At 47.7% G+C, this 144,179-nt stretch overlaps 1 pseudogene; it reads right to left on the bottom strand.

The window, feature by feature from the left end:
• Positions 1–42,279: 42,279 nt before the first annotated feature.
• On the bottom strand, positions 42,280–113,872 carry LOC142765439 (uncharacterized; annotated as a pseudogene).
• Positions 113,873–144,179: the final 30,307 nt, after the last annotated feature.

The raw sequence follows: 144,179 nt of genomic DNA, 5'->3' as shown, positions 1-144,179 counted from the left end.
GACAGAGCTTTGCCGACTTGACTAGTACTGCACTGGTTAACTTTTTTCATGACACACATTAGGTCACAAAATAAATATATTACTGACTGGTGTTTTAGATTTAAAAACAGCGACGTATCTTGCCACATAGTGTGGGCATTACTCCGGCTTGCATTTCCCCAACTGAGGCTTTTTAATGTGCCCTTCAATCTGAGTGAATGGATGTCGTTTTCATTTTGCCCGCAGCAAAATAAGCCCACCGAGGTCGGCAATCAAAGCCACGTCTTCGAGCACTCAAGAAGGCAAGCTTCGTTACGATGCCACGTCAGGTCCCCTTGAGCTACGTCGCGCGTTTGAATTTAGAAGGGCGTATATTTTTGTTGATCACATTCGACCACGCGCTCCATCAATTTTGTGCTGATTTAATTTGCAAAATGATAAGTCTGTTTGTGATTATGTGCGGTACCCTTACTTGACATTCAAGCACGCAATTTGTGTTTACGCATGCATTTTTTACTAAGACAGCCTGAAAGGCTGCTTTAGAGAAAATTTCGAATTGTCATTACCAGTGAGCCACTGTGTAATTGAACTTGACGAGTTTCCGACGTTTCCGCTGAATACGATTTCGTTGCACGCAATAGTCATATAAACTTGCGTACAACAGACACACTTGAAGTTTTCACTTAAGCACTTCTGAGTTTTGCATTCATGACCTTGACACGCAGTTCTGAGGTTAGCCTCTGTCACATTTTTAAGAATCTTTCTAACATATCGCAAGCAGTGTTGTTAGCAGCTCCTAAACACTCAGCAGTGAGTCTAGGCCTTGCTATGGAGAGATCTGATTAGGTATACACCCGTCAACAAAAAAAAAGCATAACTCACTTGAAGGGGCAATGAATATTTCAGGCTCATTTCCCGTGCACCTTCAGGGCCAACCAGGATATACAAGCATCCTGAGTATGAATACAAATTAACGCAACTTTTGCTCTTCTGTCACTCACAGTACTACTTTACCTCTCTTTGCGCTACATTTGTATATGTAAGAGTTCTCAACAAGAATCTAAAATAGCATGCATACATACTGCCGAACCATAATTTATTAAAAACAAAACCTCTTGTCGCGCTGTAGATATACTACAGGTTACGTGGGCGTCCGGCGCTTGCAGACTAGGTTTGTTATTTAGGCATGCTTTGAGCCTGATGCTCAATTATGACCAAACTTCGTACAACAGTGGTTCACTATCATGGTGTCTAATCTCGTGCTTTCTCTGTTACCGAAATAAAGCCACATAGCGAATCCACGGAAAAACTACTAGGCCTACGCGAAACGCGCAGCACAGTCAAAGCGAAAGCTGTGAGAGGGACTCAAAAGTGTCGTGGCTCGGGCGAGTTTGTTATCCATGAACTTAGCTTGTATTAACGTGGCACACACGAAAAGAAAAAAAAAAGAGAATGACGAGAAAGATGTCTAGAAAAATAGGCGCCTAAACTTCTAGCTGTCTATTTCATGCCCTTAGCATCCATCTTATACATGCGTAAAAACACAATTCATCTTTCACATGGTTTCATTTGAAGAAACGCCATTTTTTATCCGTAAGTGCTATTATTGGCGAACTCACACACAAGTTTCTCGTATCTGCTATAGCTTCAGCTTTTTTAATTTCACGTGTCAGCAGATACCGAGACCGGCCGATAATGATGCAGCTGTACAGATGAAGGGAGCCCCCACAAACTTTGCAGTGCGATGCTATGAACCATCCCGCTGAAAGTCCTTGCGTTGTAAAAAGAGGTAAACACGTCTCCGTCATCTTACTTACTACCCATTCCCCTTTTTTCATACTCGCCGCGCTAATACAAGCTAAGTTCATGTAAAAGGGGCATTTCTTGAACATTGTCAGGGGCGAAGCTTTTTATGGTATGCATACGAAATGCATCTACTGCTGTACGAAATGTAATGTCAGGATATTTACTTTTTTTCTTGCTTGGCTCAGTCTTATACGTCCCTAAAAAGCTTTCATTACCTGTGTTTACCGTACTTAGAATGATGGTATTGAAGAATATGCGCCATACGAAATGCAGGCAATGCATTTATAGAAGACTTGAAAGGCATACTGATGTCCATATTAGACTCATTGTCGCTTTCACTAATTCGGCAATACGCGGAGCTAACCAAATGACCCCGATTGAAACCAACTGGTTGCTCTCACATGTAAAAGAGAGAAATAAAATAAGGAGAAAGGTGGGAAGGTTAACCAGGGCTGAGCCTCGGTAGGCTACCCTGCACTATGGAAGGGGAAAGGGGGAAGAAAGGTATAAAGAAGAAGAAAAAAGTTGTTGAATGGGCCGACGACTACCAGTTTCACGTTTCGCACCACAAATGATGAAACAGGTCGGTGTCCTTGAGAAAACGCAACAGCGCTTTCGTTGCCTTTAGGAATTAGGATGGGCAATGCCATGGTCCCAATACTTTCTCGACAATGAAATCACTTTTGTTCTGTTCATTTAGAACACTGCACAGGTGAAGCCTCGCGTTTGTGTATGCCGGGCAGTAACATAAGAGGTGTTCAATAGTCTCATCGACGGCGCCATAAGAAAGGCTTTTCATCCATGCCTTTCTTACGGCGCCGTGAAAGGTAATTTTATCTCATCTTGCGCACCACAGAAGTGTGCCCCAGGAATTAGACAAGTGGACGTCACTACCACGACCTCATCTGTCCGTTTCCTTTTAACGGGTCAGGGTATGTCTCAGATTCACTCGCAGCATAACTGCGCGCTATGTGCGCGCAGCCGTACACTGAAGGTGCCAATAACTTTCACTTATTTGTGGTAGCTGATCGAGAAGTACGACATAATAAATCCCTGCATAAAAAAATGATCTCAAATCTGCCTGCAGAGTGAACAGCAGGCTTCTGATGCATTTCAACTATCTTTGAGGGTCGTAAAACATTCATCAAGCCTAAAAAATGGCCTGGGTCGTGCCAGGGTTGAAGCCAGGTGAAGATAGTGCAGAACTGGCATCATCTATACCAGTATCACTAACTTCGTGCGTAGCAAAGCTGATGGAAAAAAGCTGGGCTGTGTTCGGCTGACATGGTGGATGAAGAATCACAAGGCTCTTCCAGCATGTGTGATTGGGTTTCGGCCCCGGTTGAGTGCACAGGAGAACATCTTGAACTTGGTTAGTCACATGAAAAGCCGTATCTCTGACAATATTCCTGGATGTTTAAAAAGGGTACGACTACGCATTTTAAGGCGCAATATTTTTTGTTTTCTTGTGTCTACGGGAATAACAGTGCAGCTTTTACGCGTTGTTCAGGCGTTTCTTAGTAATCGCTTGATGCAGATGAAGTTAGGAACAGTGCTCAGTAGCTGAAGGAAAATCACCAAAGGAGTGCCACACTGTAGTGTCCTGTCTCCAGTGTTGTTAATTGTGGCCATGGCTGGTTTACCTAATGCCCTCAAAACTGTGAGCAAGGCAGTTGAAATAACAGATAATGCCGACGGCATATGCATCTGGCTGTCTGGTTATCAGCATAAACGATTGGAAATGATTGGCTAAAGAAATATACTCTCCGCCCTAACCTATCTTGAATCTCTTCAACTAACAATATTAGCTAAAAAATCTCGATTCATGCTATTCCCAGGTATGCGATGACGAGAAACAATATTGAAAATTTTACTTTCTGATGCATCAATTAGGCAAGTTAATTACACGACATTACTTGGTGTCACAGTATACACCAGAATGAACTGGCGAAGGGCAGTAGACAAGACAATGTCAGCGCTGTCACCCCGTGTAAACATTCTTCAAAGAATGGCAGGAAAAAGCTGGAGGAGCCACCCAACATCAATGGTAAAGTCACACGCGGAAGCAATTGTCAATCGCGTGCTTTTCGAATTGCCTCTAATCTCTCCGAGTGAGTCACAATACGAGCGGCTAGAAAAACTTCATTGTAATGGCCTTAGAGTCGCTTTGGGAGTGCCAAAGCTTGCAGCGAGCATAAACGTGCTTCATGAAGCTCATCTTCCACCATTACGTCTTCTCGCCTCTCAATGACTGCTGACACAGCTTTGCCAACTTGGCGAATCGAGCCCAGGACAAGCACTCCTCAGTCGCCTTCGGTGACGCACAGGATCGCGAGCGCGAGCTTTCGTGGCCCTCAACACTCTTCGCTATCTTGGAATCGATTTCCCCAAACAAGGACAACTTCGACAAGACCCACTTTAGGCACGTGAGGATGTCGACTCTCAGGTGATGATTACACGGATGCGCAGCAAGCATTCCACACCCAAAGCAGAGGTACGCTCTTTTTGTACTTTAATATATTGAAGAAAAGTCGATGGACAGGCCGACATACTGTGCGGAGCAAGCGCGGCAGCGCTTGTGATCCCGTCTCTAAAGGCATCCTGCGCAGCGTGACTTGAGTGTGTTGTTTCATCGACAGCATGTGAAAGCGTGGCGATTCGGGCAGCCCTCAAGAAACTGCATTTTTGTAGGCAGCAACAAGTCGTGCTGTTTTCGGACAGTAAGCCCGTACTGCAGCGGCAAAACATAGATTGGTTTTGGATCGTTGCACCCAAAGATCACTGCGAATCCTTAAAGACCTGCATGGCACAGGTATAAACATTAAGTTTCAATGGATTGCATCACATGTGGGTATAGCGGGTAATGAGGTGGCTGACAGACTTGTCCGGAGTGCTTTGGAACTGACACCGACGAAGAAGGCTCCCGAAGACAGTGTATTTTACGAGAAGCTGTTAACAAGCATTTTACTCGTTATGGCTGACGCCTCTCAGATATGTGTGACAAAAGGGCGAATGGAATCAGCGCGTATCAGACTCTCTGCGACGTTGCTGCGTCCGAAGTGCAAGCAAAATTGTGATATAGAACACTACTTGCTTAAGCGTCTTAAACTTCAAAAGGAATGGCAAAGTTTATTTCAGGAACTGCAACGTTTAGGCTCGTCATGTGACAGCGTGACTGATATTCTGCTTCTGCGTGGTCACTTGATCTTCAGGAAACAGGTTTCGCGATTTCTTTTGAAATTTTCGAATGCTACAAACCTCGCATGTTACTGGTGACAAGTGACAAATATGTTAGGGTTTGGTGCAGCAAGATAGAGTACCGGCACAATACTGCATGTGGAATAGCACTTAGGTCGCCGTCTTATGCTTGCTTACGTCACGCTATTCACGATTTTTACTTTAGGAGCCTACAATTATCAAATAGGAAATCGGACGGGGCGATTGCCTGCAAATTATGCAAGGCTAGATCCGCCAGCTATCCACAACATCCTAACCTAACCTAACATTGACGGCGCAGTCGTTGCATTCCACGCTGTCGGCCATCTCAATCTTAAATGAGTAGACATAAGTGAAGGCTACTCACAGACGGCACAACACTGTACCTTCCTCCCTGGAAAGACCAGAGGGTAGCCGGAGTCGTATAATTTTGCAGACCTCAATAGCATTAGAGTGCCTTGCTCATTAACCTAACCTCCACTCAAGAGTGACTCGAATCACCGTGCAGGCTGTTAACAATCCCTGATCACTGCTTTCAGGTAACGAGCATCGTGAATGCTCCTGCCCGACGAAAAATGAAGAATCCTCTCTCGGTCACTCGACGGTGACCCGCTCCTGAGAGCGGGTCCCCGTCGAGTGACCGAGAGAGGATTCTTCATTCTCGGAAGAGTCATTGATGTGCACAACATCTGCTAGTAAGATCTGCTATGACTGGCAATTTCATCTCGTCTTGTTTACCACAGAAGTGTGCCTCATGAATTAGACAGGCAGACGTCACTACCACGACCTCATCTGTCCAATTTCTTTCCAAGGGTTAGGGTAGGTCCCTGACTCATTCACAGCATACCTGCGCGCTATGTGCGCGCAGCCATGCGCTGAAAGTGCCGTTAGCCCTCACTTATTTGTGGTAGCTGATGGAGGAGAACTACATAATAAATCCCTGAATCGGAAAAGCATATCCAAGTTCTACAACTCAGCGTAGTAGGATACAAGGATTGTACTTTGAACCTGAAATATACCACTGTTTTGCAATCGAATTGAGCAGGTTGCTTTCCACGCGACTGGAACGCTTTTTAACAAATTCGACACAAGAACCACCCGAATCACGTCACTCCCCGATCCTCTTACGGAGAGCGACGCTTCTGTGTCCACGTTCACGTCCAACTGCACTGGCGGTAACACTCGCAGACAGGATGAACCTGGAACCGAAGGCCACTTCGGCAGCGTGTTTGGACCGCTGCCTTCCATCGTAGAAGAACATGCTTACTCTGCCATCATTGTTCTGGTAGAGATAGCGAAGTATTGTGCACATATAAACTGAATTCGGCTTAATAAGCGCCTAATGCCAGATGTGTTGATGCATATACGGCTTGTTCGAGTTATCGCAAAAAATATTTTATATCTTACGTATAAGATAGCTTAGCTCATAAATACGAAACACAGAAGAAAAACTACATGGACACAGCGCTGTGTCTGTCTATTCTTTCTATGGTATTTTGCCTTTTTTCGTTGGTAAATCTATCTCATTCATGAACTAACTCAGCCATGTAGCAGTTTTAGCAAGGATTACGGTACTGTCTAATGCGAATTCTGAGTACAGCTTTATCTTAGGAAATGCTGAGTGTGTTGAGAGTTTTGGCGATTCGCAGTCGCAGTAGTCTAGCATCCACTGCAAATTGCCAAAGGAACTGACAGCGCAAAAGTGCTACGCACAGCCCTCCGAGCATTGCAGGCGTCGGCAACCAAGTGAAACGCCGGCAGCCCCATTACGAAAATGCTTATAACACAAGAATGTACAGAATATAGCTTCATTTTCCCAAATTCGATGCTAACACAGATGACTTTGATCGAAGGATCACCACTACTAATTAGCATCTGCAGGCTATTCCCCGAAACTAATGACTACCCCAGGGTTTGCTAGTGTTTACAACTCAAGTTAACTTCACTAAGTTAATTTCTGGGTACTCTTAATTTCGTTTTCTGATTGCGAGCGAAAAACTACAATTCTATGCTTGAAGCGAGGTAGTGTATTGTTAATAGGTTCTATGGAACGCCCCGCGATGTCAGAACGCTGTCCTTCTGTGATGGAAGCGCGTAGCTTCCGGCTTTTGAAAAGCAAACGAGAGATGGAACCGAAAGGGGTCGCACTGGTGAAAGACAAATTTATAACTGGCGCAGCGAGAGGCTCCGAAAAGTTAGCGAAATCAAAAGTGGCTTACATGCTACCAGAGGGCGTCGGGTGTGTTTCCACTTAGTGAGTGATCCACCATTAATTACAGCCCACTCCCGCTGGTGACCCACTTTATCTGAACTCTCTCTTCTCTCCAAAAAGTATCGTCTACTTCGCGCATGCAGTGCGAAGAGGTGCTCTGAAGATCAGAAATTGGTCGCAAGGACAAAAACCAAGAAGAAGAATAAGTTCTTGTGAGACGTACGCGATCTCAAAATTTCTGGTGTATTGTTTCAGCACAACTCTCAACTAGTTGACTGCGCTATAACTACGTTTCTCATATATCAGAGGATGTGCCTGTTAGTGTACACGTCCACAATTTGAGATCGATACACGACGACGAGTGGTGGTGTTTGGTATTCCGTATTTGCTCTCTAACTAGCAGCTCCGGTTAGCGCTGTCTGCTGTAGGCAAATTGCAAGCTTACCTAGTATTTGCTTTTTTTTCATTCTTGCAGCATGATCGTGTTGATTCGATCAAAAGCCACTTGTATTCTTGTGTACGTTTCATATATGCTCCCCTGTTTTGTTGATCGTGCACGCACGCGGTCGAACAATTTGCTGAATAGTCTCTTTGCACTCCAAGTACAGCCTGTAAACGTGAAACCCATACTAACTTTGAGTACGCCTACGTTTCTTTGTGCTTGAATAATACCAAACGAGAAAGCATCATAATGCCTAAAAATCTTTTCGAAGCTTTAAGAAGAGAGTGATTGAATTTGTTTTTCATTTACTTTTTTTCACAAATCTCCCCTCTGTCTCCATTCAGAACGGAAGCGCTTCACACTACTCAGTTATGCAAATAGCCCCGCCGAGACGGCGGCGAGCAAGAGCCCGATTCAGCGTGAATAGATGATTGAGGTCTCAACATTGATTCACCTACGTTCGCAGAATCAACATACGTTCAGTGGTAGCCACAGCACACCCATATGAAGAGTGACCTTGAGTGTATAGGGGTTTTTTTTTTGTTGTTGTTTTAGGTCACCAAAGACGGTTTGCGGAAGATTCGCTTGGTGTATAGCCTCGTAGGTTTTATCTGTCTTTTTTTCTTATCCAGTGTTTTAAATTCATATATATGCAGATTTGTGCCTACGGCTCGAACAGACTGCATCGAGAAATTATAAAAGGAACACGTTTTCCCCAAGTAACTTAAGAAGGTTTCTGCCCTACGAGCATTCTACGCTCGGTGTTGAAAAAAAAAAGGGGGGGGGGGGGGGTACGGAACTACGCGCATTATAGGTTAGACAGTGAGATGGCAGGAAGTGTAATTTTTTGTGGAAAAGTAAAATGCAATCTTTGGCGAAAGAACGACGGCCTGTAATAGTGAACTAAAGGCTTTAACTTTAGAAGTAAATGATGAGAAAGTAAACTCACTATCTTCTGTATGTTAGCTTCGGGTCTCTATATACACTTCTGGGGCCTTAATTCAGCTCTGCTCTGCCTTTCTGCCTTTTAATCCCCTTACAGCTGATGATAATAATCGTCACGAGCATCATACCTCCCAAGAGAAAATTTAAGGAGCACGTAGGCAGCAAATGTTTATGAGGAAGCGTTAGTCAATGCTTTACATATCTAAGTAGCTAGGAAGCATTGAAATCTAATAAAATAAAATGCGACGCAATGCTGGGCAATGTAATACAGTGCAGTGCAGTGCAATGTACAGAAACACAGATGGCTTCTGCATCTTTTTCAGAGAAGGAACGCATGTGTAACATTAGTCGATTGATTTGTACTCGTAGCACGCTTCTATCTTCCCGAATTACTAAGCGCACACAATCCTCGTATTCAGACTTGCACCAACAGCAATCTTGGTCATTGGTTGCCCTGATGTAAGATTAGGACGCACGCTTTGAAAGCAAACAGTGGCAGAATAGAGGACAGAAAAGATATGCGTGGTTCTGGCTGCGTTCAGCACGTATTCGCTGTGTTGGTTGCTTCTCAGCATACAGCGCCTAAATTTCTGTCATCAACTGACGTGATTCGAATTATTAGAAAAGATAGTAGTTCGTTTGAAGGATGCTACCCTCAGAATCACATTGTACTGATGTTTCACTTGGAAGCTAGAAGGCGAGCTGTGGTCATTGCTCACTGAACAGCGCGGCATGTATAGGTATGGGTTGCTACTCTCGTGTCTACGTTTTTCAGCGTACAGTTGTCTCAAGGACGCCACAGGAGGTGTCGAAGTTTGTAAAAAAGCCCCCACCTCCCCGAAGAGAATCACGAGGAAATTTGGATGCATCTTTTGAGCCGAGAGTACATGGCGTAGTAAGATAAATTGCATAAATAATGACGAGATCAAATATGTACCATCATTATTTATTAACACATTCATCAGCCAGCGAACAGTCGATAATAAGGTGCGAGCTTTACTACATTTATACGTAGGTATGAGCTCGCGGGCGGGGGAGTGGGGCACAGGGAGGAGATAGAGCAAACGGTGAGAGAAGGAGCGGCGAAGCACTGCACCGCCCTCTCATACACAGCCTCCAAACACGCGGGAGCTCTACCGAGCTCTCGCGATGCGAGCGCCCTCACACGCCAGAGTGCGCTCCTCCTCTTCACTCACGCTCTGCTACTTCGTCCACACTATCTGCTTTGGTTGCTAAGCGGTGAGGATAAGCGCACTCACCTGCAGCTGTCGCTATGGGAAAGGAATTGAGAGCGGAGAGAAAACACCTGCAGGCACGCGGACACCACGAGATTCCTGACATATCTCGACTAAGAAGTACATTCGCATTTAAAAAACTGCAGAAACATTAATGGTTATCTGAACTATGCGTGATCTTAGAAGCTGGCACTCAACTTAGACCCTACTCTCAAGTATATGCTTTGTCGAACACCATAAAGCAAGTAATTAGGCACGGTTTACAGCCGAAAAAAAAACTTTTGGTGTGATGTTAAAGAAAAGGAATTCTTACAAAACTTAGGATGGCTGTATCAAAAAAGCAGAACACTTCCCTTAACGGCAAGTGATTACTTTAATCTTGTTTTATAGGTCTTTTTTAAAGGCACACATAATGACATAGTGACAGAACTCTGAAATACATGATGTAAAGATGCGCCTTCTACATTTTGCCTTCCTTTCGAAAAGATGATCGTGAAAGGTAGTGTGATATCTAAAAACCAATTTTAAAACAAAAATGACAGGTTGTATACACAAAAGTCAAATACTTTTTGCAAGCTTGCTTCTGGCCGAAAAAGGCAATGGTGCCACTTTAACGCTTTCCCTTTGTAAATCACCTTTTGTTAGATTTGCTTTCCCGTTCATTTTACCACCTAATCACCAAAAAGGAAGAGCGAGAAAAACTTCTAGCAATTTCGTGGTTGTCTTTAAACTAGTAAGAAAGGAAAGCAATTGGTGTCAACGAAGGGAGCTTGAAGAGCGAAGATGGGCTGGCACACTTAATGCTTTAGGTAGTTAGCTACACAATCGGAAATGAAAAGAGAGATAGATGAATTCCTAATGACTTTACAAAAGACTTATTTCTATTCTCCTAAACAAGCTATCCACTTCCTTATTTTTAATCTGTGGGTGTTAGTGCCACTCATGCAGAATATTGGGGCCGAATTCATAAAACTCACTTACGAAACAATTTTCGCGCGAGAGAAATTTTGTTGCGTAAGTCAATTCACGAAACGAAAAAAACGTCGTAAGAGGTCATCGTTGTTCACATCGACCGCTGCAATAAAGCTCACTTCAACTGCCCAGGAACATGTCAGTGATTGCGATGCAGCTGCTATAATTTTTTGCATCACTAAAAAAATCTTTTAAGTGGATTCATGAAGCAAGGTTTTCCTTAAATACAGCGTGGCTAGACAAAAATGTTAAGAGCTGTCTAGACCACTCTTAGGAAGAATGTGGCTACTTAGAACCTGTTACCGTGGTGGTATACTATGGTTGCCGGGCTGGCTTTGAGTTAATTCAAGCCAATGTAGGGCTGCCTGATAGCTGCTGGTGCGCTTTTATTTATTTCGGTGATTTGAGTTTCTTGTGTTCTTTCCATTCTACGCAGTGAATGGTATTGACAACTACTGTCGTCCAATAAGTTCGGAGTCGCAGTAATTGAAGAATCCTATTTGGCGTCATAGCGAAAAATTATACTGGTAAAGATTGTGATTGGATGAAAACCAATGTGCTACGTGGCTGGTCGTGGCATTCGAAAGTGGCACGGCTTATGATCAACATTATTTGTTATGTTGTTGTGTTGCACCCCACCTGCTCCAATTAAAAGTACAACTCGAGATGGTTGCCTCATAGGTGGAAATTACCATCAAAGAGGTTAACAGTAGCACATTTTTGCACGCTATTGGAAGTAAAAATTTCCGGAAATTTTCCGCTAGCGATTCAGAAAGCCTATTCTGTGGTTACACTCTAGTGTACTTCGATTGGCTCTAAGTGTCCGATGGGCACGTTCTCCGAAATACAGCTGTCAATACACTTTGGGACGATCTGGAAGGGGCGCGTACTTTGTAAACCGAAGCGTATAAGGGGCGTGCGTGATGACGCACGGAACTACAAACAAATCAAGCGTTTCCGCCTTCACCGTTCAGAAACTAATATGGGACGGGATAATATGGCATGCAGTTTGAAAGAAATGACCCTAGTAATTTTAAATTACACCTGAAATGTGCAAACCCTCACGATTCTGGAGCAAACCTTGGCTAAATTCGCCCCTGCCACAATTACTAGCCGCCTAACTTGGCATACGAATATCATTCAAAGGTAGAGCGAGCCACTGACATGTATTTTGTGCGACGGAGCGACCGCTTGACCTTGGAATAATTGTGTTGCGATGGCGAAACCCTCGTCACATGCTCTCATTGAAGCAGACGACAAACGCAAGCAGACGACGGCTTGGCCGACAGGCGCAGCCTGTAACTGGTTGTGAATCAACATTCTCAACATCAATTCACTCTGTGACGTTGCCAAAACACTTCTTTCATCTGGCAGGTCTGTCGTGATCGTCATCTCATCCCCCTCGCACATAAGAGCAAATATTGTCGCGCCGTGAAAAATGCGCGAGTATTTTCTAAGAGCTATCTTATGTGCTGTGCAGTTGTAGAAAACAACGTGGCGTGATAAACAGCATACCTGTTGGTGCGAATTTTAACAAACGCCTATTGTTTGAGTTCCTTCAGCGTTCGGCTGGATGTGTTGTGATTACCGTTGCTTTTTTGGTGCTATTAGGCGGTGAAAAAACCAGCGGAAGTGTATCAGTGTACGGTGACGCGTAGCGAACCCTGTGCCTCGAAGTGTTTATCAAGCGAGATCGGTGCCTGTGCATCAACGACAACTAGCACTAAAAAAGACTGCAATGTGAGTTTGTGCGCTGGTAACAGTTCGTTCGTTTCACTTTCCAGTCGCTCAGTTGGGTTCTAGACGACATTTCGGATTGACAGTGTTTTGGCACGTAACTTGTGTGATCCCAAATGCGTACTGACACGTATGAACTGCCCCCTGTGTTCGGTTCTTAGTTTGCCACTGGTTAGCCCGTATACTTCTATTTGCTTGTGAGCAGTCTAGTGTTCGGAAGTGAAATGATGTTCGTTATGAACAGTGCTGCTGTGTTGGCGTTTCCAAGACTTGTGAAGAGGCTGTGCTCGCGTGACCGAAAGTTGAAAGACAGCGTTGATAACGGTTTCGCCCTGCGAAGTTGCGGTGGTGGGGCTTGGCGTTTTTGTTTGTTAACTCGTCACTTATCTTTTTTGTGTTAACCATAGCTCGAGCGCCATGATGTGACGAACCGAAGCTGCGACATGCTACAGTCTGTTGTGGATCATGTGGCAGGAAGCCTAGACTGTTTTTGGTGAGAACTTTAAAGCTTTATGCGCCAGCGAGGGCCTGTGAACGTCAAGACTCTCTCTAGCGCTCAGAAAAAGCAACGATATCACCGGTGCCTTGCTTTGCATAAAGTTGTAGGCTACTACCAGATAACCACATATTTTCGAGTTCGTCTGGCCATTGTTTTGCACAGCACTAGAGCCTTGACAACAGCGGCTCATGGCTACTCCCTATTTCATATCAATGGAGGTGCACGCCTAGCAAGCCTCTCACTGCTATGTCATCAGCAGCTTCCAGTCTGCAGATGTTCTTTGCCTGATGGCCCCAGAGCACACTTGCTCCCTGACGACACTTAGGCTACTAAATGCTGCCATCGGTGAGTTCACCTTGCGGAACTAAATTTGTTACTATTCACGCAGTACTATTACATGTGCATGTTTTTCAGCCTAGCAGATGTAGTGTTTTTCTATGTTAATTTCAGGCATGAAAACTTTCAAAATACTATTATATGCATACATATATTATGTAGAGGGAGGCAATTACATTAGCAAATGTTTGTGATTTGTTGTAAGCGACCTCTTGTTTGATTGTTAAGATGGGTCTGTCTATTTACCACGTTTGGTAGTTGGAAATTATTGTGAATTTGTTTTCCAGGAGCCAAGTAGAGCTTGAGGAATTCATGCTATTTTAAAAACATTAGTACTACAGACGCTTACCGCGGTTGTAGCATTATACTTCACTCGGTCTTATATATTGCGGTGTGTAAACCCTACATGGTGCTACGGTTTCTTTCAAAGTGATTATAGCAGATTTGATCACTTTGCTGAAGGTATAGCTTTGTCAAATACGTATTAGAAGCGAGTGCTTTTATTCATCGTTTTTAAATACATCGTTTTCAGCCCTTCAAAGATCGCGGAATTCGTTAAGGTCCTAAGACGCATCGGTTGCACGCACTGGCACAACAAGGCTCCTCGTGACTTCGAGCACCTGTACAAAAATAGGAAGGACACGTGCTTCCTAAATGTGCAAGTTTATGCCACCACTGGGACTCTTATCATTCAGTGGACCCGGAGGTGGCCTGGAAACATGCATGTCAGTCTCATCTGGAAGGACTGCTATCTGCCTGAGAGCTTCGAGGGTACAAAACTGCCTAACGGCTGGTTGCAAGGTTAGTTTTTACGAAATACATACGATTAAGCAAACACCACTTAATTACTGTACACAAATTAAAAACCCAAGCATGGTTGCTTGCAGCATTGTTCTCACACATAATACTCATTGAACATTACAGCAGTGAATTGTTAGATAATTGAGAAAGTTGAAAGTGATAAGCTTGCAGCTTATGAATGAAGCTCCACTCACCTGAGGCTGAAAAGCTCGTGCTTTTGAATGAACACAAATAGTTTGATTCCTTATTGAGCTCCCGAGCTTGTGACTCACTCTGTGGATCAAGTGCTCTGGAAGGAAATAGCAAGTGGGTGGTGAAAATCGCCTGGCTGTTCACAATTCGCAAGGAGAAAGACCTATCGTACAAGCTTCAGACGACATAGGGCCGGAAACTGCGTCTTTTACTTGATGTAGCTTTGTTCTCTCTACGTGCAATGGCATGTTGCGTTTCAGCCGAACGTATTCACCACAATTCCATAGTGATATATGATATTTAGTGATATGTTTTTCTACAAATTGCAGCTCATCCAAGTATGCATTGTTGATCTCTAAAGGTGGCGCTTGGTGTGCCTGAAAGTCACGGCTCCTCATCTGCCTGTCTGTGGCTATCCTACTTGAGCAGCAGTGTGATGCAGCCTGCACTTGTGCAAGCCAACTCATGGAGCGCTCCTTTGGTGTTCTGTCCACGACACAGCATACCTTTCTGGCAAGACACTGACATCAAAAATTGGCAGATCCCACGTTCAGTGGGAATCAATTATATGCGAAGCATGAATGAGAAAGGTTGATATGTCACTTTAAATCACCACAACGTTACGAGGAGGAGGCAAATGATGCCGTACACGACTTCCGGGTCATGATTATCGTGTTTGGATGTGTCGTTTACCTTCGTCATCTATTCACGTCACGTGATTTGGTATATGTGGTATATGTCGAGCTAGCGAAACGGCCGCGAGCACGCAATGAACGTGGTATGTTGTCATGTTCTTACATGACACCCGTGTCATGATTATCGTGTTTGCACCAGTCATATACATTCGTCATCTATTCACGTTACGCGACACGAAATTTGGTACATGTGGAGCAAGGGAAACGGCCACGCGTGCATCATGAAAGGGTGATTATACTCTAACGTAACTTTCACGGACGCGCACGCTGGGTACAGTGACGCTACGTTAGCAAAACACGAGCACTCTATACACCTTTTCACAGGAAGGAAAAAAAACACCGCCATGACGGGCTGTGCGCGGGGGTACAAAGGCTAAGGGCGCAGCCTTGCCAGTGCATTTTCGAGGGGATGCGCCACCTTGCACAGCCCAAAGAAGGCTATGGCGGTGCCCCGGGAGGCGTTTATGAAAAGGAGAATAGTCTGACGCCAGGCACGACCGGCGCGACCAGCGTCCATCGGCGCGGCCCGACGGCAAGTGGCATAAAATGCGGCATGCTGTATTTTGCGCAGATGCGTTACCCAGACAACACTGCGTCTGCCTCTTCGTGACGGAAGGAAACTGCATGCGCTGAAACGCGCATGCGTCAAACAACGCAGCGCGGCGTGCCCCTGCGAGTATTTGGCAGAAGCGGCGGCTGGCGTGGCAACGCCGGCGTGATGCCACGAAAGGAACGGTGGCGCGCACGCACACCGTGTCACGTCCAAGCGCATTGACACCTTGACTGTGGCATGTAGTGATGCTCTCACATGACATGCATTTCATGATCATCGTGTTCGCACGAGTCCCAAACCCTCGTCATCTATTGACGTCACGTAATACCAAATTTGACATATGGAAAGCTACCAAAACAGCCACGAGCGCATCATGTGTGTGTAATATAATCATGTTGGTACGTGACACGAATGTCATGATTATCAAGTTTGGATGTTTTATTTATCTATATCGTCCGTTCGCGTAACGTGATACCGATTTTGGCACATGTGAAGCTAACGAAGCGGCCACGAGCGCATCATGAGCGTAGCATGTAGTCGTGTTACATGGCACGCATATCATGATTATCATGTTGGCACCCGTCACATACTTTCATCATCCTTTGCCACGCCGCGGTGGTCTAGTGGCTAAGGTACTCTGCTGCTGACCCGCAGGTCGCGGGATCAAATCCCGGCTGCGGCGGCGGCATTTCCGATGGAGGCAGAAATGTTGTAGGCCCGTGTGCTCACATTTGGGTGCACGTTAAAGAACCCCAGGTGGTCGAAATTTCCGGAGCCCTTCACTACGGCGTCTCTCATAATCATATGGTGGTTTTGGGACGTTAAACTCCATATATCAATCAGTCAATCAATCATCATCCTTTCAAGTACCGTAATACCAAAGTTGGTATGTGTGACGCTAGAGAAATGGCGGCGATCGCATCATGAGCATGCCTTGTAGTCATGTTGCTACATGACACGCATGATATAACTTTCATGTTAGGGTCTGTCGCTTTTGTTCACCATGAAATCATGTCATACCACACCAGTTTTGCAACATATCATGCCAACAAAACCTTCGCAAGAGTACCAAGACCTTGAAATGTAAATCATGACATACATGTCATGATTTTCATGTTATGACTAGTCAGGTCTGCTCGTCATACAGTCATGTTATGCCATACCGTATCGATACCATTATGCAAAGGGCCAGGAAAGCTGAATGTCATAGGCGTCTAGATAGATAGATAGATAGATAGATAGATAGATAGATAGATAGATAGATAGATAGATAGATAGATAGATAGATAGATAGATAGATAGATAGATAGATAGATAGATAGATAGATAGATAGATAGATAGATAGATAGATAGATAGATAGATAGATAGATAGATAGATAGATAGATAGATAGATAGATAGATAGATAGATAGATAGATAGATAGATAGATAGATAGATAGATAGATAGATAGATAGATAGATAGATAGATAGATAGATAGATAGATAGATAGATAGATAGATAGATAGATAGATAGATAGATAGATAGATAGATAGATAGATAGATAGATAGATATGCTCATAGTTGCCGAAGTTCGCTGAGAAATGCTTCGCATTTATTAACAATGGTGATTGTTGGTGCCACCTGTAAGAAGCAGTTGTGTTTGTTGTGTATGAATATTTCCCCTAACGAAGTGCATTTTTGAAAGGTTTTTTTTTCGTTTGGAATAAAAGATGTGAGAAACAAGCACACACCTAACTCGCAAGTGCTTTGTGTCTTCTAGACAGCTCATTTGCTCCTATACTATGTACGATGAGCTGGCTATGTTAGGTAGCTTTAACGTTATGAACATTAGATGTTGTCTTCTCAGGCAGTCCAACTTGTGTTCCCTGGTGAACTTATTTGGGGTCGGCTTCTCGCGCCTAGAGTAAAGTCAAAACAGAAGATACCTAATTGACCTCTGATGCCTGGCAGAAGTTTCATGCCTTCATATAACATTGTAGTTTTGCAATCGTATCATAATAAAATATATTTTCTGTTGTCACTGTTGTTGTATGTGTTGAGACTTTCCTTTCTAATAAATATTTCTGCATACTTGTCATCAGCTTCTTAAAATACGACATCTGTAAACTTGAGCACATATTTAGGAACTCTAAAATTTTGTACGTAGCATGGTTGTAATGATAAACTGTATTTTCAAAGTTCCAGCAGTAACAAGGAATCAGGTGGTCCATGATCATGTACACAGTATCCCAAACAAAGCACAGAAGACCAACAAGTAGAAAGGGACTGCCAGTGACTGTGTTCTCCTGCTCTAAGTTTACGACAGCAGAAAGAGCACATTGTGATGTCTCAAACAGTCTGAATTGTATAAGTAGTAACTTTCTGTGCATCTGCAGTTATTAGCAGTGCATTATTCAGCAGTTCCTTTCCGCTTGAGCATTCCAAATTAATTGAGTTTTGCATGGAAGATACCAAACTATGACACCAATTTAAAGGCTGCTGTAGTGCTAGTGGGCAAATAAATTTGAGCTGAAGTTTTTAAAATGCATGTTAATGAAAGTGCCTGCGTGTCTCTGCATTTCAGTTTGAATATATTGGCATTCAGTTCAAGCTCCGGCCACTCGTCGAGTGCACCAAGGTGTGGATGGTTCGGAACACATGAAGGGGCTTAGATTTCCCGGTTTCCAATCGACACCCATCCCTGCAACCTTCCGGTAAGTACAAGGCATCACTCTTCCTGTTTTTTTTTTGTTTTCTTTTTCTCTCCCTTATTTACAGTTCGGCTTGAGAGTACGATAAGAGGGGAAAGCCGGATATAACGTGGTCATTAAAAGAAAGCGCGAAAATAATGAATGGCTCTGGAGACATTGTAGGGTGCTTTCTCTATATTCTGCTCTTCAAGCTAAGTTTTTTAAATATTATATTTCAGTCAGCCTCACTGGATCAGTGACTATAGTGCTCGGCTGCTGATTCGAAGGTCAGGGTTCGATCCCGGCCGCGAAGGTCACATTTCCATGGAGGTGAAAAGGTGGAGGCCCTTGTACCGTCCGATGTTACTGCACGTTAAAGAACACCAGTTTGTCAGAATGTCCGGAGCCCTGCACAAGACGTCAATAATAATCGTATCTTAGTTTTGTGACGTAAATCTCCAGATGTTGTTGTTGTCATTAACCTACTGATAGAAGTGGTGATGTCGTACGCGAGAACCCGAGGCTAGCGAACATAGAGAAACATGGCCCTCCAAGGTGTGCCGATCAAGTGAGTATTTGTATGCACCGTTCTCAAATAATTGATGTTATCTTCATTGTGGAATTACCTGTGGTCAGCTGTTTTAAGAGAGCAGCTCTAGCTTTGCGCTTCCCCAGCAGTGCCAACCAGTATCATCATCATCATCAATAGGCACGCACTCGCATTGTCTTCTTTAACTTCTCTTTCACCCTAGCAACACTTGTACCGATTTGTTCAGCGTGGAGAACAGAAAACAACAAAGGGGGAGCCTGGTACGAGACTGAAAGTCATTTAACCTCATGCAGTCAAGATTTCGACGAAATTTCATCTATTCCAGCAACGAATGAGGTAAAATACGGTTCATTACTAAGTCGTATGATGGTCTGACGTTTATTGACAACGACGTCTTAGTCCAGCTCAACGAACAAGGAACCCGTGTGTGGTTCCGAAATGTCATATTATTATCAGACTTCGTCAGTGACCATCTTTTATTTCGCATATCTTCATGCATGCATGGTTTCGTAAGTAGTCGCTCTACCAACTGGTCACTAAAATTGCCATGAATGAAATTGCATAAAATTTAGAGCGACTAAGGGCTGCGTTTAAACATGCGGTAATTTGTGACTGACGACTTTGACGATGAGACGACTGACTAAAAAAAAGCGTCGCCTGTGCGACGCAAAAAATCGCCATTACCTTGTGTATGCCACCAAAAAGAACGACTGTAACTCAATAACAATGCAAGCGCCGGAAGTAATGTAAATCTACAGAGGAGGTGAAAGCATATTATATCAAAGAAATAAAAGAAACACATGATAGAGAGGGCCCAGTAGGTGTTTAAATGAAAACCTGAACTTTATTTCATGAGGACGTTTTTTTTCATGTCCTTATTATGCACGGTTCGACCTACCATACCGAAAGTCATGACTGCATCTTGGTTTATTTTGGCCACGAACTGTTAGGGTGCCATGAACCAGAAAACGTCCTCGACAAATTCTCTTTACCTAAACCTCCAGCTTCATAATAAAATACGAGCAGTGCGATATTTTACATGGGGACACAAAAAAAGAGACACAGACAAGCGCTTGTCAGTGTATCCTCTTTTGTCGGCCTGTGTACAATGTCGCGCAGTTGGTACTTCATTACGCAAAATCAACTATAGCCCGAAGCTTCACTCTGCTCAGACTTCTCCCTGCTGTGCGTTGAGCTGTTAATGCCAGTTATGCGGTTTACGTGGCCAACCTAATGCCTAAATGTTCATTGACTGGCTTCCAGCTTACTTTCAGGCATATTGAAGCGTACGGCAAACATGAATCGTGACAATGCGAGCGATAAGTTTCACAAAGTGGTTCATAAAAAATCCTGCAATAGTAGCACTGCTAGATAGACTCACGATCGTTGTGTTTTGTAGGCGAGTTGTCTCATTAAGAAATCAAACTTACGGAGCGCGAAAGCACGCTTCGGTTGATGGCAGTATACTAAGTTGCCATTAAAGACACGTCAGTCTCTCCAACACGTATGACGCCTTTGCCGTCACGTCTACAACCCTGTTGCCTCTCCAACGCTTTTGCCTCCGCATCACAGTACGACTCGTATGCAAGACTGAGAAATCGATTCTACTAACTACACATCCTTTGGAAACATTCTAAGTGTACGCAGTCGCGTGCAGTTCTGGCCAACGAGATTCAGCTTCACGAGACAACTTTCTCTAGAGAGCCATGAAGCGTGCGTAGCTCGTGGGCTTAGACCCGAGACATCACCTTGCTGGTCAGCTGAAAGCAAGGAGGGTGAACGATATACCGGATGCGTTCACGGCGTCGCCTGAAAACTTGGTCGCCCCTAAAAGCTTCCCCTTCCTCCCAGCCTTCGTCTGATTGGATTTATGGCGCACAGAGACCACCGCATTTGAAGACCGTGGCTCTTTCGACGTTACGGACTCGGAGCTGAATCCCACTTTCATCCAAGCCTGCCCAGCACGATGGCTAGGTGCATACCAACGCGTAGCTTAGATGACAAAGTTTGAAGTTTGGTCGAGACGGGTGGCATACGCGTCGGTTAACGCTGAAAAGGTTGAAGTCTCGCTTTCTAGGCTAGCTGCCATTGGCTGTTGATCTCCATGAGCCTTGCGACGAATCGGAACTGATGTTATTGTAGTTCAAGATAATGAGGATCTCGTGAAAACACCTGCAGTGGGCCGTGTGCTCGGGTCTTCCCTCCTACAGAGCTATGGTGTGTAAGCTGTTTGCTGTACGTGCAAACTTATAATGCACGTCGTTTGTGTGATGCAGCCCGTCACTGATGACTCGAAACATTTTTGCGTGATTAGTCAGCAACCTGAATATTTCAGTCCTCTGCCTATCTAACGAATGGGGATGCAAAGGTAAGATGCGTAATAACCCTGGTGGATTGAAGAGCACAAGGTTTCAGGTCGATTGTCTAGGCATGTATTTGCATTATGAGGTCAGTGTGATAGTGCGTACTCGCTGTATAACTTTGCAGACGCCGTTCTCGTGACACATTTCACCTCTTCCGCAGTAAAGAAGACTCATTTTAACCTATTCGGCTCAATGAGGGCGTATGAAAAATGTGGAAAGTGTGTGAAATTTTTATTGCAACAGATGAGCAAATTGAAGACTGTGTATTGTTTGCTGCTTGAACTCGAAATTACAGTATAGAAGAAACGCTCAAAAATTTCTGCTTTAATTTGTTTGTGTTTTTATTTTATTTAGCGAAATCGAAATTTCAAAGCCGTTTCCACACCCTCCTAGTTGAAAATTCTTCTCTTTCATCCATAACAATGTCTACCCTTTTCTATAGCTTTCCCGTACTGGCACGCAGCTGAAGCATGACGCCCCATTTAATGTACGACCACGTTTCGCAGACCACATTTTGACGACGCCCAGGCCATTTTTTTTTGTATTGAACATAAGATCCAACACAGTCGCGAGTTAAATGCTGCTTGACGCACCCCTCTAGAGTTAAGTGCATCGTTTTCTTTTTATGTAGTCTCATCACCCTGAATGTGCGCTTTATAGACATCTTGTTAGGATATTAGCTCTTCCGCATGCCTCTAACCACTCGTTAGCACTTGAAACAGGACGACTCTGTTCTTTTTGCACACTTCTGCTCTTGGGTGATCGGCATTCACAGTGTATATAAGTGACTAAAGGTAACGCGGCGAAAACTAAGTGTTTTCGTCAAAGGAGAGCACCATAATTCTTTTTCTTTTTACGTCCACTGTCCTCATTTCTGATTAGCCTGTCTTGCACTTTTCGAGTATCAGCATTGTATTCGGTAGAAGAAGGCACCTTCGTTTTCAATTTTTTTAACCTAGAATTTTTTTCATTCTATCTTTATAAAGGCCTTGATATTGTGGTGTCTGAGTGGAGCCCGTTCCGCTCCCAATTTGTTCAAAAGAGGAAGCCTGCATGTACAGTAAAAGTACCGCATATATGCTCCTATCCATGCTCTGTCTACAGCATGTATGATTCTGATCTGATCATTCATTGATAGTGCAGTACAGGCCCCCACTGACACCTGACGAAGAAGCTCTTGCTTCTTGCTCAGTCTAACCATCTTCTACTCGGAACAGCACTGTTATAACTTGTTCGTTTTATTTTTACAAATTCTCTGGTGGTCAGCTTTAGACAAACTTTTGTGGGTCGAAACAACGAAAACAGCAAAGTCCACTTTGTGGAACAAAGGTTAGAATGAAAGGAGACTGACTGACCGATTTTCTGAAAGGGATGCTTTTTCTCTCATTTGCTCTGCCCCTATTCATGAGGTTGGCCCCAAATCATTAAAGCATGGATCTTTCGTGTTCCCGCTTCTCTCAACCGTTACACTCACGACAGTTCTGAGTGGTAAGGGAAAGCTCAATTATATATCTGGAACTTCACCCGTTCGTTCGCCCCGTGTCACGCATTACTTGCCTGGTTTTACACCAATTATTGTGCTATAGATACCGAACAACGGCGTGATGTATTCTTTATCCTTTTTTTACTAACAAACAATTTCTAAAAAAGAATGCACTCAAGCGTTTTGGGCTCCTTGTTATGCTGTATATGCAGCCAGCACTCGCAGCCAGGGTTTCCATTATGACATAGCACAGGCGAGCTCGTTTTGGTGTCATGTGAAAGGTTCGCTATAAATGTTTAGACAATTATTTAAAGATATCATAATAGTATAAAAACGGCTGTTCATTGAATTGGTCTGGCTCAAATGACCAGTGAAGACCTTTTTTTTATTCTCAAAGTACAACAGTCGCAAATCATTTTTAAGCGGCCTATCACGCCCTATACAATGCACTTTTTCAAGACCTGTGCTAAAACAGCTTTGCGGTTTCCGACACCTACTGCGCTTAATACCCCATCGCAGTGTTTTGCGCACGCACGCACGCGCACGCACACACATACACACACACACACGCGCACACACACACACACACACACACACACACACACACAAGAGATAAGGCCTTAACGCCTGAAAAAATATATAGTTACATAGAATACGCCAGTTTACTGTGTGTCCTATGTCGGCATGCGTTGCGATACTCATGCCAGCACCGCAGCATTCTCTATAACGCTCACATGAAAAGTGGCATGTTCTGATATTCACGTGCCTAAAATGACCTGAAGGCGAAAGCAGTTTTTTCTTTCTTTTTTCTACCCTGTCAGTTGTATTAAGCGTCTACGTCGGTTGTAATGTTAATAATATTGCAACGGGTATGAGCCAAGAGAGTAGAGGTGGAGAAAGCCGTCATCCCAGTGCTTGTGTATATTATTCAAAATTTCTTGTCAAGTTATGATGTCAGGCTCTCAGACTCAAGTATTATTTATTAAACCAAAATTAATAAATAATTACAATCTGCTTTGACAACTCGTTCTGAAGAGCAAGAATATACGAAAGCCAATAAATGAAGTGCAATGATCAAAAGAACATATAAAAATGCAGAATTCGTTGTTCAATCAGCAAAAAGCACAACCCATAGCCCGTGGTGAAACTCGGATTGTGCCCGGAATTACCGACGAAGAAAGGCAGCTTGGAAAAAAACTTAAGTATAACCAGTGCACCCAAAACTGGTCTGATTACAAGTATTACGCTGCAAGTTTTAAACGCATAGTCTCTTTAGCTAAGGAAGAATATGATAGAAAACATTATGATCTCCTTTCAAAACGTAGCAACAAAAATACGCTGTTTAGGTTTATGAGATCACGTAAAATGTTTTCATCTCCAAATAATATTGGATTTGAGATTGCGTCCTCGGAAGAAACAAAGGAATCGTTGGAAATCATAGCTAAAGGTCTGGAGTGTACATTTGCAGCAACTAAGCAGTGCGATCTACAAAAAACAGCGTTAACGATGGAAGTTACTGAAGTTACAAAGGAAAAGTTAGCGCAAGTGATACAAGATTTGCACTCGTCAGCTCCTGGTCCGGATGGAATCAGAGCTGCTATGATAAAAATATTATTCAAATTATAGCCATGTCAGATAGAAACGCTGTATATAATTTCTTAAAATATGCCTGAATTCTGTATGAGTGGAAATTAGCTGAAATAGTGCCGTTACAAAAAAGTCAAGTATTCGGATATGTCTTACAAAACATTCGACCCATTTCGCTTACATTTAATATGGTGAAGTTCATTGAGAGAGTGCTCCATAAAAGAAATATAATATGGATGATGGAAAATTTGATACCAAACCGAAATCAAATTGGCTTCAGAACAGATTGTTCAATCTAGTGTGCACACGCAGATTTAGAAAGCCGCAGTCAGCTTGCTCGCAAAAAAAGACAGCATGCGGCACTAGTAACATTGGTTATAGCTAAGGCATATTATAGTGTAGAACATTCAGTTTTATTAGACATATTAGAGAGTTATAATCTCCCAAAATATATAATGACGTGGGTTAGAGAATTTTTGAGAGAAAGAGCGTTTTAGTGTTTTATGGATGGTTGCGCATCGTCAAAGTGCAAACAAACTCGCGGTGTCCCCCAAGGCACTGTATTGTCGCCAGTTTTATTTAACATAATATTAAGCACAATCCCGCATTGCCAAAATCTGAAGGTGTTTGTATATGCCGATGATATTGCATTTTTCATGGCACACAATGACATATTCTTTATATTGAAAAGTACTCGGCACCTTGTAAAGTATCACCATAAGTGGTGGAGCGTGCTTTGGTTCCCACGTCCTCCTGCTCTGCCCGTCACCCCTGGAGCTCCGGTCTGGTCGATGGTTCTGCCCTTAATCAAAAGCGATGGCAGAACCCAACGCGTCCGCTGCTGCAACCGCTCCTTCTCAGCCACTTAGGCTTCACTACACCGTGAGTACCCCTCATCGAGACCCTCCGGTATTTTCCGGCCATCGCAACAAAGACGTCGAAGAATGGCTGGACAGTTATGATCGAACCAGCGTTTGTAATTATTGGGACGAGGCGCACAAACTCTGATACGTTCCTTTTTACCTCAATTGCGTCGCTAAAACCTGGTATTACAACCACGAGAGCGACTTCTTCAATTGGTCGGCCTTCCATCAGGCATTTTCGTCAGGTATTTGGCACGTCTGCAGGATGCTCTGCAGTAGCGAAACAGAAGCTCGCAACCCGCATCCAGGGGGACGATGAATCGTATACGTCCTACATTGAAGATACTCTGGCTCTCTGTCCCCGAGCACAAAATGACATTACGGAGGCTGATCGCATCCGACATCTACTGAAAGATATCAACTCTGTGGCCTTCAATGCTCTCATGATCCAGAATCCGACTACCGTCCGGGACGTCACCCCTACATGCCAACGCCTGGACGCGCTTCATTTCATGCGCCTTCCACACGCCTCCTGTGACGGTCGCTTTACCAGAGAGCATGAATTGCGGGCCCTTATCCACACAATTGTAAGAGAAGAACTTCACGGCCTTAGTCCAGGCAACCCAACCAATGCGTCTGTCCACACACCTCCTCCCAACCTGCGGGAAATAATCAAGGACGAACTGGCATCAATTATAAGCGCTGCACATGCCCCGTCTCCTGAGCGCTTCCCAGTGCCTTCGTACGCAGAAGTTGCATCGCGGGCTCCTGCACCAGTTCCAACCGTGCCTGCGGACGTCGTATGCGACCATGTGCCTGCGATGACAACAGAAGTTCCAAGGCCACGCCACTATTCTGCATGGCGTCCTCCGTGCCCCAACTGCTTCTACTGTGGCAAAAGGGGTCATATATTCTGTTTCTGCCACCGCCGTCAGCAGGATGAACGACGTGGTTACTCAGCTTACGAGAGAGACTTTGCCACAAGAGCCAATGAATACGATCCCGCATCGTATCCATCCACCTCCCGTCAGTCGCCCTCCCCTCCACGGTCTCATGCTGGGCCTCATCCTTCTCGTTCATCTCGCCGCCATTCTCCGTCACCGTTTCAGCGTACGTCATCACCCCTGCGTCCCGCGCTGATCTCTCTGGACTCGGAAAACTAGCAGGTGCAGTTTTTGGAGGGGAAACTGCTTGTTGTCGGAACGTTACAACTCCTCCGTCTCACCCAGCTAATTTACTGCCTGTTTGTGTGGAAGGTGTTTTTGTTGACGCCCTTACAGACACTGGAGCCGCAAATTCGGTAATTGATCGTGAATTGTGTTTTCGCCTGCGTAAAGTGCGAACTCCTATGCCGGTCCCAGGTTATGTGGCGCTAATGACAGTCCAATTTGCCCGACCGGGTTGTGCACTGCTCATGTTCTCATCGATGGAATCCGTCATCACATACAATTGGCTGTAATGTCTTCATGCGCTCATTAAATAATCTTAAGCTGGGACTTCCTGTCAGCGGCGTCTGCTGTAATTTCATGTGGTCGGCCCCTCATTCGTATTACGGACACTGAGCTTTCTTCTGCTGCCGACCTTTCGTCGCCCAACCTTGGGACAGCTGCGGATTACCTCCTGCCTTCCGGACAAGAACGTGTCCTTACGATCAAGTCACGAGACATTCTAGATGGTGACGCTGTGGTTGTTCCTTGCCAGCGCTGCATTTTTCACCATCGCATCTTGTGTAATGCAGTTCTCCCGTGGTTATTAAAGCCTCACGGCCTGCAACACGACTCCAGAACTACTTATTTTGTCAGAGGGGACCACTGTTGCCAGAATTACCGAAGAAGCACCGCTTTGTGTCGTCACTGGTTCAGCTGCTTCGTCATTCTCAAAGTGTATGCCAACGGAAGATGCATTTCCTGCTCTGAAGGCCCTTTTGTGTGAACATCTCAACACAACGCAAACTGATGCCTTGCTAGCATTATTAATGAAGCACAAAACTTGCTTTGACGTTTTTTCCGGAGGTCTGGGTCAAACAACAGTGACCACCCATCGTATCGACACTGACGGATCCCGTGTGATTTGCCGCCGCCCTTACCGTGTGTGGGCTTCTGAACGCAAGCTTATAGAAGAACAAGTTAACGACATCCTCGCACGCAACGTCATCAGGCCTTCGACAAGCGCATGGTCCTCTCCTGTCGTACTAGTGAAAAAAAAAAGGATGGCTCGGTACGGTTTTGCATTGATTACAGATCACTCAGCAAAATCACTCGTAAGGACGTCTACCCAATGCCTCGCATTGACGACGCTTTTGATACTTTACAAGGTGCCGAGTACTTTTCAAGTCACGACTTGCGCTTCGGTTATTGGCAGATCCCAATGCACGCGTCTGATAAAGAGAAGACTGCGTTTGCTACGCCAGATGGGCTCTTCGAATTCAATGTGATGCCCTTCGGCCTGTGCAATGCCCTAGCCACATTCGAATGGATGATAGACACAGTACTGCGGGGATTAAAATGGAAGACCTGGCTTTGCTACCTGGGCGACATTGTCATCTTTTTGTCCAGCTTCTCACAGCACCTGGAACGGCTAGACGAAGTACTCACGTGTTTAGCTAAGGCCGGTCTCCAGCTCAACACTAAGAAGTGTCGGTTTGCCAGTCACAGCATCAAGGTATTAGGTCATGTCGTCAGTAAACATGGCGTTGAGCCCGATCTCGACAAGGTTGCCACGGTACTGCACTTTCCTACACCAACCACACGGAAAGACCTCCGCAGCTTCCTTGGCTTAGCGTCGTATTTCCGCCGCTTTGTACATGATTTCGCAACTATTGCGGCTCCTCTGTACAAACTTCTGACCACGAGCGCACCCTTTGTCTGGTCGGATGACTGCGAAACCACTTTTCACACCCTCAAGCGATGCCTCACATCAGGGGCAGTGCTTCGCCATTTCGACCCTGCAGCACCTACTGTGCTACACACGGACGCAAGTGGACTTGGCATCGGTGCTGTCCTTCTTCAGCGGAACCACACTTCCAAAGAACAAGTCGTGGCCTACGCGAGCCGTACTCTGTCACCTGCTGAGCGAAACTACAGCATCACTGAGCAAGAATGCCTCGCCATCGTGTGGTCCGTACAAACGTTTTGCCCTTACTTATACGGCCGGCATTTCACAATAGTGACTGACCATCAAGCTCTGTGTTGGTTGTCCTCTCTCAAAAATTTTCGTGACGCCTTGGCCGTTGGGTACTACGATTGCAAGAGTATGACTACAGCGTCACATATAGGTCGGGTCGAGAACACCAAGATGCCGACGCTTTGTCACGTTGCCCGCTCTCGCAAAGCACCGAAGTGTCACCTTCCATCTGTTCGTCACTGCCCACCAAAGTGACCAAACAGATGGCTGCTGCTTCGAAACAGCTAGTTGCCTCGGTGGACCTTCTTTCGTCCACAGATCTCGCCTCGCTCCAACATGCCGATACCTACTGCCGCACAATCATCGATTGGCTCACTGGCTTATCGCGTGCTCCAAACAGCTGCCTAAGACGACAAGTCGCCCGTTTCAAGCTTCAAGAGGGGACATTATGTCGGCAAATTTACCATCCTCTCGGTAACCAATGGGTTCCCGTTATTCCTCGCTCACTTCGTCTGAAAGTTCTACAAGCGTTTCATGACGATGCGACAGCTGGCCACTTAGGGTTACACAAGACCTACGACCGCCTCAAGACTCGCTGCTTTTGGCCTGGCCTCTCCACTTCTGTCGCCAAGTACGTCGCTTCCTGCGCGTCATGTCAGCACCGAAAACGTACCACGTCTCTTCCCGTGGGGCCACTGCAACCACTTCCGTGCCCGTCCACTCACTTTGAATTTGTGGGCATAGACTTATCGGACCTCTTCCGCTTACGCCAGCCGGTCACCGTCGGATTGTTACTGCCGTAGACCACCTTACTCGCTACGCAGGGACGGCAGCTCTTTCATCTGGGGCTACCTCGGAAGTCGCCGATTTTTTCCTTCGCGCCATTATTTTACGACATGGCGCGCCACGTGTGCTCCTTAGTGACCGTGGAAAGACGTTTCTTTCACATGTCCTTGCTGAAGTCCTCCAGGCCTCTAACACCATCCACAAGACGACATCAGCGTATCACTCAGAAACTAATGATCTGACTGAGCATTTTCACCGAACTTTTTCCGACATGATCTCTATGTACGTGCAACCGGATCACGAAAACTGGGACACAATACTTCCTTTCGTCACGTTCGCACATAATACTGCCATACAGCGTACGACGAACTTCCGCCCTTCTTTTCTCATGTATGGCCGTGTACCGACTTTTGTTCTGGACACCATCTTTTTGTCCACATCTTCCAATCCATCTTCATCTCTCCCGGAAGAGTTCGCCGCTCGCGTCGCCCGCTGCCGTGAAATCGCCCGCGCCAACACAGCTACCATTCAGGACAAGAGAAAAATCGACATTGATTCGAAGCGTCGAGTTGTTGTGCTCTGCCCAGGCGACGAAGTCCTTTTGTGGACACCTGTTCGTGTACCTGGGCTCTGCGAAAAATTTTTTCACCGATATCTCGGTCCAAACAACGTCTTGGAACGAACATCTGAAGTCAACTATCGCGTTGCTCCTGTCAACGCGGCTCCTGATCACTGTCGCCGCCACACCGAGATCGCCCACGTCTCTCGACTGAAACGATACATTCGGCGTCCCAACCCTTTCTAACTTACTGCCCTCTTTCGCGAAGGGGGGGAAATAGTGTGAGCGCTGACTATGTCCTTAATCTTCATCTGTATGACCAAACCACTGTAGTGATCATCATCGTATGTCACGCGGGCTGGCTCTCTGGCTCGTGCGTCTGGGTTGAAAAAGATAACCTGGTTGCTGCTGTACCGGACGTGTTCTCATAATATCAAAATCTACAGAGATATATGAATATGCTGGAGAGATGGCTAGATGCAATCTGCATGACCCCAAATGTATATAAGAGTGTAGTATTGATATTCCTGTTATCATATCCCATCTCAATTTCACTATGTCTTAAACAAGAGCCCGTTCCGCAGGTGGAATCTCTTAAATATTGGGGAGTAATTTATAATGCCAACCTTAACTGGCTCCCCACATAGAAAGCATGGCTCTAAAGCACAACGCGCCTTAGGAATGCTTCGTAGACTGAGCAGGCGTCGATAGGGTCTGTGGAGAAGTACAATGGTGGCGATATATAAAATGTATATTCGCCCAATGCTCAAATTCGGGTGCGTATTGTTCTCAGGTGGCCCTGCTTACAAATAAAGGCTCCAGTTATGCTTCAACGACAAGCCTTGAGATTGTGTCTAAGGCTTTCTAGGTTTGTAACAAACAATGTTTTGCATCAGAAAGCACGATTACCTACATTGCCTTGTCATTTTCGTATCCTAATGGTTCAGACGTATCTGCATTTTTATAGCTATGCGCGAAAACGATCTGAACATGCTCTTATAAATGACCCAGTCACCTTCTTTCTCGCCCATTTGCCATGGTTTCGAACACCTCATATTGCTTTTGTTCGTAAACAACTAGATAGGATAAATGTAAATATTCGAAATGTGATTGCGGCGCAGGTTACAAATCATAATCTTAATATAGAATTCAATGAGATTTTTCTCTCTAAGCCCAAATTACAATACTATAGGGTCTTAAATTGCCGACTGCTGGATTATTTTGCACACGCAAAAACAAATAGTGTTATACACACAGATGTTTCAGTACTGGATGAAAAGACAGGTGTAGGTATATACTCCCATTCGCTTGACTGTTCTTTTTCATTAGGATTACCAGATTTCACCACAGTTTTTGAAGCTGAGCTGTTGGCAATAGTTCTAGCACTGCGAAAGCTATCTTTGAATGCTGTACCGCGATAAAGATCACAGATTCTCTGACAGTATCTACGTCGATTACGGCACCAACAAAATCGATGGCCTTAAATACGGTCCTTGTGCTAGTCCCTCATCAACTGCAGCTACTGAAATTAGTACGGTTACCTGGTCATTGCGGCTTACAAGTGAATGAAATCGCCGACTCTCTAGCAGGAGCAGCATTAGAAGGGCCAGTACTATCAGTCTTTCCCGAAGTGGCCCTTATAACTGCCACAAGATACAGAAAACATTCGCTTCTTGCAGACGCTATGGAAGCAATAATGCCAAAAACCAGCATTTGCTCACTTGAGATTTTCGTGGAAAACTTATTGGTGTCCTACAAGACAGTTGGAAGCCATAATACTCCGATTTCGATGTCGTGTCCCCCGTTACATTTCTATTCGTGTAGGGCTCATCTGGCGATATCACCGCTATGCAACTTTTGTTCAGAATCAGAAACAATATAGCACTATTTTTTATCATGCCGCCGATACAAATCTCTCAGAAAAAGACATTTAGTCATCCCATTCACTAGCTTTGGGCTGAACTTCACAATACTTTCCTATACTTTCCTTCAGTACTTCCAATGTGGGCTTCAGCCACGAGAACGTTTTCTATGCAGTTTTCAAGTATCTTAATGAAAGTAAAATAATTAAGCTTTTAATTGTGTGATCATTATTTCTGCTAAAATATTCCAATATAAACAGGAGCTTTGTTTAACCACGCTAATTCCTATTCAACGCAATGAAGGATAGTCCGATCTGAACGATTGACAAATAATTATTGCACTCTTTTCATTCTGCCTAGGGTGTCTTTTCTTTTTATTCTTTTTTCTCTGGTGGGTGGTTTCGATGTGAAATATTAAAAAAACCCCACTGAATGAAGTCGTTGAATCTTGACTGATCGCACTGAGTGGGTACGAGCCATGGCTGTGAAATCATCACCATCATTATCATCATCTTGTGGTCAGATGATACATACATGGCCAACATGTGAGTCAGAGTTCTGTTCATACGTTCTACGAGCCCATTCGTCTGAGTGTGATAAGGGGGTGAATGGTGGAACTGCGAATTCCAGAGATGAACCAGTTCTTCGACGGCGTCCACAATGAACTGACAACCACGATCACTAATGATCACTCTGGGAGTGCCATGCCAAAGAATGATGAATCTAAGCAAAAACATGGCCACGCACACCACTGTCGAGGATGGTATCCCTGCAGTTTCTGCATAACCAGTCAGATGGTTGACACATACTATTACCCATCTATTGTTCGACGAGCGTCGAAATCGGCCCAAAAGATCGATACCAACTTAATCGAGGTGGCAGTGGATGGAGAAGACCTGGCGGAGGAATCGTAGGGCGCTTGTAGCGTTGGCATTGTTCGCAACTTGCGACGTAGTGCTTGACTGTGTCCCGCATTCTCGGTCAGTAAAAGCGCTCTTGTGTCCTATTCAAAGTTTTCACGGACCTCAGATGACCAGCTGTCGCATCGCGTGCATGGCTATCAGTATGTCAAATTGTAGACTCTGTGGCACGACTATAAGGAAGCGTGCGCCTTTAGGCGAACAATTTGTTTTGTATAGAAGGCCATGACGGACACAAAAGCGGCCGGTGCCTCGAGGGCGTGATGCCGCGACAAGTAATGCCTCCAAGCTAATATCAGCCTCTTGTTCTTTCTTGAAAGTAGTTAGCTCTGGAAATGTGGAAGAAATGGTGGCAAAACAGTCGTCCAAACTGTCTTCTTCACACTCAGTCGTCTTCAGGGGAAGGCGGGAGAGACCGTCAGCTTTGGCGTGGCGGCGTCCATACTTGAACGAGATCACGAAGTCGTACTCTTGAAGTCAAAGAGCCCAACGCGCCAGTCGACCTGTCGGGTTACGAAGATTAACCAGCCAGCATAAAGCGTGATGGTCGGTAACGATAGTGAACGAACGTTCATAGATATAAGGTTGAAATTTGTGCACCACAGAAACAGCTGCCAAGCATTCTAGTGCTGTTATGGTATAGTAGCGCTTAGCTTTGCTGAAAGAGCGACTGGCATAAGCCACTACGTGCTCAGCTCCTTAATGACGCAGCACAAGTATAGCACCGATACCGATGCCACTAGCATGAGCATGCACTTCCGTAGGTCAATTTGCATCGAAGTGATGCAGTATGGGCCCCGACGTTAGTGGGAACTTTAGCTGGCGGAACGAATTGTCACTAGCTAAAGCCCAGTTGAAAGGGACGTCCTTTTGAAGAAGAGATGTTAGGGGATGCACCACGTCGGCGAATTTTGGAACAACATTAACATTGTATTATTTTCTGTCGACAGTAGTGCTTCAGCAATTATTTTTCGTGCGATGATATACTTCTACTTCACCGTCGTAGTTACTTAGTATTAAGATGATAGTTCTTTTTACTCTAAATTCTTTAGGTGCTCCCAGATTTAGTTCTCACTTCAGCGACTTGGAAAAAAGAACTGTGAAAAACTGAACACGTGTTGCGCAACAGGAAGCCGAGGCAACGACCGTAAGTCATAGCTTTTGTCGGTCTGCTCTAGTTGCCAGTAAAACGTGGGAGGGGCATCGTCTTCGTAAAGTTCAAAGTTTAAAAAAATTTTTTGAAATATGACTATGACACGCTATACAAAAAAAGCCTTCTCAACTCTCCGGTTCAGTGGTCTTTTATATTGCGATAGCAACTATAAGGACACTCTCGACTAGATTTTGCCGGTGGCTGCGGCGTCTGCATCACTCACCATATATGTATACGTATAAATACATATACGTATACACATATATGTATATAAAATTGTATGTATACATATACGTTATATATATACCAAAACGAAAGGAAGAAAAAATTGGGAAAATCTCCGTCACGTGGAATTGAACTTGGCACCTCTTGAACGTGAGTCCGAGGCGTTAACCACCTAGCCACGGAGCATAACGTTCCTCAGCGTTCAAACAGCAAGCTATTTATATCTACCATGTATGGCTGGTGACGGGAATCTCGAGGAGTAACTACCGTGTTTTCAGCATTATTAGCAAAACGACACAATGAGCGCCGTCGCCACATCGTCACAACGTGACGGCGCGCGCTCTCATCTCCCACGCGTACTTGGCATCGCGGAGAAAAGTGGGTGGGCGTGAAGCCCCTGAACGCTCACTCGCGCGCCCTTATCTCGTGGTGGGGGTAATTGTATGCCTTGGCTGTCCTTTGGCTTTCACCGGAGCAATTATGTTTTAGTTACCAGGCGCACAAAAGTCACTGCAGTTGCTGCACTGTCTCCGTTTGCGAAAAAAAGCGCACTTTTCGGACTCAGTGAAGTAAGAACTGAGATGCTTATTTGCGTTCATCTGTACCTGTGAGTACCTTTCGTGCGTTATTAGTGCGTGAGAAACGTGGGGCACGTTTCGTTCTTCTTGCCATTGTGCTCGTGACTTTCCAATTTGTTGCTATTGCGTTCATTGCTTCATCTTTGCGGGAAAGCTGTGACTTTTGAATTATTGTTTTCATCCTGGGTCGCGCCATCACTGGCTATAGCGTAAGTTCCTCACGTCTTGTATCGTGTTCAAAAAGTCTGCAAGAATAAATCTGCGCCTAGAAAAAAACGATTAATGATTGAGGGAATGCAAGCACTTTGTTTTGATGACTCTTGTCATTTTAAGATTGTTTATTTTTTTATACTTGAATCATTCATCACGTCGAATGGTGGGGATAGGGCTGTTCCTGTTGCGCTAAAACTGCAGGGCTTGTGGGAGCCAATTGTTCCTTTTTATGACACTCACGCGTGCGTTAATGTCATGTAACTTAAGAACGGGACACATGACTCAAACAACGCTAAATATAGTATAGTTCCTCGCTATATTCTTTTCCTCATCGCCATTATAATTTATCTGGTACATCAATTACTAGCATCCAGCACGATGCAGGTTCGATTGTTCTATAGACTTTTACGGCTGCAATCTTGGTATTTTGAAATTGGACTACAACCTTAAGCACCACACGTACGTCAGGCACATTGCATTAAAAAGTTTTCCGGAGCCTTCCTCTACGGTGTCTTTTATAATCATATGGTGGTTTTAGGACGTTAAACCCCACATATGAATCATTAAAACGCTGATTAGGGAGTGCGCCCTATTCGTGTCTGTTTTTCTAATGCGGTTGCGCACTTCTTGTGTACGTGTCAAAGACATGGCCATAACATTTGCTCGCAATGCTTCGTGATGCATTTCACAGAGTTCGGTACAAATCGTCTTAGATTTATTTTGCTTTATCAGTGAGTACCATCGTATGGCTCTAGCAAAATGATGTTTTTCTACTTCAGAGTAATCAACTTCTTCATAGCAACAGTAATCATTCTTTAACACAGTCATGTAACGCGATTTGTCAAATCTTGGTACCGCGGTGGTGGTTTCTGGCCTCTATAAGTCCATCGCGCGACGTGTGCCTAGAAAATTGGCAGGAAAGGGTCACCTGTCGCGAGAATTATTAGTGACGAATCTAAGCGTCACAACACCCTTAAGGTCTTTCTTCAAAAAGAACAGACGATTCACAACACGCTCATTGTTCATGTACCACGCTCAAAGCGCTCATGCAGGCGTATATAGCGTAGGTGACGAGAGGCCTCACATCAATATAACGAACGAACGAGTAAATAAGAGCCGAAACTGAAGCACATAGCCGACAACTCGCCTCAGTGTTTTAACGCTTATAAACGACACATTCGTGCATAAATCACTATCACCACCCGGCTGTCGCGATCATATCCTCACCTATATACCAGCTCGCACTCTGATTCCCCTACCAATGCTCCGTGCATGCGATTGCTCTATGTAAGGCACTAAGGGAGTTTGCGCTTTTTGCATGACCACGAAGCGTGAAGAACTAATAGAGAGTAAAGGGGAGGAGAGGGCGATGTGATAGGAAGAACATCACACTGCAGCCGTGATCGTTCGAACCACGTATTCAAGCTCTACTGTGTCCGTAGAATGCCGTGCAAACAAAAGCGGTTGTGTGCAATAATCTGGAAGTGCAACCTATTTGTGTTGCCCAATATGTTTTGACACCTGTCGTTCCTCAAGTGCAGTGGGGATACTTTAGCGCTCTTGTGTCCTCTGCGCTCCACCAGTCCCCACGCACAGAGGCTTTATTTCTTCCTTCTTTTTCTTCCTTTCCCTCTTTCTCCTTTTTTTCTTTCTTTCTTTTTATTTCTTTTATTATTAATTGATTTGTTTTGCTCGAATGCATGCTGAGTGAGGCAGGCGATCTGGACGAATGATTGTCGTTCATGAAGTACGTTTCATCTATAAACCATACAAGTGCCCTGAGTTAGGAAGATCAAGAAGAAGGGTGGTCAGCCAGACACGCGTCCTGTTCACTATAGGCTGCGCACACTGAAGGAAATGAAGGAATAAATAAAAGCAAGCGAGAAACGAGTAAGTACATGAAAACATTCCCGTGATTTTGAACACTGGCAAGTCCTACGCAGGTACGTGTCTTCAGAACCAGGTGGTACAAGTTTCCCTGCATATGACGCTCTACTGTAGATATTGACACATATTAGGCCTCATTCAAAGTGCCGGATTTTCTTTCCCTAGTCCATTACTCTCACCTGTACTACACTGATTTATATTTTTTCACATTACATAAGTGGTGTAATAAGCACAATTACCAAGGTTTTGCAAGCCCGAAACGACAATGTGAAAGTAGGAACGATGTAATTGGGGGACGGGGGACTTTTGGTTACGTTTATCGACCAGGGTGTTCTTTAACATGGCCCTAAATGTGATCATACAAATGTTCTTTGCATCTTCCCTAATTGAAATGTGACTACCATGCACAGGAATAGAACCTGGGTCCTCGGGATTACAAGTGCGACAGCTTGTGTTAAGATAGCACGGTGGTTATACGGCAGGTTTATGGCACGTTTGAACATAGCAGGCATATTTTTTTGTCCTCACTTCCGACCACATGCCGCATATATTTCGTGCAAAGTTGTTTTGCAAAGTGAGGGGTCAGCATGTAAATATTTGCACTATACCCTCATTTGATATACAATGCCCCGCCGCGGTGGTCTAGTGGCTAAGGTACTCGGCTGCTGACCCGTAGGTCGCGGGATCGAATCTCGGCTGCGGCGGCTGTATTTCCGATGGAGGCGGAAATGTTGGAGGCCCATGTACTCAGATTTGGGTGCACGTTAAAGAACCCCAGGTGGTCTAAATTTCCGGAGCCCTCCACTACGGCGTCTCTCATAATCATGTAGTGGTTTTGGGACGTTAAACCCCACATATCAATCATTTGATAAACAATCGTGAACTCATCTGTTTATGCATTCAACTGCAAGAACGAAATCTTGAAAACGTATCTTTTAAAAACGCAAATTTCGGTTAGCAGTGAACCCCTGAGTAAACGAGCTTGGAGTGCCTGACGTCTGCACTGAATAAATTTTTGTTTCACCCATGGTGGTGTTTCTTTCAACTTGCACGCAACGGACGTGCTTGAATTTCATAGCAAAGCATCACCCCATTTCACATTCATGATACTTTAATGCATTTTTTAAGTTGATCTGTATCGCATACTTGAAAACCTTTAACATATTGCGTGCGTTGTTAGTCGTTTCTTAGTTTTGGGCGTTGAGGGTAAGCCACGATTTCTTGCGATCTGTATACGCGTACGCCTGTCAACAAAAAGCACGGCTCACTCGAAGAGACAACGAATACTTCAGGCTTATTTCCCCAATGTTTGCAGGACCAGCCGGGAGGTGCAAGCTGTGGACCATAAATATGAGTGAACGAAACTTTAGGGATCTGTCATTCATAAAGTTTACCTAGTTTGTCTTGACCAACAATCGCGTAGCAAGCTTGCGTTCACAAAAAACCGGAACGGCACCACAAACAAGCGCACTAAATTGCGAACAGTTACTTACTAATGAGGAAACCACCCATCGTGCTGTGGAGTATTCATGGGTGACACGCACCTCCAGATAAGGTTTGTCCTTTCGCTACGCTCTGATCCTGGCGCTTAATTATGAGCAAACCTCGTACAACAGCTGCTACGAGATGTAAGGCTTACGCTTTCTGAGTCTCCGAATGAAAGGCGCAGAACGAATACACAAGGAAGCCATTTGGAAACAGTCGGTGCATGATTTAGAGCATTAGAAAATGTGTCTCGCTACTTTTGCCTTCTCTGTGCCTTTCATTTGGGTTAACTTGCAGCATGAAACAGTATAAGTGAGTTGAGTGACGCCTCGAAGTTTTACGTTATCGCTTCTAAGCTCTCTTATAAACCAGTAGAAAAAACATGTATTCATTTTGCCATTTTTAGCCAATGTTGCCAGAATGTTCCCTTCAGTGGCAGCATAAACAAATGTACGCATCACCTGCGAAGAAGCTTCATGCACCACGTGTTTCTTTAAATGGCTTGCAACGTACTATGCACACGCGTACAAGTTTTTTTTTGTGGACAAATTGTGGGCTTTCATCTTCATTATGCCACGTATTGCTGTAGTAGGTCACTTTACTGAAGACCCTACCGACGTTTTGCCATCAAAAACCAACTTACAGGGAAGTTTTTTAGGTGCAAAACATGACAAGCATGACAAGACTGTACGGCGAACACAAGCGACTGACCCTAACATGAAAATCATGACAATTGTGTCATGTAACAACATGAATACTTGCCACACTTATGATGGACTCCTGGCCGTTTCACTAGCTTCACATAAATCAAATTTAGTATTACGAGACGTGAATGGATGACGAAGGCATGTTACCGATGCACATATCATAATCATGTGATACATGTCATGTAAAAGCATCATTACATACCACACTCATGATGCGCTTGCGGCCGTTTCGCTAGCTTCATATATACCAAATTTGACATTATGGAACGTGAATGGATGACGAAGGTGCGTAACTGATGCAAATATGATAACCATGCGATACATGTCATGTAAAAACATCACAACATGGCACGCACATGATGCGCTCGCGGCTGTTTCGCTGGCTTAATATACCAAATTTGGTGATTCGGGAGCCGAATGAATGACGAAGGTATGTGACTGGTGCAAACGTGATAAGCATGAGAGTGTGTCGTGTTACAACATGACTACATGCTACGCTTGTAATGCGCTCGCGACCGTTTACCTAGCTTCGCATGCACCAAATTTTGTAAGACGTGACGTGAACAGACGACATAGTTACGTGACATGTCCAAACATGATAATCATGATGTGCGTGAATGTAACATGACTACATGCCACACTCAAGGCACTAATGCACTTCGACGTGACACAGCGCGCGTGTGCGCCAGCGTTTGTTTCGTCGCGTCACGCCAGCGATGCCATGCCAGGCGTCGATCTGCATGACATATACTCGCAGGCGCACGCCGTGCTGTGTTGCTTTGACGCATGTACGTTTTAATGCGCACAGCGTCCCTCCGTCACGAAAAGGACCATCACGGTACTGTCTCGGTAACGTCGTCAGTCCGAAATGCAGCATGCCTCATCTCGCGCCGGTTGCCGCAGTGCTCGCATTTTGCTAAGGTAGCGTCGCTGTGCCCAGCACTCGCGCACGTCAACGTTTTGTGGGAGTATATTGGCCCTTCACGATGCATTCGCTGCCGTTTCGCTAGCATCACACACACCAAATATGGTATTACAGGACGTGAATGGACTGGGAAGGCGCGTGACTGGTGCAAACATGATAATCATGAGACGCCTGTCATGTAACTACATGACTACATGCTACGATCATGATGCGCTGGCTACCGTTTTGCTAGCTCCACATATTCGCAAGTTTCGAAGACTGTCACGCCACTCCGCGGCCGCCAGCGTATTTTTAGGGGGAAGCTTCTTATAGCGGCACCCGTTCGTCTCTCGTAGATGTAGTAGTAGTAGTGTGTAACCAGTCTTACATTTTGACCTCCATGGTGGTGCCGGTGAGAGATTTCTTCTGTGCGTTAATGAACAATAAAAAAATCGCAGCTTGCACGTTAACTAAAGCCGAATTCTCATGTCTCTCATTACCTCATAGCAGCCATTGGCATGTACATTGAGCACCATCTGACAAGAAAGGGTTGCTACGTTATACTCGCTGGGCGTAACCTCCTGAGTTTTAGAAAGGTTTAGCGAGCGTCGGGCCGCAGTGCCATGAGTGAACTAGTATATACCATGAACTCGAGGTGGTTAAAGGTGGGAAGTAGATACGAAGCGCAAGCCGTAAGAAAGTGTGCGTGTGCCACCTCTCGTTTAGTCCTTGGAATGTCCGCTGGATGGCGGTACTTCTATATGATGAATATATGATGAAAAGAAGCGATATGGTGGTACTTCGAGTGTTGAATAGATGGACGAACGGACACACAGACAGATGCATGGATGGACGCAGGGACGGACGCACGCACGGACGGGTGGATAGACGCATGGACGGTCACACAGACAGACGCATGGACGGACGGAAGCAAGAACGAATGGACGGACGAATGATTCGCCCCACTCTCCTACATTCACTCCGTGGATATGCTGCCAATTTTTTTCAAAGGGTATTGGAGTAGCGCTGGGGCAGTGGCGTTCACAGAATGTGCATGTACGTCTTGGCTGGCGTTGGGCTTTCACTACAGCGTTTCTGTTGTAGCTAGTGGATGCACAAAGGATACTGCAGTCGTTGCACAGTCTTCGTTTGCGAAAATGGTGCGTTTTTCAGACACAGCGAAGTAACAACTGAGACGCCTATTGGTGTTTATCTATGACTGTGAGCACGTTTCGTGCCTCATTTTGCGTGAGAAACGCGGGGCACGTTTTGATCTGCTTGCCATTTGGCACTGACCTTCCGATTTGTTGCTATCGCGTTCATTGCTTCACTTTTTCGGCAAAGCTGTGACGTTTTTGATAAATGTGTCAAAAATATTGGCTACAGACCATCACGCCACAACAATTGATGTGTTTGGAATTCAGGACCTCTTCGAAGCACCGTATCTGAGTTTCTGAAGCGTCTAAGTAGCGCATAATAAGTGACTGCAAAAAGGGTAAAGCCATCGCAAATCAAAAAAAAAATATAAACAGTGCAGACAGCATATGTGCTCAGCGATTCTGACCTTAAACGATACTCTCTGTGGGCGCCATATTCAACCACCCGGTACGCCCCCTATAGGCGATGAAACTTGCGAATACCGAATTTCGTATTGCGTGACGCTAATGGACGATGAAGGTAAATGATACGTCAGAACATAATAATCATGACATGCGTGTCATGTAAAACGTGACTATAGGGTATTTTCATAGTGCGCTCGCGGTTGTTTCGCAAGCGTGATAATACAAATTTTGGTGTTACGTAACGTCAACAGATGACGAAGGTATATGACTGGTGAAAACATGGTAATCCTGCCACGCATGTTATGTAAGAAGATGACAACATATCATGATCATGGTGGGCTCACGGCCATTGCACTAGCTCAGCGTATACTAAATTCGGTATTACCTGACGTGAATAGATGACGAAGGTAAATTACGCATCCAAACATGATAAGTATTGCGTGGAAGTCATGCGAGGCCGAAATTACCTCCCTGTCGTAATGTTGTGCTGATTTTAAAGTGTCATATCAACGTTCCTCAATCGTGCTTCGCATATTATTGATTCTCACTGTACGTGCGACCTGCCACATTTTTTATCGTAATATCTCGAAATAAATATAACTAGACGGACAACTGCACACGCGCTTTGGGCCTCATGTTACATTCCTTTTATGCAAGTATAATGAAGCTTACTGATATCAGAATTATTAGTTATTTATCTACATACTAACTGACGCCAGTTACAGAAACTCGCACGAAATAACACACTGCCTTTTTCTAACTAATATAATACTGAGTATCTTGCAGTGATGCCATGCGAATTCAACGGATGTTCTCAGAATCCGTCTACGGCATTCATAGAAGGGTGTTCAGCTCCACAAACACCAGCTATTTGGTGGGCTGCCAGTGGTGGTGGTCACCAAGCAAAAAACAATGTCACCAGATGCTAGTTCTAGAAAAGCAGTTGAGTCATAAAATAGAGACTGGTACAAATTAGCGCCGCGAGAAGAAATCCCGAGAGTGCCCATGTAAAAGTGTGAGCCAACGCCATTGTATTGCCCAAAATTTTCTCAGCAAAATTTTCTTTGAAGGCTGCCCGGCAGTTCTCGAGCGCATTATGGTTACTTCCACGCCACTATAGGTGTCAGGAACAAGTCAATACGTTCGGACACTGTATTTCAGGTTTGAGGCACCCTCACAGGAAGACACCTGCAATGGGAAGTGAGCTTTCGCTGCCTACCCGTGTGAGCAACCACACTTCAGTGGTACTGGAAGAAACTTTGCACATTTTGAGTCGTTTGTTCACGTTTCACTTTTTGTCTTGCATGACATTCTATGTTACGAATGGTATAGGTTTATGGTTTTCCTGTATGTTCAGTTATGTCACGTTCCTTTGTAGACAAAAAAAGTATTTCAACAAAATCTGTCCCTTCTTTTAAGTTAAAAATCGCATCGTGTTAAAAAGGCGCTGTTAACGTGAACAATGCTTGTCTCATATTGAACGATTGTGTTTTAAAGGGTCCGTAAACACATCCGATAGCTTTTAAAGCATTTCAATTAAACGTGTGAATCGGGTGCATAATGCCATCGCGATCAACAATTCTGCATATGGCACAATCGTTGACTGACTGACTGTGACTGACAGCTGTCGCAATTGTCGTTGTCGATGTAGTCGCAAAATTCGAAGCATTGACCAAGTACTCAGAATGTTAGGTTCAAAAGCTGTTTGTTGATCAATCTGACGCGTGCCGACGTATGTTTCTTCCTGGACAAATGTATCAAAAAGGAGCATCAGGGCCATCGGGTGAATTTTCTTGTCGTATTTCTTGAGTGGAGGACCCGCCCGCCACTTGTAGCGCCACATGCGGTGGTTGAAGACCTCATCATCTGGAAACACTTCGTTGTTTGAGAGCGAAATGACGGGTGTCCTTGAAGTGGTCTGACCAGTAGTGTACTTGACAGCCACCGAGTCTACGTCACCAGCAAAAATTTTTTTGACTCTATCAAAAGCAGATGACTCACAGTTTGGCTCGTTCCACACCAGAATACGACGGCCCACGGTGTCGTGTAGTGGTAAGCTAGAGTAGCGGTTAAAGTTACGAATGGTACCACGGTTAATGTGAAATGAAAGAACAGGATCAAAAAAGTTTTTGCCTGCTCTCGGAGGGGACGAAATTTCTTTCCATGCATTTTTTTCTTGAGGACCGCCTTCTCAACCAGGCTGTACACAGCGTTTACAAAGGCCGACACTTCTTCGTGGATGCAGTGAAACTGAAAGTTTAAAAGTTCCGTCATGGCATGAAACGACGCGGGTACATCCATGTAAAAGGTAGCGAGATCGCCATGTGGGGCGTCAAAGAGTAGCTGCGGGTTTTCGGTATATTTCAATGAAGTCGAGGGTGGAGTGCGAACACATCTCATGATTAAACACTTGGATGGCTCGGTCAAGGCGCTTGTCATCCAGGCGACTAAACCGAAAGACCGGGTCCACCAGCCACTTGAGGGTGCGCACAATGTTTTCAACGGCGATGTGGGGCTTTCGCGTAGCCATTCGTAGATAGATTTTTCCGACGCTCCTTTTGCACGTTTTCGGCACTTTGTACCCTTTCTTGCGCAGCGTCTTTGTCAGCGTCTCCACCACTCGTCTCACCCCCATGGGCGTCGTCACATGCAAATGAATGCGGACGTTTCGTGTGCAGTATTTCCAAAACTCGGCCGGGCTCGTGCCCAGTCCCTGGAATTGTCCCAAAACTTCATCTCCAATGTATCGACCCCAATCGCTTCCTCCCACTTTGAGGTATTCCAATAGTCCGGGCTCACTATTGAGATACTGCACGAGATGGTAGAGATCCGATGTGCTGGCTTTTGTAGACCAAATTGACAAGCGGCTTCGTCGTCTAACGAAGCCAGCGAAGATAACACATCGGCATGTGCCGTTGCTCCAGCTGGAGTCGTGTAGGACGTGGACGTGTGGTAGAGTGGGTCCTCGTTTGTGCAGTGTGACGGCTGCGATTCCGTACTGGGTTGGTCCTTGTTCAAATCCTCTGACAATGTCATTACAAATTGTCTCAGCTTCTCTGTCGTCTCGAGAGGAAAACACATGATGCACAAGCTTTCTTCGTTTTGGAACTGAGTGTAACTGCAATGCCCAGCGTGGAAAAGATTGTAAACTTTTTCCATCTCCTCTAGCTCCTGGTTCGGGCATGTTTGAATTTGATACTCCTTCTACGCCTCAATCAGGCTGCAAGTGTCGCCATGGTTTTATTAATGTCGCAGGCATGGTTCTCGTGGCTGGAACCAATAAACTCTATAGTTTGTCTCTGGGAATATAGACGGCGTCACCAAAAAGCACTTCCAAATGGTAATATAGCGGTACATTGTCTTTTTGCTCATCATGCTGACGTTTACGTGGTTCTGCCATGGTCTCTATTCAAAGAGCAAAAACAACAGTTCAGACTATAGTATAATTAGGTAAAAAAAAAGGGTCTTACCGGAGGTGTCTTTAGTGTCCTGTTATGCCTGTGAGTCCGCAGCGAATGTCCAAGTCTCGGAAAAAGGAAAATCTGTGTCAAGGCCAGCACGCGAGCCTGCCTGACGCGATGAACAACTCAACGGCGTCAACACGCGACGGCGCCTTTCTGTCGCGCAGGTGCCGTGAGTCTCCTCAGCAAGTGAGCCCGTCGAGCAAGCAATCGGCGCCTTCCTGTCTGGCAGGTCTGACGCAATGCCTGGCGACGTCACTCCTCCTTGGGTGCAGCCACCTGCAGCGCAGCCTCTCCAGATTTGATGAGAAAGAATGACGCGGCCCAGCGGCGACCCTGTTAGAAGAGTCTGACCTCGTAACCAGCGGCGCTTCTGGTTGAGCATTTTGTTCTTGAAAGAGTCCACCCGGTGCATATAAAAGAAGCCCTGCGGCGCGTCGCGAGCAGCAGACTTTTTGGAGAGCGGACATGTGTCGCAGTTGAGCTGTGTGTCAGAGTTGAGCTATGTGTTAGCACTCCTATGTGAGAGCAGACATGTGTGTCGCAGTTGAGCTATGTGATAAAGAGTTGAGCTGTGTGGTGGAGAATCGAGCTATGTGATAGAGAGTTGAGCTGTGTGGTAGAGAAGAGAGCTGTGTGATAGAGTTGAGCTGTGTGGTAGAGAAGAGAGCTATGTGATAGAGACTTGAGCTGTGTGGTAGAGCAGAGAGCTATGTGATAGAGAGTTAAGTTGTGTGGTAGAGAAGAGAGCTGTGTAATAGAGAGTTGAGCTGTGTGTCAGAGTTGAGCTATGTGTTAGCAGATCTGTTGGAAAGCAGACATGTGTGTCGCAGCAGTCCTATGTGAGAGCAGACATGTGTGTCGCAGTTGAGCTGTGTGTCAGAGAGGAGAGCTATATGATAGAGAGTTGAGCTGTGTGTCAGAGAAGAGAGCTATGTGATAGAAAGTTGAGCTATGTGTTAGCAGACCAATTAGAGAGCAGACCTATGTGTAAGAGAGGAAAGCTCGACTCTTCGAGTCTCTGTCAGCCCCAGTGCCGAATCGGTAACGCCTCCATATATATGCTGTACATAAACCTTGCTTAACTCACCGTCGTCTCATCCTCTCGTCTATCAGCTCTGCGCAGAAGCAGTCGCGAGCTAAGTAACCTCCGCTACCAAACGGCTGGTGACCTTCCCGGTGGAGTTCAAAGCAGTGGCGCCTTCGGGACCGCGTTGGCGTCGCCATCTTTCGAAACAGTGGTTGCAGCGGTGAGATTCGTAGCGCCCTTCGTAACGTCGTCGGAGGCGCGCTTCGCAACAGTGGTGGCAGCGGTGGGATCGGCCGGCATCAGCGACATCGATGCGGTGAGTGCCTGATGTTTTCCCCTCAGTTCACCAGACTACTCTAGCTCAGGTTGTAGTAGTTTAGAGAAGGGCTGTGTGAAGCATTGAAGTGAGCTTTGATCCTTTCAAGCAAAGTCGAAGTGCTTTGAAACAAAAGTTAATGCGGAGGGCGTAAACACGGGAGTGTAAAAAATTGCTTGCGCGTCTTGCTAGTTGACTTATAGTGGGTACGGTAAGTAAATTGTTAACAGTGGCAAACAGCAAGAGGCTAGTGTGAACGATGGAGAACATTAAAGCGGAGGAACTAATCGAACTTTGTGAGGAACTCGGCATTACTTTGGGCCGTGCGAAACGAAAGCAAGCGATCCTTGAGATCATGAAAGACGAGGAAATGTCGGCTGAGGAAGTCGATGAGGCCTGGGTGGATATCAAAGCACGCCGCGAGGAGGCTGAAAGGCGAGAAGCTCGCGAACGTGAACAAGCTGAAAGGCGAGAAGCTCGCAAACGTGAAGAAGCTGAAAGGCGAGAAGTTCGTGAAGAAGCTGAAAGGCGAGAACGCCGCGAGGAAGCCGAGAGACAGGAGCGCCTCGAGTTGAAACGAATAGAATTGGCAATACTACAGTGTTCTCAGGCGCCTAGCGTAGCTTCTCCAACAGTTCAGGTCAGCGGTTATAGAATTCGGGACCAACTGCCACCGTTCGTAGTAGGCGAGGACATGGTGAAGTATCTCGTCAAGTTTGAACACGTCTGTGAGCGAAACGCTTTGGAGCGGTCTCTTTGGGCGCGGAACCTGTTAGCTCTTCTTCCCGGCGAAGTGTCCGACGCGATAACTTGCTTGTCGAGGGAAGCGTATGAGAGCTATGACGAGGTTAAGGAAGTGCTCTTGAGACGTTATGAGTTGTCACCCGAGGCTTCCAGGCAAAGGTTCCGGTATGCTAAAAAGGGGAATGAGTCACACGTTGACTTCGCGTTTCGTCTTAAAGCCGATTTAATTGAATGGCTCAAGGGCGAAGGTGTTTATGACGACCGTGATAAAGTGGTGGAATGCGTTGCACTGGAGCAATTCTACCACTGCATCGAGGAGGATGTCAAACTTTGGCTGCAAGACAAACTTGGTGAAGTACAGCTAAACAAGGCCGCAGAGTTAGCTGAGGAGTATTATACTCGCCGAAAGTTGCATAGCAGGGCAGTGCGCGTTGAAAAGGATGAAAGGAAAGAGGGCTTTTCAAGGAAACCTGATCAACGGAAACCCGCTCCGCACCGTAATTTCAGGAAGGACCCGTCTCTTACGAAGAACACTGTAGGGGAAGGGCAAACGGAAGCGGAGAAATTGAGTGATGTTTCTAAACAACGCACTGATACCACACGGGCGTTTCAATCACGGAAGCCGCTAATCTGCTACAACTGCAAAAAGGAAGGGCACATCGCGATAAACTGTAAGCAAAAGTTTGCTTTTGCGACAATCCGAGAATTGGAAAAGAACATGCGGTTGTTGGAGCCGTATATCCAAGAAATTAGCGTGAATGGGCAAACGTGTCGAGCACTTCGTGACTCAGCGGCAACCATGGATGTTGTCCATCCTTCATTGGTGTCTCTGGATGACTTTACAGGAGAATGCGCGTGGATCAGGCAAGTCGCCGAGGAGCAGAGTGCTTGCTTACCAATAGCCACGGTTGTCATTGATGGCCCGTTCGGTAAGCTTCGCACCGAAGCGGCTGTGTCTGCCGCACTTCCCGATCGTTTTCCTTATCTATTCTCTAACAAATCAGAGCAGCTTCTCAAAGAGCAGGGTAAATCGTTCTTCCCCAACTTAGCGTACATGGCCCTCACGCGATCGCAAGCGCGGGAGCTTTCGCAGGAGCTTGATCTTGTTCAATGTGGTGAACCATCAAATGACCTTGGCGGTGAGTCGACGGAACCTCAGAGAGGAAATTCTCCGTGTGAGTCATGTGAGCAGTCACTCGAGCGGCCCGTCGCCAAAGCGACTGGCGCGGTTTCCGTAGCAGGGGGAGACGACATGGCGCCATTGAGTCGGAGCGAGAGGGGTGCAACGCTCTTGTCTGTAGTTGGAGTAAGCTGTTGAGGGTTGATCGAGAAACGCTCATTCGAGAGCAGCGTGAGGACCTCTCGATCGAAGCGCTAGTGGAAAGCCACCTGAAAGCTGCACAAGTGTTGTCGAAGGAGTACTATGACAAATCGGTGAAGAAGCGCGCTCTTGAAGTCAGGTAATGCTGCTGCAGACGTCCACAAGGAATAAGCTTGAGGTTCATTGGGAAGGGCCCGCCAAAGTATTATCGAAGCTTTTTGATACCAATTGTGAAGTTAAATTAGGAAGGTGGCTGAACAAAATTTACCACAGTAACTTGATGAAACCGTACGTTCAACATCAAGCGGTCGTAAATCTGCTGTTGAATGCTTCAGAGGAAGAGGGAGCAGAAATTTTGAGTTCTAGTGATGCAATCGAAAGGGGATCGGAGGTAATCTTGGAGCAGTTGAACCTAGAGCCTAGGTTAAGTGAAGTCCAGAAGGAGGACCTGAGAATATTTTGTTTCCGAGATTCAAGACGTGTTTTCGGACCGTCCCGGAAACACGACGCTGATCGGGCACGATATCGAGCTAACTTGTGACGAGCCAATCCGTAGCAAACCGTATCGTTGTTCCCCGGTGCAACGTCGCAAGCATGAGCAGCTGTTGGTACCGCATAGGTATCGTCGCCTAAAAGTGGCAGGTTATTGAGATGGAGCATGATGCTCCACCAGCACAACTTCGACGTTCACTACAAAAAAGGAAAGCTAAACGCTAATGCAGACGCATTGAGCCGTGTGTTTAGTTAGTTCGTACCTTCTCCACCTTTCGGATTCTCGCTGGCGATTCGGGGCAAAATTTTAACCTCATCACGACCTTTGCTGAGCGCTCTCGTCCAGAGTGAGCTCAAGGAGCCAACTTTATGTTCTATTCTATTTCGCTAAGTTATTTTGCGTGTACAAGTTTGAGTTGCCATTTTAATAGTCTTGTGTCCCACATGTGCCTTTTGATGTAGAGGGAACGAAATTCCGATAGACACGTAGCTAGGTGTATGTTGTACTATACTTTGTCTGGTGTTCTGTCGGGTGACCGAGGGCACTTCCTTGTGTCGTGTGTTGTCTGTTGTCGAACCGTTCTTTACAAGTTGCAGAACCATCGACAAGTGCTGAAACCAAGGATCGTCAGAAAAAACGAGCGATATTGGTCGACAAGTTGTGGCGACAAGCCAGTGGAGCTGGGATCCGTCCTCAAGAATGGGATGTGTTCCCGGAACAGAGTCTGGAGCTGCATTCTCCCCATTGCCCTGGAGGCGAACCTGGAGGGACCTGGCGAACGAGCGTGCCTGACATCCGAGCAACGTGGAAGCAGCTCGTCTTTGCGGCGCATTGTCTGGCGGCGGGAAGCTGTTATGCCTGCGAGTCCGCAGCGAACGTCCATGCCTCGGAAAAAGGAAATCGGTGTCAAGGCCAGCCCGCGCGCCCACCTGACGCGATCACATCAACGGCGTAAACACGCGACAGCGCCTTTCTGTCGCCCACGTGCAGTGAGTCACCTCGGCAAGCGAGCCGTCGAGCAAGCAACCAGCGTCTTCCTGTCGGGCGGCTGACGCAATGCCTAGCGACGTCACTCGTCCTTGGGTGCAGCCACCTGAAGCGCAGCCTCTCCAGATTCGATGAGAAAGAATGACGCGGCCCAGCGGCGACCCCATTGGAGGAGTCTGACCTCATGACCAGCGGCGCTTCTGGTTGGACATTTGGATTGGACCAGGTGTACATAAAAGAAGCCCTGTGGCGCGTCGCGAGCAGCAGACCTGTTGGAGAGCAGACATATGTGTCGCAGTTGAGCTATGTGTTGGAGAGCAGACATGTGTGTTGCAGTTGAGCTATGTGTTAGCAGTCCTATGTGAGAGCAGACATGTGTATCGCAGTTGAGCTGTGTGTCAAAGAAGAGAGCTGTGTGATAGAGAGTCCAGCTATGTGTTAGCAGACCCATTCGAAAATAGAGCTATGTGTTAGAGAGAAGAGCTCGGCTCCTCGCGTCTCTGTCGGCCCCAGTGCCGAATTTGTAACGCCTCTATATATATGCTGTACATAAACCTTGTTTAACTCAACGTCATCTCGTCCGCTCGTCTATCAGCTCTGCGCAGAAGCAGTCGCGAGCTGAGAAACCTACGCTACCAAACGGCCGGTGACCTTCCCAGCGCAGTTCGAAGCAGTGGCGCCTTCGGGACCGTGTTGGCGTCGCCGTCTTTCGAAACAGTGGTTGCAGCGGTGAGATTCGTAGCGCACTTTGTAACGTCGTCGGCGGCGCGCGTCGCAACAGTGTTAGCAGTCCTATGTGAGAGCAGACATGTGTGTCGCAGTTGAGCTGTGTGTCAGAGAAGAGAGCTATGTGATAGAGAGTTGAGCTGTGTGTCAGAGAAGAGAGCTATGTGAAAGAGAGTTGAGCTATGTGTTAGCAGACCCATTTGAGAGCAGACCTATGTGTTAGAGAGGAGAGCTCGGCTCTTCGAGTCTCTGTCGGCCCCAGTGCCGAATTTGTAACGCCTCTGCATATATGCTGTACATAAACCTTGTTTAACTCACCGTCGTCTCGTCCGCTCGACTATCAGCTCTGTGCAGAAGCAGTCGCGAGCTGAGAAACCTACTCTACCAAACGGCTGGTGACCTTCCCGGCGGAGTTCGAAGCAGTGGCGCCTTCGGGACCGTGTTGGCGTCGCCGTCTTTCGCAACAGTGGTGGCAACGGTGGGATTTCGAAGCTTCCTTCGTAACGTCGTCGGAGGTGCGCTTTGCAACAGTGTTTGGCAGCTGCGGGATCGGCCGGCGTCAGCGACATCGATGCGGTGAGTGGCTGATGTTTTCCCCTCAGTTCACCAGACTACTCTAGCTCAGGTTGTAGTAGTTTAGAGAAGGGCTGTGTGAAGCTTTGAAGTGAGCTTTGATCGTTTCAAGCAAAGTGGAAGTGCTTTAAAACCAAAGTTAATGCGGATGGGGTAAACACGGGAGTGTGAAAAATTGCTTGCGCGTCTTGCTAGTTGACTTACAGTGGATACGGCAAGTAAACTTTTAACAAGGGCAAACAGCAAGAGGCAAGTGTGAACGATGCAGAACCTTAAAGTGAAGGAACTCATCGAAATTTGTGAGGAACTCGGCATTACTTTGGGCCGTGCGAAACGAAAGCAAGCGATCCTTGAGATCATGAAGGATGAGGGAGTGTCGGCTGAGGAAGTCGATGAGGCTTTGGCGAATATCAAAGCACGCCGAGAGGAAGCTGAAAGGCGTGAACGCCGTGAGGAGGCTGAGAGACAGGAGCGCCTCGAGTTGAAACGAATAGAATTGGCAATCCTACAGTGTTCGCAGGCGCCTAGCGTAGCTTCTCCGACGATTCAGGTCAGCGATTATAGAATTCGGGACCAATTGCCACCGTTCGTAGTAGGCGAGGACATGGCCCTCACGCGATCGCAAGCGCGGAAGTTTTCGCGGGAGCTTGATCTTGTTCATTGCGGTGAACTCCCAAGTGACCTTGTCGGCGGGTCGACGGAACCTCAGAGATGAAATTTTCCGCGTGAGTCATGTGAGCAGTTACTCGAGCGGCCCGTCGCCGAAGCGACCGGCGTGGCTTCCGTAGCAGGGGGAGAGGACATGGCGCCATTGAGTCAGAGCGAAAGGGCGGCAACGCTCTCGCCTGTAGCGGAGAGTTGGAGTGAGCTGTCGAGAGTTGATCGAGAAACGCTCATTCCAGAGCAGCGTGAGGACCTTTCGATAAAAGCGCTGATGGAAAGCGTAAACTTGGGAAAAAAGAAAAAGAATGTTTCTTTTTTTGAGATAGCAGGGCTTTCGTATAAGAGCTACACAAATGCGCAAGGTCGCAAGTATGAGCAGCTCTTGGTGCCAGAAAAGTATCGTCGCCAACTATTAGAACTGGCGCATGAAAACGCATGGGCAGGGCATCTCAGCATAAAAAAGACCAAGGCTAGAGTTTCCCTTGATTTTTATTGGCCGAATTGCTGGAAGGATATCGAACACTTTGTATGCTCATGCGACACTTGTCATAGAGCGGGGAAATCCGCGGGCAAGTGGAAGGCCCCCATGAAGCTTTCTGATACGAATTTGAAGTGAAATTAAGAAGGTGGCCGAACAAAAATTACCCCAGTAAATTGATGAAACCATACTTTCAACGTCAAGCGGTCGTAAATCTGTTGTTGAATGTTTCAGAGGAAAAGGAAGCAGAAATTTTGAGTTCTAGTGATGTAATCAAAAGGGGATCGGATGTAATCTTGGATCAGTTGAACCTAGAGCCCAGGTTAAGTGAAGTCCAGAAGGAAGACCTGCGAAGGAATGTTTCTTTTTATGAAAAATCCGGACTTCCCTGTTGTAGTTACACAGATGTGCAACGTCGCAAGTACGAGCAGCTCTTAGTACCGCATAGGTATCGTCGCCTAAAAGTGGCCGGTTACTGAGTGGGAGCATGATACTCCAACAGCACAACTTTGACGTTCGCTAAAGAAAAGGGGGGGGGGATGGCCAAACACTAATGCAGATGCATTGAGCCGTGCGTGTTAGTACCTTCTCCACCTTTCGGTTTCTCGCTGGCGATTCGGGGCAAAATTTTGACCTCATCACGACCTGAGCTGAGTGCTCTCGTCCAGAGTGAGCTCAAGGAGCCAACTTTATGTTGTATTCTGATTCGTTACGTTGTTGTACGTCTAAAGAAAATTGAGTTCTCATTTTAAGAGTCTTGTGTCCCACATGTGCCTCTTTATGTAGAGGGAACGAAATTCCGATAGACACGTAGCTAGGTATATGTTGTACTATACGTTGTCTGGTGTTCTGTCGGGTGACCGAGGGCGCTTGCTTGTGTCGTGTGTAGTCTGTTGTCGATCCGTTCTTGGCAAGTTGCCGAACCATCGACAAGTGCTGAAAGCAAGGATCGTCAGAAGAGATGAGCGAAGCTGGTCGACTAGTTGTGGTGACAAGCCAGTGGAGCTGGGATCCGTCCTCAAGAATGGGATGTGTTCCCGGAACAGAGTCTGGAGCTGCATTCTCCCCATGGCTCTGGAGGCGAACCTGGAGGAACCTGGCGAACGAGCGCACCTGACATCCGAGCCCCGTGGAAGCAGCTCGTCTTTCCAGCGCATTGTGTGGCGGCGGGGGTGCTGTTATGCCTGTGAGTCCACAGGGAACGTCCATGCCTCGAAAAAAGGAAAATCTGTGTCAAGGCCAGCACGCGAGCCCGCCTGACGCGATGAACAACTCAACGGCATCAACACGCGACGGCGCCTTTCTGTCGCGCAGGTGCAGTGAGTCTCCTCAGCAAGCGAGTCCGTCGAGCAAGCAATCGGCGCCTTCCTGTCTGGCGGGTCTGACGCAACGCCTGGCGACGTCACTCGTCCTTGGGTGCAGCCACCTGCAGCGCAGCCTCTCCAGATTCGATGAGAAAGAATGACGCGGCCCAGCGGCGACCCCATTAGAGGAGTCTGACCTCGTGACCAGCGGCGCTTCTGGTTGGGCATTTTGTTATTCAAAGAATCCACCCGGTGCATATAAAAGAAGCTCTGCGGCGCGTCGCGAGCAGCAGACGTTTTGGAGAGCAGACATGTGTGTCGCAGTTGAGCTGTGTGTCAGAGTTGAGCTATGTGTTAGTAGTCCTATGCGAGAGCAGACATGTGTGTCGCAGTTGAGCTATGTGATAAAGCGTTGAGCTGTGTGGTAGAAAGCAAGCTATGTGATAGAGAGTTGAGCTGTCTGGTAGAGAAGAGAGCTATGTGATAGAGAGTTTAGCTGTGTGGTAGAGAAGAGAGCTATGTGATAGAGAGTTGAGCTGTGTGGTAGAGAAGACAGCTTTGTGATAGAGAGTTGAGCTGTGTGGTAGAGAAGAGAGCTATGTGATAGAGAGTTGAGCTGTGTGTCAGAGTTGAGCTATGTGTTAGCAGACCTGTTGGAGAGCAGACATGTGTGTCGCAGCAGTCCTATGTGAGAGCAGACATGCGTGTCGCAGTTGAGCTGTGTGTTAGAGAAGAGAGCTATGTGATAGAGAGTTGAGCTGTGTGTCAGAGAAGAGAGCTATGTGATAGAGAGTTGAGCTATGTGTTAGCATACCCATTTGAGAGCAGACCTATGTGTTAGAGAGGAGAACTCGGCTCTTCGAGTCTCTGTCGGCACCAGTGCCGAATTTGTAACGCCTCTGTATATATGCTGTACATAAACCTTGTTTAACTCACCGTCGTCCATCAGCTCTGCGCAGAAGCAGTCGCGAGCTGAGAAACCTACGCTACCAAACGGCTGGTGACCTTCCCGGCGGAGTTCGAAGCAGTGGCGCCTTCGGGACCGTGTTGGCGTCGCCGTCTTTCGCAACAGTGGTGGCAGCGGTGGTATTTAGAAGCGCCCTTCGTAACGTCGTCGGAGGCGCGCTTCGCAACAGTCCGCTTGAGGTCCTCCTGAGTGGACAGCCAGTTGGCGACTGCAATTTCTGAGCTATTAAAAATCCCTTTATATACCCTTCGTGGTGGTCTTGGAAACCTGTTATCATGGAAAAACCCTGCGAGCACTTGCAGGAGAGCCTTGAGCAACTACTAGTTAATATTCAATGCTCTTGCAAGACGACGCATTATTATGCAAAGCAGACGAGACGTTTTAGATACTATGAAAAAACCCGCGAGAGTTTGCAGGAGAGCCTTGAGCAACTACTAGTTAATATTCAATGATCTTGCGTGACGACGAATTATTATGCAAAGAAGACGAGACGTTTTAGTTACTATGAAAAAACCCCCGAGAGTTTGCAGGATAGGCTTGGGCAACTACTGGTTAATATTGAATGCTCTTGCGAGACGACGAACTATTATGCAAAGCACGCGAGCCGTTTCAGTTACTATGAAAAAAGCTGCGAGAGTTTGCAGCAGAGCCTGGAGCAACTACAAGTTAAGACACTATGCTCTTGCGAGACAACGAATTATTATGCAAAGCAGACGAAACGTTTTAGTTACTATAAAAAAACCCGCGAGAGTTTTCAGGAGAGCCTTGAGCAACTACTAGTTAAGACTCTATCTTTTGCGAGACGACGAATTATTATGCAAAGCAGGCGAGACGTTTTAGTTACAATGAAAAAACCCGTGAGAGTTTGCAGGAGAGCCTTGAGCAACTACTAGTTAAGACTCTATGCTCTTGCGAGACGACAAAATATTATGCAAAGCAGGCGAGACGTTTTAAATACTTAGAAAAAACACGCGAGAGTTTGCAGAAGAGCCTTGAGCAACTACTAGTTAGTATTCAATGCTCTTGCGAGACGAGGAATTATTATGCAAAGCAGACAAGACGTTTTAGTTACTATGAATAAACCCGCGAGAGTTTGCAGGAGAGCCTTGGGCAACTACTAGTCAAGACTCTATGCTCTTGCGAGACGAGGAATTATTATGCAAAGCAGACAAGACGTTTTAGTTATTATGAAAAACCCGCGAGAGTTTGTTGGAGAGCCTTGAGCAACTACTATTTAAGACTCTATGCTCTTGCGAGACGACGAATTATTATGCAGAGCAGACGACACTTGTTAGTTACTATGAAAAAAACCCGCGAGAGCTTGCGGAAGAGCCTTGTGCAACTACTAGTTAATATTCAATTCTCTTGCGAGACGATGAACCATTATGCAAATCAGACAAGGTGGTTTAGTTACATTGAAAAAAACCACGAAAGCTTGCAGTAGAGTCTACCTTGTGCAAAGCAAGGGCTCACTACATATGTTTTCTTGTATGTCATTGTCGTTGTAACTTCACTCAGAGAAAGTATATAAATATATATATATATATATATATATATATATATATATATATATATATATATATATATATATATTATATATTCCTTAGTCTTCGACGACAATGACAGCGACACTCCAGTAATAAAAAGTCAAACACAAAGCTTTCTTTCATCTTGCTTTGATTGTGAAAAAGGCACCGAGCATTAACTTCTTAATACCAGGGAATGCTGCTGCACTTCCGCCAATTTTGGAGCTCTGCCTTGTGTTCAGTCACCTTGGTCAACGTGCGAGCAAGGTTTACTGGACGCCCGTGACGTGGGAGGCTGTTGTAACTTGCTTTGATGTTTTGGTTGGTGTGACGCAAGTACGGCCCAATGGTTGACGGCAAAGTCACGCTGTCGGCTACTATGGTATCCACGTCAGAATGATTCACCAATTCTGTGTCAATTTGAAAAAAAAAGCGGCAATGTCTTGGAAAGTTTGGGTACTGCCGGGATTGTCCTTGTTCGACTTGCTTACCGTTAACACACCGAAACTCAAACTCGGCTGAATTTCGAAGTGTATCATCGGTTTTAAACCACGGGTAAAGTAAGTATTTTCCATAGGGGCCAAATATTTCACGTGGTACGTGTGCCTATTGTCGGGCCGAAGACGCATGGTGACGTTAAGATCTGGTTTTTGCTCGTACGACTCGTAGTTTGACAGGTTGCTAGTAGTGTAGGATACAACGTCCGTAGGCAGGCCTAGCTGCGTTCGAGTTAGCAACTCATTCTACGCGTTGTAAGTAGGACCCATTTTCAGCCGCGCGTCACCTCCAAACCGGTACTCCTAGTTGACTATGGTTGTGTCCACGTGGCCTTTGAAAGGAAACTGGTTAACAAACTTGGACAAGCGGGGACTAGCCTTGTCACTGTGAATAAAGTCGTAGGCAAAGTTGTGTCGCAGCACGCTCATGCACGCATGTAGACTATTTTCGTCGATGCCATTTTGCTCTTCGTTTCCCGGTGTGATTTTAAGACCCCAATAGCTCTTAGCCAGATCAGCGTGGTCCTTCTCTTGAAATGGAGTGTAAGACTGTGGTTTCATCGGGTTGTTTGTCTCGCCTTTCTTAACGTGGCACATGTTTGTATCCAAGGAGTGGTTCAGTCCGATGGAGCTAAGACCATAAACTAGCATGTCAGAGTTGACACGTTGCACAACCGCAGAGCCAGTCTTCCAGGGAGTGCGTAGACCATGAGGAGTAACCCAGATAGTGCAACTCACAGCTCTTGTTTGAGACGGTAAGTTAAGGTAGGTGTCGTGAGAAATGTAAAGATACGGCCGGTCCACTTGCAAGCGTGAGAGGCTAGTTAGAACTCCTGGAAACGTGTTCTCAGTGTCATACACTAAATTCTTCTTCAGCATAGCATAGGCCCATGTGGTGAGTATTTTGCTGTCACGGAACACTGTGAGCACTCCATGGTCGTGAGGTACGCGCAAAATCTGCTGAACGAGTTCTGCGGAATTTCCACCATTCCTGCTCCGCCTGGACAAATGGGAGCGTCCGATTGCATCTGCGCCGACATTTCGGTGTCGCCGATGCTTCAGTCATGCTGGTATCGCGTTGCGTCTGCGGTATCTGATTGCCCATTCTGTGCAGGTTTCCGTCTATCTCCTGGCATTCCATAGAAGCTGTGGCCCAAAACGTATTATTCTACAGTATTCTTCGTGCCCAGACTGACTGCACCTAATGCAGAGTACCAGTTACCAGTGCGTCTAAAGTCATACAAGAAGAGAGCTGCAGATGCCTGGTCAGCCGCAAAGACGTCTTCGTGACTTGTGGCTCGCTCGTAAGCTTCGTCATGCGACTTGCTATGCCGTCATCCTTGTGCACCGGATCTCCGTTGCGCAGTGGATTCCCGGGACCCAAGTACTGGTGCCCTGGGAACGAAGGCATACTACTTAGGTTAGGAGATACAAATTCCGAGAAACAATCCACCACGAATTCCGAGAAACAATCCCTCCTTCTTTCCGTCCCTTTCGGGCCTCCGCGTGACGCGCCATGCCACAACTCTCACGCGCCTCGTCAAGTATGCCAAATATGCTGTGACTGGTTGAGCAAGAGGCTACAACTTCCGGTCAGTCTGCAAGCAGCTGCCCGCGCTGCTTGTTGTTTTTCATCGCGCTTCCCGCGTGCGTGTAACACGTGCGGGGCACAGCGTGTCCCCATACTTGTCCATCACGTTGGACACCCTTTGAAGGGAGGCACACAACGCAGGTTCCATACCGGCACGATTACGGAAGCCACTGTTCGCAAACAAGCATGCAACAGATGGAGTCTCGGCAAGCGGAAGTAGATGGTGTTTCAAACAGCACGTCAGCGATGACGTATGCCACGCGAGATCGGGAGGGGCATGAGAGGGGCGCTCGGCGATAGCGCAAAGCGGCATGGGAGAGGATTCCAGCTGAGGGAAGTGCAAGAGAGAGCGAAAGGTGTGGTCGTCATGGTTTCGATAATCAAACGCGTCTAACTGTGCTATTACTCCGCCATTTTGAAAATTTCTCACGGCTCCGTGTTCGTCGTACACTGGCAAATAATCTCCCCACGACAACCGAATTTCGACCTCTGTGTGGTTTATGAGCCCTTATAGGTTTTCCGGAGTGTTTCGTATAACTAAACGTGTGTATTTAGCGATGTGGCAACTCAGTCTTTATTTGCCCTAGTGGTTTTACAAAAGCTCAACACTACATCAGCACTCGGGCCCGATGGGATTACAAACAAAACGCTCGAGAATCTCGACGACAAATCAATAAAAAAACGCACGGCATAGGTCAATGCGTGTTGGGGAACAAGAAATCTGCCCGAACAATGTAATACTGCACACATCGTGCTCATACTGAATCTGGGTAAGCGAGTGCAGCTAGAGACCCTCAGCCAAATCTCGCTGGCTTCATGCCTGGCAAAAATAATAGAGCGCGTGGCCCTCACAAGGCTAACCAATTACCTCGAGGATCACGCCCTGCTTCACCACAAATTTTTGGGGTTCAAGATAAATCTCTCCTTGCAGGACGCGATGCTACAGATAAAACGCCAGGATATAGATATCTCTATGAGTACACCAACACCATGCTTGGCCTGGACCTAAAAAAGTCCTTTTTTAACCCAGTGGGACCCTGAAATACTATTTACAATTTTTACAAACACATTGGGCGGTAGACCTAGTTTGAAGGATAATTTAGAGACCGAGCTTAGCTCTTTGCGTAAACTTTGAAATTTATTACAACGCTTTAAAGCAACGAATGGCCCTATACCACTGCAGATCATTGCAACTCGTCCAAATGCGTTTTCAACCGCCCATATATCAAGCCCATATATCAACCGCCCATATATCAGCTGGAAACGATGACTGACGCCATCGTTTCCAGCTAATCTTATTGGCGGTGGAACGCTCAGCACAGACTGCTGGTATCCAATCGTCCGCGGGATTTACGCGTATGTGGTCTCACGCCTCATCTTGACGCAGGCGCCGTAAAGGCGGAGCTTAGCCCCGAGCGCTCAAAGGAAGAGTTGAGGGTGAAAGGCGGAGCGGAGGAGGAGGGTACTTTTTTAGTACTCGTAGCTCCGTTATTAGTGGGTGTTTCGATTGAACTGTGGCGCCAATGATATGCTCCAGTAGTGGTCTAATCAAAACAGAACGAAAAACCTTTAACACTTTCAACCGTACCTGACGACATTCAGGAACCTGGCTTGGGCGAACGAACGTACAACTATGTTGCAGATTTTCTGACGAATAGAAAATCCAAGCTTACCTTCGGGAAGCTTAGTTCTGGGGAAATAGACTCGGGTAGCACCAATACACTACATAGATAGGTGATATCGCCCATGCATTTCAACAGAGTTGTCATTGGTTTGCCAGTCAAGCTACAAGAAATCGATGAGCTCAATCACAACATTTACGCCGACGACATTGCGTTGTGGGTTACGGAGTGTGGCGACGGGCACATAGAACAGACGTTATAACATGCGATCGAGACTGTTGAGCACTACTTGAAGAACAGCGGCCTGAGAGGCTGTGCGGAAAAATTAGGACTTTTAGTTCACAAACCCACACGAAGGGGCCGCAAGCCGAACGGTGAGGTAAAGAATGATACCGGTAGAGACCTACGACTAACGACATCTGATGGACGACCTGTGACAAGGGTAGAATATATTCGCGTTCTGCGCTTACACATCATGGCAAATGACCACAACGGGGAGACCATCAGACGACTAACATGCATAGGAAATTGACACAGTGGAATGAAAGAGGGCAACATAATAAGGTCAGTCTAGGCCTTCGTAATGAGCCGAATAACGAACGTAGCATCTTACCTCAAGTGGCAGGTAGCAGAAAAGACATAGATGGAGGGCTTCATCAGGAAGGCGTAAAAACATGCGATAGAATTATTAATCAACATGAGCACGAGTAAATTACTCGCTCTGCGTCTCCACAACACGCCAAAGGAATTGATAGCGGCACATACCATAGCGCAGTACGAGTACCTTTCCAAAAGCTCAGCGGGCAGACACATACACGGAGTTGAGGTATCAGCCATCACGTTCAACATGGTGTTAAAAACGACGTACCAAGCAACGAAAGAGATTTATATTGGTCGTCCTTTTTCGCTGAAGAACATGCACCCCAAATACCGCAAGAATAAACGCGAAAACAGAGCAAAGGACTTGCAGATGAAGTATATAAATAGTAGAAATGCAGTGTTCGTGGACGCAGCCAGATATGCGCGCAGGCCCGGCTTCGTGGCTGCAGTTACAGATCATCAGAACGCTTGCTATATGATGAAGTTGCACCTCCCTCTCTCTCTTTATTTTCAAGCTTATACAATCGCCTATTCCAATTTACTTTGAACCGTACACATGACAGTGGTTATGAATGAATGTTTGTGCTTGAACCACCTTGTGAAGCAGTGCCCCTGTTAAGTTCCACCGAAGACACGGTATCATGTTATAAAAAACAATAAATGAGATACGGCCGTTTTTTATGTCAACCAAATTTAGGTGCTCATATTCAAGGAGTCTGGCGGTATTTATTATGAGCCTAGTAGATTCAAATTTATATTCGACATCCTAAGCCTAAGCCTGATTGAAAATTTCCGTTTCAGGAAATAACAAAAAATTCTTTTTTCACTTCATGCCATCTTTCAATCAATTGGCCGTATGGAATTCGAGCTCCTATCTTCACCGTCTCCTTGAGGTAGGCTCGATCAGCTCCCACTTCCGAACCTACAGCGCAAGACATGCAGGATACGCGTCTAGGTCAGATACGCAAATTTCAAGAAGCGCAAAAACGTAATGCCCGTAGCAGTGGGAAAGCACATGTTCGATTGAAACCCCTCACAGTTCGCCGTCGTCTGTTACAGGAAGCACAATTAATTCAAGCATGCGACATTGCTTCTCCCTCTCTCTCTTATTGACTAAACAACCGAGATTCTTAACACTGACTTTACCGCGATACTTTAGGTGAAGTCATAAGTTATATTCTTCAGGCACAGTAAGCGCTGTTTGAAGTACAAAGCTAAGACTGATGCTATCATTGAGACAACGTACAAAAGGCCAATGCTCGAAGGGGGTGAATTGTTGCTCGCTGCATGGTAGGTTGACTCACGTCGCAAAACTGAAACGTGTGCTCTTGCTCCCCAGGCTGATTTAAGTATATCGACACTCGAGTGAATCATGTGCTACGTGAATACACGGTTGCCGGGAGCGTTACTTCAAAGGCCGAGGGTGCCTCTCGTTTCGAATATTGTTTCCGTTTCTCGATTCAGGAATTGCCACGATGCCCCTAAAAGAATGGCTCTTTCGCGATCCTCCCTTAAATGTTTGTTATTCGAAATTGGGGTTCGCGGCTATGTAAGACGGAAACGGAAAATATGTGCACTATGCACGCTTAATAAAGCACACTACGAACGGAGATTAGCCTGGGAGCACGATGCACTAAAAGAAACAGGAACGCTAGCAAATGAACAAAGGAATACGCGGTGTTGGGGAGAAAACAGCAAGCAATTGCTTTCTTCTGTCTTTTTCGCTTTCTTTATATAAATGCTTTTGCTTCAGTGGCGCAGTGTCAATGAACCTGATTTCGGTGGCTTGGCGTTAGAGAGAAATCGTCTTCCAACCTTTCGGTTCATAAACTTCAAAGTCAAAATATGGCTCTCTGGAGATTTCCCTGCGTATTTAACTTTTCCTGACGGGAGACAGTGAGTCACTTATGCGTGCCTTACGCACAATAAAATCGCGCATATCGCATTTCAGCGGAAAAAATGAGGGTAATTTGAGTTCCACTGAAAATTAATTCTTAATTGATTTATTAAATGAGTGAGTGAGTGGGTGAGTGAGGGAGGGAGAGAAGTAGGAAGAGAGGGAGGGAGAGAATGGAGTAATAGAGTGTGAGTGAGTGAGTGAGTGAGTGAGTGAGTGAGTGAGTGAGTGAGTGAGTGAGTGAGTGACGAGCGAAGCCTGTCGGTGCAGCTTTTATTCCTTCAAGTTCCTTGAGCAAGCATATCACACGCTCGCTGCTGTTTCATTATAACTTCGTTTTTCTTTTTCTCATTACTTGTCAAAGCTACGTTGAAGTCAAGAAATGCTCTACGATAGGACGCAGTACCACCTGCAGTCATTCACGTACACCGAAATCTACGCGCGACTAAGTGTCTACAGTCAACCCGAGTAAATTTTGGTCGCAGGTGCCGGCAATGCAATCCGCTTCCATGATATTAGCAGTGCAAAGCCTTGTCGCTAAACTACCATCTTCGGTGCAAACCAATTTCGCTCTCACTTGAAAACAACATTTAAGAAATTGTTAGGCAAAATATCTGCAGCATAACTTGAAGAAATGCTGTCGTTGAAAGGTGGTCAAGTACATTTAAGGACTGCATTTTATTAATCTTTTTATACTGTCCTCTAAAACCAGAAAGTGGCACAGATTCAACGCGGCACGTCAAAACCAGCCATTATCTGTCGCAAGGCAATATAGGCAGCTAGAAAACAAACTGTCTATGCATATACTCATCATCATGAAATGCTAAAATCTTATTTTAGGTCCTGCATTATCCTAACTTCGAATAAATGCCTTATGTGGGTCATTTTCACTGTAAATTCTTAGTTTTTTCTCTGCTTTCTCTTACGAACAATAATGAGTGCTTTACCTTGTAGTTAAGTGCGCAGGAGTAGTGGTATCAAATTAAGCTGATGGTGTCGATTACCGTCCGGCGTAAAACAATGCAACTGGCTTAAGAATACAACCCCAACTGAAAAAAACTGAAACTGTTATAACGAGACAAAAAATTCATTTATTCGGACCATTTTTTCAGCATGTCCACCAGCAGCTCCCCGTTTTTACTGAGCTGCCTTCAAAGCGCACCCAGCGTTCTGAACAAGTTAACTGAAACTTACAGCTAGCAATAGAGCACGTCACAGACCCTTCTGAAGAATTTGATTGTGAATTCGACGGCACTGAAATGAGGTGAAGCCGTGCCAATACATGAATAAAAAGAAACCACTTGCTCTTCTTTTGAACCACATTTGCAGTATACCATGGGGAGTGTTCAGTTTTGTATTTCTGTTAGCTTGAATAGAAAGTTGAGCTAGTTGGTAGTCCAGGCTTAGGAAGTGAAAACAGCGCAAAATTTTAAAAAAAGCTATAGCTAGGTGAAAGGCATACGGTTCTGCATAAATTGTCATTCATACTTGAGAAAAAATGCACTACGATTTCATAGCTTATCCTGGCCTGACCAGCTATGATGGCTTAGTGAGCCTTCGTGTGATGTCGCTGTAACAAAATTTGTGAGTAAGTGAGAACACTTCTTTACTTACTGCCCATTCCTGGCACATAAAACTGCTGCACCCGTTCTTGCGCGCTGGCATCAGCATATCATTGTTGATATTCACTATTAACTAATCCTTTGCGTTGGCTTTGTTTGAACGTTGCAAACACGATACTATAAACGTAATATAAGTACTAACCAGTCATTTACCTTGTGAATGAGTCCTCTTTGGCACTGGTTCAAAAAGTTTGCTGAAATGCCACTAGTTAGTCGAGTATGCATCCTCACACTTAGAGAAAAAATTCACGCCTTAGAAGGCAGATTAAGGGGAACGATATTTAACTTAAATAAAACGAAGTATGTGCATTCTATGGCGTTTAGCGCGTTGCGACAATGAATGATCCCTCGGGGTGCAACCACTCGCTCCTCTGATCTACACCGCATGCTTCCAACTGTAGTACAAGTTTTATATAGCACTAGAAGCTTCCTCCCGCAATTCCGTTTCCTGATAAGACATTATAGTGCCCTCCCTGAAAACCCGTGAAGCGTAAGTTGTCTCGTTTCAGACTAGGAAAGTAAGGTAACCCTGCGGCTTTAAGGGAAGGATAGGTATACCTGATGTGCTGCGTGTGACGACATTCGGAAACACGGCCGCCGCTCACTCCTCGCCTTTTTTTCCTGCCTAGCTAATTGAATTTATGTCACCCTTGGATGGTTTTGCACCGCAAACAGCTGCAGTCATCACGATATCTCTGAATAGAGCCCGCATATTGATGCCTGTAGGATTGAGGCTTAAACCTGAAAAGTGGAGATGACCGAGTGAAATTTTAAACTCAGCATGTCGTTTCCGCAGTTGATGCTTGTGGACGTTTTTGGGACATTTGAGGCTAAAGTAATACTCTAAACGAAATGCTTTGCGTATCCTTCATAGGTTTTAATGTGAAACTTTGTTTGCGTGTATTTTTTGTGAGAGAAATAAAGAAAAAAAGGCAGGGCATGCCACTCTTTTGAGGGGCGAAGCTCCTTATAGCATGACTTGTGCGTCCTGTTGCCATATGTAACCACCGGTGGCACATACCCGAGAAAGCGGTCTTCAGAATGCCAACTGGATGCCGGTACTTGTATATTTTGACTACAAGATGGAAGGATGTGAGATAGTTGTACTTGGCGTGTTCACTGGATAGACGCACGGACAGGCGGACATACCGGAGAGAGCGGTCCTTAGAATGTCCACTGGATGGCGCTACTTGTATATAATGAACGTATGATGGAAAGATGTGAGTACTGGTACTTTGAGTGTTCACTAGATAGACGAACGGGCATACAAATGGATGGACGGATGAACGGACAGACTGAGGGACGGCCACACGAACTGACATGTCACACAGGCGGGCAGACAAATACAAAGACGAACGAAGAAATGAACAGACGCATGGATAGATGCACCGACGGTCGCACGAATGGGTGGACACACGGGCGGATGCATGGACTGACTGACAAACGCTTCACCCCACCAATCCACTCCGTGTATATGCTGTGATTTTTTCTTTGTTTTTCCAATGTCTTTCGGTGCATCAATATGAAACCAGCCTGGCAAGTTTTTTGGACAGTCCAGCTTCGCGTGTTCTGAAGCGCTTGATAATTTACAGGTGGGTGTGACTCAGCATGCGCAACCAATTTTATGCAGTAGAATATCGTCCAAAGGCTGCGTCCACATTTTCACTTCACCGGCATGGCATACCAGTAGCCAGGAAGACATCACTGTAGATGAAATTTTGTGCAAAAAGACGGACAAGAAGGAAGACAGCACAGACAGGCGCAGTCTGTCTGTGCTCTCTTCCTTTTTGTCTTTCTTTTTGCACAAAATGTCATCCACAATAGAATACCAACTCGCCTAACGCTCAGTTCTTCTAAAACTTGACTGATTCTTTCATTCATGACGTGCGGTAATTTTTAGCTGTCTTTAGAGCGAACAATATACTGCTTCGAATTTATCGGTAAATTGGCTACGAGCGATTGTTTCGCAAGATTTATTTTGCTTGTCTTTAGCTACAACACACTTGCGAAAAAATCACAGCATATCCACGGAGTGAATGATGATGAGTGGGGCGAAGAGTCTGTCGGTCCGTTCGTTCTTGCTTACATCCGTCCGCGCGGTCATCCGTGCATTCACCCATGCGTCCGTCCTTCCATTCGTCTGTTCATGAGTCCGTCCATTCGTCTGTCCATCCGTTTATGCGTCCATTCGTCCACGCGTCTGTCCATGTGTCCGTCCGCCTTCTAGTCGGTCTGTCCATCCATCCGTCCGTGCAAAAATATAGTGAACACTCCAAGTACCACCAGCTCACATCTGCTGTGGCAAATATCCGCTCAGCGCGTCCATCCGTCCATCCGTCCGTCTGCCTGCTAGTCTGTCTATCCGTTCGTTCATGTGTCTGTCCATGTCAGTGAACACTCCAAGGACCACCATTTCCCACCTCGCGTTCCCTGAGGCACATACCCGCTTTAGAATGGGTATGATCCACTGATGGCAACATACACCAACGGAGGATGGACAGACCCACAGCCTAAGGAGCTTCGCCCCTTGAACTATGGATTAGCAGTACTCCGACTTACCTCACTAGCTTAAAGAAACAGTGCTGTCAACCCTTGACTGCATCGTCTGTACCCCTTGTCATCTATCACTTTGGAACGTCCCACGTTATCCACTTTTTATGCGGTGATGCTTCCAATGCCGTATCCCATAGGGGACTTAGCTATCTAGTTGTGCTGGTCAGCCTAGATATTTGCCAAAACTCCCGAAAAACACCCCTTGCTGTGTTGTGCTAACAGTCTTCCAACGCCTTTCAGACCCTGTTCTTTTTACCGTTCTGTTTTCTGTCATGTATGGTACACATTCATTTTTCACCAGAATTGACGTGCTAATCGCATCTGGAATGTCTGAGCCTCCTGTGTGGCCAGCCTTCGCCTTCTTTGACTTTCCCCTCATAGTTGTTTGTAGCCGTGAGTAGCCATAGGACTGTGTAAACACCAGTACGGGAGTCTTCGATTGTGTGATGATGAGTACACACAAAAAAATTATAAAGGTTAATCGGACACAGTAGACATGCTTTGAAGGATAAATGGTTTCGCACAATAAACCGCTTGGCATAAGAGATGGTTTGCTTCATTCCAGTTTACTATGTCACTGTGAAAGTGTGCCACTGACTCCACACTGTTTTTCGTCTGTTTTTGTGTCCTCTCGCACACCCCCGCCAATGTACGCAGAACACACCCGATGGCGATTCTCTCCAGAGTGCATCACGATAAACAAAATCTAGATTCAAGCGCGCTTTCAGCGCTATGCCAAAAATATCCCAGAACTTCATAGTTTTATACACCCTATTTCCTATTATTCTTCATAAATCGACCTATAAAACCAGTGTGAGCGGATCGCTCGTTGTTTTTCTCATGGCACAACCGACTCCTCGGTGCGTATCCGTATAAGCATGCAACCATCGCATCCGGAACGGTCCCTGTGTGAATACATTGTCACTATGTTGAAGCATCTATACATCTTTAAAAGGTTGCCTTGATCCACCCCCTCAGTTTTGTTGGATGACAAAAATTGTGCAGGTCGTAAAGACGGCGTCATACCGAAACACTAAGAGTTAATGCTTAAGAAAGTTACAAAGGGCAACATAATATCCTGTGGCTGAAAGAGCTATTCATACCGGCGTTCATTTTGCAGCCTCTCTTTGAGAGAAAGCATTCATTATATTTTATCAAATTTAACCCATAATGCAATGTGGCATTTACGATGTCAGCGCGAGATGCTTCCTCCGTGACTAAAGTACCCCGGCAGCTACTATCGGCCAAAACATGTCCAGACACTTGCCTTCTAACTCTTCCGGCGCTTGTTTTCTGAATTCATGTCTTTCGTTTTTCCTGGAACATTCATATGGCTTCTTTCTACGGTTTCTTTGACTTGCACGCTTCACTGGCTTTTGCCGTGCCATTCGTGTTACCAGAGATAGTGCGTGATTGGATTCTGCAATAAAACTGTCAACGATGCAATTCGTTTATCTCTTTATATGTTCATGAATCAGTGGAGAGAAAACACAGGGGATTTGCTTTCAGGCTAAGAAAAATAACATAAATGAGATCACCCCAATATTCATGCGGTGAAAATAGACTTGCCTTCGCGCTTTCATTAAAGATTACTGCCAGCCACGAAGTCTCTATGCAACTGGTTTCTTGAATATTTCTTCGCGTGTGTCCTTCGCCACTCAACGTCATCGATTGGCTCTGTCAATCTGCGTATTCCAATCTTGTCAAAATAGTGGTCACTAAGTGCGAAACAAGAATACATAAGTTTTCTAGGACACAATGCGAGGCGACGACGAAGTGGCAAGCAAGGCAAGCTACAGCGTTGGTGATATACGCGCGCGACACGACCTTGCGCTTGCTTGGATTTCGGACTGCTGACGTTCCTCGGTCCACTGACGTTCCTCAGCTTTCCTGTTCGTCTGTACGTAAATAAATAGCGTGACATCTGCTGGAGGTGGGTCGACTTCCATATTCACCTGGAACTTCACTCCCGTAAGCTTCCCCCTCTTCATGACACCAATCGACTTCGCAAACCTGTGTCGGAGCAACGCAAAAATGCGTGGATTTCTTAACTGCTTAACTTTCTGAGTGACCCGTCCCCTCATCCAGTCTCAAGAGCTATCCGCCGTCAAGCCACATATTTCGCTATTCGAGAAGACCTCCTATATCAGCGAAATTACACGTCTGAATGTCGGAAGTGGCTGTTAGTGATACCCAACCACACGCGCTCTGAAATCTGCACTGCTTACCACAACGACCTGCAAAGCGCTGACATCTGCGCTGTCAAAATGTACAATCGCATGCGTCAGCGGTACTACTGGCGCGGAATGTGCGCATTTGTTCGAAAGTACGTACGTGCTTGTACTGCATGCCAGCGACATAAAGTTTCACCTCAACGCCTGGCCAGTATACACTTCAGCCTCTGCATTATTCAATTTGACCGCGTCAGTATTCACTTATACGGAACACTTCTGATGTCGCCTTCTAAAACTAGTTGAATAATTGTCGGCGTAGACCATCTCAAGTGTTACGCGGAGACGGCAGCACTATTAGCAGCAACCGCAAGAGAAGTGGCGTATTTCATCTTGCGCAACTTTGTTCTTCACCACGGTAATCCTTGCGATCTTTTTAGTGACAAGGGGCGTGTTTTCCTGTCTGACGCCATTCAAGCCTTACTCGCTGAGTGCAACATGGTTAATGGCATGACGACAGCATGTCACCTGCAGATGAATGGTCTCACAAAATGATTTAATCGCACTCTCGGTGATATGTTTACCATGTACACCTCTTCAGACTAGACCGACAAGAAAACTGTCCTTCCATTCCTCTCGTATACGTATAACACCACTACGCACGCAACCACAGTCTTTCCCCTTTTTTTTCTTTTGCACGGATGCGAACCATCATGAATGCTGGACACTATACTCCCCTACACGCCTGACTTACCTGAGTACACCGCAATTCCTTATGTTGCCTGGTGCGCCAAAGATTTTAGACAATTGGCCCTTTCAGTGACCACAGAGGACCAAGGCCACCAGCATCTATGACGCGACACCGACCGACCTCTCCCTACTTTCACGACTGGCACCCTCGTTTGACTCTCGATTCAACCGAGCACTCCTGGCCTTTCGTCGAAATTGCTCGCCCGATACCACGGGCCCTACTGCATTCTCACCCGTACCTCACCAGTCAATTATAAGATTGAGCCTTTGACACCATATGACGACTTGCCTCGTCGTGGTATAGAAATTGTACATGCCAGTCGCCTGAAGCGATATTATGACTCCTCTATAAAGTGACTACGCCTGAAGTCACCAGGATGGCCACGCTCTTCACCGGTAGCCCGTGTAGGTAACAAAGCGAGACGGCGAAGTGGTTAGCAAGGCAAGCCACAGAGCTGGTGATCTACACGCGCGACCCGAGCGTGCACTTGCTTCAAATTTGGCCTACTAACATTCCTCGGTCCTCGTAAGTTCCTCGGCTTTTCTTTACGAAAATAAATCGCGTGGCGATTTCGTTGAGATTGCGACGAACACAGTTTTGTTCACGGCGTGCTTGTCATGTGATGAAAAGGACCATTGAGCACTGTAGTAATGAGAGGCTGTTTTATTGCGATAACAATTATATAGACACTCTCGGCTGGATTCCGCTGCCAGCGTCGGCGTAGACGTTGGCGTCGATGTCATGCAGCGTATATATATATATGAAAACGCAAGAAAAAAACCAGGAAAAAGACTCCGGCGGTGTCACGGACGGCTATTTTCGGCGACACCGCGTCACGGCAATTAACGGGCGCCGTACTCCCCGACTGACCGTGAGAAACGGCGGCACATGAAAGGGAACCGATAAGTGCAAAATGGGGTGCTCTCCTTAGAACGTCGCCGCCGACGGTTAATCCTTTTGTAACTGTGGCGGCGTCTGCAAGGTCGTAGAAGGCCGCGGTATACCCCGAACAAGGATTAGACTACGAGACGCCCCGACTGAGAGCCAAACGTTTGACCGTTCCCACGGAGAAAAGCGTGAGAAACGCTCTGGTGGCCAAGCCGTATGACAACAACCCGACAGGTTGTCACTCTCGCTAGTTGTGGGCCCTCTCCCAATTAAAAAAGAGGTGGGGTCAAAATATTTTTGGGGCGGAGTTCCCCCTCAATTAAACGCGCATGATTGGACCCATGTAGAGGTCTCTTGTCCCCAAGGAAGAGAGCGAGGAGACACGAGGGGGATTTAAGCGCAGGATTTTGCCCTGCTAGGCAGACTAGTCGCTGACCAACATGGTGTAGAAACAGGTCAACAAGCATCTCTTCTAGAAGTGTTTAGTGTGGCTCTGTATCGGCTGGCCACCTAAACTTAGCCGTTCGTCTCGTTGTGACGCGATATTAACGTCTGCAACGTAGACATCGGGACTTGGCTTCGAGTTAGCTCAACCTGCTCGAAGTCACCTGCAAGCACTAGCCTCCCGGAGCCACCAGCGTTGTAACACCGCCGACATCGCAGTCGTGCCAGAACTCCTTTCGACTTCTTGCATCCGATCGTCGGGGACACAACGCTGCCGGTCATCACACGTATGCCTTCACCTGTTTATATGTTCGAACTTTCTACTCCGTAGTTCTATTGTTGTTAGTTTGTGTAGTTTGTGATAGTTCTCTCGCGTAAGCTAATTTATTGTTTCTGTTATATATTTCTTTAGTTGTATCAAGTGCCGATGTATTTTGTTAGTTGTATTGAAGTGTTGTATTAGATCTCGTGTGCTGCAATATCACTAGATTAAAGTTGTTTTGTTTTCTCACGTCTCTGATCTCTTCACTGTCTCTGCTTGCGTACGGAACGAACCAACCTGCTGTCATTCCCGTCGCCGACTTCGCGCTGGGGACGCTAGAGTGGCAGCTTGTAACAAAACTGGCGTCCGCGACAGGACGTTCCGTACAAGAGTAAGACAGTGAGGGGTGAACGAGAACCGTGCGAACAGCGTGGTGATAGAGCCGCACAGTTGAAGCGGTTGCATCCTGCAATGATTGCGCTGTTTTTATAGTGGAATTATAGTGACAGTTGCAGTATGGAGTGTATGGATTTTGATAAGTGGATCGCGTACGGTAAACAGTTAGGCCTCGAGGGCGCCGAACTGAGACAATGTGTTAAGGAGCAGCAGGAACAGGCGCAGGCGTTAGCCAGAGAAGAGCGGGCACGGACCCGGGAGGAAAAGGAAAAAGAGAGAGAACGCGCAGAAAGGGAGAAAGAACGAGAAGCGGCAAGGGAAGCCGGAGAACGGGAAGTGCAGTTACTGCAATTAAAGATTCGCCTCAGTGAGAGTAGTAGGGTGAGCCGATCCAGCAGTGAGCACGGCGATGCCGGGGAGGAGCCGAGTTTGAGAATACACGCAGGTAGACTGCTCGTCACCTTTGACGAAGGAAGGGACGACTTAGATGCGTTTATACACCGGTTTGAGAGCATCGCCAGAGGGCAAAAGTGGCCTGAAAGCCAATGGGTGACGGCGCTTTCGACATGTCTTACAGAAGAGGCGCTAAGTGTTTATGGCAGGCTACCACCTGCAGATGCAGCGGACTACACCAAGGTTAAAACCGCACTCCTGAAGCGCTTTCGCTTCACGGCGGATGGGTTCCGAGACAAGTTTAATAAGGAGAGGCCAGTAGGGGGAGAAACAGCAACACAGTACGCGGCTCGCTTAAGACACTACTTCGATAGATGGGTTGAGCTGTCCAAAACTGAGACAGAATTCGAGTCCCTCCGAGCATTGTTGATTAGAGAGAGGTTTTTGCATGGATGTGGTTCGAACCTCGCATTATATTTGAAAGAAAGGAGGACAGAATCCCTGGAAGACATGCTTGAGATGGCAGACCAGTTTTTGGAAGCTCAGGGTGGAGCAAGCCTAGCGAAAACAAAGAAAGATGGTCCCATAACAGACGAAAAGGGGAAATACGAAAAAGGAGGCAACAGCCACTCACCACTACCACGGTGCTATATTTTCAATCGTGGGAATCACCCACCGCACTTCTGTCGCAACAGACCTGCCGCTAATGTAGCCATCGTCTGCTTCAAGTGTGGGAAAAAAGGACATAGGGCAAACGACTGCCGGTCAGGAGCAAATAACTCACTCCAGGCATCCTGCCTCTACGCACCAAGGGAAACGCGTGAGGATCCCATATGCGACGGGTATGTCGAGCTTAGGAATGGCGAAAAAGTCCCAGTCGTCAACGCCGTAAGGGTGACACCGCCGAAAAATCTGGCCGAGAACCTACCCGTGGCCACAGGGACCCTCCGAGGCACAGGCATATCAGTGTTGCGGGATACGGGGTGCAACACAGTAATCGTGCGGAGGAAGCTGGTGAAGGAAGACGAGCTGACAGGTACAAGCAGACTCGTCTACTTGGTTGACGGAACAGCGAGGATGCTGCCCGAAGCACGGATTGAGGTTGACACCCCCTACTTTACTGGCAATCTGACAGCACTATGTCTGCAAGATCCACTGTATGACCTTATTCTGGGCAATATCGAGGGCGTAAGACCTCCTAATGATCCCAGAAAGCAGACTGAAAAACCAGTCGCGACAAAGGAGTTAAGCGAAGAGCCTGTGGCAGCAGCTATAACCCGTTCCCAAGCGCATGCACAGCCGGGAAAATTTGCCAAGCTTCGTACACCTGGGACCACGGCGGGATTGCCGGGAGATAACTATGGCTGCGAGCAGAGGGGAGATGCGACACTCAAACAGTGTTTTGAGAAGATGGGCAAGAAGCAAACATGCCGAAATGAGAAGGGAATCATCGAGTACAAACAAGAGCAGGGACTGCTGTACCGACAGTACACAGAGGCCAATGGACGGCTTGTACGCCAATTAGTCGTTCCGCGCTGCCACCGAGAAGCGGTGCTTAAAACGGCACACGATGGTATAATGGCAGGACACTTGGGCACGCAGAAAACCAAGGACCGGATCTCGGAGGAGTTCTTTTGGCCAGGCATCACAGCTGACGTAAAAAGGTTCGTCGCCTCATGTGACATTTGTCAGCGCACCGTACCAAAGGGCCGTGTACCGCATGTTCCACTGGGGAGGGCACCCATAATCGACCCCCCGTTCAAGCGAGTGGCGATCGATATAGTGGGACCGATTCACCCGCCCTCAAAGCATGGGAACCGATACATTTTGACTTTGATGGATTATGCCACCCGGTATCCAGACGCAGTGGCGCTCCCGAGTATCGAAACTGAGCGAGTGGCCGAAGCTCTGGTCGAGATGTTCTCCCGATTTGGCGTCCCCCGCGAAGTACTGAGCGACCGTGGCACGAACTTCACATCGGACCTGATGAAGGAAGTAGCGCGGCTCCTTTCCGTGCGCCAGCTCCACACCACCCCATATCACCCCATGGCGAATGGCTTGGTGGAAAAATTCAACGGCACCTTAAAATTAATCTTGAAGCGCATGTGCGCCGAAAAACCGAGAGATTGGGACCGCTACCTGGCACCTCTCCTCTTTGCCTATAGGGAGGTTCCGCAGGCCAGTATGGGGTTTTCACCCTTCGAGCTTCTCTACGGCCGCCATGTGAGGGGACCCTTGGCGATACTGAAGGAGCTGTGGACGAACGCCGACTTGACTGAAGAAGCTAAGACGACGTACCAGCATGTTTTCGACCTTCGGAACCGTTTGGAGGAAACGTGCCGCCTGGCACACGAGGAGTTGGAAAAAGCCGGAGCACGGTACACGAAGCTGTACAATCGAAAGGCGAAGGAGCGGAGTTTCAACCCCGGAGACAAGGTACTGATTTTACTTCCAACCGACACGAATAAGCTGCTGCTGCAAAGGAAGGGCCCTTTTGAAGTGCGGGAAAAGAAAGGTGAAGCTGACTACGTCGTAGACACGGCTGGCGGCAGAAAAAATCTTCCACGCCAACTTACTAAAAAGATACGAGGAGAGGGACAGCCCCTCCACCAAGGTGTGCAACGTGACATTTGGCGTTGTGGAATCGAGCGAGGACGAGAATATTCCAACCCCTGACTGGCTGAAAGTAGAAGGGGGAGAAGACGTGAAGCTCTCCGACAAACTGGACGCTCAGCAGATCGGACAGCTGCAAAGAATTGTCAGGGAACACGCTCGTATTTTCTCGGATGTCCCGGGCAAAACTGACTGGGTCCACTGCAACCTCGAACTCACCACGAGTAACTCCGTCCACGTGAAACAATACCCTCTTCCCTTTGCAACGCGGGAAGGTGTAGAGAAAGAGGTGCGGGAGATGGAGAAGCTCGGCATCATTGAGAAATCAGAGTCCCCTTATAATTCGCCAGTCATTTTGGTAAAGAAACCCGACGGGACAAATCGACTGTGTATCGATTTTCGACGCCTGAACAACGTTCTGGTGGCCGACTCCGAACCTATGACAAGAACTGACGCGGTGTTTGCTACAGTGGGAAAGAAGAACTATTTCTCGAAGCTCGACTTCGTGAAGGGCTATTGGCAGATCCCGCTGACCGAAGAGTCCAAAGCGAAGACGGCCTTCTCGACGACATCGGGACTATATCAGTTCCGCTTCATGCCATTCGGCATCAAGACAGCGCCTGCTGTATTTGCTAAGTTGATGCGGAAGGTTGCAGAAGGTATACCCGGTGTGGACCACTACTACGATGATGTACTGGTAGCCACCGAGACATGGGAAGAGCACCTGAGGTCCCTGGGACTGCTTTTTGAGCGCATACAGAGGGCCGGGCTTACAGTGCGCCCCAGTAAATGTGAACTTGGTGTAGAAGAAATCGACTGCTTGGGACACCGAGTTGGCAGGGGCAGATTGCAACCACTGGGGAAAACACTCGTCAAGATCGAAGCTGCACCACGTCCTTCAACCAAGCGACAAGTGCGCGCCTTCCTCGGTTTGACCGGGTACTATCGGGAATTTATCCCGAATTACGCAGAAGTCAGCGCTCCCCTTACAGATTTAACTCGGAAGGGCGAAGCTAACTCGGTGAAATGGACAGCAGCCCACGAGGAGGCTTTTCGAAGTCTCAAACAACATGTCTCGACGGAGCCGATACTACGGCTACCAGATTTGCACCAACCATTCGTACTTCGAACGGACGCATCGGACACAAGTCTCGGAGCCGTGCTCATGCAGGCCCACGAAGGCAAGCTCCACCCCACAGCTTATGCCAGCCGAAAGCTATTTCCACGGGAGGCTTCCTATAGTACCATCGAACGCGAATGTCTCGCGTTGGTATGGGGAATTCAGAAATTCTCCATGTACTTATATGGAGTACATTTTTCTGTCCAGACAGACCACCAGCCGCTGAGTTATATCCAACGGGCGAAACAGCTGAACGCTCGAGTACTTCGATGGAGTTTACTACTCCAAGAGTACCAGTTCACCATTACGCATATTAAGGGTAGCGAAAACGTGGGAGCCGATTACTTGAGCCGGATATAGTTCTTGAGGTCTATGAACATGTTGTTTTTTTTTCCTTTCGTCGGTTGTTTTCTGTTTGTATGTGCGTACTTCATTGTATAAGAAGTGTATTTTGAGTTATTTTCTTTTTGCTTGGTGCATTGGCTGTTTTTACTTGCTGTAATGCACATTGAAAGGATTGCACTACAGTAGAGGAGCGCCCCGGTTCCGTTTTTTTTTTCGTAGTATACATTCGTGCAGTGTATTCTGTATTGATGGCTGCCGTACACGGCTATTTCCTCTTGTTTGTATGGCGCATTGATATTGTTGCGTGTAAATGAAGCTGGTACTCTAACCATTGTTTGTTTTTCCTTTTGTTGTTACTTTGATGCACTCTGCCTAATTATGTTGTGTATGAGAGGGACAGTCCTCATGCATCCCTTGTTGTTGGTGTTTTGTTCCTTGTTGTCGAAAAAAAATTCCCCTCCGTGCGAACAAATGTTATGAATAACATTCTGAAAGTGGGGGGCAATGTCACGGACGGCTATTTTCGGTGACACCGCGTCACGGCAATTAACGGGCGCCGTACTCCCCGACTGACCGTGAGAAACGGCGGCACATGAAAGGGAACCGATAAGTGCAAAATGGGGTGCTCTCCTTAGAACGTCGCCGCCGACGGTTAATCCTTTTGTAACTGTGGCGGCGTCTGCAAGGTCGTAGAAGGCCGCGGTATACCCCGAACAAGGATTAGACTACGAGACGCCCCGACTGAGAGCCAAACGTTTGACCGTTCCCACGGAGAAAAGCGTGGGAAACGCTCTGGTGGCCAAGCCGTATGACAACAACCCGACACGTTGTCACTCTCGCTAGTTGTGGGCCCTCTCCCAATCAAAAAAGAGGTGGGGTCAAAATATTTTTGGGGCAGAGTTCCCCCTCAATTAAACGCGCATGATTGGACCCATGTAGAGGTCTCTTGTCCCCAAGGAAGAGAGCGAGGAGACACGAGGGGGATTTAAGCGCAGGATTTTGCCCTGCTAGGCAGACTAGTCGCTGACCAACATGGTGTAGAAACAGATCAACAAGCATCTCTTCAGGAAGTTTTTAGTGTGGCTCTGTATCGGCTGGCCACCTAAACTTAGCCGTTCGTCTAGTTGTGACGGGATATTAACGTCTGCAACGTAGACATCGGGACTTCGCTTCGAGTTAGCTCAACCTGCTCGAAGTCACCTGCAAGCACTAGCCTCCCGGAGCCACCAGCGTTGTAACACCGCCGACATCGCAGTCGTGCCAGAACTCCTTTCGACTTCTCGCATCCGATCGTCGGGGACACAACGCTGCCGGTCATCACACGTATGCCTTCACCTGTTTATATTGCTACCTGTAGGCTGCCACAAACCATAGTGCGAATGCGCGTGTGCGCCCGACGAGGAAGATGAGGCTCGCTGGCTGCTCGAGCTCGGAGCCAGACTGGCCAGTGCTGCAACCGCTCTTGCAAATATATTTTTCGAATATATTCGCAATACTTTGTCTCGTTACTCACGTAACATATTTGGTGGAGGTGGAACGATCCCCGTCCTCACCACGCAGCTCCGCAGTGGCCGCATCCTCCAGCTTTCCGCCATGGCTTCCAGTGACAACGCGTCCGCTTCATCATCTGCGGCTTCTCCGACAACCTTTGTCGCCGTCCAAACACCACGTGATCCCGGGACATTTTCTGCGCAACCTGGCCTCGACGTCGACAAATGGCTTCGCCTTTATGAACGGGTCAGTCAAACTCACCGTTGGGACCCTACCATGATGCTCGCTAATGTTCTCTTCTACTTGGACGGAACCCCGCGTGTCTGGTACGAGACAAATGAGTCCGAACTCACCAGCTGGGACACGTTCAAGGAGAAGCTACGTGACATCTTTGGGGACCCGACCGGTCGCCACGCAGCTGCACGACAGGAGCTGGCTACCCGTGTCCAGTCGCCAACTGAATCGTATGTGTCATACATCCAAGAAGTTCTCGCTCTTTGCCGAAAAGTGGACGAGGCGATGTCTGAGGCTGAAAAGGTTGGACACGTTTTGAAGGGGATCGCGGACGACGCCTTCAATTTGCTGGTGTACACTAACGTCTCGACCATCGACCGTGTAATTCAAGAATGCCGCCGTTTCGAAACAGCAAAAAGCCGTCGGGTGCGCCCTCCTTTTTCTCGGTTGCCAAACACGGCGGCTACGTCCACCTGCTCCGATTCTACCGTCACACCGCCCTTTGAGCAGAGTGTAACGCGTATCGTTCGACGGGAACTTGAAGCAGCAAGTCCAGCGCCGCTTCAGCCCACTTCTTTCGAACATACGATACCGACAACCCCCGCGATCTCCGTTATTCAGGCGGTCGTACGACAAGAATTCGCCAACCGCGGGTTCCCTGATGCTTGCCCCATCTCTTGCCCCTCCTCCAGACCAATTCCCACTAATGCACCTCGACGTGACCCATTTGTTGCTCCACGATCTCGCAACCCGGCGGAATGGCGAACTCCTGACGACAAACCGATCTGCTTCCGGTGCCACCGCGTTGGACATGTCTCCCGCTACTGCCGTGCCTCCTGGACGCCGCCACATAGGAGCCAGTTTTTCGCACCTTATAGCCCATATGAAGATCTTCGCCGGTATTCGTCCAGCCGTACCGCCCCTGCTTTCGACACGTCTAACAGCCGCCTTCCTGCTCGTTCTCCGTCCCCTCAACGCCGTCGTTCCCCGTCGCCCCAGCCACGCCGCCATCACTCGCCGCCTAACTTTTCATCGTACCCGACGGAAAACTAGACAGTGCAGCCCCTGGAGGTAGTGCTGCATCATCCCTGTCTGAACCAAACCCTCCATTGACGCTTCATACGAACAAAAATCTTGTCGATGTACACGTGGACGGTATTTCTCTGTCGGCACTAGTCGATACTGGCGCTCATGTGTCCATAATCAGCGTTCATCTTTGTCGCCGCTTAAGAAAAGTACTCACGCCCCCTGCTACCGAAGCTGTACGTGTGGCCGATGGCGGCACTGTTCCTGTCATTGGCATGTGTACGGCTCGCATACGCATCGCCGACCGTTACATCCCTGTTCTATTCACGGTGCTCCAGAACTGTCCTCATGACCTCATCTTAGGGATGGACTTCCTGTCGACCCATTCTGCTCTCATCGACTGTTCCGCTGGTACTCTTTGCTTAGACCTTCCTCTTCAGCCGGATATTCACCCTGAACCTCAACACGGCCTTTCTGCCACAGACTTCCTCCGCTTACCGCCTAAAGCCCTCACATTCACCGAATTTGCCACGACCTCACCCGTATTGGATGGGAATTACATCGTCACGCCGATTCCTGATGTCCTACTGGCACGTGACGTCACCGTCCCTCACTGCATCGTAACTGTAGCCTCCAACCGGACCCGTCTACCCGTCATAAATTTCGGCTTCACAAAGCAAGTCCTCCCTGAAGGCATCCTAATTGCCACGTTGCGGTCCTTAGCCGATGATCACGTCACCACTTTCGCAGCCGACGCATGCCCCAATTTTCCTTGTCGCCCACTCGATGCCACATGCCTCGACATGTCAATACGTCCCATGATCGACCCTGACCTTCCCCCAGCGCAATCAGCCGCTCTCGCACGCCTTCTAGCTTCCTACCGTGACATCTTCGACCTTGACGACCGCCCACTCGGCCAAACTTCTCTTGTAAAGCACCGCATCAACACCGGTGATGCTGCTCCCATTCACCGTCGACCGTATAGCGTGTCCGCGTCGGAGCGCCAGATTATTCAAGCTGAAGTGAATAAGATGTTAACTAAAGGCATTATTGAGCCCTCATCAAGCCCATGGGCGTCACCCGTCGTCCTGGTTAAAAAGAAGGACAACACATGGCGTTTTTGCATCGATTACCGGCATCTAAATCGAATCACCAAAAAGGACGTGTATCCTTTACCACGTATTGATGACGCCCTCGATTGTCTCCACGGCGCACGCTACTTTTCATCCATCGACCTTCGTTCTGGTTATTGGCAGATTGCCGTAGACGAGAAAGACCAAGAAAAGACCGCCTTCATCACTCCAGATGGCCTATACCAATTCAAGGTTATGCCCTTCGGTCTATGCAATGCCCCCGCCACGTTCGAACGTATGATGGACTCTCTGCTACACGGGTTCAAATGGTCAACATGCCTGTGTTACCTAGACGACGTCCTCGTATTTGCACCTACGTTTGAGACCCACCTTGAGCGTCTGTCGGCCATTCTCGACGTCTTCCGCAAAGCTGGCCTCCAGTTGAACTCCTCGAAGTGTCACTTCGGCCGCCGACAGATTACCGTGCTGGGCCACCTTGTCGATGCTTCTGGTGTGAGACCGGACCCTGAGAAAATTCGTGCCGTCACGAGTTTCCCAGTACCCCAATCCGCCAAAGATGTCCGGAGCTTTGTGGGACTTTGCTCCTACTTTAGGCGGTTCGTGAAAGATTTTGCGGCAATCGCCCAACCACTTACCGATCTTTTGAAGAAAGGCGTTCCATTTTCGTGGGGGTCCACTCAAGCTGCCGCCTTCTCTCACCTCATAACACTTTTGACGACGCCCCCTATCCTCGCCCACTTTGACCCATCTGCCCGAACTGAGGTCCGAACTGATGCCAGTGGTCACGGTATCGGAGCCGTTCTCGCCCAATGCCAACAGGGACACGACCGCGTTATCGCGTATGCTAGCCGCCTCCTTACACCTGCAGAGCGTAACTATTCGATCACGGAGCGAGAATGCCTTGCTCTTGTCTGGGCGGTCTCAAAATTCCGTCCATATTTATATGGCACTCACTTTTCCGTCGTCACCGACCACCACGCGCTCTGCTGGCTTTCATCCTTAAGAGATCCTACAGGTCGACTTGGTCGCTGGGCTCTGCGACTGCAAGAATACACCTTTTCTGTGATATACAAGTCTGGACGCCTGCACCAGGACGCCGATTGCCTTTCTCGCTATCCAGTTGACCCATCGGCCACCATACCTGACAACGACGCCTGCGTGTGCTCCGTTTCTCAACTGAACCACATAGCCGACGAGCAACGCCGTGATGCAGCCCTACGAGCTATCATTGAGCGCCTCGACTCCTCCCCATCGAACCGATCCTATCGCTCGTTCGTACTCCAGAATGGCACATTATACCGGCATAACTTCCATCCAGACGGCCCATCTCTGCTGCTTGCCATACCCAAACACCTCCGCTTGGCTGTACTCCACGAACTTCATGACGTTCCTACTGCCGGTCACCTGGGTGTGTCCCGCACATACGACCGGATTCGCCGTCGCTTCTATTGGCCAGGTCTGGCACGGTCCGTCAGAAGATACGTCGCGGCGTGTGAGGAATGTCAGCGCCGCAAAACACCATCGACGCTTCCGGCTGGGCGCCTTCAACCACTCGATATTTCTACGGAACCTTTCTTTCGCGTCGGCTTGGACTTACTCGGCCCTTTTCCTCTGTCTTCTGCTGGCAACAGGTGGATAGCTGTGGCCACAGACTACGCCACACGCTACGCAATCACACGCGCCCTTCCAACAAGTTGCGCCACTGACGTCGCCGATTTTCTTCTACACGACGTGATCTTGCAACATGGTGCTCCACGCCAGCTGCTCACGGACCGAGGCCGCACATTTCTATCGAAAGTCATAGCGGACATCCTACGCTCTTGTGCAACACGCCACAAGCTCACTACGTCGTACCATCCGCAAACAAATGGCCTCACAGAACGCCTGAACCGAACCCTAACTGACATGCTTGCAAAGTACGTTTCCTCAGATCACTCTGACTGGGACATCGCTTTACCATACGTGACATTTGCCTACAATTCTTCGCGCCACGACACGGCTGGTTACTCCCCTTTTTTCTTGCTGTTCGGCCGCGAACCCACATTACCCCTCGATACGACGATTCCGTTACCAGCAGCTCCAACTTCACAATATGCTCTGGACGCCATCAGCCGGGCCGCCCACGCACGCGAAACCGCTCGTGCTCGCCTTCTGACCTCCCAAGCAAACCAACGGCGTCGGTACGACCAACGACACCGCGATGTGCACTTTTCGCCCGGTTCGTTGGTTCTGCTGTGGTCTCCGACCAGGCACGTTGGCCTGTCTGACAAGCTGCTCTCTCGGTACACAGGGCCCTACAGAGTGCTTCGTGAGGTGACTCCCGTCACTTATGAAATCACTCCTGCTGCCTCGCCGTCTTCATCCACCCCTAGGGCCACCGACATCGTACACGTCGCACGCCTGAAGCAGTACCACTCGCCCAATGATCTTGACATCTAGATGCGCCGAGACGGCGCCTTTGCCGACGGGGGTTATGCTACCTGTAGGCTGCCACAAACCATAGTGCGAATGCGCGTGTGCGCCCGACGAGGAAGATGAGGCTCGCTGGCTGCTCGAGCTCGGAGCCAGACTGGCCAGTGCTGCAACCGCTCTTGCAAATATATTTTTCGAATATATTCGCAATACTTTGTCTCGTTACTCACGTAACAATATGTTCGAACTTTCTACTCCGTAGTTCTATTGTTGCTAGTTTGTGTAGTTTGTGATAGTTCTCTCGCGTAAGCTGATTTATTGTTTCTGTTATATATTTCTTTAGTTGTATCAAGTGCCGATGTATTTTGTTAGTTGTATTGAAGTGTTGTATTAGATCTTGTGTGCTGCAATATCACTAGATTAAAGTTGTTTTGTTTTCTCACGTCTCTGATCTCTTCACTGTCTCTGCTTGCGTACGGAACAAACCAACCTGCTGTCCTTCCCGTCGCCGACTTCGCGCTGGCGACGCTAGAGTGGCAGCTTGTAACAGGCGGATAGAATCGAACGCGGTGTCTCCGCGTCGTGAATGTGCGTTAACTACTGAGCCACCAAAGGATACCTCCTTAAACTTTCAAATGGCAAGGTATTCATACCTACCACTTACCGCTGTTGGCGAGTATCTCTGGGGAGGGGGGAGGGACTACTCTGTTTTCAGAATTGTCAGCAAGATGGCACAGTGAGCGTGCGGCAGCTATAATTTATCACGCGCACTTTTACCCCCGTAGAGAATAAGGGGATGTGGGGTGTACGCTCGGTCGCGTGCCCTTATTTTGCAGTGGGTAGAATCGTACATCTTGGCTAGCTTTTGGGTAACGTCGGAATGATTCTGTTGTAGTTACCGGGCACTCAAAGGTCACAGCAACAGTTACACAGCCTCCGTTTGCGATAAGGGCGCGCTTTTCAGACACAGGAAAGTAACAACGCGGGGCACGTTTAGATCTGCTTGCCATTCTGCGTGTGACATTCAAATTTGTTGCCTTACCATTTGTTGCTTCGCCTTTGCGGCAAAGCTGTGACTTTATTTTTAGTGTGTTTTTGTAGGTCACAATAGGCAATCATTTCTTGGCTGTTTAAGTATACGTTCCTTGCTCTGCACTTGAGAAATTGTTTTGGAGCGCGTCGCCTCATATTCGGCATCACACAATCAAAACATGTAATACATAAGTCCCCCGCTGCGGTGGTCTAGTGGCTAAGGTACTCGTCTGCTGACTCGCAGATCGAGGGATTGAATCTCGGCTGCGGCGGCTGCATTTCCGATGGAGGCGGAAATGTTGTAGGCCCGTGTGCTCAGAGTTGGGTGCACGTTAAAGTACCCCAAGTGGTGGAAATTTTCGGGGCCCTCCACTACGGCATCTCTCATAATCATATGGTGGTTTTGGGACGTTAAACCCCACATATCAATCAATCACTCAATGAATACGCAAGTTGAATTATCACTAAAGTAGTTTTTTTCACAAATAACTGACTCAAAGCTTCGTATAATATGAGTTTACTCATGCGTCTACTTTAGGATGATCTCTTTTCACACTAGTATCTCATTTCCATTCTCATGCTCCAGCTGGATTCAGGCTGTCTGTTCATTCATATTCAATATTATCTGTAGTTCCTGATGGGGTTTCTCTACACTTTTTCTTGACTTCGAAAATCTAATGTACAACAGATAACCTGCCTTACTAATCAGGAGCAAATTGTAAGGTTTCGTTTCTGTACAACTTTTGCAGTGTCTGCTTCTTAAACAATCTACACCGTCACCTACCCTCAATTTCTTAATTTCGTTGCAGATAACAATTTTATAATTAAAAGGGGTTGATTGCGTCACAGATGGTTACCATATGGTTCCTACGCGGCGAGTGGTGTTGCTTTGCGAACAACGGAAAGAGCTGTGTAGTTATCGAATGAAACTCTACGATACGATAAATATTACATAATAAAAGTAAGAAAGTGTTTGGCTCACTGGATGATTGGGAACAGTTAACCGTAAGGACAGCTATTTAACAATGAATTCTCGTGTCAGTGATATTTCAGGTTCTTTGGCGGCTGACAGGGAGGAAATAGTTGTTGTGATGTGTCATAAGATACCCGCTAAGTATCAGATTAAGCGTTGTTTGGGGAACCCTTCTAAGAACAGTCTTTTGTACACGGTTACGAATTCCGGAACCGGAGCTGAAGTGTAGGGCTAACGGTGCCACGTGATAGCGATCGGGCCATCTTGAGTTGACAGAGGGCAGTGACAAACGCAGCTTTGCCAGCGTGTGTGGAAATCGCCACTCACCCAAAACCGCAAGGGTACAGCCTCATGAGTGCACCCATGCAATCGCTATGCACATTCATTCACAAGTTCCCAAGTATGCTATTTATGCGGATCTGGTGACTGTAACGCAGTTAGTTACGTAAGCACCGCTCAGCGATGGGTGTCGTATAAAGCACCATACTCGGAAATCTACGGTTTAGGTGTGGCCTGTCTGCTTGTTCAGACTAATCTGATTCAATGCAAACTTTCGTAATTTCGCCAAAGTTAAGCGATTAAATTGGGAAATAAATGTCTACTTTGAAGGCCTCCCCTCAGCTCAGGGGTGTCAGTTAGCAAAAATTCGCAGTGCCCGAGCCAGCAACGCAAGAAACGAGAGAGGTCTTTAACGCATGATTGAAAATATTCACAGACAGCCTTCCGAACCGGCTCAACATGACGCTCACGCAGAAAGGAATACCGAAAACCCCGAACAATCAATACCCACTGTTTGGTGGTCAATGGAACATACGCAGCAAAACAACGGCAGGAAAGCCAGCACGAATCGTAACAGCAAGAAATAAAACTCACACGCAACTTGCCGTAGACCACGGGCCATCGGCTCACCTTATAGCCGACGCCCCCAAAACCGGCGAGGCCTCGCCTCTGTAGCACGTGCGGCGGAAACACCCTTCGTGCCTAGCGCGACTGACGCCGCATCCCATCACTCGCCTGCCACAGAAAAAGCCTTTGGGCTTGTGTTGCACCCCTTGTTATCGCCCTCCGCCTTTCCGCCCCCTGTGGCCTTTTAGATGCTGGCGCTCGTCTAACACATGTGCAATGCGCCTGTTTTCTCCTCGCTCTGCTTCCACCGTGCGTGCTACAGATAACGGCCCACCGGCCCGACAACTTTTATGGTTAGTCTGTCTCAAACACAGCGCTGACAATTATCATAGACAAAAAATCGTACTTCCGACGAGCGTTGCGCCTCACAGACCTTAATTGATGGATTTGTGGGGTTGAACGTCCCAAAACCACCATATGATTATGAGAGACGCCGTAGTGGAGGGCTCCAAAAATTTCGACCACCTGGGGTTCTTTAACGTGCACCCAAATCACAGCACACGGGCCTGCCTCACAGACCTTAGCGTACGGGAATGTCGAGGTGTGGTTGTCATGTTTTCTCACCCTCAGTAGCATTTCACAAAGCATTTCGAGACCTGACGATAGATATGTGTTCTACGAAAATGGTAAGAACAGCACTGCTCGTTTGATTCTACTGAAACACACAGGTGTCGGAAACAGTAGGAAGAGAAAAAGAATACTCAGTGCATGAATTTTACCCGACGAGGATCACGCGCCGCCAATGCGATCTGTACTATCGTGAGCAATATGAGTTAGAACGCGCGCGTGCGTGGCCAAGAGCCTCAAAATATAGACAATGTGATACAACGATGGCGCTGCCGGAACTTGAAGGAATAGGAGGGCGCTCTGTCGCTGACTGCACTCCCGCATAACCATACCCGCATGATTGTTGCTATGAAACGGCAGTTAATCACGTGATAACACGAAAAAAAAATCCCCGAAAACAAAGATGCGTGTCAAAATGCTCAGCGAACACCATCTATATGTAATAAAAGCACGCCCTGTGCATCGCTGCCGGCTACGTCACAGCCGATGTTTTTGTAGCTTCGTAGCCTGCTATGTCAACTGGTTGTGGATGTGCGCGTTGATATGAATTCACATCACCGACAGCAGCCACTAGCCGCTGACACGATATAACCTGCGTGTTGCAGCAACGATATCGAGGAGGGAGTGTCAACAGCTAGTGTGAGCGCGCCGCCCTTTCCACTTTGCTTCCGACAGCGGCCGCTGAAAATCAAGCGATGTAGGGTTCGAGATCATTCGACACGCGTTCACGTGTTCACGCTCATATTGCTCACGATAATACATTACGAGGGAACTGTGTCCAACCTACACATGCGGGCGATAAAAAAAAGTAAAACACGATGCGCTTACAGAGAGTGTACGTGTTACACCATGCTCAGATTTACTCCCACTACGGTTCATTTGTCCCTAACACCCTTCGTACTTCGCTAATTCTACAACGCTTTCACACCGTTAAGAGGAGGCCCTGCTGGAAACCCGTTGTCCCGGTGCCACCTTAGCCCGTTCGATTCCACTACAGGATTGGTTCTCTTCGCAGCTCCCACACAACCGATGGTTAGTGACCAAGGGACCCAAGAAAGAGGAAGGGTGGGAGCTGTCTATGCAATGATAATAATAATAATAATAATAATATTATTATTATTATTATTATTATTATTATTATTAACGCTTTCAGAGCTGAATGTTTTTTGTGTAAGCTCCAACAGCCATCGGCATCTCGGCCAATTGAATAATTTATCTGCAAGAGCGCCACGTCACGTTCTCAGCCCAGCGAGCAATCCACATGCAGGATGATGGAAGGCGTGTCAACGTACTCCGTATTTCTGAACAGAGCGTGATACTTCCTCCCCGATCAAGTGTTCTATTCGACGTAACATGCTGTGGTTTGAGCGACGGCGATGTGGTGGCCGAGACAAATTCAGAACACCTCCTGCCGCAAGGCATCTGTGTAGCTAGAAGTGTCATACGCTTTCATGATGGCCGTTGTGAATTGCTCGTTACCAACTGTCGCGAATATATTCTGAGGCCTGGTTCGCTCGTCGGGCGTTGCGAAATGAACCATAGAGGCTGATGGTACGAAACGAAAACTATCACTTCATTACCATGACAATCACAAAAACGAAACAACAACACAAATACGCACACGTTGAAAAGCACAGAAAAGGAGATGTCTTAATGACGCGCGTTTCAACGTCCGATTCCGTTGGCGTTCTCTAAGTCTCGCGCTTACAGTTGTGGCGTGGCCTTTGGTCTGCTGGGAGTCCCTCTCAGGCGTGATGAAACGCCATAACGATGCTCAACAGTGGCCACGATGTTGAAGACCCACTACAGCGGTAGCTCCAGTGGTTTCTCGCCGAGGCAAGTGCTGGGGTGGGATACACTGCAGACCAGGGTCGGCAGTGGTTCCGGGGCTGCTCGCCGAGGTCGGTGCTCGGGCGGGAAACTGCAGACCAGGGTCGGCGGTGGTTCCGGGGATGCTCGCCGAGGTCGGTGCTCGGGCGGGAAACTGTGGCCCAAGATCAGCGGTTGCTCTGTGCGCTGCTCGCCGAGTCAAATGCTCGGGCGAGAATTGCCGTCCAGGATCAGCGGTTGCTCCGTTAGCTGCTCGCCGAGTCAGGTGCTCGGGCGGGATCCCAGTCTGAGCTTCCGCAGTCATTGGCCCCTCGAACGCCACGTCCCAGCTCTGACGTTCCTCACTCGCCTCGCGCCCTCTTCTTTTTCCTCTTCTTCCCCCTCATTCCAGCTTTTTAAACTACCTATTAAAGACGACTTCTTTCTCTTCCTCTTTTCTTCATCTTGTCATTCTTGACAATGGCCCCCAATTTTTCGAGTTTTCGCTCCACGAAAACTGTCGTCCCCACTAGCACTGTACCACACAACCCTTACCTGCACGACACAGCACTTCACTTCAGGGCACATCTCGTCACTACACGGCATACTTAAATCCACAGTGGCACCACTAGACTTGTCTACACTGACACGCACATTCATCTTCGTGAGTCACCGTCACACTTCACTATCACCCCACATCAGCAATGAAGCAATGATACTAGGTATGTGTACGCACGGATTTTCCTCTGTGGGTCACTGGTTTTATAGGTCCTACAATGTCCACTGCGACTATTTGAAAAAGTTGCTCAATAATAGGTGTAGTCCTCAAAGGTACCTTCGAGACCAAACCTTTTGGCGTGGTTCTCTGACATGTGTCACAAGATCACACAAACCTTTTAATGTCGCTTCGCATGCACGGCCAAAAAAACTCTTCAGTGACCCTGCTAGTTGTCTTTCTTACTCGCTGATGGCCAGCCATAATAGCGTCATGTGCCAAGTCTAGAACAGCCCTTCGTAAACTCACCGGCACTGCTAACTGTCTCTTTTCCCCTCCCTCATGGGTCTTGACTATTCTGTACAGCAGCCCTGAAAGCTTCTCAAACTTATGCTCGACCCGACTCCTCCTACAATAGATCCATTTGGCCTGAATCTCAAAACACCGTCGCAGCGTACTGTCCGCTTCCTGCATTCTCCCCATTTCTGCTGCAGTTATGTCCATGGCTGCTTCTGAGTTGTGCTCCTTGATGCCCTCCTTTTCCTTTTCACTCTTGTTCCTCGTAGCTTTCTCCACGGCTTAGGCGGAATCTTCCCTGGTATGCTGATCAACACATCTCTCCTCACGTTTATCCATAACCTTATGAGGTTTAAACTCCGTACCCTCAGCGCAAGTTGTAGTAGGCAATCTCCAGAGGGGATCCGGATCGTCAGCTCCTCGGATCTCTGGCATATTACCTAGAATTACGTCATAAAGAGGGTCTTTGACACATCGGGCTTCAATCCAACCGCAGTAATACGGCGACAAAATCAGTACCCTAGCAACTGGCATCCGCCGTACCGTTCCATCAGCCAACCGAACCGGCTTTACTGTACCCGTGATATCCGTTTCTGGCACCATGGATTCTCTTACAAGTACAATGTTGGAGCCCGTGTCTCGAAGTACCGAAACTTTACGTCCGTGCAACATCCCCACGACCACTGGCATAGCACCTTCGGCTTCTCCTGCCTTGATAGATGCCGTAACAGCACTTGTCTTATCCTTGTCCTCCCGGTCACGTTGTTTTTCCCTGTCAGCATCAGCAGAGCTTTCACCTGCAACCATGCAAGCCATTTCATGTTCTGACCGATCACGACAGGTTTCTGTTGTATGCCCACGCTTTTCGCACAGGTCGCATTTCGACGATGAACTGTGAGTGCGACCCGCGGCACAATTTCCTGCTTTATGCCCAATCTTGTCACAGAGGTAGCATTTGATTGCACTGCGTTTTTTCTCTTTCTCCTCTAAACCTTTCTCATCTTGGGCTTTCTCTAGATTCCTTTGACCTTGAGCTTCCAAACAACGGTCGGTGTGTTTGGATAGCTCAGCCACCGTCTTCAAGTTCCGCTCCTTCAGGAATATTGCCACTTCCTTGTGACACGATTCCAGGAATTGTTCCGCAATCATGCTATCTCTTAGATCCTCGAATGATCTCTCTATGTTAGCCATCTCCAACCACCGATCGAAGTAATTGAAGATTCGAGCAGCGAACTACTGGCCTGTCTCATTTTCCTGTGGTTTCGAGCTCCGGAATTTCTCTCGGAAACCCTCGGCAGTTATTCTGAAGCGTTGGAGCAAAGCCCTTTTTACCTTGTCGTAATCTTGCGCATCCGCTGCTGGCATACGGCTAAAAACAGCCAATGCCTCTCCCGCAAGGCACATGCTCAATCCAGTCACCCAATCACTCCTCTGCCAGCCTTGTCCTATCGCTATTCTCTCGAACCGCTGTATATAAGCGTCGAGGTCATCTCGCCATTCGTCAAAAGGTGCGATTAACTTACGCGGGCTCACTTTTGGTGGCTGGGGTACCATCTCGGCCCTATCTGGTACTTCATCACTTGTGCTTACGCGCAACTGCAATTTTTTTTTTCAGTGAGCTCCTTTTCCAGCATTAAGTTTTTATAAGTTCGCTCGTCCGCGGCTTTCGCTCTCCCTCAGCGTCTTTCGGTCGCTCTTCATCTTCTTTCCCGGCCTCTCGTGCCTCTGCACGCTCTTCACGTAATCTTTTCTGTTCCTCATGATAGAGCGTCATTATAGCCTCAGCCAATAATCCCGCAGCACTACCGGCTGCCATCAAGCCTTCCAGATCCATCTCACGGCTCCCGATAGACCTAGGCGTGTGACAAAGTTACATGGATCCTGGCAGGCTTGCCATTGTCACGAATATATGCTGAGGCCTGGTTCGCTCATCGGGCGTTGTGAAATGAACCATAGAGGCTGATGGTACGAAACAAAACTATCACTTCATTACCATGACAATCACAAAAACAAAACAACAACACAAATACGCACACGTTGAAGAACACAAAAAAGGAGATGTCCTAATGACGCGCGTTTCAACGTCCGATTCCGTTGGCGTTCTCTAAGTCTCGCGCTTAAAGTTGTGGCGTGGCCTCTGGTCCGCTGGGAGTCCCTCTCAGGCGTGATGAAACGCCATAACGATGCTCAACGGTGGCCACGATGTTGAAGACCCACTACAGCGGTAGCTCCAGTGGTTTCTCGCCGAGGCAGGTGCTGGGGTGGGATACACTGCAGACCAGGGTCGGCGGTGGTTTCGGGGCTGCTCGCCGAGGTCGGTGCTCGGGCGGGAAACTGCAGCCCAGGATCAGCGGTTGCTCTGTGCGCTGCTCGCCGAGTCAAATGCTCGGGCGAGAACTGCGGTCCAGGATCAGCGGTTGCTCCGTTAGCTGCTCGCCGAGTCAGGTGCTCGGGCGGGAACCATTGCCGTCCAGGGGCAGCGGTACTTCCTTGCGCTGCTCACCGAGTCAGGTGGTCGGGTGGGAGCCCAGTCTGAACTTCCGCAGCCCTTGGCCCCTCGAAAGCCACGTCCCAACTCTGGCGTTCCTCACTCGCCTCGCGCCCTCTTCTTTTTCCTCTTCTTCCCCCTCATTCCAGCATTTTAAATTACCTATTCAAGACATCTTCTTTCTCTTCCTCTTTTCTTCATCTTCTCATTCCTGACACCAACTTTAGCAACGAGCATCGAAACCTTTTTCGTGGCACTTCGATAGCGTTTGCCCACTTAGTAGCAAACGTAACCAACTGTCTCAACTCAGAACTAGTGAATAACGCAGACACGTCAATGAGCAATATTGACATCAATCTTGATCTGTCCGCCGATAACCAGACTGCGCTGCGAGCGCTTTTGTTCGAGTTCAAGTCTTGCTTCGCAAGTTGCTCAAAGATCCGCCAGACGTCCATCACCCAACACAGACTCAACACGTACGAGGACGCTCGCCCAATACACCAACACCCCTACCGCGTGTCGGCTAAAAACGTAAAGCGATACGTACGCAAGACCGCGAGATGCTTGACAATGGCGTTATCGAACTATCTAACAGCCTGTGGCGTTATCGAACCATCTAACAGCCTCCAGTCGTGCCTGTCAAAAAGAACGACGGGTCGCTACGCTTCCGCGTCGACTACCGAAAGCTTCACAACGTGACCAAAAAGGATGTGTACGCGCTGCCATGTATCGACGATTCGCTGGATAGACTTCGTTGTGCCCATTATTTCACTTCTCTGGATCTCAAAAGCGGGTACTGGCAAACCCAGGTAGATCAGCGAGACCGCGAGAAAACAGCCTTCGTGACTCCAGACAGCCTATACCAATTTCGAGTGCTCCCTTTTGGCTTGTGTTCAGCGCCGGCAACTTTCCAGCGAATTATGGACACTGTGCTCATAGGGCTCAAGTGGCAGACTTGCCTACCTTGATGATGTGGTGGTCTTCTCTGCCACGTTCGAGCAGTACCTTCATCGCGTGTTTAGCGTGCTGGAGGCTATCCGATTGGCGGACCTCACACTTAAGCCACAGAAGTGCCACTTCGGCTATGAAGAAATAAAATTTTTTGAACATAGAGTTAGCGCCGAATGAGTCCGGCCCGATTCACACAAGCTTGCCGCTGTTGCCGAATTACCAGCTCCTGTTGATAAGAAAGCCGTCCGGCGATTTCTCGGTTTGTGCGCCGACTATCGCCGGTTCATTCCTGGCTTTTCACAGATAGCAGAACCTCTGACTCGTCTCACAAGGGACGACATGCCGTTTGTCTAGAAAAACGAGCAACAAATAGCTTTTGATGAACTGTGACAGCGCAGGCAATTAGCGCCCGTTCCCTCTCCTTTCGACGATGATGCTGACACAGAGGACCATACTGACGCTAGTAACGTTGGGCTTGGTGCAGTGCTCGTTCAGCGTCAAGAGGACATTCAAAGAGTGATAGCCTGCGCCAGCGGCTCTCTATCCCGTGCCGAAGCGAACTATTCCACTACGGAAAAAGAGTGCCTCGCAGTCGTGTGGGCAATCACCAAGTTTTGCCCGTATCTATATGGTCGTCCCTTCAAGATAGTGACGGACCACCACGGCCTATGTTGGTTGGCAAGCCTGCCGGAGCCTTCAGGACGGCTAGCGTGGTGGAGCTTGCGGCTGCAGGAATTTGACGTCACCATCGTCCATAAGTCCGGCCGTAAGCATGAAGACGCTGACATACTGTCACGCGCACCCCTTCATGTCGTCAGTCAGGAAGCAGAGGAAGACGAAGGCTTCCTGGGCGCCATTAGCTCATCAGACTTGAGTAAACTGCAGCGGGATGACACAAAGATACGTCCGATCATAGATTATTTAGAGGGCCAGGGCACAATCATACCACGTCACCTATTCCACGCGTTACCGTCGTCCTGCCTTCGAAACAGTGTGCTGTACAAGAAGAACGCTCGTTCGAACAACCGTACCTACCTCCTGGTGGTTCCTCGACACATGTGAGACGACGTCCTCTTCGCTTGTCATGACGAACCCACATCCGGTCATCTGGGCTACTCATGGACACTTGCCAGAGTGAGCGAGAAGTACTATTGGCCAGGACTTTCGGCAAGCGTCAAGAAGTACGTCAAGAGCTGTTGGGAATGTCAGCGCCGAAAGCAACCATCTGTTAAGCCAGCCGGTTTGCTTCAGCCCATTGAAGCACCTTGCACACCGTTCGACCAAGTCGGCACGGACATTCTCGGGTCATTTCCCCTGTCTGTGGAAAGCAACAAATGGGTGATCGTCGCGACCGACTATTTGACACGCTACGCTGAGACGCAGGAGATCCCACGAGCCACGGCTACTGAGGTAGCACAATTTTTCATGCACCACATCGTTTTACGACACGGTGCTCCTTCCAATATAATAACGGACAGAGGGATGGCATTTACGGCACAGCATATGGACGGCATTTTCAAACTGAGCCACACCAGACACCGAAAGACAACTGCGTACCACCCGCAAACCAACAGACTTACAAAGCGACTAAATAAGACCATCGCAAACATGATCTCAATGTACATCGAATTACAGCACAAAACATGGGACTGGGTCTTACTTTACGTGACCTTCCCTGAGGAAGCCCAGCAGCTCGCGCGACTACACATCGGCCAGCAACAGCAGGTAGACGCACGGCGCTATAACACCCGCCACAGAGAAGTGTTTTACAACCCCGGAGACCAAGTTTGGGTGTGGACACCCGTCCGCCGCCGTGGCCTTAGTGCAAAGTTACTGAGCCGGTACTATGACCCATAGAAAGTGTTACACTGTGTCAGTGACGTGAACTACGAAGTGGTTCCGGACTCAACATCGCAGGCTCGGAGCAGGGCACGACCAAGGCCAGACGTCGTTCATGTGTTTCGCATGAAACCATTTATTGTGCGTTGTTCGTAACTTTTTCTTTGCCGTACACTGTTCTTTGTGTTATTTATTTTTGTGAACTTGCTTCTTCGTTGATTGACTTTTTTCATATTGGAACGCTTTTCATTTCTACTTTTACTTTATCCGAATCCCAATTTCTTTTTTTTTTCACGTGCCTATCTCATAACATCAGGGTGGTGCTATGTACTTTTCTTTCCCTTTTTTGGGACTTTTTTTTCTTTTCGAAGGGGTGGATAATGCCACCCACACGTAATGGGTCGACTGCTAGAGCGGCTCTCAATCTGGAGGAAAAGAAGAAGATCGCGAGCTCCTTCTAGACTGGAGAACCACTAATGCATCGTCCCAGCGCTAGCTATTCGGTGGTTTATAAACCCCCCAGTATTTGTGATTTATCGTGACAATATACTATATTACTAGCAAGTGGCCTGCCAAAGAGTACGGCAATAATTTAGTGCCTCATACTACTGGTCGTGGTGGTGTTATTATCTTTATTTCTCCCACTGTAAGCAAATTACTCTTGCAAAGCGAAATAGCGCGCGTCGCGCATGAATACACGCAGTAAGGTACTTGTATACTTTCAAAGACGATAGTCTTTTTTTTGGGTACTTCAACGCAAAAATTTTGGTCTGTCTGTGTGTCTGTCTGTCTCTCGGTACGTTTGTCTGTTCGCCGAAATGATATCCGAAACGGCAAAACTTGAACCTCATCCCCAACGCACACCAATATTTTTCAAGTTTAAGCGTTGATACTTGTGCGCTTTTCCAAATAAATGCAATTATTGCACATGTCTTAGGCACAACAACAGCACAATAATGCTTTCTGGTGTGTCTCTTTATGCTAGAGAAGGCATACAAGAATGCTTCTAAGGACCGTAACTTTTATCACGCTCCGCTGAATATGAAAAGGCAAGTGTTTTCAACGCTTTGCTGAGACGACATTGTGGTGGCGCCTACCCGTCGCTTTGCGTTCTACATCTTATCACCTCTGAGACAGGCGCGCACGCCATTCTTCGATTTTGAAGATAACTGCCAGATAGTGCTCGTGGCTCACATGTCTCGATGCTCTCGTTCCTCTCTGCTGCACGGATTGAGGCACTCTAACGCAGCGCCTTCCGAATACAATTCACCAATTTTTTCGCGCAGAACATCAAGTAAACAAATAAACCAGTAGCAAGGCTATCCTCTTTTGATGACATTAGCTATGAAACATGTAGATACGTGACCAATTTGTTTCTGGTTTCATAGTTTTTTCAGCTAACTGAAGTTACCAAATGGTGGTGGAGCCCAACGTTTTTTGTTGCAGATAGGAATCTGTGCAATCTGATAACACCGTACAGGCACAATTTCCGCGTCGTGTTGCGATCTTCACAGACAGTGTTGAGTATTATTGTCACGAGAGGAGATAGCTACTGGAATCAAATGACTGTTTAGTCGGCCACAGTAGCTCTTTTCTTCTGCCACCAACTATGCGTGTCGTTACCCCTTCTCCCCCAAAAAAAAGAAAAAGAAGCATCGTCTGAGTGCTGTGGCCGCGAGAAACAGTGGAAGGTAGTAATAAATGTTTGTGCCCGTTAAGAAGCACAACGGCTAGATCACAAGAAACGATAAATAAATGTAAAATAGTCGTGAAGGCGATAAATAAATGTAAATAGTCGTGGCGCATTGACCGATGCGTCGTGGCGTTTTCACACGCACAGACAAGGCTGGTGAGGACTGGAGAAGCCTTCTCCTACGAACCAGATCGATACTTAGACCCTTGCCATTCCGGTTTGCAAGGCTGGGATCCGGCTTTTGATTCACTACGCACACGCACCGCTCTCGTCGATTCGTTGTGTTACGTGCAGTGAAAAGGAACAAAAGCAGCCGCTGGACATCAAGTGCAATATCTGCAAACCATCCAATAATGCCACGAAGCTATAAATTCTAAAAAAAACAAGCTCCGTACTAATTCTGGGCACCTGCAAACACAGTTTTCTGTTTTATTAATTTATTCGGTTTTTTGTATTATATTTTATCACCGGGTGGAGGAGTACAAGACAGGATGAGTAAAAGAAGTGAAAACACGCTATTTCTGAAGAAAAAAGAAGAGATTGAGATTTGAATCACAATGTTGTCATATCAAGGATTCAGCAGGTCAATTGAGTCGGCAGGGGTAATCAACAATAATGGAAGTGCATAGTAATCACCAATAGTGTGATAAAAGAACAAAAAAACAAAGAAAAGTGTCAGCTGAGAAGTCGTTTTCTCTAAAAGATCATTGAATGGTGATCAGCTTATTGACCTACTTTGTGCATACTTAGGGCCTGTAGTTACTGCACTGATAGGATATCTGCTTGCCACGCAGAAGGGCTGCATACTATTCAGGTTTAGATATATTTTCCATTGTTTGCATCTACCGCCATTTTTCGCTGATGGCCAACAGCTATCTTCCACTCAAACCAATAGAGCCGACCCCAACGAAATTACGGTGAATGCAGTTATTTAGCACTGTTACGTTAAAACGTTAGCCTTTAAGTCTTTTTTTATTTTTGTAAAGGTCGCACTGAGTTCATGAAGTGCAGTCATACTGCACACACAAAAAAGGACCATTCATTAGACGGAGACAAACACGGGTCATCGCTGTTGAGTGGCGTGGCACTGCACGCATTTTACCCTGACTTAAGCAAGAAAAGCGTAGGCGGCCATATAAAACGCGACACCCGTGAAGAGCTGTCGTGAGGCACTGGTCGTTACTCAGGCGAATTATAATCCGGTTCGCCGACCAATGCAAGGGGGAATTATTGGGGCATCCTTTTCCACGCTTCGTCGTTGCTAAATGTCCGCGGGAGCACTTCTACACCAGTCGAAACTCCATTTGTGTGTTAAGCGCCATAAAAGAAGGTTCCGTGGGCGCCGTGCATTCTCGCGTAAGTCGCACGACCACTCTTGATCACAAGGCGTGCAGCCACTACCCTCGCCGTTATGATTGATTGATATGTGGGGTTTAACGTCCCAAAACCACTATATGATTATGAGAGACGCCGTAGTGGAGGGCTCCGGAAATTTAGACCACCTGGGGTTCTTTAACGTGCACCCAAATCTGAGCACACGGGCCTACAACATTTCCGCCTCCATCGGAAATGCAGCCGCCGCCGTTATGATTGAATGCTCATCGTAATGGTGCACGTCTATATCTTGTGACCTACCCGTGACATCAGGATATAAAAAATGACAGCTTATCCACGGGGTGAATGAGGGAGAGTGCAGTGAAGCTGGGTACGCACGCGGCTGCCGCGCCGTTTCGGCCTCCCATTCTCGTACGCCGTGATCTTTCGAGCTTCACGGCACGTTTCTGACTCGCACTCTCGCCCATCGGGGTTCCGTCTTCAAGCGCGAGCCGCCGCCGCCTTGCGCACACGCCGCTCTGCATCCTTTTTCCATCCGCCGACCTTCTGAATGCGCGCGTGCCAAAACGGCTTTTATTTTACTACACCGTACCCCCTAGCGTATGGCGCCACCGACGAACAAGCCATCATCAACGTCTTTATGTGACGTCATTTCTGTTTTCTCGCGCGTTCACACGTCGGAGTTCCGTCTTCGAGCGCGAGCCGCTGCCACTTTGCGCGTATCATACTTTGTAACATCAAACCATGAATCATCCGCTTGAGGCGTCTGTCCATCGTCTGTCTGTCTGTTTAACGCACGAATGAACGGACGCGCGGACAGACGGACACATGGACGAACGTACGGCGCACGCACGGTCAGGTGGACGTATGGACGAACGCACGAACGGACGCACAGATGGACACATGGATGAATGCACGTGAGGACGAACGGAAGGACGGATGCATGGACGAACGGAGGGACAAACGCATGAACAGATGCACGAATAGACTGACGGACGGATGGAGGAACGCACGCAAGGATGGACAGTTGGACGAACGAATCTACGCATGGACGGATGCACGAATGAACGGATGCACGTATGGACGGACGGATGGACGCATGGACGAACACAGGAATGTATGCATGGATGGACGGACGCGTGGACGGACGAAAGCAGGAACGAGCTGACAGACGGAAGCGCGGACGGACTGATGGACGTTTCGCACCACTCATCATCATTCGCTCCATAAATATGCTGTGATTTTTAATATTTATCATACCATAAATAACGTACTAGTACTTGTACAAGTAAAGTACTAGTACCGCCATCTGGCATCTCTTTATCATATATTCATGACTTACAAGTGCCGCCATCTAGTGGACGTTAAACGACTAAAACGAGAGCTAGATACTACATACAGGAGACGCATGACCTACGCCCTAAAGAGCTTACCCCTAAAAAAAAGGCAACAGAAGTGCCCGGGGAAAAAGGATGTTAGTTTTGTTGCTGACAGATGTCAAAAGCGCTGAAGTGTGATTTGGGAGGTTACGATGCGATTGCTTGTTGCCACATGTTACAGCACTTAACTGACAGTGACTGCGCTTCAGACTTTTCGAGTTGCTTCATATTATTTACATGGGTAAGTTGCTGCTTGTAGGTATGGTCTACTTGTTCGAGGCCAGAAAGTTGAGCGTCATCGCGATTTTACGTATGTACAGCAGGACACTTCATGTTGCAGCTTCTCGAGTAGTATATGTCATGATGACTGAACATTATAAAGCAGCAAAAAATATAGGAATTGTGGCAAGTGGTTACGTAATTCTTGTGGTTTCTTTTAATCTTCTTCTTCTTTAGAGCAACCTACTTCAGTGAAAAAAAATATTTCTACATATTATGAAATGTCTCATATGAACATTTTCCCGTACCCCCTGTGACAACATACAAAACAGTGCGTAACATCAGGCAGGTGGACGCTCGACAAAAACCTTCTGACGTTTTGTTCCTGGTTGTGTGTGTGTGTGTGTGTGTGTGTGTGTGTGCGTGTGTGTGTGTGTGTGTGTGTGTGTGTGTGTGTGTGTGTGTGTGTGTGTGTGTGTGTGTGTGTGTTCTCGTAGAAAAAGTCAGTCCCACCGAGCTCTCCCTAAATTTATGAACCAAATGGACCTGGCCACATGTTTATAAACGGTCTTTTTTTTCTTTTTTTCCATTTTTTATTTTTTTGTTTTACTCATACTCTTCAGTCTTCGTCATTTTTCCCTTCCTCATCTTCTTTCCTCTTTCTCCCCTCTATTTTTTCTTTCCTCTGTTTCTTCCCTCCTCCCGTAAGAGTGAGCAGGCGTTGTGCCCCTCAAGGTGGCAGTTGTCAGCTTGCTCTCTCCCTCTTTCCTCTGTGTCTTTGTGTATCTGTGTATGCAAATCAAATAAAGAATAATAATAATACAAAACTATGTGAAAGGCGACGTGTTTTGAACAATTGCCCCGCCAGATACAGATCAGCTGCGAGGGACATTGCTCTTAGTTGTCTTAATAACAGCTCTTTTCGTCTAGCTGAAGTCATCAGATGACGCCATCAACCTTGTCATTCACACTTAGGAATACGGTAGACCCGGCAAGCGGCAACACTAAGAAACTTCCAACACACCAAACACCAATCAAATAAAAGTATATCACCTAGAGAAGTTTAACTTTGCCTGTGAACATCAGCGGTTACGTTTGGCAGAGATGAATACGCACGTATGACCTCATTTATAGGAGTGGTGTCATTTTCTTCACTCCTCTTTCAGAGAACCAAGTGATAATCATGAACAACTTTATCACCCCTTCTTTGTTTTCGAGACTTCTTTTCATGTTTTCGCTGTCATGTCGTAACACAACGCATAATACGGAAACGTGATGAAGTCAAGAGCACTCATGGCCGCGAATGGACCAGGCCGATCAGGAGAAAGAAAGAAAAAGAAACATCGTGTAGCGGTACAAGAATATTGAACTCGCCACAAAAAGAGAGTGATTGTAGCTGTGGATGCCATGGTATTTATTTCACTAGAGTTCCTCTGTCAAACGGCTGACAAGTGCACGATGACAGAAACGCACTTCCGATTGCAGTTCTCTTGTTCCCCGTCTGACGACCGAAGTTGGTTCCCTCGAACCGGAAGGGCGCAGTTGAGGACATATTGACTTCCTCCTCACTTGTCTTTGTATATGCCGTAGTGCTCTCACGCGATCAAGGCCTCACTATGATGACACTGAGAGGAAGCGATGCGATTGAGACAAAAGTAACTGTTTATTTCCTTTCTTTGTTTTATCTCTAAGTATGTCTCAGTTTAGCAGCCATACAAAACGGAACATGTGATACGATATGAACATATCATTGCTCCTCATTTGAATTGACCCTGAAGACACTATCTTCATTTATAAACAAAACGAAAAAGTTGAGGAAAACGTTGGCATCTTACGCGCAACTTTTAGAGGAGAAAATATACACTAAGCATGGTACACAATTCGACAATAAACAACGGCTCATAAAAGGAGAGAAAAAAAACAAAATACCGCTGCCACTTTCTATATCTCCTATTAAACCACTGTGAAGTGTACAAAATATAGTTGAGTCTTCACTAGCATTTTCGAATGTATTGGAAGGGCTTACAGACAAGTCCTGTTTCATAATACATGCCAAAAGGATTGTACGCGTTCAGAATCACTACGGCGTCATGTACAGCGAAGCTCTGGTATAAGGCATTAGAAAAAAAAGTGTCAAAGAAAACCAACCATTTGACCACACGCCAATAAAGAAGCTCGAACTTCTTAGTTCTCTTAAAATCTCTAAACAGACTATAACTTTAATTCCTGCAAAATTTGAGAGTCATTTATCGCAGTAGCGTTCCTCAAGCGATACTCCACGGAAACGTAAAACGACGGGAAAGATTTAGAATTCGAGCAAGAATACTTTTCGCAGACTTTTCGCTAGAGGAAAAAACAGACGGAGGAATGGGCGGATGGACAGATGGTCATACATACATACATACATACATACATACATACATACATACATACATACATACATACATACATACATACATACATACATACATACATACATACATACATACATACATACATACATACATACATACATACATACATACATACATACATACATACATACATACATACATACATACATACATACATACATACATACATACATACATACATACATACATACATACATACATACATACATACATACATACATACATACATACATACATACATACATACATACATACATACATACATACATACATACATACATACATGCCCCACCACGGTGGTCTAGTGGCTAAGGTATTCGGCTGCTGACCCGCAGGTCACGGGTTCAAATCCCGGCTGTGGCGGCTGCATTTCCGATGGAGGCGGAAATGTAGGCCCGTGTACTCAGATTTGGGTGCACGTTAAAGAACCCCAGGTGGTCGAAATTTCCGGAGCCCTCCACTACGGCGTCTCTCATAATCATATAGTGGTTTTGGAACGTTAAACCCCACAAATCAATACATACATACATACATACATACATACATACATACATACTGCGACGGGGTGAGGTCTAGGCTTATAGGATAGCGTCCACCGAGAATCGGCAGCCGAAAAAGATGTTTGAGTTGCCTCTCGCGCAAGCGCCAAACACACAGGCGTCTTTTTCATCTTCGCAAAGTGCCACGCTTGCTCCTGTCGGTGATGCACCGTAACATCCCTCCCCTGTGGCGGAAGCGCCGGCACGGCGCTTAGTACGGCGTTGACGAACGAGGAGGGTGATACGGTTTGAGTCTGGCAACGTGTACAACGTCTGTCTGGAGTGAGGGGGTCGAAGAGGCATTGTTTAGGGGTGCGATCTCGTCGCTCACGTTACTAAGTTGTTGTAACACTTTGTAGGGGCCATGGTAGTGTGATAGTAGCTTCTCTGATAAACCTACTTGGCGGTATGGTGTCCAGAGAAGTACCAGAGACCCTGGCGAGAAGTTCACGCTTTGGTGGCGACTGTCATGGCGGCCTTTTTGGTGCGCTTGCGACAAGTGCAGCCGATCACGGGCAAGCTGACGGGCTGCATGGGCTCGAGAAACGACATCGCTGGCGTACTCAGTAGACAAGGGGGCAGCCGAAGGAAGGAGCGTGTCAAATGGTAATGCTGTATGTCAGCTAAATAGCAAATAAAACGGTGAATAAGTAGCTGTGTCGTGCCGTGAAGAATTGTACGCGAACGTGACAAAGGGTAGTGCTTTGTCCCAGTCACGGTGATCTGGCGAAACGTACATTGACAGCATCTGCGTCAGTGTTAGGTTCAGACGCTCGGTCAATCCATTTGTATGTGGATGATAAGCGGTGGTAAGCTTGTGCTCAGTGGAGCAGGCGCAAAGAATGTCATCATCGACAGGAGCAAGCGTGGCACTTTATGTAGGCATCGGCGAAGGTTCGCGCTCATTACAGAAATGTGCGCTCCTGTATCTATAAGGGCAGAAATAGCCACACCGTCAACGTCGACGTCTAACAAACTTTGTCTCGTCGGAAGCGTCAAGAGAGGATTTGTGGGGGGAGTCGAAAATGCAGCCTCACCTCCGGGCGCTGCACCGTTCAGTTTTCCGGGTAGGCAGGAGCAGGGTTAAATGGGGACGACGGCCTCCGAGTCTACGGTGAGCGAGACGACTGGCGACGTCGTGGAGGCGAACGCGACTGACGACCATGTGGCGACGGAGATCGGCTGTTGAACCTTCTGTAGTTGTTTGGCGGAGAAGGCTGCGCGGCAGATGCGAAGCGGGTGCTGTCCTGTCGGTAGCGAGGTTGAGATGAAGTTTGAGGTGGTGAGGACAAGCGGTAATTGCAGTAACGGACGATATGACCGATACGGTGGCAATGAAAACAAGTTGGTCGATTGTCGACGGTTCTCCACGCAGCAAAGTCGCGAGATCGGGCCGTAAACTGCTACTCGTAATAGGACGAGGGTGGACGCCATGGAGCTCGCTGCGGGCTGGGCAAAGCGCACACCGAGGGAACACCTATGCTGGCGACTTCTTGGAGGACGATGGCTTGAACCATGTTAGCAGTGAGTGGGGTCGTGTCACTTGCAGCGGTGTGAGCCGGAGCAGAGGCAATGGCTTCAAGTTCGCGCCGTACGATTCGGGTCACCTGATCAGATGAATTTAGAGATGGTGGCTGTGTTCTTGCACGGTCTTCGCAAGACGATGTTGCAGCCGTATTCGGAAGGCGGGTAAACACGCTGTCAATCCGCCGGCTTCTCGCTTGCTCAGAGCGCCGACATTCTTTTATAATGGCGTCCAGAGAGGAGGTTGAACGCGTCATTCGCAATCCCCTTAAGAATATGTCCGACCTTGTCAGCCTCCGGCATCTCGGCATTGGCTTTGCGACACAACGATAACACATCTTCTATATAGGAGACGTAAGACTCGGTCGAGGTCTGCGCCCGAGACGCGAGCATTTTGTTCACGGCCATTTTTCTTCCAATCGGCTTTCCGAACAGGTCCAACATTTTCTCCCTGCACACAGCCCAACTCCCAAGTTCTGTTTCATGGTTCTCATACCACGATTTGGCGGTTCCCCTAAAATAGAATAACAGGTTCGCCAGCATAAGAGTCGGGCCCCATCGGTATCGAGTACTTACACGTTCGTACTCTGCCAGCCAATCCTTAATGTCAACTTCATCCGGATCGCCGGAACCGCTGAACGTGCCAGGATCCCGCGGGGGTTCGAGCACGAAGGTTGTGGTCGCAGAAGGAGATGTAGTTACCGCATCATCTCCTGCCGCAGGAACACCAGGAGCCGATGCAGACGCCATACTTTCCGTCAACGTTGTGGAATGACCCTTCAAACGACGGCCGCTGTGAAGTTCCGTTGCGAGGCGGTTACCCAGCACCTCCACCAAATGTGACGGGGTGAGGTCTATGCTTATAGGATAGCGTCCACCGAGAATCGGCAGCCGAACAAGATGTCTGAGTTGCCTCTCGCGCAAGCGCCTAACACACAGGCGTCTTCTTCATCTTAGCAAAGTGCCACGCTTCCTCCTGTCGATGATGCACTGTAACAATACATACATACTGCCACGCTGTGTTGGTGGCAGAAGACGAGAGCGAAGAAGTGAATGGCAGCTGTGGCTGAGTAAACAGTCCTCCACTTCGAGTTCCTGCCTATCGTTTCCTCTCGCGACAGACTGGTGGAGGTGTGGGGTACTGTACTGCAACGTCTTATGCCTGCTGGTCCTGAACCAGAAGCAACCACCGCCAGTGCACCAGGGTCTGCTGATATCTATCGAAGCAGCCGCCGCCTTCAAGGACTACCACCTCGGTACGGCCCCTTGGCAAGTTCCGTGAGGACAATGTTTGCCACATCCGCAACCCAAACCGAGCATGACCCACTCGCTAGCGTACCCTGTGTTGTCAACACACCTCGCACACCCAACCCATTCCATTGTGATGCCGGTGAGGATGTCGAAGACTGGCTTGACCATTTCGACCGTGTCACTGCAATCAACGACGGGGACAATCGCCGTAAGTTGAAGAACGTGTCTATTCCCCTCTTAGACGCGGCAAGAGTGTGGTATGAGAACCACGAAACTTCATTCAAAGTTGGCAGGAATTCCTTAAGCAGCTTCGTGAGGCGTTCAGTAGCCCCGAACGGAAAGAGAGAGCGAAGCAGGCACTTTCTTCGCGATTTCAAATGCCGAACGAGAGCGTCGCCATGTTTGTCGAAGAAATGTCGCGATTGTTTCGATGGGCTGACCCCCACATGCCAGAAGACAAGAAAGTGCGCCTGCTATTGCTAGGCGTAAAGGAGCAACTTTTCGCGGGCTTTGTGCGCAACCCTCCTATGACTGTGTCCGAGTTCATACGTGAGGCCACAAATATGGAGTGCATGCTTCGGCAGTGGGTGTCGCAGTATGAGCGTCAGACGGCCATGTCCGCTGCGTGCTCGCTTGTACCAGGAGGTGATAACAGGGAGGTCCTCACAGAAATCATACGGCAAGTTGTACGCGAAGAACTTCGGAAATTTCATACAGCGTCCCCTCTCAGTAGCGCTGCTCTTACGGACGTCATTAGTAACGAAATCAGGCAGTTCGTTCACTCCTCATACCCATCGCCAGTCAAACCTCCCACGCTTTCCTACGAGGATGCCCTACGCGCCTCTATGCTGTCGACGGCACATTTTGCTCATCAACCTACTGGCACCCCCAGACGATATCCAAGTCCAGCCCATCGCCTGCCTTCTCACGCCGATTTTCGTCCTGGCCCGCCAAAGTCCACCGTCTGGCGTGCACCCGACAATCGTCCTTTGTGCTACCATTGTGGCAAAGTTGGACACATGTACCGCGACTGTTACTTCCGACGAATAGGCGTACGCGGATTCCACCCAGATGCACGTAGTCCACGCTATGGTGAGTGCCCACAAGAAATTGTGGATTACTTGGAAGGTAGTCATCACGCTCCTGTCCCACTGCGACGACAGTCACGATCACCATCACCCCGTACGTCCACATCAACACACCACGCCCGACCCGCCTTTGGGTCCCCTGGTGTCAGTGGCGCAAGCCCACGCCAGGAAAAGTGAAAACGGCGACCTCCGGAGGTGAGGCCGCTGTCACGCGAACCGACAAATACCCTCCGCCGCTGCCTTACGACGTGCCAAAAAAGCCTGTTTGTGAAACCGCCAACAGAACGTCCGCTGCCATTACCGTTTCCATCGATTGTTATCCGGTGACTGCGCTTGTCCACACGGGAGCTGATTACTCGGTGATGAGTGCTTGATTGGCCACCCGTCTACACAAGGTGCTGACAACGTGGGACGGCCCCCAACTAATCACCGCTGGAGGACACCTCGTATCCCCTATAGGAAGGTGCAACGCCAGGCTTAAGATTTGTGCGTCGGCTTTTGTAGCATCATTCCTTGTACTGCCCAATTGTTCTCGGCTGGTCATTTTGGGCATGGATCTTCTGCAAGAGCATGGAGCGATAGTTAATCTGCGTGATTTGTTCGTCAGTTTTGTTAACTGTGTTTCTCCAGATTCCGACATCGAGAACGAACATCGGGGCGTGGCCTTACGCGTACTTGATGTTTGCATCACGTTGCCAGCTCGCAGTAGTATCTTCGTGCTTGTAGAGTGTCCATGGGAGCAGTCGATTACGGGCACCGCCGAAAGTAACCTGATGTTATTGCTTGATCCGGAAGTGGCCATTGCTCGAAGTCTCTTTTAACTGCGAAATGGCCAGACTACGGTTTTAGTTACGAACTTCAGTGGCGAACACAGGCATTTTGCGAAACGCACAACCATAGCTTACTTGGAGACATTGGGTGATTTAAACGCCTTCTTTATGATTACGACGATCTCGACTGAGAACAGCTGCGATACTGACGTGACTAGTCGCCTCAACGTGAATCGCCAGTTGCAACAACCTAAGAGGGCAAGGCTCCTCCGTCTCCTTTCATCCTTTAGTGACTGTTTTGCCACTACTTCGAAAGTCCGGCAGACTCCTCTAATGAAGCACAGAATTATCACTGAGCCCAACGTGACACCCGTGCGCCAACATACTTACCGCGTGTCGCAGAAGGAGCAAGATGCTATCCGTCATCAAATGAAACAAATGCTCGACGACTACGTAATTCAATCATCGACTAGTCCTTGGGCGTCACCAGTTGTTCTGGTTAAAAAGAAAGATGGTTCATTACGATTCTGCGTCGACTACCGCAAACTGAACAAGATAACGAAAAAAGACGTATATCCTCTTCCTCGTAGTGATGACTCTTTGGATCGCCTGCGACACGCCCGTTACTTCTCTTCCATGGATCTCCGTAGCGGATATTGGCAGATTAAAGTAGATGAACGGGACCAAGAAAAGACAGCGTTTATTACACCGGACGGTCTCTATGAATTTAAAGTTCTCCCTTTTGGCCTGTGCTCCGCTCCAGCCAGGTTCCAACGAATGATGGACACAGTTTTATGTGGCTTGAAGTGGTACTCTTGTTTAGTGTATTTAGACGACGTAGTCGTTTTTTCTACGACTTTTGAACAGCACATTGAGCGGTTTGAGGCGGTTCTTCTGGCTATTCGCACTGCCGGCCTCTCCCTGAAACCGGAAAAGTGTTATTTTGGATATGAGGAACTGAAATTCCTTGGCCACATTGTCAGCAGCAGTGGTGTTCACCCCGATCCTAACAAGGCTATGGCAGTAGCTTTGTTCCCGATACCGAAAACAAAGCATGATGTACGCCGATTTCTGGGACTTTGTGCTTATTACCGCTGCTTCGTGCCGAACTTTTCGAAAATCGCCGACCCTCTACAACAACTCGTTAAGGATGACGTCGCCTTCGTCTGGGGCCCCAAACAATCCGGCGCTTTCCGCGACCTTCAACAACGCCTTCAAACGCCACCGATCCTAGGTCACTTCGACACCGAAGCAGACACAAAAGTCCGCACTGACGCGAGCAACCTTGGCCTCGGAGCTATTCTCGTGCAATATCAAGATGGCGTGGAACGCGTCATCGCCTACGCTAGCCGCACGTTGTCATCTGCGGAGAAGAACTACTCGACGACTGAAAAAGAAAGTCTGGCGGTTGTATGGGCCATAACGAAATTCAGGCCCTACTTGTACGGACGCCCCTTCCGAATCGTCAGTGACCACCACTCACTCTGCTGGCTAGCGAATCTGAAAGATCCTTCGGGCCGTCTCGCAAGATGGAGCCTTCGGTTACAAGAATTCGACATAACGATGGTTTACAAGTCTGGTCAGAAACACACCGACGCTGACTCTTTCCCGCGCACCCGTCAAGGTAACTGAAGAAGACAATGATGAAGACTTCAGCTGCCTTGCTATTCTCTCATCATTAAACGTGGCTGAGCAGCAACGCGAAGACTTAGAATTACAACCACTGATCGAATACCTTGAGGGACGTCGCCCACAACCCCCACGTCAGTTCGTGCGTGATTTGTCATCTTTCTGTCTACGCCAAGGCATCCTCTACAAGCGCAACTTTCATTCAACGAAAACTGTTTACATCCTCGTCGTTCCTGCGGCTCTCCGCCATGATATTTTGCGTACTTGTCACGACGAGCCATCGTCAAGACATCTTGGCTTCGCGCGTACTCTAGCGCGGATCAAAGACAAATACTACTGGCGGAAACTTATGAAAACCGTCCGGCAGTACGTCAAGACATGCACACCCTGTCAGCGCCGCAAAACTCCAACGACGAAACCAGCCGGTCTGCTTCAGCCTTTGCGACCCCCTCACGCACCTTTTGAAAAGGTCGGGATGGATTTACTCGGCTCATTTCCGAAGTCTACGGCTGGTAACCTCTGGATTGTGGTTGCCACCGACTACTTGACCAGATACTGCGAAACAGAAGCCGCCTAGCGAGCAACTGCTTCCGAGGTGGCTGACTTTTTCATCAAGAACATCGTTCTCTGCCACGGTGCTCCCGCTGTCGTCATCACAGATCGTGGTACTGCTTTTACGGCACAGTTGCTGCGACAGATCCTGTTGCTGAGCGGCACGACGCACCGAACAGCAACTGCGTACCACCCGCAGACTAACGGGTTAACCGAACGCCTTAACAAAACGATTGCAGATATGCTTTCCATCTATGTCGCCAAGGATCAGAAGAATTGGGGTGAAATCCTCCCGTATATAACATTTGCCTACAATACGGCTTTGCAGGAAACCACTGGCTTTGCTCCTTTTCGTCTTGTTTACGGCCGCGACGTCACCACAATGCTTGACACCATGCTGCAACCAACTCTGCCGGACACGATTACCCCGGACGCAGATGTATTTCTTCAGCGTGCCGAAGACGCCCGGCAGCTGGCGTGCTTTCGCATTTTATCGCGGCTAAATCAAGATGCTCGCCGATACAACACCCACCACAGAGCAGTATTATACGAACCCGGTGACCTAGTCTGGGTTTGGACTCCTATACGTCAGCGGGGACGCTCAGAAAAATTGTTATGTCGGTACTTCGGACCCTACCGAGTTCTTCATCGCCTCGGCGAAGTGAACTACGAAGTTGTCCCAGCAGACGCGTCACAATACATACATACATACATACATACATACACACATACATACATACATACATACATACATACATACATACATACATACATACATACATAATACATACATACATACATACATGTTTACATACATACATACATACATACATACATACATACATACATACATACATACATACATACATACATACATACATACATACATACATACATACATACATACATACATACATACATACATACATACATACATACATACATACATACATACATACATACATACATACATACATACATACATACATACATACATACATACATACATACATACATACATACATACATACATACACACATACATACATACATACATACATACATACATACATACATACATACATACATACATACATACATACATACATACATACATACATACATACATACATACATACATACATACATACATACATACATACATACATACATACATACATACATACATACATATGGATGGACGGATGGACAGAGTTGTTTCATGGTTCACCGATAAAACTCTCCGAAGCTCTGCTCCACTCATTATCTCTTTCTCCGAGGACATGCTGTGATTAATTCCTTTCTTTTTTGCCTTATCAACTGCCTCTTTCCTCCATCCGTTTAACTTATTAGTCCTCTTTCCAACTTGATTTTCATTCTTGACGTGTGAATCCCGTTTCGCTGAACAAAACGCTTATTTAGGAGAGTAGCTTTGTGCAAGTACTATGAATACTGACACATGTCCAAAAAGAAACATGAACCCGCTCCACGTACTGTAGAAAATACTGAGTACCGTCAGCGTTCCAATAAAAACTGCTACGATCGTTTTTCCTCTACTACTTATAAGTCTGAGAGGTAATCGAAGCAGACGAAGCTATTCCCTGAAAGAGACCCTAAAGATGGTTATCACTACCCATACCCTGCCCTATACCCTGACATAGGTTACGGTGTGGTGTGCATGGGGCTGATTATCCGTGCAGCACTTGCAACTGTACAAAAGTATAAGCAATAAAGAAGTTGAAACGCACGACGTTCGGCGAGTGGCCAATGCAGCTGTGGAGACGCGACGCGACGGGGGAGAGTAGTTCCATCAGCACAAGAGTGAGCGAGTGGCAAGTTCAACGTGCGTGTAAGTCATGTGCTCTCCCGCCGAATTTGAATATATTGACACCGGGTCCGAGTATGGGTTCTTCGCACAGGATATCGTGAACTCGGTCTTTCGAATTTGCGAGGAGACCGTTTACATGAAGGTTTGTTTAGAGTACGTGATTCCCGATGGCCCGGATTACAGTTGTAGGTAACCAACCGCACCCCAGCTTTTTAATGTCACCCTATTTGAGTTACAATATGTTCTTGCCGTGAACCTCCTAAAGTTGGTTCGTGTCCGATAGAAGACGTAGAGCATGACATCGAAATACAGTTAATAGAGCACGTTTTGAAAAATAGCAATTGTTTAGAATATTCAAGAGGCAAATGATTCCATGCCACGGCGAAATACAAGATTGAAACGAAAACATGCCGTTAAGCCGGTGCGTACAAATCAAAAGTGCTTGCTACAGGCATCAGTAAATGGCTGTCTTTGGGGGTTTTTTTAGTACTCATGATTTGAGTTTGATTTATTATAAGGCAGAAATCAAGACGTGTTCTCTGTTTCATCAAGAGGAAACGGCAAAGCACTTCAGTAGTAAAAGGTATTACCAAAAACTGTGTGCGTGCTCTACATGCCGTGCGGCAACGAAAGAAAAATTCTAAGTAAAGTGGTGGTACTGATTTCCCGTCTTTTTTTACATAAATTGGCAGTTTAGAACGCTCGTCGAGTAAGGCATTGACAGACGACCACGATTTCATTTTCACTTGTTCTTTTACATTCTGTTTTGGCATACTCCACATCAAAAAAAAAGAATGAGCAATTAGGTAATACAAAGGTTCTGACATAGTTCAGATGCCCAAATTGTTCTTAATCTAAATTTCTATTGTTGTGAGTGAGTGAGTGAGTGAGTGAGTTAGTGAGTGAGGGAGATAGGGAGGGAGGGAGGGAGGGAGGGAGTGAGCTCCAGCCAGCGAGCCAGCTGGTCTGTTGGTCGCTCCGCCGGGTGGTCGGTCACGTCATGTGCACAGGAAGTTTATTATAATATAGCTAACAAATAAAACTTGCTGTGCTTTCTTTCGTTTTTGTGAAGTAATATCAAACTCAATCATTTTTCAAGTCATATCTTGACTAGTATACTCACAAGGTTACTGCACGTTTATCTATGTACATAACTACGTTCGCCTTTGATTTTGCATTTTGTTCTGTAAGCTGTACGTAAGCTGTAGATAAGATAAGATCACTCACTTGGAGTCTTCTAGTCTTTTCAATGATAGCCTAGGACTTCTAGTGCAGACATTCATTGTACACAAAACACATAAACAAACGAAAAAATAAGTAACTTAATAGAAAATCAATTGTATATACACTCCTGTTTCTTCGGTTGACAGAATATTTTTTGACAAACTGCAGACTGGCCGAGTATTAGGCTTAATCGCTTTACTTCAAGAAACATAATCACCGCCTCCCTACTCCCAGTATACACTTGTTCCCTGAAGAACTGTAATAGCAAAATGAGACATCCCAGAGTTACGACTTGCGAAAAAGATAGTGTCCATCGGAGACCCGCCACGGTGGTCTAGTGGTTAAGGTACTCGGCTGCTGACCCGCAGGTCGCGGGATCGAATCCCGGCTGTGGCGGCTGCATTTCCGATGGAGTCGGAAATGTTGTAGGCCCGTGTTCTCAGATTTGGGTGCACGTTGAAGAACCCCAGGTGGTCTAAATTTCCGGAGCCCTCCACTACGGCGTCTCTCATAATCATATGGTGGTTTTGGGACGTTAAACCCCACAAATCAATCAATCGTGTCCATCGGAGCGCGTTGACAGACACAATGTACCGTTCGCCATATCGGTGCCTTCTCCTCACAGCGATTGCTTAGGCCTTCTGATCCCCTCATGCAACCACCACTCCTGAATGACCGCACGCATCGCCTGCTTCGGGAACCACAAATTCAGGGACCACGCGCAAAAACCCCGCATACACGCAATGATCAAAAACAAAAGGTAAAGGTCTGGATTGTACAAACCAAACAGTCACACAGACTCCGTGTAACAGCAGGAAGTGCTTATTTCTTTTTGTTTTAATTTTTTGTATTTTCGCTCTGACCACCCACATTTCATTCTGATTGCGGTCGCGTGCCGAAACCATCGTGCGGGTGCCGAAGGTATTACGAGTGACGACGAGAGAGGGCGCTCTGTGCTTTATTTTACGATCATGGCGGCTTCCGGATCCGCGTATCTCCCAATCCACTGAACCCCACCGCAGCCTATTCATTCAAGGCACTGTGTGGTCGCGCATGAACACAGCTTTTCAAACTGACGACCCACAAAATAAAAACCGACGAAAGAAACAAATGAAATGGCTAAAGAAACTTGTTAACCAGGGCCCATGGAAAGAATCGCGCGTAAAGACGATTGGCGGCGGCGTTGAGCCATGTTCGGAGCCCGACGCAAAACGGCCGGCCGTGAATCATGGGTATCATGAACTACGCGAACAAACTTGCTGCTCTTGTGCAGTAGCGCTGCTTGTATTAGCATTTCAGGTTCCCGGCACCCGCAAAACTTTTATGGCCTCTTGGAGACGTGCGGCGACAGAATGCTTCACTGAATAGGTGGATGTGAGGAGATATGGTCGTTCATAGTATTTCTATAGGTTTTTTTGTTTCTTTTTTGCCTTTTCTGTTCGAGTACTGGGTCCGGTGATGCACCGAGAACAAATTTTTATCCCCCGCTGCGCGAGCTTATGTGTAGGCTTTTATTTGGGGGGGGGGGGGTATTCATATATGTTTTTAAACGCATGCAAATACCTTTGAACCGAGGCAAGAAACAAGTCGAAAGCTATCGTGCACGCACTGGTGCTTCAGCCTATAGCCTTTCACTGGGCCTACAAAGGCATTGTGTCCACGCTGATCAGATCGCAGGTGGTCTGCAAGCGCGCTTACGTGAAAGCCCCTAGGATAGCAAAGCGCGAATTCTACACGCTTTGTGTGCTTGGTCGTTTTTAAAGCCAGAATTTGACGGAGCTTCCTCAACGCATATATTTTGACAGTAGAGACTTTTGACTAGTTGGTTACATGCACTTTAAGGAATCATAGCGCTCGTTAAAATGGACCAGGAAAACGAGCGAGCGCTTACGTCATATATTTTTCCTGTTCGTGTAGTCTAAAGGTATGACCCCGATTCGGTGCATTTTAAATCATAAAAAGGAATTTCACTCTATATTTGTGGTCGTTTTTTTGTATATATTGCGAAATGTTTGCCTCACAATCACTTACTCGCGTTGTGTTCATTTCTTTCATTATGCAGTTCTGAGACAGGGTGGTAGCTGAAGTTCCAATCCTAGGCAAAATATCATGCGTGTGAACCAATGAATGAACCGAGGTGTGTAGGAGTTGAGTGCATGGGCAAATCATAAGCGGACCGAGTTTCCGAATTCGTGACTTTGTGATTGAGCTAAAGGACACAAAACAAAAGTAATATAGTGGTGTCAAATGATGTACATGTTTAACGTAGACCAAAATTGCTTTAACGCCTTTTTAGCCCATTTGGCCTATTTGAATTATTGTGGCGCGGCCGCACAGTAATGGCGGTGCTCGGTTTCTAGCCTGCAGTCGCGAGTTCGATTATGGCCACAGAGGTTTCATTTCGAAGGAGGTGAAATGATGAGGGCTCGAGAACTAGTCGATGTCAGAGCACGTTAAAAAGGACTCTGTTTCCGAAATTCCCGGAGTCCTACTCTAGAGCCTCAGCCAAATCTGCATCTCGCCTACATAGCCTTCTGTTACAATATGTGCTTATGTGGCCGACACGTTTCGTTGGCGCGAGCACGATGAACACATGAAGGCAGGTGCGTTTAAAACAAACACAACCTTCATTACATACACAAATATGTTTTTACATGGAAAAGGCCGAAAAACATACACCTTGAACGATAAATATGTAGGTCCTTTCTTCCCACAACGCTACTAACGTCCCTCACACCACTTCTAGCTAACGTCTGTCAAGAACTGGAGGTGGCTTACGCATAGTCGGACGCTGTCAGCAGGTCGTCGACTGGTGCATCGCTCGGCGGTGATAATGTGAGATGCCTTCATGGTGAAGCCTATTGCTGGCGAGAAGAAGCGTGCCACCAGGCACTCCTGCCACACCCAGCCTCCTATGGACCGTGCACCGTTGATGTAGCAGACCGGTGTTTGCGAGCCCGGGCTTGTTAAAGGTCGGCGTGGCACGCACTGACCAGTCCCGGGAGCTCAACGCACAACAGGCCAGATGGACGGCTGCGGTGGGTGAATGGACACAGCTCACCGAGGCTGAAGCTCAGGTGGGTCCCGAGGTTTGGCGATGCTGGGCCAGGACCGAAGCTGCTCGGACCATTCATCGCTCTATCCGCTATCTAGGCCCCTGTTCTAAATTGGGTGTGCCCTTTGAATATGGTCTCCCCACGTGCATTTCTTGCTTCTTTTTCTTCTTTCACCAGTATTTCCTCTTTCGCATCTCGCCCATTCACTAACTTGTCTAGCTCTTGTTTTGCTCTTCTTTCTTTCCTTTCCTTATCAACCCTGACAAGACAGCCTCCACCTTCTTGAGTTTCTGCTTCCCAAAAACTTCCTTCACAGCAGCACCACACTTCACGTCATACCTCACCTCGTTGCACGTAGCCGACACTTCACTACACCAGCACCGCACTTCACCACAACACGCGCTGTCACTACGGACGTCACTGCTGTATTGTATGGCACTAAAGCTTTAGTACGCACCTATGAACACTTCACTGCACATCACCAACACGTGCAGCGTCAATATCCTCTATTTGACCATTCACCGATCAGCACACTTCTCTACCCCCCTCCCTGCAATGTCGGAATCAGTCACAAGAACTCATACACTTCACATAACTATTGTCAATTTGCAACGTACACCGACCGTTACTGTGTATTTCTCAATACCATCGCTGTATATATACCCTACCATCGTACGGCTAAATATTCCGCGTATTATTTAACTTCGTCCAATTCTTTCGGCGTGCTCGCCCTACATCTCGCACATGACCTGACAAGCCGTTTCACATTACTTTGCATGTACGGCCACAAGAACTGTTCTGTAATTATGCTAGCCGTCTTTCTCGCTCCTTTATGGTCATTGCTTCAGTGCCATGTGCCCTATTGATAATTGCCCTTCGCATACCCAACAGCACTACCAGTTGGTGCTTTTCTACTTTATCAGGGCAATTTACTATTCGGTAGAGCAGTTTTCCAATCTTTACAAACTTGTTCTTCCGTTGGCTCTTCTTACAATCAACCCACTTCCCTTGTGCATTGAAAGACGGACGCAAGGTACTGTCCGCTTCTTATTTTTGTCTCTGTTATTCAGCCTTTACGTTGCATTAGGTATCTGCGTTATCCATTATACACTCTTCTCTCTTGGTCTCATTCCTCGCGATTTCCTCCGTTGAACGTACGGCAGCTTCTCTCGTTACTAAATCCCAAATTTCCTTGTGGTCTTTATTGTTGACCTCACTCTCTTCTATCTTCCTTCTATTTGTAGTCTTTTTTGTGGGAATTCTCCACAAGGATCAGAATTGTTCACTCTTCTAACACCCGGTATATTCCCTACAATGTTGTTAAACGTCGGATTCCTAGCACACCGTGCCTCGACCCATCCGCAGTAATATGGGGTCAAGATAAGGACTCTTACCACAGAAGTTTTCCGCATGGTTTCGTCCACAAATCGGTCAGGCGTTTGTTTACCTTCCAGATCTTTTTCAGAGACAAGGGATTCTCTTACCAGCACAATGCTAGATCCCGTATCTCTGAGTGCCATTACGAGTCGTCCCTGCATAATTCTTTCCAGCACTGGCATAGCACTTTTTCCGTGTCTAGGCTGTACTGCCGTTGTGACAACACATGTCTTGTTCTTGTCCTCTTGTGGAATACTCTTGGTGCTATGACCCCCAACTGCGCTCTCACTCGCAACAATGAAAGTCGTCTCTTTCGCTGGTCAGCCTCTGTGGAATGTCTGCGGCGTCCACACCATTCCCACTGCAACGAAGAGCTGCGCGTACGGCCCAGCTGACAACTGGAAGCTCGATGTCTTGTTTGGCTGCAGAGAAAGCATTCGCTACCATCCCGAGTCTGTTCTTTCTTCTCTTTGCCTTCTTTTCCATTTCCAAGATTTTTCTGGCCTTCAGCTTCTAGGTTGAGGTCCGCACGTTCTGCCAGCTTAGTCACGGTCTTCAGGTTGCGCTGTTTGAGGAACACGGCAATTTCCTATGACAAGCGGTAAAACTACTTCGCTATCATGTGGTCACTAAAGTTTTCAAATGTTCTTCCTATCCTCCTCATCTCCAGCCAACGATTGAAGTAGTTAGCGATGCGGGCGGGAAACTGCTGGTAAGTCTAGTTTTCCTGTGGCTTGTAAGTTCTAAACTTCTTCAGGAAGCCTTCAGCAGTCAGTCAAAACCACTGCAGCAGCGCGACCTTCAACTAGTTTTGAGAACAGCAGCGGCTGGCATCCAGCTGAACCCTGCCAACGCTTCCCCCACAAGACAAACTCTGAGCCCCGTCGCCCCATAAAATTTCTGCCACTCTTGTGTAATTGCGTTTCTCTCGAAACGCTGAATATACGCGTGAAGATTATCCCGGTTCTTGTTAAATGGCGTAATATACCTTTAGGGAGAGAACTTGTCCACCATCTGGGGTGCAGTGTAAGATACCATTCCTGCCCCTTCGCCATTGTTCAGTGCGCACAACTACAATTTCTTTTCAGTTAGCTCTTTCTCTAGCATTTCTGAGGCACACTCATCTGCTGCCTTAGCTACTTCTTCTCGTTCTTTTGCATCTTTTCGAGCCTCTACTCGCTCATCCCTTAATCTCTTCTTCTCGTCTTCATACAAATTCATAATATTCTATGCCGATAAACCCGTGACGTGTCCCGCTGCGAGTAACGGATCCAAATCCATCTTGCCGCACACAACAGTCAAGGGCACGTGACAAAAATTAATGTATCCTGGGCAGGCTCACGAAATATCACGATATGTGCTTGTCCACCCGGCACGTTTCATTGGCGTGAGCGCAATGAACATATTGTCACGAGGTCAAAACGGAGCTCTTGCCGCAAAAATTGAGACACTAGAAGCAAGTCGATCTTTTTAATTAGAACGCGCAAGCGGGTTCTTCTTCTTCGTCCATTTCGTAGTCCTTCGTGGCAAATGCATAACTGCCATCGTCTTGAGCAAGCACGTGACATTTGCCTCCCTTCGAAAGAAGCATCGTCCCGATGCGAAACTTAGGTGCTCTACCAGGCGTATGAAGTGGTCGTACGAAAACTGCACCCGGGAGCTAATTAACTCGATAAATACGGTTTCATACGCACGACGCGCACAGACTTCGGGCAAATGCTTTTGGCGCTTAGAACTACAATTAGTGTCACGAACGATTTCGTAGTTCACGTCGTTCAAGCGTCGTGTGACACTTTATGGACCAAAGTACCATCTTAGCAGTTTCTCCGACAGTCCACGTCGACGTATCAGAATCCAGACCCACACTTTGTCGCCTGGTGAGTAGCTAATAAACTTGTGTCGGGTGTCGTAGCATTGTGCATCTTGATGCTGCTGATGACAGCTCGCACGCGCGCGAGCTGTCTGGCTTCTTCGGCACGCTGAGTGAATTCTTCGACGTCTACGTAAATGTCGTCACACTCATGTGGCAACATGGCATCCAACGTTGTCGTGACTTCGCGACCATAGATCAGACTGAACGGTGTCATTTCAGTGGTTTCTTGTCGAGTGGTGATATAAGCAAAGTTCACGTACGGCAATATCTGATCCCAGTTTTTATGTTCCATGTCAACGTACATGCTGATCATGTCTGTGAGTGTCCTATTGAGGCGCTCCGTCAGTCCGTTTGTCTGCGGATGGTATCCAGTTGTTCTCCGGCGAGCTGTACCGCTGAGTCTGAGAACCGACTCCAAAAGCTCTGCGGTGAAGGCAGGTCCTCTGTCTGTGATCACTGTTGTCGGAGCGCCAAGCCGAAAGACGATGTTTCCGATGAAGAACTGAGCGGCTTCTGCTGCTGTGCCACGCTGCGTAGCTTTAGTCTCCGCATAACTGGACAGGTAATCAGTTACCACAATAATCCATCTGTTTCCTGTTGTGGAAGTTGGAAAGGGACCCAGGAAATCCATTACAATATGAATGAACGGCTTTTCTGGTGCTTCGGCTGGATGTAAACGACCGGCTGGCTTGCTGGGAGGCACTTTGCGTCTTTGGCAGTCGGTGAAAGTGTGCACGTGATGGTCAACAGCAGCAGGTAACTTTGGTCAGTAGTACTTGCATCGTAGTTGGCACAGTGTTCGGGTGTAGCCTAGATGATCAGAAGTTGCTTCATCATGGCACACTTCTATAATTTCTTTTCGAAGAGAGGCAGGCACAACGAGCAAGTGCGGGTTACCGGTTGGTGAGATGTTTTTCTTATAGAGAACATCGTTTCGCAAGCAAAAAATAGCAGTCCTCTAGCAAATAACCGCGGCACGTCTTTACGTCGTCCTTCTAAATATTCAATGAGTGGTAACAGCTCAGGGTAACTGCGCTGCTCTCGTGCAATAGTGGCTGTGTTGACAACTCCCAAGAATGCCGCGTCGATGTTTTCGTCATCAGTAGCGACAGTTTCTACAGGCGACCATGAGAGACAGTCGGCGTTAGTGTGCCTCTTCTCAGATTTAAAGACGACGGTCATGTCAAACTCTTGAAGCCTTAGGCTACAGCGTGCCAAACGACCAGATGGATCTTTAGGGTTATTGAGCCAGCACAAAGAGTGATGGTCGCTAAAAACCTTGAAGGAGCAGCCGTACAAATATGGACGAAATTTGACGACTGCCCACACCACGGCGAGACACTCCTTCTCGGTGGTCGAGTAGTTCTCCTCCGTGAGAGAGAGAGTTCTGCTGGCGTAGGCTATTACTCTTTCACAGCCGTCTTGCCACTGCACCAGAACGGCACCTAGACCTACATTGCTGGCGATGTAGGTCTAGTGTGATGTAGTGTGATGCGTGTGATGCACTGTAGGGGCGTCTTGGTCGAAGTGCGCAAAAACTGGAGGTGTTTGCAGGCGTTGTCGTAGTTCATTGAATGCCATTTGCTCCTGTTCACCCCAAAAGAAGGTGACGTCCTCACGTGTGAGTAGCGTCAATGGCGCCGCAATAGACGAAAAGTCCCCGATAAATCGCCGGTAATAGGCGCACAACCCTAAGAAGCGTCTCACAGCCTTTTTGTCACGGGGTGCAGGCTATTGCGCTACGGCGTCTATTTTGGCCGGGTCAGGTCAAACACCCTCGTTACTGATGACATGGCCTAGGAAGCTGAGTTTGTTGAAACTAAAATGCCAGTTTTTTCTCGTTTTAAGTCAGGCCGGCCAAGCGTATGGCTTGGAGTACGGTGAATAGACGGCTGAGATGTTCCTCGAATGATGCTGAGAATACAACATCGTCCAGATAGACCAAGCATGTTTGCCACTTCAGGACCAATAATACGGTGTCCATGAGACGCTGAAAAGTGGCTGGCGCCGAGCACAACCCAAAAGGAAGCACCTTAAATTTGTAAAGGCCATCAGGCGTCACAAAGGCCGTTTTTTCACGAACTCTCTCGTCGACTTCTATTTGCCAGTAGCCGCTTCGGAGGTCCACTGAAGAAAAATAGCGCGCATGACGCAGCCGATCGAGTGGATCGTCTATGCGAGGCATTGGGTAGACGTCTTTCTTCGTGACTTCGTTACACTTGCGATAATCAATACAGAAACGCAAGCTGCCGTCTTTTTTCTTGACCAAAACTACGGGGGACGCCCAAGGACTTTTCGAAGGTTGTATGACGTCATCCATGAGCATCTTCTGTACTTGCTTCTGAATCTCCTCGCGTTCTTTTGGAGCCACACGGTAGGGGTTCTGCCGAATCGGTCACGTGTTGTCTTCAAAATGATGCGGTGCTTGATCAATGGTGTCTGCTGGACTTTTGATGTACGCGAAAACCAGTCTTGGAATTGGTGTATAAGTCCAAGCAGGCGCTTCCTTATCAGAGGGTGGTAGGGTGGAGCAGATGTCCACGGACAAAGTTGCCGAGGCAGGGACTGTCGCGTCGTCTGGTTGCAAAGCACAGCGATCCCCGGCTTGGTCTATATTGTCGAAGTAGGCAATTGCGGTACCCTTCTGGATTTGACGGCGCTCATTGCTGAAGTTTGTGAGGAGCATTTCTGCCTGTCCACCAGTAAGCGTTAGGATGCCTCTCACGATGGAAATGCCTTGCGTGAGCAAAAGAGCGACTATGTGCTCCACTATCACATCTTTATAGGAAGGCCACTTACTGGACACCGACACAAGGCAGCAGGATCTCGGTGAGAGCGTCACATCGTCGGCTATTCGCAAAGGGCCGCGTAGTTCGTCGCTGCTGTCGTCGACATACAGATGTGCGCAAAACGTCACCATACGTTGAGGGATGTTGATAACAGTGCCATGATCTCGAAGAAAATCCATGCCCAAAATCAGCTCTTTACAGCAGTCTGGCGACAGGACGAAAGTGGCCACGAAGCTAAAATCCCCAATGCGAAGTCGAGTGGTGCATTGACCCGTGGGAGTCATCAGCTGACCGCCAGCACTCCTTATGTGCAGCGCTGTTCCCGGTGTCTGGACCTTTCTAAGGCGGTCGGCGAGTTCTTGTCGCATGATTGAAAAGTCGGCGCCAGTGACGACCAGTGCTGTAACGTGATGTCCGTCAATGAAAACGCGAAGATCAGCACGTACACCTTCACCGGCATTAGTATTCGTCGTGGTATTCGTCATAGTTGTCGTCATATCTTCTTGTGATGATAGGGGGAACTTTTTGGTGTCTCGACGATTGGCAACCTTGCCCCCGGAGGTCGTAGCCGTCGCGGGCTAGGTGAACGGCCTCTGGTGACGTCTGCGTAGGTCTGAGGGAAGTCATGGTGACGCGCAGGAGATGGAGATTGCAGCGACGCGGTGTAGTTGCTTGGCCAGTCGAAAGTTGATCGGCATCATGGGCATGACGGTCTTCAGGGCGGAAAGAAGCGGGACGAGAAAAGTTCCCGAACCAGGAATCGCTATGACGGCAATAGCGGGCAATGTGACCTGGTTCTCCGCAGCGGAAGCAAATAGGTCGACGGTCGGCCATGCGCCACAAGTCAGTTAGGCGAACTGGTGGTCGTCTCATGGAATCCCGTTGCCACCAAGGTACGGCCGTGGGTCGTGGCTGGAAGGGTGTCGCCACAAATTACAGTGGAGGACGACAGACCGCATCAGCGTAGCTCGCTGGATGTGGCTCAGGGCTTTGCGCGGGTGGTGTAACGGCTTGCCTCAACTCCTGACGGACGATTTTGGCAACAGATGCGACGGGCGGTTAGGTAGGAGGGACGCAGAGTGCCCGAAGTTTCTCACGCAGTATTTTCCTTATCATTTGTCGCAGGGAACTTTCACACAAGGCAGTGTTCTAGGCTGCCGCACTTACTGCCGTGTGGTTCGGCAGGCGGTCAAAGTGTCGGTATCGTTGTCGCAGTGCGCGCTCAATGACAGTCGCCTCTCATGAATTCATCTACTGTTGTAGGTGGATTTCGTACGAGGCCCGCAACGCTGGTTCTTTGACACCCTGCCTTAGGTGACGCACCTTCTTCGCCTCAGGCATGTCAGGGTCAGCTCGTCAAAACAGGCGGATCATACCCTCTGCGTACATGGCGGCTGTTTCGTTGGGTTTTTGTACGCGAGCCTGAATTAGTTGCTGTGCGCGATCCTGTCGATCTGTGTTCGAAAATGTTGCGAGGAGCTTTCGATGGAAATCTTCCCAAGATTGGAAAGTAGCCTCGTGGTTCTCGTACCACGTGCGAGCGCTATCTTCCAGGGCAAATTATGCACGGCCAAGTGTGTGCTGTTCGTTCCAGTGGTTAGATACAGCGAACCATTCGAACTGTTCGAGCCAGTCCTCAACATCCTCGTACTCTTCCCCACGGAAAACTTCAGGAACGCGAGGATGTTCAAGAGTCGCCTGCGAGGGAACAGTGGTCTGTGATGGAAGGGTAGCCGTGGATGTGGTAGGAGCTGCCATGCTGGTTAGAGGCGGAACAGGTGCGGACTCCAGACTTAGGCCTAGTAGGCGCCGACTGAATCGGTGCACCGGAATCGTGACGAGGGGCTGGGTCTCTGGACTACGTGAATGGGTCCGAGCAAGACTGTCCTGCATCCGGTTTCAGGCTCCAGCACCTCCACCAGTGTCACGACGTCAAAACAGAGATCTTGCCGCAGAGATTGAGACACCAGAAGCAGGTCGTTCTTTTAATTAAAACGCGCAAGCGAGTTCTTCTTCGTACATTTCGTAGTCCTTCGTGGCACACGCACAACTGCCATTGTCTTTCTTGAGCAAGCACGTGACAAAATTGTCACGGGGGTGAGATATTGAATGAAATTAATATATTTACAAAATATACAGGGAGAATCAGAGGCAGCTGCAGCCAAAATGGAAGAACAGCAGCAACAACAAAACGAGCATGGTCGCTTTCATCGTCTTCGTCGTCTATGATGCTCTTTCGTTGCCGATGTCGTGTAACATATAACCCACCGCCGCTGGCAGCGCCATCTCGGCGCCTAAAGGAGAGTAGGATCATATGCGGATATGTACGGTTTGAGGTGGGTCACGTGGACGACGTCAGTAGCGGGTGCGGACGATGATGACTGACTGTTCAACGGAGCAATCTCGTATGTGACATAGGTAAGCCGGCGTAAAACTTTGTAAGGCCCCGAGTAGCGACACAGGAGCTTCGAAGAGAGGCCAACGTGACGGCATGGTGTCCAGACGAGGAACAATGAACCTGGAGAGTAGGAAACTACTCTGGGATGGCTATCGTAGCGGGCCTTCTGAGAGAGCTGCGAACCAAGAAGACGTTCCCGTGCGATTTGGCGGGCCACTTGAGCCCGAGCAGTGGCATCCCGGGCGTACTCGGTAACCGTTTGCGTAGTTGATGGGAGAAGAGTCTCGAAGGGTAACGCTGGATGGCGTCCGAAGAATAGATAGAAGGGGGAGAAGCCAGCGGTGTCGTGGCGCGACGAATTGTACGCGAATGTCACATAAGGCAAAGTACTATCCCAATCAAGGTGATCTTTGGAAACGTACACGGAGAGCATTGTTTTCAATGGTCGGTTTAGGCACTCGGTAAGACCATTTGTTTGTGGGTGATAGGCCGTAGTGAGCTTGTGACGCGTCGAACACGAGCGAAGGATGTCACTTACTACTTTTGAAAGAAATGAGCGACCACGATCAGTCAGCAGTTGTCGAGGAGCACCATGGTGAAGAATTACGTCATGAAGCAAGAAGTCCGCGACGTCAGTGGCATAGCTTGTGGGTAGCGCTCGTGTGATAGCGTATCTAGTGGCGTAATCAGTGGCTACGGCTATCCACTTGTTTCCAGTGAGAGAAGTAGGAAATGGTCCAACGAGATCGAGACCGACGCGGTAGAAGGGAACGGTGGGTTAGAGCGGACCAGCTGGTGGCACGGCGGAATGTTTGAAGCGCTGGCAGGACTCGCATGCTGCAACGTATGGGCGCACAGAACGGTAAAGGCCTGGCCAGAAGAATCTACACCGCACGCGATCGTACGTGCGCGTGACCCCGAGATGTCCCGCGGTTGGGGCGTCGTGAAGCTGTTCAAGTACAGCGAAACTAAGTGTCGCAGGAACTACGAGTAGTAGCTCTGGTTCCTCAGCGCTGGTGTTGCGTCGGTAAAGAATGCCATCGCGTAGAGCGAACAAGTGTTGCGACGGGTCTACGTGGGGCAAACGTAGACTCTGCATGATAGACCGCAAGTGGACATCGCTGAGCTGTTCCTTGCGTATGTCGGTGAAAGCCGACATGGCTAAGACACAAGGGTCAGAATCATGTGCTGAAAGGTCAGGTGGGTCCACGAAGTGACGGGATAGACAGTCGGCATCTTGGTGCATTAGGCCACATTTGTATGCCCCGTCGAAGCTGTATTCTTGTAGTTTCAAGGCCCAATGGCCAATTCGTCCAGTTGGATCTTTAAGGGATGACAGCCAGCACAAGGCATGGTGATCTGTAATTTCCGAAAAGGTGCGGCCAAACAAGTACGGTCGAAATTTTCCGACTGCCCAGACTAGTGCGAGGCACTCACGCTCTGTATTGGAAAACTTGCTCTCCGTAGGGGAAAGGAGGCGACTGGCATAAGCAATGACGCGATCCTGTCCTCGTTGCCGCTGGGCGACAACAGCACCAATTCAATGTCCGCTGGCATCGGTACGAACTTCAGTATGGGCTGACGGGTCGAAATGGGGCAAGGCTGGTGGGGAAGTAAGTAATGTTGTAAGGGGGCTGAAGGCAGTTGCTTGGTCAGTACCCCAATAAAAAGGCATGTCTTTCTTCAGTAGCTCCGTAAGTGGTCGGGCAATGTCAGCAAAATTCTTTACGAAACGTCGAAAGTAGGAACAAAGGCCGATAAAGTTCCGTACATCTTTTGCGGAACGTGGTATGGGAAAATCTTTGAGAACTCGAATTTTGTCAGGACCAGGTTGCACAACTCGAGCAGTGACAAGGTGGCCCAGCACAGTGATTTCCCGACGGCCAAAGCGAAATTTGGAAGAGTTGAGCTGAAGTCCTGCTTTCCGGAAAGCCTCAAGAACAGCCGTTAGGCGGCTAAGGTGGCTTTCGAATGTAGGGGAAAATACGATGACGTCATCGAGATAGCACAGGCACGTGGTTCATTTGTATCCACGCAGGAGAGAGTCCATGATCCTTTCAAATGTAGCTGGTGCATTACACAATCCGAATGGCATAACCTTGAACTGGAAAAGTCCATCCGATGTGATGAATGCGGTTTTCTCACGGTCTCAATGATCGACAGAAATCTGCCAGTATCCTGATCGCAAGTCGATAGATGAAAAGTAGGCAGACCCATGTAGGCAGTCGAGAGCATCGTTAATCCGCGGCAGTGTATACACGTACTTACGTGTTACTTTGTTTAAGTGACGATGGTCTACGCAGAAGTGCCAGCTGCCATCCTTCTTCTTGACTAGCACGACCGGCGATGCCCGTGGACTGCAGGAAGGTTAGATGACGTCTTATTTGAGCATTTCTTCAACTTCGTGCTGGGTAACTTGTCGCTCAGCATTAGAGACGCGATAAGGATGTCATTGGATGGGGCTGGCGTCTCCAGTGTTAATCTTATGAGTTACAAAGGATGTCTGACCCAAAGGGCGGTCCTCAAAATCAAAGATGTCGCGGTAGGATTTCATCAGGTGCCGGATGTCAGCTGTCTGTGCTGGAAAAAGGTCCGGAGTGATCATCTTGTTTATGGTGACATCCGCTGCGCTCTCCGAGGATGAGAACGGAACAAAGGACGAAGAAGAATCGGCAACGAACGCCGAAATGGCAGCATCTATAGAAGAAACTTTTGCCAAAGTCATACCATCTGGGATAAATTGAGCGCACCAGCTGAAGTTTAGGATCGGAAGCGATGCTGTATTTCCCGTGACTCTCAAAGTGTGTGAGGCATGGCAACATTTTTGGCCAGCATAACGTCAGCATTAGGTGTCAACATGTAGTCCCTATCGGGAACAGGAGGGACAGATCTCAGGTTCACGTAAGTAACGGCTTGATGTGCTAGGCGAACGTGATTTGTAGAACACAGACGGGGTTGACCTGGTGTTGGGTCGTCATGGTAACACGGTAAATCAAGTTGAAGCATGCCGGTTCCACAATCAATAAGGGCAGAGTGGGCGGATAAAAAGTCCATGCCGAGGATAAGTTCATGGGAACATTTCTCGAGCACTGCAAATAGCACTGTCATGAAGCGATCAGCCACACTTTTATTTTTTTTTTATTTAATAATACTGTCAACCCTCGCTTGAGGGTCATAACAGGGAGGGAGTACAATATGAGTACAAACAGAACACCCAAACTTCGTTTTTGGTGCTTGTCGCTGAAGTTGTAGGCGTAACCCACGGCAATGCCTGCAATACAAACAGCAGCGGTTTCAGCATGCTGTTGCCGGCAGAGTTGCCGTGCCCACTTATACGCGCGGAGCACAATCCAAGCACGGGAAACGTGCTGCCATCGGCGACCTGGATGAGTGGCACTGTGGGTGGCGTTAAAACTTTCCTAAGGTGGCAACTAAGTTCTGAATTCATCCCTGATATATGAGCCCCTGTGTCCACAAATGCAGTAACGGGTGTGTCATCTACTTCAACGTCAATAAGGTTGCGTCGAGTCGGCAGCATGGTCAGAGGGTTTGGCGGGCAAGCGGTCGATGCAGCATCACCTGCGGGAGCTCCATCATCTAGTTTTCCCGCCGCAGGTGGTCAGTCGGTGACGTTGGTCGGCGAAATTGGGGTGAGCGAGACGATGGGCGACGGGAGAGCGGTGAACGGGACTGGTGAGCATGCGGAGTTGGAGAGCGACTACAATGTGGCGGCATAGAAGGAACGTCTTCACTGGTGGCCTGAGGTGACTCACGGTAAGTTTGAAAGCATCCATGATCCCTCTCTGGCCGATGGGTGTACCCATAGGATGCCTGATGCCAATACCACTGAGTGTTACGATGGCGGGCCACGTGTCCGATACGGTGGCAGTTGAAACAAATCGGGCGATCGTCAGCAGTCCTCCACTCGGCTGGATTGCGAGGGCGCGCCGGGAGGTTTTGGCTTTGGGCATACGAAACAGGGGGTCGATGACGGTTGATCGGCTGAGAGGAAGCTGTAGTGCACTCGGAGGCCAGTCCAGCATTGGAAAGCTCTTGTCGCACAATGGCATGTACCAGTGGCACCATCTGAGGGCTAGAGTCACAGGCATGGGAGCACGTGGACGCAGGAGACAGAGCTTTAAGTTCACGTCTGATGATCTTGGTCACGTGCTCTGCAGTTAACGGCGTCTGTAGTGCAGGCCTGTCTTCACACGACCAGGTTGCTGCTGTGTTTGGTAGTCGAGTGAAATTATGGGCGATACGTCAACTTTTTGAGGCCTCAAAATGCTGGCACTCCTTCATGATGGCATCGACCATGTTGCAGTCTTTGCATATGAGAAGGTTGAATGCATTATCTGCAATGCCTTTCAATATGTGAGCTACTTTTTCAGTTTCTTCCATACCGTTGTCTGCTTTTCGGCAAAGGGCAAGCACATCCTGTATGTAAGTCACGTAGGACTCTGATGACGTTTACACACGAGATGCCAACTCCTTCTTGGCCGCTGCCTTTCTGGCCACAGACTTGCCGAAAAGGGCGCGCATCTTTTCTTTGCACGCATCCCAGCTCCCAATTTCATCTTCGTGGTTCTCGAACCACCCTTTTGCTGTTCCTTTCAAGTAGAACAGGATATTGGCTAACGTAAGAGTTTCATCCCAGCGGTAATTCTTACTTGTACGTTCGTACAACGGCAGCCATTCTTTGATGTCGACATCATCTGTGCCGCAGAACGTTCCAGGATCTTTTAGCTGCGGAAGGACAACAGTTGTTGTAGTGGTCGCCTCTGCGGGAGCCGGCCCCTGGTTTGCCATGGTGGAAAAATCCAAGCGTTGGCCACCGCGAAGCTCCGTTATATCGTGTTGTACCCAACACCTCCACCAAATGTCACGGGGGTGAGAGAATGAATGCAATAAATATATTTACAAAATATACAGGGAGAATCAGAGGCAGCTGCAGTCAAGATCGAAGAACAGCAGCAACAACAACACGAGCATGGTCGCTTTCATCGTCTTCGTCGTCTATGATGCTCTTTCGTTGCCGATGTCGTGTAACAATATAAAGGCAGGTACGCTTTAACACAAACACAACCTTCATTTCATACAAATATATGTAAGTACAAGGAAAAAGTCGAAATACCTGCACGTCAAACGCTAAATACGTACATTCCAAAGTGTATTCGAAGAAAGCCAGTGGCCATAATACTGACTATGCCTACTTTTTCTTGTGTTTGTGTGTGTTGTCGATGTGCCATTACGTGATTGCTGAGAAAGTATGAGGGCGAGAGGTTACACCTGACACCGCTCCAGGGCGTGGACGTACGCACGTGAGTATAAGATTTTATTGAAGGCTTTGGTTTTAAATTATGTCAACACGACTTAACATGACTGTCACGTATTGCGGTATTGTTCATACCTATGTGTCAAAAGTTGGAGTGCGTCCTTGCGATATTTAGAAGAAGGGGGTGGACATAATCATGATACGTAACGCTATGTCACGTTATGATGCCGGCAAACACTCTGTAATATGTGACGGTTGGAAGACGTCATATGGTGAAGTCATCAAATCGGAATCTCTGATAATGTGGCCTTTTGCTCGTCTCATATTGACGCTGACGATTCGTTTTCGCGTTTGCTCAGGAATCTAAGCAATAATAATGTAGACTGAATTATACCTCTGTTTCAATTATACACCATCATTGATATTTTTTACCATTACTTTGATAGTTTAATTTACCTTTCCGCAGCTATGCCTCTCATAATATGGTTCTATAGTACATAATTTGTCTTGTGAAATTAGCATGTTGTTCGATTAGTATGGTTTAACGTCCCAAAACCACCATATGACTTAAGACACGCCGTAGTGGAGGGCTCCGGAAATTTCAACCACCTGAGGTTCCTTAACGTGCACCCAAATCTGAGTACACGGGCCGACAACATTTCCGCTTCCATCGGAAACGCCGCCAGCATGTTGTTTGAAGCACAAAATTTATCTCCAGTTACAATTCGACGCAGAAAGGGCAAGAACACAGAGTATGACAAAGTATGTTGAATGCCTTCATTTGGTGCCGATAAAGAGCTAGTTATTTACTATTAGCCCCGAGAACGAACACAGGTGGTGTGGCAGTCGGCATGAAGTGGCGTCACGGCAAGGATTCACTTGCTCCGCGGCCAAGTATCGCCTTTTTCTGCGCCCACCTGTGCCCGCTTTTGCGCGATGTGTGGGTGATCACTGCTCATTGTTGCGATGCAAACCTACCAAGGTAAAAGGCGGCTGTATACACTCCTATCGAGTGAGCTGCAGAAAGTTGCGATTATCTAAAGAGCAAACTGCCGCCTAAATGGGAGACTCACTGTGAAAATGGTGACGCATTACAGCAAGGCATTCGTTGTTTCCACTGCTCATGTCAACAAACTGATGCTAAGTGTCTTTACGCTGATGATTATAACTTGGCTTGCACTCCAGGGTTCGAACACGTTACAATCACAACTATTTTTACAACTATAAATTACAATTACAACAATAATGTTTTCAAATTCACGAATACATCGCAGTTTTTATGCACATTATTCGGGTGATTTCACAAGGTTGCGCGTTTTGGTAAAAGACACGTTATCTTATCTACCATAAAAAACTGTAAATATATCAAGAATGTATATGGTCCCACACAAAACGTTCAAGGAAATGCTGAGAAGCTATTGTACTTGAATTCCGTAAATATTTCTTCAAAACAGCTAGTCAGTAGGCATTATGTGGCTGTATATTCTAATTTGCATGAACTGCTGGCCCAATCAAACACTTCGTCATAAGCATTAATGTTTAATCCACCTGGAAGAACCATTGATAACAATCGTTTTTCAAACAGCTGAAACTCGATATTAGCGTTCTTAATAGTTTCGATGGTGCTCTCTGAGACGTGACCTACGTAACATTTAAACGGTGTTTGCCTCAATGAGACAGTGTTTGGTCTCACACGTCATATCCACGTACAAGTTAATGAAGCACGCAGTGTCAGGTGTAACAGCGCCGTCGCTAGGATACTGCATGGTGTTTCCGCAATAATTCCTAACTTCCTTTTAGTAAAACAAAGCCCCGAAATTACTGCGAGAAAAGCGTGAAACTACAGTACGAGTGAGCGAGTAACTAAGAAAAATACACCTGCTACGATGGTGTTTTCGGCCAAGCGCTTTCAAGATGGTTTGCATGCCTCAATACTGCATGGGCTTTCGCATTTTCACAACTGTGCGTAGAGCTTGGTACACAGGCAAAAAAAAAACACTACCCAGCCACATAGTCGCATACGTCCGATACACATAAAGCTTTGGGAAGTGAGAACATCACACCTCTGGAAAGAAAACCCTTGGGAAGAAAGCAACCTATTAATGTTAATGTGCTGTATTATGTGTAAAAACTGCGACTTGAACACTAGACACGCTGAAGAATCACTTTGTATTCAAGCACAAACACATTGTTGCTCTTCAGTGACGTTGGAATTTGGCTGACACTGCCGAGAATCGAACCCACCCTCAAGTTTAGCAGCGCGATAACACAAACCTGATAAAAGTGTACGGTGGATCGCGGCAACCGTAAACTTTTTATTGTACAGCACGAAAGCTTTAGTTATTTTACTAGGAGAATTAGCGATGCTGTTTTCGTCATTCATCTGATGTTTGAGTGAAGTTAAAAGCAATTGAAAACAGCGTAACAGCGTACGATGCGAGCGCATGCTATACATGTGGGCCACGGCAGGCGTCGAAGCATCCTTGCCGTGATGTCATCGAGACATCCCACTAGGAGGTGCCACCCCAGCTTCTCAGGTGTAATACTCTTGATTATAACCCTAAAATCAATGCTAGCTCCGTCCACGGCCATCGTTGTCCCACCTTTTCGGAGAGACTTTGTACGGATACTGTAGCCAATTCCACTTTCTCATTTTGATGCCATAAGGTGCCTTCCAAATATACCAGGAGGGTGGTTTTTTCACACCAAAAGCGAGAGAGCGAGAGCGAAAGAACTTCATTAGAGGTCTGACTATGACCTGTAGGTATTCTACCGTGAAGAGCGCCATGACCAGCTGTTCAACGAAGACCGCCAACACCAACCCCACCCGCACAGTGGGGAGAAAAGGGGGTTAGAATGGCGAGGGGATTGTAGAGTAGCGGGGCATAAGAAAATGATGTGTTCTATTGAAGCGTTCACCCATGAGCTGTTGGGACACGACAGATAGGAGTGGTACCGACAAAAGAATAGGCCTGCTGGAGTGATCATAGTATTGCGTAGAATAGCTAACAGACACATTTTCGTGTCACTGGTTAGCACTCGAAAGCTTAAACTGCATGCCCACTTAAGAAATGATTTTGCCATCTACGATCAGCCAAATGCAATACTTTAAGAATTGACAACAAAGTTTCAACACTCACTAAGAAAAGTATTTATATTAGCATTTAAAAATAATAATATTATTATTTGTAAGGATGAATTTAGTGGCCATGCGAACTTCACCAAGGGAGAAGAGAAGGACGGCGATGAGCGATCGCTATCCGCCATAGAGTTTCTCACTAGTAAGTGTAAGAAACTCTATGCTACCTGCGCTGTAGTTTATCTTTGTGGTATTAAAGTTTGTGTACATTTGTCGAGACTGCTGTTTTAACACACCCTGGTTAGATAATAATAGCAATAATGTCGTATGACAATTGATTGTTAACGCAGAGATGATTGCCAGTCAGGGTAGCACCGATATGACATGGATGCGAATCTCGTGCACAGGAACAACCACAATGAACTCTTCGTCTTCCTACCAACAACAGAAAAAAAGCACCGGACCAATCAGGATAAGAAACTATCCTACCTGTTGGAGCGGAGTTCCACCCAAAGCATCCAAAATTCTAGGTTTGTCACCAATCTTTTATCTCGTCCGCTAACTGATCGGGAAACTTCTATCCTGGCAAAAGGACTTGTCAACGACGCCCCGTCTACCGAAACTTGTCGCGGCTGTAGAGGAAGCCGTCCAAAGCGCGAGGCCGGGCGCCAGAGAAGAAATTAGGCTGAAATGAACTTGGATCCTTTCTAAATTATCGTTACGAAGGAAAAAGAACTTGACCACGAAAGAGAACCTGTCACTTCGGGAACTCAGACGGGATCGAAGCATTGTCCTCTGGCCCGCAGACAATAGCAATTCGATGGTGGTGTTGGACAGTGGGCACCATGGTTGGAAGGTTTCACCTCTTTTAGAAGGGGACGCATACACGGAGCCAGTAAAAGACCCAACGAAGCAAACCCAGACACAGCTAAACAAGCTACTCGCGGAAATTTTCAAGCATTACCCAGATCTCAGAACACTTTACCTGCGACTAATCTGCCGTAACGGATCCGCACCGAGTTTCTATGGACTACCAAATATTCACAAGCCTGACGTGCCCCTCCAACCGATTGGAGGCTTCACTTCCTCCCCATGCCGAGCCCTTTCAAATTTTCTACACCAAATCTTCACCCACTAACCCGGAAGACACCAACTCATGTCCGTGACTCCACCCACTTCGTGCAGCTAGCGTGAGATGTGAGCATCGCCGATGATGAGAGCATGATCTCAATTGACGTCGTTTCATTGTTCACCAACGTGCCAGTTCCCTTGGCTGTCTCCGCTGCCCCTTCTGTGCTTGAGCAGAACGCAAGCCTAAGTGAAAATACTCCTTTGGCGGTTGAAGAGCTCTACCGTCTACTGAAGCGCTGCCTGTCCAGTACGTACTTCTCCTACGAAGGAGCTATTTTCAGGCAGAACAGTGGAACTGCGATAGGAGCTTCCATCCCCGTCACTATGGTAAACCTGACCATGGAGTACATAGAAGAAAAAGCACTCAGCTCCTTCTGGCCGCGACCCTAGCTTTTTTTGCGTTATATTGTCGCAGTACAACGCGAACAAAGTACAAGTACGCCTTGAGGCAGCGAAAGCAGCGTGTTCTCAACAGCTGAGCCACAAGATCTTCTTTGTTGTTGAGTCAAGCCAGAGGCCCACTACTTGGTGTCTGCTGAATCCCCACATCATCGTTGTCGTTCACACGCAGACACGGGTCATTTGCCTCCCTCTCAAAGAGCATCGACCCGATGCGAAGTCAATAATGCAGTTTTTTTAAAGAAAAGTCTCACGCAATCACTCGCTGACGTAAGGCTTCATGCGCACTACGTGAACGAGTTCTGGATGGTGCTGGCGACGATTGGTACTACACGAACTGTCGGGAACAACTTCGTAAGTAACCTCACTCAGTTGTCGCAGCACTCGGTAAGGCCCAAAGTATCTTCTTAAAAGCTTTTCGGAAAGTCCTCGTTTCCGTACGGGTGTCCAAACCCATACTTTGTCGCCAGTTTGGTAGACGACTGTTCTGCGGTGAGCATTGTAGCGGCCTGCATCGTACTCTTGTTGTTGGCGGATCCGTAAACGTGCAAGTTGCCTAGCTTCCTCCGCGCGTTCCGTAAACGTGTTGGCGTATGGGTCGATGCCGTCACCTTCGTGCGGTAGCATCGCATCTAACATAGTTCGTACTTCTCGTCCATGAACGAGGCTGAACGGGGTCAGGCGCGTCGTTTCTTGCTTTGCCGTATTGTACGCAAACGTTATGTACGGCAAGATTTCATCCCAATTTTTGTGTTCAACGTCTACGTACATCGAAAGCATGTCTTCAATGGTTTTGTTTAGACGCTCTGTCAGCCCGTTCGTTTGTGGGTGGTAGGCGGTGGTCTTACGATGCGCCGTTCCACTCAGCATGAGGACGTGATTCAAAAGAGCTGCCATAAATGCGGCTCCTCTGTCTGTGATCACGACGGATGGTGCACCATGCCTCAGTACAATGTTCTCGATGAAAAATGTTGCCACCTCTGCTGCTGTACCTCTCTGGATAGCCTTTGTCTCGACATAACGGGTCAGATAATCCGTCGCGACGATAACCCAGCGGTTCCCTGCTGTAGAAGTAGGCAGTGGGCCCAAAATGTCCATGCCGACCTGGTAGAATGGAGCTGTTGGGACCTGTACGGGTTGCAGGAGGCCAGCTGGTTTAGTCGGTGGTGACTTGCGTCGCTGGCAGTCGAGACAGGCACGGACGTGGTGCTTCACGGCTGTGGTTAGTCTCGGCCAGTAATACTTTTGCTGTATTCTGGCCAACGTTCTCGTGTAACCCAAATGGCCAGAGCTCACCTCGTTGTGGCATGCTTGGAGTACTTCGGTACGAAGGGCTGCTGGGATGACGAGCAGATAGGCAGATCCCGTCGGCGAAAAGTTTCTTTTGTAGAGTACTCCGTCCCGTAAACAAAATGATGACAACACTCTTGCGAAAACTCTTGGCGCCTTCTGAGATCTGCCATCTAAGTAGTTAATTAGGCCAAGCAACTCAGCGTCGTCACGTTGTTGCTGCGCAATGGCGGTCGTGTCGAGGACACCGAGAAATGCCATTTCCTCCTCTTCAGGTAGGGTTGCCGACTCAATGGGTGAACGGGACAGACAGTCGGCGTCCATATGTCGCTTGCCTGACTTGTGTACGACTACAATATCGAATTCTTGCAGCCTGAGACTCCAACGTGCTAATCGCCCGGTAGGGTCTTTTAGACTTGTTAACCAGCACAATGAGTGGTGGTCGCTAATTACTTTGAAGGGGCGGCCATATAAATACGGGCGAAATTTTAAAACCGCCCATACCACGGCGAGACATTCCTTCTCAGTTGTAGAGTAATTGGCCTCAGCACGTGTTAATGTTCTGCTTGCGTAAGCGATTACCCTCTCTGTGCCCTCTTGCTGCTGCACAAGCACAGCTCCCAGACCAACGTTGCTCGCGTCTGTGTGAAGCATCGTCGGGGCTTCTTCATCGAAGTGGGCAAGCACTGGGGGCGTTTGAAGACGTTGACGCAGGTCATTAAAGGCAGCCTCCTGTTCTTCGTTCCACTCAAAGGCAACGTCGTCTCTTGTGAGACGAGTTAGTGGCGACGCGATGCGGGCAAAGTCTGCGATAAATCGGCGATAATAGGCACAAAGGCCCAGGAAGCGTCTGACAGCCTTCTTATTGGAGGGTACAGGGAACCGTGCGACAGCGGCAATTTTTCCAGGATCGGGTCGGATGCCTACGTTACTGACGACGTGACCGAGAAACTGAAGTTCGTGGAAACAGAAATGACACTTTTCCGGTTTCAATGTTAGGCCCCCAGACCGTATGGCACGTAACACCACTTCCAGCCTTTGGAGATGCTCGTCAAAAGTCGTTGAAAATACTACAACGTCGTCCAGATAGACTAGGCACGTCTTCCACTTCAATCCCGAAAGTACCGTGTCCATAAGCCTTTGAAATGTCGCGGGCGCGGAGCACAAACCGAAAGGCAAGACTTTAAACTCGTATAAACCATCTGGCGTCACAAAAGCGGTTTTCTCTCGGTCTCTTGGGTCTACCTCGATCTGCCAGTATCCACTCCTCAAGTCCATGGAAGAAAAGTAGCGAGCGTGCCGAAGTCTGTCAAGGGAGTCATCAATACGTGGGAGCGGGTACACATCTTTTTTGGTCACCCGATTCAGCTTCCTGTAGTCCACGCAAAAACGCAGCGTGCCGTCCTTTTTCTTTACTAGCACCACAGGCGATGCCCAGGGGCGCTGTGACGGTTGAATTACATCATCTTCAAGCATTTTCGCGACTTGTTGTTGTATGGCTTCGCGTTCCTTTAAAGCTACACGATAAGGGTTCTGGTGAATAGGTCTCGCCGTGTCCTCGGTGATTATTCGATGCTTTGTCAAAGGTGTTCGACCAACTCGTGAGGTCGATGAAAAGCAGTCGTGGAATTCGGCTAGTAGCTGAAGAAGTCTCTGTCGGTCATCCTCTGACAGAGTGGGGCTAACATCGAGAACGGGTTCTGGTTCTTGATTAGGCGCTTTATCTAATACCGATAAACATAAACTGCTTCGCATGTCTACGATATTGTCGTAAGAAGCGATAGCTGTGCCCTTCGGAAGGTGCCGGCGCTCAGTACTGAAGTTGGTCAAAAGTAAATTCGTGCGCCCACCAGTGAGACGGACGATACCTCGTGCGACCGAAATGCCATGGCTAAATAGCAGCGAGCCAATTTGGTCGGCAATGCCTTCGCCATCAAACGGTTCGTGCCCTTCCACCGAAACAAGAGTGCATGACCGTGGCGGGACGACCACATCATCATCAATTATACGTAAAGTGTTACGTATTGCGTCTGAACAGTCAACCAAACCAGGGCTGTTGCGGAACGTAATTGAACGGTCCGGGATGTTGATGACGGCACCATATTCTCTTAAGAAGTCCATCCCTATGATCAGGTCCTTGCAACATGAGGTGAGGATGACAAACGTCGCCACGAAAGAAGAGCTGCCGATGCCCAGTCTCGCTGTACACCTTCCGACAGGCATCAACAGCTGGCCACCTGCTGTCCTCAGGTGAGGTCCCGTCCACGTAGTCTTCACTTTTTTTAGGCGCACGGCAAGGTTTTCACTTATGATAGAGAAGTCGGCACCGGTGTCAACTAAGGCTGTTACTTGCTGTCCGTCTACAAAAACGGTAAGATCTGTGGTCACAGTTTCGTCAACGTTACAACTAGTCGGCTTTACGGCGTCCTGTGGTAAGAGTAACGGGGGCCTTTTTTCGTCGCCTTGGCGGCCTGCAACCTCACCCCCGGAGGTCGCCGCCTTCAGTTTCCCCGGCGTGGACTTGGTGACCTCCTTCCGCTGGCGTCGGCTGTAGTGCGGTGGCGCGACGAAGGCGAATATGCCGGAGACGGAGGACGTGGTCGACGTCCCAAACCAGGCTGGTAATTAGGCTCACCGTCGTCATTGTTGGCTCGGCGGTTGTCAAAATGGAACCGAGACAAGGAAGGTCGTTGAGAATCAGCGTCCCGGCGTGGTGAATAGTCGTCGTTGGGGCGTCGATCGTCAGACCATTGCCGAAGAGGTCGAAACGTGTCGGCGCGGTGCCAGCAATGACGAGAAATGTGGCCGACACCTCCGCAGGTAAAACAAAGCGGACGTCTATCCACGGTGCGCCATACGTCTGTTTTACGAAGCTGTGGACGTCTCAACGGCTCATAATGTTGTAAATGCCGTGTCTCGTTGGGAGACGGCTCTTCGTACGGCAGCATTTCATACGGTGGCACGACGGAAGGGCGCCGCGGTGTCTGTTCTTGCGGTGGCGACCAAGGAACGGCTGTCGATGGCTGGCGGTACGACGGCGGAACGGGCGGCGGGCGGCGAAGCGCGGCTGCGTAGCTCATAGGTCGCTGATCGTGAGTACAATCAGCTGCCGAAAACGCTTGGCGTATTTCTTCGCGGACGACTTCAGCGACAGACGCCGTGGGTGGTTCCGTGACCAGAGTCCGCAGCTTCAGCAGCTCTTCGCGAACAATCTCTCGTATTAAGTCGCGCAACGAGCTTTGATTGTCAGATGTCGTAGCGGCGACTTGCATGTGGGCGTTGCTGGACAAGCGATCGTATTGTCGGCATCGCAGGTGAAGCGCCCGTTCGATAGCTGTTGCTTCTTTGATGAAGTCTGTCACGGTGCTTGGCGGGTTCCGCAAAAGTCCGGCGAACAATTGCTCTTTAACGCCGCGCATGAGGTAGCGCAGCTTTTTGTCGTCGGTCATGTGCGGGTCAGCTTTACGGAAGAGACGGACCATGTCCTCTGTGAACATTGCGACCGTTTCATTGGGTTTCTGAACCCGTAGCTCGAGTAAATGCTGCGCACGTTCGCGCCGGTCGACATCGGCAAATGTGTCAATCATCGCTCTTTTAAAGTCACTCCATGTTGACAAACTGCCTTCTCTGTTCTCGTACCTAGTACGAGCACTGTCGTCGAGATAGAAATAGGCGCGGGAAAGCCTTTGTTCAAGAGACCACTGGTTGGTGTTGGCGACACGTTCATAGTGATCAAGCCATTCTTCTACGTCTTCATGTGCTCCACCACCAAAGCGATCAGGCACCAGCGGTGAAAAAAGGGTTACCTGAGATGGGGTCGGCAAACTACTGTCTCGTAGTAACTGTTGTGGGCTGGCGGTGGCCATTGGTAGATGTGAGCGGTGCCTCGTAGAGTGTTCCTGTGAGAGGGTGAACTCTGGAAGGAGGCCTCGCAAGCGACGACTGAAGCGATGCACGGGAGTGTCGACAAGAGCTTCTGGGCTGGATGAACGGCTCCCCGTGGGAGTGTGGAGCATCAGGCGGGGTCGCGGGCCAGCACCTCCACCAGTGTCGCAGTACAACGCGAACAAAGTACAAGTACGCCTTGAGGCAGCGAAAGCAGCGTGTTCTCAACAGCTGAGCCACAAGATCTTCTTTGTTGTTGAGTCAAGCCAGAGGCCCACTACTTGGTGTCTGCTGAATCCCCACATCATCGTTGTCGTTCACACGCAGACACGGGTCAATATGAATGATTGCTTTTGCGTCATTAAGACGTGTAAAGTTGAAAACTTCAGACAAAACCTAAATTCTGCGCACCCAGCCATACAATTCATGACCGAGTGTGAAAGCGACCACTGCCTGCCCTTTTTCGACATACAGGTGGCAAAAAAGCGCAACGGCCTGGAGTTCTCCCGTTAATAGAATTCCAACGCACACTGGCCGCTACCTTCAAATTGATTCTTCCCACCCCGCCGGCCACAAGGCCTCTGTAGTGACCACGCAACTTGAGAGGGCTAGGAACTTATGCTCTAATGACACAGAGCGGAAGAAAAAAAACAGGCCCGCGTAATTGTAGACCTAAGAAAAAACGCATACCCAAAAAAGTTCATTCGAGCCACCACCAGCCGCGCAGAGCAACAGAGGATACAAAAACTCCAATCGACCCTAATTGGCAGCAACCCGAAACACGTACCGGTTCTGTACGTTCAGGGAGCGAGCGAGATGTCGGCGCAGATCTTCCAGGGGGAAAAGGTTCGCACCACGCACGTGCCTTCGTGTACACTGGGCCACCTCCTCCCCCGCTCGAAAGACCAGTCAACAATGGACAGGGCCCCCGATGTCGTTTACAAAATTCCGTGCGCCGGGTGCTCCTTGTCGTATATCGGCGAGACGAAAAACCTACCGGAATGACTGAAGCAACACGCCGACGATGTGCGGAAGTTCTACAAAGAGCGCACCGCACTCGCCGAACATGCTGAGACGTTGGATCACCATATAAATTTTGAAGGGACAGCCATCCTTAAAAGTGAGCCCAACTGAAGGAGAAGGTTGTTACTCGAGTCGTGGCACATACAGAGAGTCCCTACAGCAGGCGTCTCCTGGCCGGTTTCAGGTTCACCAACGGGAAGGCGTACAGGAGGATCGATGACGCCGCAGCCTGGTTGAGCCGGAGGGCCCACTTGGTGGAGCAGCCGTGGCCACGCAGCTGCCGCCTGCCGATGGCGGCCTGGACGCGCCGCACCTTGCTGCCACCAAGGTGCGGCGCGTCCAGCCACCTGACCTCAGCCACCTGACCACCGCGGTGGGGCCATATACTGAATTTTGTATCACGTAACGTGAATAGATGACGAAGGTAAACGACACATTCGAACATGATAATCATGACACAGAAGTCATGTACGGCATCATTTACCTCCGCCTCGTAACGTTGTGCAGATTTTCAAGTGACAAATTAACATTTCTCATTCGTGCTTCACATATCATCGATTGCTACTGTACGTTGGATCTTCCCATTTTTTTTTGTTTTCTTTCTTGCGTTTTCATATATATAGATACGTATACATATGCGGTGCGTGACATCGACGCGGACGCCAGCGACGAAATTCAGCTGAGAGAGTCCATATAATTTCTATTGTGATAAAACTGTTGGAAGAACAGAGTTTCTCACGAATATCTAGAGGGAAGTGTGGCGCTACCATCTATGCGAATTTATTAAAGGGGGATTTTGGAGCACTGGGAATGACGGTATATGTATCTGCGAGGCTTGTGTTCGCTTACAGCGAGGCTTCGGCTCAAAAGCAAATATGACTGCGTAAATAAAATTTTTCTAAAACAAACCTTTATAAGCGGATCTCATTCACGCATATTATATTCTAAAATAAAAGTCCATTCACCTTGACGGCACATTCTGACGGCGAAGGAAAAAAACAAACGACATAAACGTGGTAGAAAGAACGCTCACTTTGACATATGCCTGTTAAGTTTCGCGGCCGTTGTTACTTCTTACTCTACGTAAAATTGTACATCGACGCAGAAGGTTCCAGTTGTAAATAAAACACGTTTCCGTGCAGGGACTAAAATGAATAGCTTATCACGTGCTCTTTTAGTAAAAAAATCAATCATTTCAACTTGAAGACAGACCCGTCTTCGATGTATAAAAATCCGAGTCAAGTTCGAAGCTCACATATCCCGTCATCCCTTGCATCCAGCAGCTTACTATCGCCGGATTTTCCTCTAGATATGATTGTGAGAAACTCCGTGGTTAGTTGTATTAGTATTAGTAGTAGTAGTAGTAGTAGTAGTAGTAGTAGTAGTAGTAGTAGTAGTAGTAGTAGTAGTAGTAGTAGTAGAAGAAGAAGAAGAAGAAGAAGAAGAAGAAGAAGAAGAAGAAGAAGAAGAAGAAGAAGAAGAAGAAGAAGAAGAAGAAGAAGAAGAAGAAGAAGAAGAAGAAGAAGGTAAAGTGAAGCCCATCCCCAGTGATGGTATGAGCCAAGTTACCGGAGTGTCATCATCATCATCATTTTTTAGCCGACGTGCCATCACTCTCACGCAGCTCGTGCATGGCTCGAGCTGCGCAAGCAACAGACCGACCTCACTCGCCTGGCGTGTGGGACCCTGGTAGCCACCGCTGCTCCGCTTCAGCCTACGAATACAGCGGAGAGATTGGCACGGCCTCCTCGGCCGCCTTCACGATGTCGTCTCGCGTCTCTCTCTCACCCGCTACAGTTATCTTAAACGATAAACGAAGGTATGAAGATTATTGAAGCATGGGCCACACAGGCTGCTTTATTACACTGGGGTTCTTGTGAACCATATCAGTGACAGCTATTCGTTTCAGTCCATTGCGTAGGCCGAAATTTATTTCAGGAGTGCATGACCTTGGCTCCAAGTGATGGCCGGGCAAGCAAACTGTAGTGATTGAGTGTCATTTCGTGCTTGGTATCCTAAGGTCATGGTCTAAAGTTTGCGGTGAGGCAATGTGCCACCCCTGGCTACATCGATGACACGTTACCATTAGTGAGAAATGCGGGTAGATGGTCGTCACAACAATAAAGTAGCCGAGTTGGCAAACTGCCGAATAATGCTCTGAAAGGCACAGTAACACTACCGCGTTTATTATGCATACGTCTCTGCCGGACTGTCTACGTGCACACAGCGACCAGGCACTCCATCGTGGAAAACTCTTTCGTGGACCATAGTCATCTTTGTGCCTGGGCTCAAGAGCAAAAGACGCACACCCGGATTAGCACTCAGACATTTCACTCTAGAGCATTTGGAAAACTTCTACAGAGCTCATCGTCATATTTACACTGACGGCTCCGTTACGTCTATATCATCTGAATTCCATCTGCCAATGTGACCATCTCTGCCACTCTCAGTACCTGCACCTCATCTACAGCCACTGAACAGGCTGCACTGTGGGCTTCCTTTAATTACATCGTGGTCAGACAGCTGTGTCCTGGGTAATCTCCACTGACTCAAGAGCAGCGCTGCAGTCGCTGAGGTCTCCATGCACACAGGAACAACTCCTCATGGGCATCAAATGCCTATGCAAGAAAGCCTGTGGCCCCACCGCGGTGGTCTATTTCCTAATGTACTCGGCTGCGGACCCGCAGGACACGGGTTCGAGTGCCGGCTGCGGTGGCTGCATTTCTGATGGAGGTGGAAATGTTGTAGGCCCATGTGCTGAGATTTGAGTGCACGTTAAAGAAACCCAGGTGGTCGAAATTTTCGGAGCCCTCCACTTCGGCGTCTCTCATAATCATAGGGTGGTTTTGGGACGTTAAACCCCATATATCAATCAACACATATCATATCAGCACATCTGGAAAGCACTCTCAAATTATGACAGGTAATTGCCACTATCCCTCAAGAGGAAGGTATATAACAGCTGTATCTTGCCGGTACTTAGCTACACAGCAGAAACCTGGAGACTTACAAAGAGGGTTCAGCTTAAATTGAGGACGACGCAGCGAGAAATTGATAGAAAAATGGCAGCTGTAACCTTAAGAGACAAGATGAGAGCAGAGTGGATTAGGGAACAAACGGGGGTTGAAGATATCATAGCCGAAATCAAGAAGAGGAAATGAACATGGGCTGGGCATGCAGCGCGTAGACAGGATAACCGCTGGTCATTAAGGGTAACTGACTAGGTTTCCAGAGAAGGCAAGCGGGTTAGGGGGAGACAGAAGGTTAGGTGGGCAGGGGGAGGAAGGGAAGAAATGAAAGGCAGGGAAGTCAACCAGACGCACATACGGTTTGCTACCCTGCACTGGGGGAAGGGGTGAGGGGATTAAAGGAGAAGAGAGAGAGAAGTGAAGGGCAACATGTGTGTAGATGTGACCTTGTCTATTGCACGCTTATAAGCGCTCGCGTAGTCCGGTCGTCTTTAGAAAACTTAGCAGTGCTCGCGTCACTTTGCTGGCCTGCGACGCGTACAGCCATGAACTAAGGATCTTCTCTTCGGAGAAAGGTCTACTGTCTAGTGTCTCCAACGTTTCGCGTAGCAAGTTGCGTTCACTAGAAAAACGTCCACATGAACACAGTAGATGTTCTATTTTCTCGTCAGTGTCACACGATTCACATCGGGAGCTATCCACCATTCCTATGCGAAAGGAGTACGCCTTTTTAAAAGGTACTCCTAACCACAGGCGGCAAAGTAAAGTTGCATCCTGGCGGGAGAAGTCCGATAGAACTTGAAGCTTTCTGGGTGGGTTCAATTTGTGTAGGCGGCGGTTCCTGACACTGGGGTCACACAGCCAAGTTTCCGACATGGTGTTAGCGAACGAGTGAAGGCCCCTTGCAGCGTCGGTTCTTGACAATGGAATTAGGGTTGTCTGCGCGTCCGTGTGGGCGGATCGGGCAGCATTATCAGCAAGGTCATTACTGACAATACCACAATGTCCCGGTAACCACTGGAACACCACGTCATGTCCTTTTGATAAAACTTCGTGAATCACTTCTCTTATTTCATTCACTAGTTGTTGATGCTCCCTTTGTCGTAAAGCTGATTGCAAGCTCTGAAGGGATGCCTTGGAGTCGAGGAACACAGCCCATTTTTGAGGTTGGGCTTCCGCGATATAAAGTATAGCAGCACGTAAGGCGGCAAGCTCCGCTGCTGTGGATGTTGTCCTATGCGACAGTTTGAGCTTCATAGTGACCTGGTACGCCGGGACGACAACAGCCCCTGTGGAGCTGTCAGCCGAGACCGATCCATCGGTGTAAATGTGGGTCCTCTGGCCGTATTTTTTGTTGAGTAGCGACAATGTCACCTGTCGTAAGACCACTGTTGAATGACGGCTCTTGTTCGTTATTCCCGGAATAGTGAGGCACACCTGTGGTTGTTGTAGGCACCACGGAGGTGACGCTGATTTTGTTGCTGGAGTGAAGCCGAAAGGAAGGCATTCTTTATGGGCAGAAATAATCTTTGAAAACATCACTTGTGGTCTTTGAAGTGGCAACACTACAACATGGTGACCAGGAACTCGGCAGAGGTGTCTTATGTGGGCTCTCAAATTGTCAGTGGTGATGTATGTTTGAATTGGATGCTCTCTCGCGATCATGATTGCCCCGTAGGTTGAGGTGCATCGTGGCGATCCTAGGCACACGCGTAGTGCTTGTCCTTGCACACTTTCGGGGGTGCGGATGTTCGTCTTGCACGTACTTGCCAGTAACGGCAAGCTGTAGCGCAAAAATCCCAGAAACAGTGCCCTGTATAGTTGCATCATTCACCTTATCGATGAGCCCCAAGATTTTCCACAGAGGAACCGAATTATATGGAGATGGAAGTTAGCCTTCTCTTCAGGTAATTGCAGTGGGCACTCCACGAAAAGTCCCTGTAAATAATCATACCCAGGAAGCGATGGTTCTTCTGGTATGAAATATTTTGCCCATTGATGGTAACGGGGTATTGTGTCATGGCTCTGCGAGTAAACGCAACCAATGCACATTTCTTCGTTGAGACGGAAAGACCTTGCTTGCGGAGATATGAGCATGTCAGGGTGGCAGCCTGCTGGACTCTTGCACGTACTTGTAAACGAGTTCAGCCGAAGTTCATAGACAAATATCTTCAGCATATATGGATATGAGGATAGTACTTGGCAAAATTTCACGAAGTCCTACCATCACGAGGTTAAATAAAGTGGGACTTAATACGGCGCCCTGAGGGATGCCGCGGGAGGTGAAGTAATTGGTGGTAGGTCCATCTGAGGTTTGTACAAAAAAGGACCTTCTCGTCAAATAATCCTGGATTCATTGGAACATCCGACCACCAATTCCAACAGCTTTCAACGAGTCTAGGATGGCTTTATGTGTTACGTTATCATAAGCCCCTTTGACGCCGAGGAAGAGTGCCAGTGGTATGCGCTTGAGGCTCTTCTGTTGCTGGATAAATGTTGTGGGATCAATCACGTTGTCAAGAGATGACCTACCTCGCCGAAAACCCGTCATGCAGTTTGGGTATATGTTGTAGCACTCGAGGTACCATTCTAGGCGTGTAAGTATCATCCTTTCTATGACTTTTCCTACGCAACTTGCGAGGGAAACAGGGTGAAATGATGTCAAATCAAATGGTGACTTTCCTGCTTTGAGTAGTGGCACAAGTCGACTTATCTCCCAATCCTGGGGAACAATGCCCACCTGCCATGAGTGGTTGTAATAGCTTAACAACTGTCCCCTTTCCTCATGTTGAAGGTTGGCTAGAGCGGCGTAGGTGATGCCATCGGGTTCTGGTGAAGATGATTGTCGGGAAGCCGCCAAAGATGCTTCAAGTTCTTCTATAGTGAAAAGATTGTCT

Source organism: Rhipicephalus microplus, chromosome 1, assembly GCF_043290135.1.
Source record: "Rhipicephalus microplus isolate Deutch F79 chromosome 1, USDA_Rmic, whole genome shotgun sequence".
NCBI classification, from domain to species: domain Eukaryota; kingdom Metazoa; phylum Arthropoda; class Arachnida; order Ixodida; family Ixodidae; genus Rhipicephalus; species Rhipicephalus microplus.
Note: the sequence above shows the minus strand (reverse complement) of the source record. Positions and strands in the feature narration are given on the sequence as shown.